The 138,870-nt window shown below is 32.1% G+C and overlaps 8 protein-coding genes across 13 annotated transcripts; 3 read left to right on the top strand and 5 right to left on the bottom strand.

The window, feature by feature from the left end:
* Nucleotides 1-9,866: 9,866 nt before the first annotated feature.
* Nucleotides 9,867-22,027, bottom strand: LOC139486751 (uncharacterized). 4 transcript variants are annotated; one of them, XM_071271688.1, is made up of 7 exons: nucleotides 21,952-22,026; nucleotides 21,172-21,401; nucleotides 19,384-19,561; nucleotides 18,983-19,048; nucleotides 18,687-18,784; nucleotides 12,217-12,326; nucleotides 9,867-11,712 (listed from the first exon to the last, which is right to left on the bottom strand). In XM_071271688.1, the coding sequence occupies exons 6-7, from the start codon at nucleotides 12,217-12,219 to the stop codon at nucleotides 10,117-10,119; spliced, it is 1,599 nt and encodes a 532-aa protein (XP_071127789.1). In that variant the 5' UTR covers nucleotides 12,220-12,326; nucleotides 18,687-18,784; nucleotides 18,983-19,048; nucleotides 19,384-19,561; nucleotides 21,172-21,401; nucleotides 21,952-22,026; the 3' UTR covers nucleotides 9,867-10,116. The 4 variants fall into 4 exon arrangements, with proteins under 4 accessions (XP_071127789.1, XP_071127785.1, XP_071127788.1 ...); XM_071271684.1 differs by lacking the exon at nucleotides 12,217-12,326 and having other exon boundaries at nucleotides 21,952-22,027; XM_071271687.1 differs by lacking the exons at nucleotides 12,217-12,326; nucleotides 19,384-19,561 and adding an exon at nucleotides 17,421-17,604 and having other exon boundaries at nucleotides 18,983-19,019.
* A 36,323-nt stretch (nucleotides 22,028-58,350) lies between these two features.
* Nucleotides 58,351-64,401, bottom strand: LOC139485445 (inhibitor of growth protein 1-like). Its single transcript, XM_071269939.1, has 4 exons — nucleotides 64,129-64,401; nucleotides 62,548-62,754; nucleotides 60,831-60,991; nucleotides 58,351-59,450 (listed from the first exon to the last, which is right to left on the bottom strand). The coding sequence occupies exons 1-4, from the start codon at nucleotides 64,268-64,270 to the stop codon at nucleotides 59,166-59,168; spliced, it is 795 nt and encodes a 264-aa protein (XP_071126040.1). The 5' UTR covers nucleotides 64,271-64,401; the 3' UTR covers nucleotides 58,351-59,165.
* Nucleotides 64,402-74,026: 9,625 nt separating this feature from the next.
* On the bottom strand, nucleotides 74,027-89,040 carry LOC139485444 (cilia- and flagella-associated protein 97-like). Its single transcript, XM_071269938.1, has 2 exons — nucleotides 87,992-89,040; nucleotides 74,027-76,424 (listed from the first exon to the last, which is right to left on the bottom strand). Exons 1-2 carry the CDS (start codon nucleotides 88,946-88,948, stop codon nucleotides 76,032-76,034), a joined length of 1,350 nt encoding a protein of 449 aa, XP_071126039.1. The 5' UTR covers nucleotides 88,949-89,040; the 3' UTR covers nucleotides 74,027-76,031.
* Nucleotides 89,041-89,052: 12 nt separating this feature from the next.
* Nucleotides 89,053-102,742, top strand: LOC139485442 (cylicin-1-like). 3 transcript variants are annotated; one of them, XM_071269936.1, is made up of 7 exons: nucleotides 89,062-89,165; nucleotides 91,459-91,502; nucleotides 96,939-97,525; nucleotides 98,154-99,354; nucleotides 100,087-100,569; nucleotides 101,225-101,310; nucleotides 101,982-102,742. In XM_071269936.1, the coding sequence occupies exons 3-7, from the start codon at nucleotides 96,966-96,968 to the stop codon at nucleotides 102,058-102,060; spliced, it is 2,409 nt and encodes an 802-aa protein (XP_071126037.1). In that variant the 5' UTR covers nucleotides 89,062-89,165; nucleotides 91,459-91,502; nucleotides 96,939-96,965; the 3' UTR covers nucleotides 102,061-102,742. The 3 variants fall into 3 exon arrangements, with proteins under 3 accessions (XP_071126036.1, XP_071126038.1, XP_071126037.1); XM_071269935.1 differs by lacking the exon at nucleotides 91,459-91,502 and having other exon boundaries at nucleotides 89,053-89,165; XM_071269937.1 differs by lacking the exons at nucleotides 91,459-91,502; nucleotides 101,225-101,310 and having other exon boundaries at nucleotides 89,053-89,165.
* On the bottom strand, nucleotides 91,248-93,170 carry LOC139484055 (uncharacterized). Its single transcript, XM_071267778.1, has one exon. The coding sequence runs from the start codon at nucleotides 93,168-93,170 to the stop codon at nucleotides 91,248-91,250; it is 1,923 nt and encodes a 640-aa protein (XP_071123879.1).
* Nucleotides 102,743-107,231: 4,489 nt separating the features above from the next.
* Nucleotides 107,232-119,954, bottom strand: LOC139486750 (zinc finger matrin-type protein 2-like). The gene is made up of 6 exons (XM_071271683.1): nucleotides 119,816-119,954; nucleotides 117,813-117,968; nucleotides 116,854-116,924; nucleotides 115,657-115,730; nucleotides 115,055-115,200; nucleotides 107,232-107,751 (listed from the first exon to the last, which is right to left on the bottom strand). Exons 1-6 carry the CDS (start codon nucleotides 119,822-119,824, stop codon nucleotides 107,614-107,616), a joined length of 594 nt encoding a protein of 197 aa, XP_071127784.1. The 5' UTR covers nucleotides 119,825-119,954; the 3' UTR covers nucleotides 107,232-107,613.
* LOC139485441 (uncharacterized) lies at nucleotides 108,263-113,565 on the top strand. Its single transcript, XM_071269934.1, has 7 exons — nucleotides 108,263-109,197; nucleotides 109,572-109,765; nucleotides 110,293-110,418; nucleotides 111,401-111,577; nucleotides 111,782-112,414; nucleotides 112,638-112,748; nucleotides 113,223-113,565. Exons 1-7 carry the CDS (start codon nucleotides 108,381-108,383, stop codon nucleotides 113,514-113,516), a joined length of 2,352 nt encoding a protein of 783 aa, XP_071126035.1. The 5' UTR covers nucleotides 108,263-108,380; the 3' UTR covers nucleotides 113,517-113,565.
* Nucleotides 119,914-137,267, top strand: LOC139486749 (protein FAM114A2-like). Its single transcript, XM_071271682.1, has 13 exons — nucleotides 119,914-120,114; nucleotides 121,739-122,379; nucleotides 123,141-123,225; nucleotides 126,225-126,416; nucleotides 127,037-127,203; nucleotides 127,646-127,892; nucleotides 128,405-128,563; nucleotides 128,994-129,085; nucleotides 129,781-129,855; nucleotides 131,052-131,191; nucleotides 131,630-131,702; nucleotides 132,410-132,466; nucleotides 134,303-137,267. Exons 2-13 carry the CDS (start codon nucleotides 121,744-121,746, stop codon nucleotides 134,399-134,401), a joined length of 2,022 nt encoding a protein of 673 aa, XP_071127783.1. The 5' UTR covers nucleotides 119,914-120,114; nucleotides 121,739-121,743; the 3' UTR covers nucleotides 134,402-137,267.
* Nucleotides 137,268-138,870: the final 1,603 nt, after the last annotated feature.

The raw sequence follows: 138,870 nt of genomic DNA, 5'->3' as shown, positions 1-138,870 counted from the left end.
GACATAAACCAGACCGTTCGTTATCTCGTTTGAATTGTTTTATATTTATCCTTTTAGCGCCTTTTTAAAGCTGTGGTTACGTTTTTTTCCTCGTATAGTTATGTCATAAATGAAAGTGCAATCTCTGTGTCATATTTCAAAATTAATGTGCGTTCTTTGATACGTATATGAAATATATATTGAAATAACAATTCATTGGTAGCCGAGAGGTTTCGTCGATGTTCCACAAACTCTATATATCTATAAGCAAGACTTGCTCATATAATCTTATAAACTTGAAATACAGATATAACAAGAGAGTCTCTTTTATATGGTTATCTTTTTCTTGATATTGACGCAGATGGATTGATACGTTTCTTCCTTACATTTTCACCCACGCACAAACTGTTCCTTCAGGTGTATAAGAAACAACGACGACTGTATTTAACGCAATATTAGTTTTACAGTTACCATCACGTTTTATTCTCAACTCAGAAACGACGTTTTCTTAAGGACTAGAACTTTGGATACAAAATTAGTCTACTGATTTGTAAACTTTTGATCACGTCCATTTTCGTACTGTGACATTTTTAATTGTGAATCACATAACGGATCATGCATTCATGGCATGAGAAACAAACCCTAGCAATGCAACTGGTCTGGCTTCGAATAAAAGTTGAAGCTATTCCATCTTTATCTTACACTCACTGTGTATACAAAATGTATTTACGAGAATTATAATAAAAAATAACGATATGCCGTGCCTTTTATTTTCTATCATGGCTTTCCCCTGACCAGGAAGCTATTAAACCAAGAGTCCAGTGGTGAAGTTAAAATTACCCTTTCATGGAGTTGCTGAAGTATTGATTATTCGTTTCTTAGATGATTTATACTAACATGAGCCACACCACTGGTGCCACATGGAGAGCAAGATCGACTAAGCCTATTGATGAACTTGAGATCCACCCTGTTTTAGTAGGGGTTCGTGTTTCTCTGTCGCTAAAGGTTTTCAATGTTATGTTTTGTGTACTATTGTTTATCTGTTGGTCATTTTTTTTTTAGACACGGCGTTGTAATTTTATTTTCGACTTAATAGTTTGATTGTTCCTTCAGTATATTTTGACACTTTATAATATCGTCACTTATATACCACTCAATGCACGAGTCTTGCAAAATGAAAAGTTATGCATCTGGCAAGAGTTGTGCATCATTCTATGTTTCATATAAATCATAAATGTACGAAAAACAACTCGCATAAATTAAAAGTTTAAATGAATAGTTTTAAAGAGTTTGGTTCTCTGTCTTTTCACAACAAATAATGCCTTTCAATGTTCGGCGAACAGTATGAAAACGGAAGGCATAAACAAAGGGATCAATCAGACATTGAACTGCGACAAGAATTGCAGCCAAGTCACCAATTCCGTTAGGAACCTCCATACCGAAAGCATCAATAGCCATTAATAAAACGAGGGGACCACGCAGTACTAATGTAGTTCCTATCACGTACCCAGAGGTAGCGATAGCCCGAAATTCCCACTGTCTTGTTGCAGTTTTTAAATTATCAATCTTTGTTTTTTCTTCCGATTTTGAACTCCTTGCAGAATCAAGACTTACGCCTACAACAATATCGTCACAACGAATGATGCCAGCAATCGGTTGCTCGTCAAATGTGCATTCGTTCATCATCAAAGTTGAGCCCTCATTATGTAATTTAAATTTCAGATTCATCTTAGAGCTATTACTTAACAGCTCAGTTGCATTGGCATTCTTAATACTATAACCTAATTGTAAGTCTTCTGGTTGCTTATTATCTAAGGCCTGGCTAGATGCATTTTTTGTTGATATTTCTGTATGCTCTTTCGTGCCTACTTCTTCGACATCAAACAAACCTCCAAAACGAATGTTCATAGCATTAGGCGCTTCCTTTTCTCTCTGTTTTTGTCTATTTTGTCTTCTGTGCTGATTGTTAGGAATAAATAGCATGTTATCATTAGGTGCTACAGATACATCTCTCTTTAAAATCCGAAATATTATACAGAGAATCATAACATATAGAACTGTTATGATTAAAATAATAATTATGAACAGACTTGAAAGTAGACCCATGATAATCTGATAATAAACTTTGTTGTAGAATACTTCTAAATAGCAGATATTTGTTCGATTCTGAATTCTTGGCACGGCGATTATGCATAAAATGACATACATCGTAGTGAAGATTAGCATCAGGACTGTCAACTTCTTTTTCCAACTATCATTCCGATTAAGACTTCCAAAATTATTCAGTTTTACTGTGACAAACCGTTCGATGCAAATCATCAAGGCAATCGTCAACGTTGCACTGGTGGAAACAAAGTAAAACGTAATCTGTGATAGGCATAGAACATCAAATTTTATACTAGTACCTTCTTTACCAGTAAATATTATTATGAATAAAGAAAAACCGTATAAACAATTACTACCACACAAACAGACGACTAACATATTGTGAGCTTTCTTTTCCAACTTCTTTAAGCCGATGATAAAAAATATGACATTGACTGCTATTGTGAAGATTGCAAACGTGGCGATTATAAAGCCATGTCCTGGCGGCTCAGAGACTATTCCCAATGTAGAATTGTTGGAATTTGCCATCTTAAATAAAAAGTAAATAAACGCATAAAAGAAAATTTATAATTATATTGTAAACATATTAACAGGAACACAGTTCTAAAATGTGAAATAAAACATCTGATACGAATGCTAAAACTTTGGTCAGGTCCTCAACTCGAGGTTGGGCCATTCGCAAACTTTACTGTCTACAAATATCTGCAATTATTTAATCTAGACAACAACAGACTTGAAATCAACCTCATCAAAAAGTTCAACTCATCCACTCATGAAGATTCACTTTACAAAGTACACGGACAACAATCTGCTGTAGCAAGCCAGGTATATGGCCACGTCAAGGCAAGCATGAACACTTTACGCTAAAACCTATAGGAATTAACAACATAAAAACTAGCTATCATTGACAAATAATTTGCTCATTTGGGTCATTCTATATCTCAATCAATATGATAAAAAAAAATATGTACAACTGCAATTGTAAAAAGGTCGATGGTTATCAACAAATTAATATATGCCGTCAATAGTTTTATTGTCGCAAATTTTGACCTAATGTTTCGCAGATTTCGCCTAAGTGATAAGTTCTGTTCAGTATGAAAATATTAACATCACTTTAATCAGTTTTAACCATACTGAATTTAGCTTTTTTTGTCGGCTTTCACTACGAAATAATGTGAAAGGTATCGCATGAATGCAGCACATACTTAATTTTCTGAAACACTGCTGGCCCTCACAGTTTTACTCTATGGAAAATTCAAAACGAAATTGCCCTTATCAAATGGCAAAATCAGATGCTTAAACACATGAAACGAACAGAAGCAACTGATATATTACTAACTTGGTACAGGTATTTCCTTATGATGAAAATTGTGGATTAAACCTGCTTTTATAGCAGTTTATAGTGAAACCTATAGATGTATAGTTAGCTGTAAAACCAGGTTTAATCCACCGTTTTCTACATAAGGAAATGCCCGTACAACATCAGGAATATGACAGTTGTTTTCCATTTGTTAAATGTGTTTGAGCTTTAGATTTTGTCATCTTATAAGGGAATTTTAGTTTTGAATATCCCTTGAAGTTCAGTTTTTTGGGGGTATTTTGCTTTTTTATATATATCTTATAACTTTACAATTCCTATTTTGAACTTTAAGGTAAAAAGTGTACATCATGTTCGATATTATTTTTTCCGAAATAGCCATTTTTTGCTCATTCACATCTTAATTGTTGTTTTTTCAAGCTTCTGTTTCTCATGTATGTGCACTAAGTCAAAATTTAGAGGTTATATGTCACGCTTCATGAATAAAAATTAAATATAGCTCAAATGTTAATTTAGATTGAAATAATCTTTTGTTTGCAAATAATATTTATTAAGACCATATCCCAAATCAGAATATATCTACTTCTTGAAATTATGTTGTTATCTCAACTCTGAAGAAAATAATTTTTTATTTTCATTTACTCTGATTCATTTATATACCATGAAAGATGGTATCCAACGAATAGTAATGAATTTACATTAAATAAATCGGATTCTTTATAAGAAAATCCTTGTTACCAACTGTTCTTCAATGTTCAGTTTGGTGTCTTCTCGACAACTAACATTTCAGAGTTATATTGGAGATTTTTTACCATAATACAACATCGGGAGAAACAACAATATTCGACAACTGTACGGATCACTAATGGTGTGTTAGCAATGATTTTTGTCAAATTATCAATTTTTTTGTCTTCCACTTTTAGATTTAATTTTTTTGAAATGATTATTTTTTAAACATAAATTGGATCCCTGTCTATGTATACAAAAAGAACAAACTGCATCGTGCGGGGTTTTGTCACCTTTATAATAACGTGACAAATTTGAACGACTTCCGTATAACAACTCCAGACTATTTGTCTATATATATGATATACCTACATTGTTTTCCGGTAAACGGACACGACCTGCTTTATTTGTTCACCTGAGCTGTAAGATACGGCTTCACAGATGTGATATGTCTGGGGGGAGTTTCGATGATATTTTTGTCTTGTATTGATCTCAAAAACATTTTACATATTTCACTAGTGCTTCAATCTGGCACATTTTGAAACGAAAATTCGGGGTTTTCGTCGATTTTTCTTATCGGATTAGCGTACTATAGGTGTCTAATACTGGTTCGTGAACATGTTTATAATTCATTTTCATTTTTGAAACACGACTAGTCTGTTTGTCAGTCACTGTGGTTGTCGTTGGTTCATGTATGTCATATATGTTTTTCGACTATTGTTTTGTTATGAATTAGGCCGTAACTTTTATCGTTTCAATTCGCCGTTTCGGAATCTAATGCATTCTTGGTATATTTTCAAAAACGTACACCAAAACGGTATGATTGTTTTAAAATGTTCTAAACAGTGGAAATTCGGTTAATGACGTAACGTTATTTTAATTTTGGTGTACGAACAATGAGGTTAAAAATAGTTCCTTAGATTATGAAAAGGCGAATTGTTTAACCATTTTCATGTCGGACCCTTCTATAGTAGAATAAAGAATATTGGTTTTAATCATTGTTGAAGTCCGTACGGTAACCTATAATTGTTTATAACTTCTCATTCGAATTATGGTTTGTAGTGGTATCATGGACAATTATATTGTTGCTTTCGAACGGCGGTATACTATTGTTGCCTTTGTATATCACATCTCCTGATTTTTATATTGTTGCTTTTGATTAGCTCTTTCGTGTAATGATATCAAAAATTACTTTTAATTATTGATTCCATTTTTATACAGTGGTTTGGTATGTTTGTCGTATAATAGTCTAGACAATATATAAAAGAAAATGCGAACGGGTGTTAAAATTCCTGATAAATGCCATGTTATTACTGTATTACAAAATGATATGGTGAATACAAAGAGTAAATGAGAATAGTTATTATTAACCACATCGGACAATGATCATAAGGTAGTATAATTAAGGTGATAATTGCTGGCAGGGATTGCAGCTGAATCATGACTGTCTATATGAAAAACCTCTCATGAACAAAAGAAGCTGTGACAAGAATAACAATATGAACACTACTCAATAGAAACCAAACGGTGAAAATTTAGAAAAAACAAAGCATAGTAAGCTATAAATGGCCACGATACGGGAGGTATAAATCAATTCAAACGAGAAAACTGTTTTGAGTCAACAAAAAATAAACGAAATACAAATATATGAAAAACAAATATAATATGCAATAATAAACACATATGTATTTTCCATATATGTTGATGCTAGGTGACCCTCTTCTTTTATAATTTTTGACTTTAAACAAATGGATTTATTAGCAATGTAAATAAAAGGTACCCTGTATTAAAATCGTGAATACAAATCGCTTTTCTGATTTAGCTTCATCAGAAATGTTGACGAAGTATCTTAAGGATGTACTTAGGTGAAAACTTTAAGCTGGTAGAGCATCTGTTAAGGATAAAAATAAGCTAAAATTATTGATAGGTCATGGACCTCCTTTCCGAGATATTTGAGATTTAAAATATGGCGAGAAAAGGCTGACTCGGACTTTTACCTTATATTTGCATTGGTATTATTTGGGTCTCATAACAAAACAAAGAAAATCAAGAATCTTGTAAAATTTTTGTAAATGACATTTCATGAGCTATAAAGTCTGATATGAAAAAATAAATGGGTGTTATGGGGCAAAATATTTTACCTGGTATTGTATGGAAAAACACCAAGGAGTCCGAATATTTGACACACATTCTAAAACCTCACTTAAGTACATCCCTAAGCCAAAGATGGATCCGACCTAAAGACGTGAAGAGCTATAAAGGGACAAATCACTTATTTAGTGATGTTTAATCTTCGCCCTCTATCAATCGATGGCAAATTGCAGTTAAAAACTGTCGTTTCATATATTTTGGTTGGGTTTGTTGTTTTAAAAAAGTGAAGTAGCAAATAAGTGTCAAAAGAAGAAACTTTGAGGATAAATACACAGCCGATAACATCATGAAAGATGATAGACGAAAAAGAATTAAAATAAAAATAATGCAAAAGATAAAAAGTATTGACTTGTTTTAGGTATGATTGCTTTCCACACCGATTTAATATTTTCAAGCTGAAAAATGTTACCTAGCTAGCTATTCCTTTCTACCATCTTATATAAAGGAAGTGTACCCTTTTCCTTCTCACTTTTTTAAAACGTTGTTTGCAAATTTCCTAAAAATACAAATTTAGGAATATGAGTATCAGTTTTTATCAGCAAAATGACAAAGATTGAAAACTTTCTAAATTATTGGACAACTGACAGCTGAGATCTGGCATACCAAATTAGATTACAACCCTGTACCTTTGATGAGTTTGTATAAAAAAAGAATTTTTTTTAAATCCATAAGGAAATTACATCTTTTACAATTGTCATAGTGAAAACATTAAATAAACAAAATCTAAATGTATTATTTAAAAGCATTGAGAGTATTTTAGAACAATTACAAGTAACAAGAATAAGTTGATATAACGGTGATATTTTGAAGATTTTTGGATTTATTTTACTTAAAGAAAATCATGTGTATAGTTCAATTTAAATAAACTTTTAACTCTGTTTATTTGGATGCACGATTCAAAACTTTCTTTAGTGTGTTCTGTAGAGATCAAAATATATTTATAAAAAAGAGGAATATATCATTAAATTCTCTTTACAAAATTTATTAAAACTGAATTATTTAAAGATAAAAACAATATGATTTATTTATGTTTTCACTGTTAAAAACATGCACAAAATAGATAAGTTATCAAAACATACCTTTAATCAATACACCTCAATTCAAATCTGTTCAATCCATCCTCTGCCATAACGCTCCATGAAAAAATAATTATATTTCAAGGTTTTTATGTACATCCTGCTTATCATTCGTATTAATTACGCTTTCAAGCTGCATAAATATATAGTTGATACAAAGACATGCATGACAAGAAGGACAATGAAAAGAACAAATATTTCAAATACATTAACACGTTTATAACACGAGTAGGAAGTAGCTTCATTAGTATACCTGATAACACAAAAAATATCCAATTTTTTTGCTAATTGGACATCCGAAAGAAATAAGACAGCAGGGAACATTGATGTTGTAGTTTTATAGCTTTGACTTATATGAAGAGGGAGATATGAAATGTTTAAAGATGTCGCTGTAGTGGTAATTGTGTCAGATTTCAATGGTCTAACTTAGTTATTCGTTTAATTGTTGAAGTAATATGTGCTATCTTAGTTCAACTTTATACGGGTATTACATCTATGGTTCAACAATTTCACATGTAGAAAATTTAGATTTAGATCAGTGCGTTAGCGGATTTTGTCAATTAATAGATTGATCAATAATTTTGCGGGGTAACCATGTGTGCGTTTCCTTTTCTCATTAGCTTTTGAATTGTAAATTATTTTAATTCATGTGAAATTAAAATGAATTTATGTGAAATGTAATGAATTTATGTGAAATGTAAATGTATTTATGTGAAATGTAAAGGAATTTATGTGAAATTTAAATGAATTTATGTGACATTTTAAATGAATTTATGTGAAATTTAAATGTATTTATGTGACACTTTAAATAAATTTATGTGAAATTAAAATAAATATATGTGAATTTAGAATTATTCTAATTGAAATTTAAATCATATGAATGTTTTAGACTGGAGTATTTCTTTGAAAAATTTAAGGTAAAGGTAAAACAAATATTTGTGTATTTTAGTTTTCAACTAACAATATTGATATGCTCACATTGTGGACGTGCGTTTGTTCTTTTGCCATTTGTTCATCATATTAGATGATTTGGTTTTATGCAGTTAACATAATGGTTGGTCAAATTTGTCTGTTCATGGAAATATATATCATTTTAAAACTATTTGATTTTCTGATGTGGCAATATACGACAGGATCCAAAATGTCTGCATTAAACTTGCTTGAAGAATATTATATACTGACCGACTTAAGAAACGCAACACTAGATTATTCTTTTTAATTCCCATTGTCAAATGTGCAATTTTTGGAAAACAAACTAATGAACAGAAAGTTCATTCATTACTTCAATGTTTAAAAAAAATGCCAGTTCTAAAGTTGAATTGATTACGACATTTTCAATGTTCAAATATTGTGGTGTACACTGAAACCCTCGTTTTCCCCTTACCAATGAACGTGTCATCGTCAAAAGCAATGACTGCCTGTAACAAACGACAAATGATTGTCAGAAAGGTCAACCAATTCTGTTCGGCACGTTTTGGGTTCTGTTTTGCACCTTCTGGTTTTTCCGTTGCTCAACCCATTACAATGGGTTTCGGCAATTATGCGGTTGAAACTTTTAGGATTTAAATGTTTTTCAACATTCGATTCTTTGGCAGTTCAGTTAATGGGAAACATTTATGGCATGAATCTGTGCAAAATGGCATTCAGTAATTTGATAAGCTGTTGACGTTGCGGCCGTAGACCTGTCTCGCAAATGCCGTTGCGTAATCAAATTCTATTGACGTTGCATTGTCAATACATACATGTTGGTCTGGTCATTGATGGCTTTTAAAATATCCCGTCTATCGGTATCATTGTCGGAAAGACAGTAAGACGAGTTTCTGACGTCAAATTGTCTGGTTGCAATACATTCACGTCTTCCTGTTTGCAGTATTCTAATGGATTGATTCAGTTTTGTATTCTTCAGTCTTGGCAATTAGGAGATGCTACATGTTTTAAATGAATTAAGTGTGGCCAAGGATTGAAAGAACTCTTTCACAAAGAAAAAAAAGAAAAAAAATCTTTTTATGGGTCGAAATTTCGCTTTCTAATATTCGTGCGATCTCAATAATCCGGTATTTTCATAACCACAGATTAGTTAGATGTTGATTTTTTCGAAAGAGAAACATGAATAGTAGTTGTTTGAGGATCAAACATGATTTTGGTAAAAAAAAGAAAAATGAGTATTGCGTCAGCCAGTTGATGATAAACCTAATTTTGTATTATTACAATTAAGTAATAATACTAAGCATGATAGAGCTGATCCGAAGAAATTAGTACGACAAATCAAGTCATTTGCTAAGTAAATGGTTAATATTATTATCGGTCAGCCTTTTCACCAGTTCCATCTGATTTCACACATAATTACATAAGGTCGATGCAACTGTAAATGTAAAGGATCATTAGGAATAAGGACCAATAATAGTTTCGACATAATATAGGCATGTGGTCTGACTCGAAAAACGAACGCCAAATTATGAAAGTAAGGCGAACCAAGTAATATTTTAGTTAAAATTACCAAAAACAGATCATTTTAGTCCTAACTCTTTTGTTTCAAATAAAAAAAATGTACAAAAGTAACAAACAAAATCCAAACAAAGACAACTTTTGAAAAATAAACAACGAATCAGTCTGCACAATTTCAGAAAGATATATTGTTTTCAAAGTTAAAATTTTCAGACACTCGATTCAGCGGAAGTTAAATGCAATTTGACAGTTATTACAAACATTTTTAATTGAGTTGATGAACTAAGATTATAACCGATTAATATAACAGTATATTCAATATATATAAATGTTCGATGTTGTAACTTCTTTCTTACAGCAAATCATCTTTTGTATTTCTTTGCGAATTGCTTGAAATCGGAAAGCATAAACAAAAGGATCAATCAAACACTGAAGAGCAACGAGTATTGCGGTAATGTCGCGTATAGCGTTGTCATACTGGATTCCGAATGCATCAAAAACCATACACAAGACCATAGGGCCTCTAAGTACCAATGTCGAACCAATAACATAACCTGCTGTTGTGATAGCACGACATTCCCAGCCTCTCAATAAACTCAGCGCTTTTTCCGTCTTTAAAGATGACAGCCTTTCCCGTTTTGTAGTGTAACAATCAGCTTCTTCCTGAGCAACAAAATGAGCAGATGTGCCAATTGCTGATTGCTCATTATGTTTAAAGTTGCCGGTCGTTTGCATGCTTTCCTTATTATTTGTTTTATGAACAGCTTCTTCCTGAGCAACAAAGTGCGTAGATGTGCCATTAGCTGATTGCTCATTTTGTTTAAAGTCGATGGTCGTTTGCATGCTTTCCTTATTCTTCGTAAAAACAGCTTCTTCCTGAGCAACACAGTGATTAGATGTGTCAATAGCTGATTGCTCATTATGTCTAAAGTTGTCGGTCGTTTTCATGCTTTCCTTATTCTTCGTTTTATTATGTTGTTTTAAATGGGGTCTTCCAATGTCATGTCGTAAGGTTCTTTCCAAATGGTTACTACTTACTTCCTCGTCACCCTCTAACATAAAGTTTTGGTATTTAACAGGTGATTTTTTTATTTGGAGTTGAATTGCTGCCTCAGCACATCGATCTGGATTCGTAAAACGTTGATTAGCTCTGAAATCCCCTAAACTTGTCGAACTGAACTCAATACAATCTCTTCCATGATCAATATCTTTTAAATGTTTATTTCTTTTTTCTGTCTGTGAGGTATCGGTTTCAGAGTTGCTGTTACCAATGGGTGCTACCTTTGTTTCGTTTATCCTTATTTTAAATACAAGATATAAAATGATCATATAAAGCGTTGTAATGGTTAAAGTTAATGTGACAAACAAACCCGAAAGAAGGCCCACCACAATTTGGTAATCTGCAGTGTTATAGAATACCTGCAAATAGCAAATATTTCTATGAGTTGCTATTCTCGGTTTTGCAACCATGCAAACAATAACATAACCTGTCGTCAAGAGTAACGAAATTATTGTTAAGTATTTTTTCCATCCATCTCTGCGATTCAATGTCCCAAAATTGTTGAGTCTAACTGAGACAAATCGTTCAATGCAAATCATTAACGCCAGTGTTAGAGTCACGCTAGTAGAAATCAAATAAATTGTAATCTGTGAAATACATGATGCTCCAAAATTAAAACCCATTCGGTTAATGAACGTAAGCATCAGCAAAGAAATACCATGTAAGCAATTTCCTCCACATAAAGAAATAATTAACATGTTATGAGCTCTGTTTTCCAACTTCTTAATTCCAAGGACGAAGAATATAACATTGATCACTATTGTAATAATGGCAAAAGGTGCAATGATGTAAACACGTGCGCTCGACGGTGGTGTCATTAAATTAAAAGTGGTATTGGTGTGGTTCATCATCTAAAAATAACGCATAGAGTTATTAAAATGGAAATTTCATTTACGTTTAAAATAGATAATGTTTTTGCGCCAAAAGGTAAAATAAAACGCAAACTTTTTGATAATGTATATCCCATGTACGAGACTCGTGAGAAAAATGTTGTAAGTTTACTTTATCATTTCCCCAAAAGGTAAATAAATGTTAGTATCTACATTGTGAACGCAAATGTAGCAATACGCTCTTCAACTTTGTACTTGTTTGGCTTTATAACTATTTTGATCTGAGCGTCACTGATGAATCTTATGTAGACGAAACAGCAGAGGCAAGAAGTTTTTAAAAATGAATATAATAGCCTGGTAAAATATGAAAATAAAAACCCTTGCAAAAAGTAAAATCACAAAATATTCTGCAACATGAATGCTGGAATCAATCATGTACACATGTAAAGATGAATTTCCGCGCGGCAATGAAAAAGCATGAGTAGCAACAGATGTAAATAAATAGTTAATCCGAACAAATCCAACCATATCAAATGGTTATCCTCTCATTCAATAACAACAAATCTAAATAGATAAATGAGTATTACCTTCTCTTGTAGGTCTGTTTAGGCTTATGACTTATTAGATTAGGGAAGCTGCATTTAAGAAGAAATTAAAATAAAGATATAAGATGATTTAATAATGACGTATGTGATAAGGTGCATGCATAAATAATATGTCATTATTCTATATATCCTATAAGTTATAATTATTTTTAAAATAAGGAATGGTTACTACTAGTCCTAATGGGATAATAATTTTTATCGAATTATATTTAATTGCTAGAGTTGTCATGATTTGTCCATATCGTGATAGTAATATTGATATAAACTCGTTTTTATTGCTTTAGAAAGAAATTTGATAGTTTAAATTATCTCGAGCAAAATTCATTTATTTTACTACTCGGGTACAGTTCAAAAAGAGAATACTGTATGAATTATCTTTCATTTAAATATACATTTGCAGATTGCAAAAAAATGTATAGATCACTAACACAATGTTTTGTTCTTTCTCTTATTCCCCTTCTTAATCACAACAAATGCCTCTTGGTCTAAATAGGTATATTACAGATTTATGATCTGCGAGGAATGCTTCAAAACATTGTTATACAACGTAATAGAGGAACGAAAGATACCAAAGGGACAGTCAAACTCATAAATCTAAAATGAACTGACAACGCCATTGCTCAAACTGAAAAAAGACAAACAGACAAACAATAGTACACATTAAATAACATAGAAAACTAAAGAATAAACAACACGAACCCCACCAAAAACTAGGGGTGATCTCAGGTGCTCCGGAAGGGTAAGCAGATCCTGCTTCAAATGTGGCACCCGTCGTGTTGCTTATGTGATAACAAATCCGGTATAAATAGTCTAATTCGTTAAGTTACATTCATGAAAGGGAAGGGGATTGTAGTTACGACGTAAGGAACATATCCGATTTCTGTAAACTGTATCACATAACCGTCATGTGTGCCAAACACAAAGGCAGTAGTAAAACTGAGACGTGAAATGTCAAAGAGAAAACAACACTACTAAAGAGCAGACAACAGCCGAACGCTACCTATGGGTCTTCAACGCAGCGGGAAAATCCCGCACCCGCAGTTGGTCTCAGCTGGCCCTTTTTGTTCTCAATACTTACCCTATACTTCTAGCAAATGTAGACTGAAGAAACACACAGCAAAACACACAGTAAAATACAGTTTAAACAATTCCTAGTCCGATGTTGGAAAACGTTACGAAAAAAAACTAAGCAAAATGACAAATACACATAAAAGAACTACTAGCAGTTACTCAAATGCCAGCGCATGACCTCAATAAACACCCCATCCTACATATACAGATGATTAAATTAGCAACAATTTGCTTTGCTGTTTACGAGTATTCCAAAACTAAAATAAGGGAGAGGGTTATGTACAGCACATATGTATTTTACAAACAATTGTAAACAAACAAGGTGTGAGAAACCAAAGGGACATTATAAAATAAAGATAAGCTGACAACACCATTGCAAAAACACGAAAAAAAGAACAAATGCAAATACAAAATTATGATCGAAGCTGGTATTACCTACTACATTGAATGGTCTCCTGTGGTCTAAGCCCACCAACCACGGCAAGGTCAGAGACCATACGGCAGGGTTTTTTTACATATCTTACCCACTATATAGATAATTACTAGATTTCCAACGATTTCAAAATTGAGTAGATGATAAATTTATTGTTTAGAAAAGATTGTGGACTGCTTAATTTTTATTCAATAGCTAGCAATGATAAATAAGGTACAAACAGAAAAATGAAATCTTATACATCTACATCTTCGTAGTCATCAATGTTTCTAACTGCAACCAGACGAGTATTTGCATTTTGACAAATGTCATTTGCCTGACATGGGCATAAATATGTACATGAGAGATTTTGTTCAAAACAAATGCAAACTTAATCTTGTAGAAATTCATATAACATCTGATCTTCGAGATAGAAAGGAATAAGTCATTCTTCTTTTCCCATCCTAACTTAAGAGGAGAATGAAGTATAGTTTTGCTATATGGGAAGACATCAAATTTATGTCTGGAGTGAAGCTCTTATTACATATTGTTTAGAAGTAAATTTACAAGGATGAAGTTTGACAAGGGAGAAATTATAATTGTAAAATTGACAATGGAAATGGGGAATGTACCACAAAGACCACAACCCGACCATAGAACAGACAATTTTAGCCAATGTTACAATCAATTTGTTTAGGTCACAATTATCTATTTTGATTTTTGACTTGAGATCATTCAGCGTAACAACAAGATCTCGAGCTGCGTCCATAGATTCATCGATGTCACAATAAGAAAGGTTTGACAAATCGGAAAAATCATCTGGGTTTTCCTTTAAGACTACAAAACAGCGCACTTACCGATCCTAAACAGGGATGACGTTGTTAAAACATGTGCGCCTGGTAGAATGTTACAGATTGCAAACCCGAGACTTTTACATATTTCGTGGACGGGCATATAGCGGCGGAAATATTGTGTGCAAGTTATAGTGACTGTTTGAAAACATAGCTCATGCGTATGCTGCATGGAGGGGAAGTAATGAACGCATAAGATCAGAACATCTGTATCTTGTGACTTTATTATTATCCTACCCTATATGCCTTTTACACCGAACTCTTTATCTACATGAATAGCATTAAAATCCTGTGGGTATCTACTTCATCGAGCGTACAAAATGAATACTCCTTCTGAGCAGAATTGAGGTCCTTGAAAGTGCTAGCTAGATAAATGACACTTCAAATATACTAAAATATACATGATCTTTCCGTGTTCCCAGACCCTCGATAAAGCTTATGTTTGTGCTAAATTCTTGCATATTAATAAGCAATGCAGTTATTAAGAACCCTGACATATAATACACGTATTTCATTCCTACTTTGTTTAGGGCTTGATGGGCATAGTTTAACAGGACTGTGTCCCATATTCCGGGTCTGAAACGTGACCGAAGGATTTAATTTGTATATTAAAATTATAACAAAAAATCAATTCAAAAAAACAATTAAAAATATAAAAACCAACAAAAAAAATATTTCCTAAAACAAAACAACAATCTTCAAAATAACTCGACTATTCAATGAAGTAAGTGACAATTGTCGTAGTTAATGACCTGATAGTGTAATCTACAAACGATTGACGGCACGAGAAAAGTCGTGTTTGAATCAAGGCAGAATTATCACTAAATTAGTGTTTTAAATTGCTATTTTCTTCTCACCGATTAACATTACACGAAATAGATTTGGCAAACATATGAACCATGTTTTATTGATGAAATCAGAGTAAATCTTGTGAAAGATATACGCAATAAATTTTCTTTCGTTCAAAATTTGACAAATTTCAGCTAAAAAAAATAGTCTTACAAAAATTATGAAATACTTACACTTAAATTATATAAACATTTTCAGCTTTTGTTATATGATAAATTTAATTTTTAAGCTAGATGATCAGTATCATTTGAACAAATAACACAGAAAGCAATAATTTTATTTTTCGTGTTGAAGATGGTCTGTATGAGTAGGTATTTTTGGGTACCCTTAGAAAGCACAAAATTTTGAAAAACGTGACCACGGTAGCTTACGACGACATTCATGATTGGAAAATATAATGATTTTCCAATAGTTTGCATATAAATATAGCCGTGTGTTATCCGTTTACTTAAACTCGTTAACTAGACGTCTTTTTCGATACCGGGAACCCTACTAAGATTCAGTCATTATACATAATGACTAATTTTTCTAGGCATTTAAAAAAATGCCTGGAAAAATAGAAAGGCATTTTACAAAATGCCGGAAATGGTTTTTATAGAATGAAATGTTAATAAAACAAAATAATTTAAAGCTTTGAACACCGGAACAGGTGTATGCATGATAATTACTGAATTAAAAAAGAAGAGTTTTAATTATCAAGAACAAACTTTACTGAATTATTCCAAAAAACTATAGGAGCTAAACTGTCAACAGCAATAACGTTCAGAAAATTACAACCTACAAATAAGACAATATGACCAAAATTGTCAACTGACCCCTTATGGAGTTAATGCCCTTTATATTTAATTTTAAAAAAGTGTAATTTTAAACAAAATTTTTCTCCACTTCATATTGTGGACCATATAAGTTTAAACGTAGCCACAATTTGCAATAGGGTATGTTAATTGCAAAATGTATACCATGACACTGCCAACCATGTGTATGCATCGCAAAAAAAAGCCTTGGATATTGTAGAGGGGAGTTTGTTTCGATGTGGATATACGAATTTAAAATTCTCATTATTTTTGAAAGGGAACATTCAATAAATAGCCATATTGTATTCAAATGCAAAACTTTTTGCACGTTAATAACTCTACAGCAATCAGTCAATTCTACAAAATGACTAGGTTTCTTTAGTCATTTTTTAAAATGCCTGTCAAGTTTAGGCATTTTATAAATTGCCTAAAAACTCATTCATTTCACAAAATGTCTAAATTTAGAAAATGCCTGTAACATATATACTCCCGATCATGATAGACAAGTCGATTGAGGTCATACTGATAACGTGATAAAAGACCTTCAACAGCATGGTGGCAATAACACGGCGATCTTATAAATCACTTACGGTTTTTGTTACCTTTTCGAAATTTTACCTTCATAATTTATATATAACACAAAATTAAAAGTAATCACCAATGTAACATTGATATTCACATTATTCACGGTACTTGTCTATCCCAAATTCATGTACTTGGTTTTGATGTTATATTTGTTATTTTCGTGGGATTTTGTCTGATGCTTGGTCCGTTTCTGTGTGTGTTAGTTACATTGTAGTGTTGTGTCGTTGTTCTCCTCTTATATTTATGCGTTTCCGTCAGTTTTAGTTTGTTACCCCGATTTTGTTTTTTGTCCATGGATTTATGAGTTTGAACAGCGGTATACTACTGTTGCCTTTATTTACCTAGTCAAATTGATTTACCTCATACTTTTTACACTTACAATACTTAGCAGGAAGGATATAGATGATTCTTTACTTTTTTTTGTAAGACCTATTTTTAAATAGCTTTGATAACGTCGGAGCTTATAGAAATATTAAATTCTATCAATTGCAGTTACCTCATCTGGTTTTGCATTCTCACCATTGGCAGAGAAGCATAACACTCGTCCGTGGTACTAGTATACCTTTCTTATATCTCAGGTCATAACCATTGGTAACAACAAATTCCCCATTTTTTAAAGTACCGTCGAAACTGTCATTTATTTCATTTTGTATAGCTTGTCCTGCAGCTTTTAAAACAGCGGTTGAAAGTCCTGCAGTGTGATTTAATTGTAGATTATGTGAGCACGTGTGTACCAAAAAATCTGCCTGTTATGTAGAAAGCACTCAACAACTCATATTGTAAAGAAAAGAAAAAGTGAAATAACTTTAATACCAATCTCCGAAAAAAAATAGTATAGATGGCAAGTCCCTAAGCAAATGGCAAAATCAAAAGCTCAAACGCATCAAACGAATTAGTGGCAACTGTCAAACAAGTGGGATATTCCGCTAGCCATAAGACAAAGTTTTTCCACGTTTCAAGTTAGGAATATGTCAGTTGTTTTTCACTTTTTCCGTTCATTGATAGAGTTTGATTTTATCATTTTGGATGAAATTCCGAATTTGGAATTTCAAAATGCATTTTTCTTTTTACAGCCGCCATTAAACAAAATCTGCATATCTGGTACGACAGTACATAATTTCTTAAGATTTGCTATTACAAAATCATTTCAAATAAAAGAATATATCCCCCTCAGGCAAAGCTCTGATTCCTTGAAGCACTATAAGTTTAGTGGTAACTTTTAATGATAAAATTGGTAAGTAGATGAATTTTATTTGTTTGTTAATCTAGAAAAATCTGAATTGTTAGCAGAAAATGTTTTATCACAACAATTATTGACTTTATGGCAAATATCTACGTGATGTGTATGTTGGTTTTTATAAATATTTGCCATAAAAGTTAATCATTGTAAAAAATATTCACCAAACTTTAATCAATGTATGTTCTTCGCGTCTATAAGGCCTTTCTTCTATCCCAGAAATAGATTACCTACGCTGTATTTGGCAAAACTTTAAGGAATTGTTGGTCCTCAATGCTCTTTAACTTCGTACTTGTTTTTGGCCTTTTTAACTTTTCTAATTAGAGCGTCACTGGTGTGTCGTAGGTAGACGAAACGCGCGTCTTGTGAAAATACAAACTTCCTATCCTGGTATCTATAATGAGTGTATCTATATACAGGTTTGAAGATTTGTAACAAAGTGCAATTATGCAGTATAAGAGGAAGCAGTCAGTCCCATTAAAATACCAACCACTTGAAAGTTAAATTTATCTATCTCCAAATTACATGTATTTATTGATAAAAACACATCAATTATGTTTTGTCTAAACCAATGTTAAATCGAACAAATACCTGTTTCTGTGTCAGATCTCCTACCATGACTTAAATAGTTGTGTTCCCTAATGTCGTACTTCCAGACGTCCTTTCCATCAATCCCCTGGCCTCATTCCCTGTAATATATTAGACATAATTCAAGGTTACTGATACTTAGTTTTCTTCAAAAGGTAGAAAATGGTGGGTTGATCCTGGTTTTATAGCGCTAAATCTCTCAATTGTATGACAGTCGACCCAGAGGTAAAAAATAACATAATCGGTACATATTTTCCTGAATTACAAAATATCATTCTTAACAGCTTGAGATTATAAACTTTTCAGTCTCGCTCTTCTTGCTGCTGCAACAAATTTCTGAAATCAAGAATAAATCATCAATACAACTGTCTTTATCACACTGTCAAAAGACGTAGTCTTTGAATTATTATAAAACTATTAGAGTATGGTTCAAAGTCTTCGATAACTAACTGTTGTCCCTGGAATAATGCAATAAAGATTTTAAGGTGGTTTTGATTAATTTGTAATTGAAACGTATTCATATTCCTGATATTCCTGATTTTAAAATACCTATTGCAGATTTTACACGTTCAATGCTCTCTTAACAAGTATTTTGAAAATTTGTCATTTCAATAATGGAAGCAATTAGTTTAATGTATTTAGAGGAAATTGTTGTTTATGGATATTCATATTCACAAATCTATTCAAAAAAAATGTTTACCATATTATCATGGATTGTGATTTTGTTCGTTGTACCTTTCAACTTCTTCGAATAACGCATTAGCTACGACATTTGGATTGTAGTTCAACTGGCCAGTTCAAAGGACAGGAAACGCAATTGACTGATATCCCAAACTATCAGCTTCTTTGAGACACGCATTCAGTGCTGTTTGAATATACTTTAAGATAAAACATATATATTTAATTATTGGAAGACAAACTATTTTAGCTTGTACAATGTTTTTTCACAACAAAATTGCAAGTTCTAAGTGTCCTATTGTTTCGATGTATTTATGCATCAATTGCATTACAAAATTTAGGCTTTAACTTTCTTATAAAAGATTAATGAAAAATAGTTGCTTCGGACGCACGAAACATATGAATCTAAATTTGCATTGGTTGTTGGAATATGAAAAATACCCACACAATACGCTTGTCCGAAATGACTGCCTTTAACATGTAAAGCATATTTTTTTTAGCACTTTTGATGTTTGCAGGAAGAGACAAAATATAAAAAGTGTAAAATATATTTAGTCAATCAGTTAATATTCCTGTATGTCGAATGCGGTTGAATTGTTCTTTGTGATTCATCTTGTTTCAGAGCAGGGATGTGTTAACGAAACAGCAACCAACTCCCAAAATAAAAACCATCTGCATGTCAACAAAGTCTTGAAAACCATACTTTTTACTATATTAAGGTGGTATGGGAGTCTAAAATAAAAATGATAGAATTTGTTCATACTTTGCCAAAACGTTGTATCTATTGATACATGTTGAAAAATATAATAAAAATGATAGGTCACCGCGCATTTTCTCAAGCTACAGGACGGGACAAAATGACACATTTTGTATGAATTATACAGGAAAAAAACACCATTTTGTGATTAGAAACTAAACAAAATGATAGAATTGTTAAATACTTCAGGAAAAGATAGCTTTCAGACACTGCTTTGGGAATATCAAAAGAAAAGATAGGGTCACCGTACGTTTTTTCCGGCTAAAATACAAAATAGGAAAATTCCATACAAAATCCTTCTGAAAATGCACTTTTTTAGAGTTACCTCCCCTTAAAATGCCAAATTTAAAAAAAAAATACAACCAAAAATAATTAACATTTGCAAAAATATCAATATTTATAAGTTATATTCTTATAAATTGGTACTTTTAAATGAAAATGTACATTAAACATTTGCATTCCTGCATCAAATTTTGCTAACTTGATGTAAGATCTGGACCTTTGATTCTCTGTTTTTTACAATCCAAGATGGAGGAAGACACCCATACAACCTTAAATGCTAACTGTTTGAAAAAGAGTGCAAACATTAACAAAAAAACCTGTGATAAACATCCAACGCAAAACATAACAAAACGTTGATACATATCAAACGACAACGTTGCTATGTCTTAGGTTTTCTATTGTTTTTGTATACAGTTGTTTGTGATTTTGTGTTTGACTTTTTTTGCCAAGCTGTCATCAGCTTATTTTCGAAATATGAGTTTAAATGTTTCTTTGGTATTTTTCATTATTTCTAGTTTATCCTGCACAATGACGATGACGAAGACGCTTGATAGACCCAATAAGCAAACAGATACATGCGATCCCATAACTGGTAACAATGCCATAAAAGCGTGTATAATTAACGAACCTTTTCTAGAAAGGACATAACGTAACTACGCGACTTTAAAATGTGTATAAAAAAAGAATCTTGCAAATCACATGTAGTACTATTTTTTTGTGAAAATGTGGATTAATAACATCTGGTTTATGGAAAATTAATATTATTCAAACCTTTTCATCTTTAAAATCGTTGTAATGCGGAAGATATATATGAAACATATGTAAAGCTTCTAAATAGCCAGGTCCAGTAATTGCGACGTCACCAGGATTAATATTAACGGATATTTAACGTCACATTCACTTTGAATACTGTTTCCCGCAGGTGATAGGATTGTCTGGGATGATTGTCCTGCTTTGTCAAGTTTTAACTCAGCATTCGTGGTATTGATTATCACATCAATCTATTTAAATTTCAAAATAATATATGTATATATACAATTACATGTTCGTGATACATACAAATGAATTGTTGTAAGAATAGAAACGACCATGGTATATTTAGAAAATTTCAATCACAGTTCGTTTGTACTCGAAACCATTTGTCAACTAGGTACAGCGGTTACATATCTTTTTGTATAATGGGGTTTATTATTATTATTACATGCATGTACTTCGAGTCTCTTTAAGATTCGGTGAAAAAAATAAAGTGTTTTAGATTAGATTATTCTTTAAATGTACTTTTTAGTTTCGGTATTTAAATTAGACTGAATGCAATGTTTATTATTTTCGGTATATTAATTAGACTTAACGCAATGTATACGACAAAAAAGTAAACCAACAAACAAAAAAATCACAAGCACCCCGGACGTAACAAAATATTGTATCAGTAAAAGGTTTTGTACATAGAGTGTTTCCCTCTTAATCTAACTGTTGAAATAAATAATAAGGACAACAAATTCTGCTAAAGGTATGAAACAGATATTTAAAAAGCAAATAGAAACAAAGTTTTACCTCTTGAGTAGCGATGTTGCCTTTCACAATACTAACAGCCGTTCGGTCAATTTGCAAGTACTCATTTCTTCTTCCTAGGCGTTAGAAAATTTTAAAATTTTGGTTGTCAATAAATTAACACTAGTACTCTTGAAAGCACGGATGCCATCAATAACTGGAGGGGATTAAAGAGCTCCTAAATGGTAAACAGATCCAGCGAGTTTGTCCCTATTTATGTTGCTCATGTTAGTATTAATCTGGTTGTTGTACTTTATAGGTCATATTCGAATAAAAGTGGCTACAACAGCTGGAACTTATCTGTCGACATCTGTGAAATAGACATTCCATAACTGTACACCAACTCGTTATTGAAGACACACACATATATATAATACCGTTTGAACATGGATCCATGCACATTTCAGGAAAAAACCATCCCTGATCTCAAAGATACATTTACGGATCAAAATAGCTCCAAATACAGGAACGTAATAAGAACTTTGTGAATTGTTAATATAAGTATAAAGACGCGTCCTGTCCATCCTTTGTTACCAAATAACATATTGTAAAAACACTTGTATATTATTAAATATGTATTTTGACTTCTGGCTCTTTTGGTTTGTTTTTATTTCGTTTGGTTTCGAAATATTATGATATAAAGACGAATTTTGCAATTATATATTTATGAAAATGAAAATAATTACAATTTTGGTTTTATTTTTAAAAAAAATATTCATTTCTCTATTTTATTTTATTTATTTATTTATTTACAAGATTGATTGTTCATATAAATATACAGGGTTAATTTCAATTGTTTAACGCAAGCCTACATTTTAGATGAATAAATACGGTTCCTTATTTGTGCATTGTGATTAAAAATTCTTACGCTTTGTTTACAACTCTGTCTTGTATTATATCTGGTCGTACTATTTCAAATATTCCATTTCATGACTGTATCATGTGTTTTCATCAATTTACCATAGTACTATCACATGGTTAGATCAGAAATTAATGGTAAACCCTAGTTTTTAGTGTTTTAATGTCTAGTCTTACCGTTTTCATTTATTGACCTAACTGCAAGACTCGATTCTCAATTAACATTAAGATAATCGTTGCAAAGAATCCTGCTCAAACTTTTGTGAAAGACGGTTTTAACTTTGCAGTGTTGCGAGAGTTTATGTTCTATGTTGAAGGCAATTGTAGTTATCTGCGACACAAGTACCGTTGAATTGAGTTTAGTTATATGCATGTTTCGTGTTTCTGTCTCTGACCTAGGTTTTCTGTATTTGGCATGTGTAGTGCATCATGACACAATACATTGTTATGTGTACTATGATGAACTTTCGTGCAGGACTGCTGTGTTTATTTTTAACATGTAACTCTTGACCAGACTATGACTTTTTGACTCTTGACATATGCACGTTGGTATATTAATTTGACCTCAACATATAATTTTCAATTGACCTTACTTCTGAATATGTACGTGGTATGTAGAGGAATTGTCATACGATGGTGAGTCTAGTGGCACGATATTTGATCTTGACCTTTGCCCTCAATGTACAACTAGTATATTTTGTTTGAATTAAATGGAGAATTGCCTGATTGGCACTCATACCACATCTTCTTATATCTATATTACATATATAGATATACTTGTTAGTATTGTGTACCACGATGACTCTTTCCTCAAAATCTGCTTTGTGTTTTTTTGACAAGGAAAACTTGACCAGACTATAACTTTTTGACTCTTGACCTATGCATAGTGGGTGTGTCTCTTGGTATGATTACCTTGACGTCAAGTCAGGAGTCCTTAGTGTTGTTAGTCTTGTATGTTTTAATGGTAAGTTAATTTTTATGTTCTGGAGTTTGAACTGGTACACATTTTGTCAATGGGCCATCTGAAGCCCGACTTTCTCGCTTTGTTGAACATCCATTGGTGGCCTTCGACTACTTTCTGCTCTTTTGTCATGTTACTGTCTCTTTTACTCATTCCACATGTCCATTCTCAATTATGAAGAATGTTTGGTTTAAATGAAAACTAAATCCTTTGATTTCTGTGGAAAAATTAGAGAGAAGCATTTACTGCTTCAGTAGCACCATATGCTGCTAGTTATGATAGATAATGCAAAATGTTTCAATCAGTTTACCTTAGATTTTATTTCATGGACATGTAGGTATGGATAGTCTGTTTTTACATCTTAAACATGCACACAAAAGGTATACGCATATCAATAAACCGAACTCAGTGCAAAGCAACTTTAAAGTACACTTAGACAGAGAGGCTCAATCTAGTGAAACACTTTGTTATGCTGGTCAGATGTACTTGAAATATCACTGTCTGTTAACAAACTGCACCGAGATCGTGAAAAAAATATGCAAGTCAATTCTATTAGAAGTAGAATTTAATGGACGTAAATAAGCTGTTCACTGAAATAAATGTAGAATATGTCTATTTGCCACAGATGCCCCTGCTTGTGAAAAAAAACATAAGTAAACTTCCACATAAAGATGCAGGATTCACGTAATTTTGACCGTCTTGTGACCATATGCATTTTGTTAAAGAACGGAATAACAGATTTAGCATTTTTCCTATCTAAAGGCCCCGAGGTGACATTTGTATCATTGGTACTCGTACCATATCTTCTTACATCTAAAATAACTCATGAACAGTGACGCCAACCACTATCGAACTTGATAGAGCTGTGTTATTGGATAATAAGCATTGCATATAAGGTTTATAACATTATTTAAGAGAACGGAAACGAAATATTCAGCATTTTCTATGTTTTTAAAGGGACATGATTACTCGTCTAATTCTCGTTTTAATTGTTTAACATAGTTCTTTCGGTGCCTTTTACAGCTGACTATGCGGTATGGACTTTGCTCATTGTTGAAGGCCGTATTGTGACCTATAGCTGTTAATTTCTGTGTCATCTGGTCTCTTGTGGAGAGATCTTATTGGCACTCATGCCACATTAAGTGGAGGGTGGGGATGCCGCTAAAAAATTTAACCCCGCCTTTTTCTGTATGTATGTGCCTGTCCCAAGTCAGGAGCCTGTTATTCAGAGATTTTCGTTTGTTTGTTTTACATATTTGTTTTTCGTGCATTTTTTGTACATAAATTATGACGTTAGTTTTCTCGTTTGAATTGTTTTTCATTGTCGTTTCGATGCCTTTGATAGCTGACTATGCAGTATGGATTTTGCTCATTGTTGAAGGCCGTATGATGACCTACAGTTGTGAATTTCTGTGTCATTTGGTTTCTTCTGGAGAGTACTCATTGGCACTCATGCCACATCTTCTGTTTTATATTGTGTATAAGTTTTGTAGTATTTGGTTTGGAGAACGGAACCCTTTTTTCTGACGTTCAGGACGGACGGACTAGGGTAATACTTTATGCCACTCCACTATTGGACCAGCACAGAAGTTCTGACTATTGTGCTGATGCAACTCATCCCACTAGTACTGTCATTAATACACACAGAATTTTATAATAATAATATTCAATCCTAATTTTGATTTCTTTATTTTTGGCCGAATGGTCATATGCATGCCCCTCACACAATTTATTGTACATATACATTTTTGAAATATTGTTACGTATAGCTTATTTTTCAACTAATTAAAGCTTACAAACATAAATTTGTCATCACTTTCTTTTGCATTTGTATTTTAATATTCTGTTTTGAACAAAACGATTTGTTACATATACTTCACGTATATTTCTATCAAATCTGACATTATTACAAAGCCAATCAAATAAAATTCAATCGAACTTAAAAATAAATGTGCAATCAAATATATATATATATGCAAGTCGTCAACTGGTCAAGTGGCTAGATGCACAAATCATTGGCCAATTGAACAACATATCCTAGTTGGGTGTTTTTAAAACTTCTAGAAATATTAACGGAAATAAGGGATGTATAAGGAAAATAAATGAAAACAGAACGACTGCATTAAATAAAAGGATGTTTGGTATACTGTATATTTCGGTTGATTCTTAAAAACCTAAAAGATGCTTTATTGTTATCTAGTTTCCTAATCAAAACAATTACAATGAGAAAACAAATAACTCGCAGCTTCCTTTACCGTCGATGCTGAAACGTTAAATGGTATAAAAGAATTTTAGCGTCATTGACCTACTTTATCTTTTTATTCGGATACTTTCGGTTATCTTTTCCGAGTTCAATGGGAACATTAGAATTATCTAAACTAGAACCCAGATGAAACCAAGAAGTTGGGTTGCTATAACCCAACAACCCGGATGTTGAACCAGTTACCATGGTTTCTTACCAAAGAACCCGGATAGAACCAATGTTCAGAACCAAAAACCCAGATGGAACCAAGGTTTAAAACATATGCCCAGATAGAACATAATTTTATTCGGAATTCTCAATACCTTCAACGTATTTTCCAAATCATTTATTCATTTCGTATATTTATATATAAATAATTCCTTTATTTATTTAATTTTATTGTATTTTTTTTTTGGGGGGGGGGGGTAGTTTTATTGTATAATCTTTAACAATGTAACCCCCGATTGCATAACGTTTTTAATAATTACTTTCAGGAATGTTAAAGCCGAACCAAGTAGAACATTTTTAGAAGAAGTTAAAATCGAAGTTAAGAAGTGTATTTCAGGGATTACAAAAGTAAAAAAAAATCGGGATGAATAATGTTTAAACAAGCCTAAACGGATAGAAATACTGGTAACAATGTCCGATAATACTGACAAAACACAGGTAGAGGTATCTATTATATAGTCATTTTTATAAATTGACTGTTTGCAAAAGTATGAGTTATTTTAGATACTAAGGATTTCCTTATCCCAGCCATAGATAACCTTAGCCGTATTTGGCACTTTTTATTGTAATTTTGAATCATCAATGCTCTTCCACTTTGTACTTCTTTGGCTTTCTAACTATTTTGATCTGAGTGTCACTGATGAGCCTTGTGTAGACCAAACGCGTGTCTGGTGTATTAAATTATAAGCGTAGTACCTATTAACTTGATAACTATTAGCATGTCCAAATGTATTATTGTACTGTTCATTTGTGAATTTCTCTGTCCTGAATGTTCTGTTATTTAATTGTACTGTAATCCTGTCATGTAATATTGTCATTTTTGTATCATTTTTCTTAAGATATGCTGTACCAGGTCAGAAAATGGCAGTTGTTATCTCATAGTTCGTCTCTGTGTATTGCATTGTCGTTTGGGTTTTTTTTTCTTCAGTGTTTCTGTTGTTAAGTTGTTTTCCTCTTCTGTTTTTATTTAAGGACGCCTTTACGACTTTGTTAACCTTAATAGAATGTGTATACCAAGGATGACCCGGATATAGAATTATTCTACTTGAAGTATAATTATAGCTGCATGAAAAATCTCGCGATAGTGTGCTTGTGTCTAGAATAGGAGTCTTGGTCAAAGTGAAACTAGTCAGGACTTTAAAATGGATGTTTAGTGATAATTTAACGACATAAAAAGACTCTGATAAAATGTCATGTTTGGTGCATCGCAAAGTCACACTATTTTAATTTTCTATCAAAATCAAAGTATAAAGTCCATAAACAATACCACGCTGTCCCCATTCCTTTCCCTATTTTATTGATCACAATTGCTATCATATAAGTTACATTGAAAATGAATACTCTTAAGTGTTTTAAGCTGGGGTCACACATTCACGATTTTTACTGCCGTCCTTGGCAGGACCATTCCCGATTAAAATTTGTCAAAAGTCTGATCAAGATCCTGTGAATCGTGGATGGAAATTCGATTTGTATCTTTCGCCAGGTAAAATTCGACCGAGTCTGTCACGACTGCGTCCCGATTCTACCGAATGTTATCCGACAGAGATCAGATAGTGACAAGACAGTGAACCGACGCTGACGGAAGTTATCCGTTCGAAAACTGTCGGCATAATCGGGATGATCAGGTACTGTCAGAACGTAATCCTATCACGGTCCGCTCTATCGCATTGCAAACGGCTTTGTCTGGTCTCAGTCGTATTGTATTCTGTTATTGTCGGGACTTCTCCAGATCATTCCCGTTCCACAGGACACCGTCCCGAATACACAGAACATTGTTAGGAATTCGATCCGATACAGCAGAATCTGTCACGACATAGGCACGATTGTAATCCGACTAGACAAAATCGGCTGAGTTTCCCCGAATGTTACGGGACGCACCTAACTGTCGGGGTGCTTTGCCGAACTATTCGGACCCTTCCCGACCAGTAGGAATCTGTTACGAACTAAAACGACTGCGTTCAGACAATAATAGGACATTCCAGATAATTGAGGATACTAATCCGACTTTTTCACTTTTCGTGTCGTATCGCTGTCTGATCTCAAACGGGAGCAATAATCGGCAATGTGAGAACCCCGCATTAGCAACAGTTTGTGTCAATACAGAAATCCAATATGTCTTGTCTTTAATTTATTCTCAATATGTCTTTGCATTGTAATTTTTTTACCTGTACTTTTTGTCATGTTAAATGTTCTTCTTTTTTTGACAAACATAGAAGTAACAGATTAATTTTATGTGTAATATGGTCAACGGCAATCGTGCCGTATAAGCTAACCATGACGATATCGATATCCGTCACGGTTGAAAAGGTTTTATCACACTTCTATTTTTTTATGACGTCATATCATCGATGCCAGTCCCTGTAACAAATAAATTTATCAATATCCTAATTGGAATGACGTCATGTCTCATAGAAAACATGAAGTGTAAAATAAAGTGTATATGATATGGGTTTTGCAATAAAACACACCGTATCTACCCTCAACAAATATAATTCATCAAACAGAGCTATTGGTGTTTCGAGTTGATACGAATGTGATATTGAAAAGTCCATATTATATTCTCTATTTAACTATAAACTATCTTGAATGACACCAATAAATGCCCGATACAATAGAAATATCATTTTAGTATTTACAATATATGAAGCCCAGTTAATGTAATACATGTTCATGTATATGTCTCACTGGAAACAGATGTTTCCCATTATACAACTAATTAGTCATAGCTTTTAACTAGTTCCTTGACTCAAACCAAAGAACTTATCATACATGATGTGCGTGTGGAAACCCCAATTTAACAAATTATGACTTGGATAGAGAGTTGTGTAATTGACACTTATACCACATCTTCGTATATCTGTTGTAAAAATATATATGAAAAATGTAGATGAATTCAACAACAATTATTGTTATCATAAGGATATTTAGTCGTTTATTGATACCTTCATTTTGGTATTACAAAATGTCATGTTTTCTCTCACTGTAAATGGCGTCTTTGAGTGTTAAATGTGTACTGATTGATAGTACGGTCTTTAATATACGGTTTTCTTAATCGTCGTTAACTAGCTGTCAATAACTGCAATACCCTCAGATCTTTACACTGTATCTTTTTGTGAGGAGCTTGTAATTCAGTGCTTGTCATTTGTTGCTTTTTATCATATTTTTATTTCGTTCATTGTTTTGGACATATACCAGACCGTCCGTTATCTCGTTTGAATTGTTTTATATTTATTCTTTCAGCGCCTTTTAAAGCTGTGGTTACGTTTTTTTTCCTCGTATAGTTAATACTTTTATAATTTTCCCCTGCAAATTCAAATATTCTATAAACAGCATTAATTTAGAAAATGTCTGTTACACGTTCATAAATGAAAGTGCAATCTCTGTATCATATTTCAAAAGTAATGTGTGTTCTTTGATACATATATGAAATAGATATTGAAATAACAATTCATTGGTAGCCGAGAGGTTCGTCGATGTTCCACAAACTCTATATATCTATAAGCAAGACTTGCTAATATAATCTTATAAACTTGAAATACAGATATAACAAGAGAGTCTCTTTTATATGGTTATCTTTTTCTTGATATTGACGCAGATGGATTGATACGTTTCTTCCTTACATTTTCACCCACGCACATACTGTTCCTTCAGGGGTATTAGAAACAACGACGACTGTATTTAACGCAATATAAGTTTTACAGTTACCATCACGTTTTGTTCTCAACTCAGAAACGACGTTTTCTCAAGGACTAGAACTTTGGATACAAAATTAGTCTACTGATTTGTAAACTTTTGATCACGTCCATTTTCGTACTGTGACATTTTTAATTGTGAATCACATAACGGATCATGCATTCATGGCATGAGAAACAAACCCTAGCAATGCAACTGGTCTGGCTTCGAATACAAGTTGAAGCTATTCCATCTTTATCTTACACTCACTGTGTATACAAAATGTATTTACGAGAATTATAATCAAAAATAACGATATGCCGTGCCTTTTATTTTCTATCATGGCTTTCCCCTGACCAGGAAGCTATTAAACCAAGAGTCCAGTGGTGAAGTTAAAATTACCCTTTCATGGAGTTGCTGAAGTATTGATTATTCGTTTCTTAGATGATTTATACTAACATGAGCCACACCACTGGTGCCACATGGAGAGCAAGATCGACTAAGCCTATTGATGAACTTGAGATCCACCCTGTTTTAGTAGGGGTTCGTGTTTCTCTGTCGCTAAAGGTTTTCAATGTTATGTTTTGTGTACTATTGTTTATCTGTTGGTCATTCTTTTTTTTAGACATGGCGTTGTAATTTTATTTTCGACTTAATAGTTTGAATGTTCCTTCAGTATATTTTGACACTTTATAATATCGTCACTTATATACCACTCAATGCACGAGTCTTGCAAAATGAAAAGTTATGCATCTGGCAAGAGTTGTGCATCATTCTATGTTTCATATAAATCATAAATGTACGAAAAACAACTCGCATAAATTAAAAGTTTAAATGAATAGTTTTAAAGAGTTTGGTTCTCTGTCTTTTCACAACAAATAATGCCTTTCAATGTTCGGCGAACAGTATGAAAACGGAAGGCATAAACAAAGGGATCAATCAGACATTGAACTGCGACAAGAATTGCAGCCAAGTCACCAATTCCGTTAGGAACCTCCATACCGAAAGCATCAATAGCCATTAATAAAACGAGGGGACCACGCAGTACTAATGTAGTTCCTATCACGTACCCAGAGGTAGCGATAGCCCGAAATTCCCACTGTCTTGTTGCAGTTTTTAAATTATCAATCTTTGTTTTTTCTTCCGATTTTGAACTCCTTGCAGAATCAAGATTTACGCCTACAACAATATCGTCACAACGAATGATGCCAGCAATCGGTTGCTCGTCAAATGTGCATTCGTTCATCATCAAAGTTGAGCCCTCATTATGTAATTTAAATTTCAGATTCATCTTAGAGCTATTACTTAACAGCTCAGTTGCATTGGCATTCTTAATACTATAACCTAATTGTAAGTCTTCTGGTTGCTTATTATCTAAGGCCTGGCTAGATGCATTTTTTGTTGATATTTCTGTATGCTCTTTCGTGCCTACTTCTTCGACATCAAACAAACCTCCAAAACGAATGTTCATAGCATTAGGCGCTTCCTTTTCTCTCTGTTTTTGTCTATTTTGTCTTCTGTGCTGATTGTTAGGAATAAATAGCATGTTATCATTAGGTGCTACAGATACATCTCTCTTTAAAATCCGAAATATTATACAGAGAATCATAACATATAGAACTGTTATGATTAAAATTATAATTATGAACAGACTTGAAAGTAGACCCATGATAATCTGATAATAAACTTTGTTGTAGAATACTTCTAAATAGCAGATGTTTGTTCGATTCTCAATTCTTGGCACGGCGATAATGCATAAAATGACATACATCGTAGTGAAGATTAGCATCAGGACTGTCAACTTCTTTTTCCAACTATCATTCCGATTAAGACTTCCAAAATTATTCAGTTTTACTGTGACAAACCGTTCGATGCAAATCATCAAGGCAATCGTCAACGTTGCACTGGTGGAAACAAAGTAAAACGTAATCTGTGATAGGCATAGAACATCAAATTTTATACTAGTACCTTCTTTACCAGTAAATATTATTATGAATAAAGAAAAACCGTATAAACAATTACTACCACACAAACAGACGACTAACATATTGTGAGCTTTCTTTTCCAACTTCTTTAAGCCGATGATAAAAAATATGACATTGACTGCTATTGTGAAGATTGCAAACGTGGCGATTATAAAGCCATGTCCTGGCGGCTCAGAGACTATTCCCAATGTAGAATTGTTGGAATTTGCCATCTTAAATAAAAAGTAAATAAACGCATAAAAGAAAATTTATAATTATATTGTAAACATATTAACAGGAACACAGTTCTAAAATGTGAAATAAAACACCAGATACGAATGCTTAAACTTTGGTCAGGTCCTCAACTCGAGGTTGGGCCATTCGCAAACTTTACTGTCTACAAATATCTGCAATTATTTAATCTAGACAACAACAGACTTGAAATCAACCTCATCAAAAAGTTCAACTCATCCACTCATGAAGATTCACTTTACAAAGTACACGGACAACAATCTGCTGTAGCAAGCCAGGTATATGGCCACGTCAAGGCAAGCATGAACACTTTACGCTAAAACCTATAGGAATTAACAACATAAAAACTAGCTATCATTGACAAATAATTTGCTCATTTGGGTCATTCTATATCTCAATCAATATGATAAAAAAAATATGTACAACTGCAATTGTAAAAAGGTCGATGGTTATCAACAAATTAATATATGCCGTCAATAGTTTTATTGTCGCAAATTTTGACCTAATGTTTCGCAGATTTTGCCTAAGTGATAAGTTCTGTTCAGTATGAAAATATTAACATCACTTTAATCAGTTTTAACCATACTGAATTTAGCTTTTTTGTCGGCTTTCACTACGAAATAATGTGAAAGGTATCGCATGAATGCAGCACATACTTAATTTTCTGAAACACTGCTGGCCCTCACAGTTTTACTCTATGGAAAATTCAAAACGAAATTGCCCTTATCAAATGGCAAAATCAGATGCTTAAACACATGAAACGAACAGAAGCAACTGATATATTACTAACTTGGTACAGGTATTTCCTTATGATGAAAATTGTGGATTAAACCTGCTTTTATAGCAGTTTATAGTGAAACCTATAGATGTATAGCTAGCTGTAAAACCAGGTTTAATCCACCGTTTTCTACATAAGGAAATGCCCGTACAACATCAGGAATATGACAGTTGTTTTCCATTTGTTAAATGTGTTTGAGCTTTAGATTTTGTCATTTTATAAGGGAATTTTAGTTTTGAATATCCATTGAAGTTCAGTTTTTTGGGGGTATTTTGCTTTTTTATATATATCTTATAACTTTACAATTCCTATTTTGAACTTTAAGGTAAAAAGTGTACATCATGTTCGATATTATTTTTTCCGAAATATCCTTTTTTTGCTCATTCACATCTTAATTGTTGTTTTTTCAAGCTTCTGTTTCTCATGTATGTGCACTAAGTCAAAATTTAGAGGTTATATGTCACGCTTCATGAATAAAAATTAAATATAGCTCAAATGTTAATTTAGATTGAAATAATCTTTTGTTTGCAAATAATATTTATTAAGACCATATCCCAAATCAGAATATATCTACTTCTTGAAATTATGTTGTTATCTCAACTCTGAAGAAAATAATTTTTTATTTTCATTTACTCTGATTCATTTATATACCATGAAAGATGGTATCCAACGAATAGTAATGAATTTACATTAAATAAATCGGATTCTTTATAAGAAAATCCTTGTCACCAACTGTTCTTCAATGTTCAGTTTGGTGTCTTCTCGACAACTAACATTTCAGAGTTATATTGGAGATTTTTTACCATAATACAACATCGGGAGAAACAACAATATTCAAAAACTGTACGGATCACTAATGGGGTGTTAGCAATGATTTTTGTCAAATTATCAATTTTTTTGTCTTCCACTTTTAGATTTAATTTTTTTGAAATGATTATTTTTTAAACATAAATTGGATCCCTGTCTATGTATACAAAAAGAGCAAACTGCATCGTGCGGGGTTTTGTCACCTTTATAATAACGTGACAAATTTGAACGACTTCCGTATAACAACTCCAGACTATTTGTCTATATATATGATATACCTATATTGTTTTCCGGTAAACGGACACGACCTGCTTTATTTGTTCACCTGAGCTGTAAGATACGGCTTCACAGATGTGATATGTCTGGGGGGAGTTTCGATGATATTTTTGTCTTGTATTGATCTCAAAAACATTTTACATATTTCACTAGTGCTTCAATCTGGCACATTTTGAAACGGAAATTCGGGGTTTTCGTCGATTTTTTTTAGCGGATTAGCGTACTATAGGTGTCTAATACTGGTTCGTGAACATGTTTATAATTCATTTTCATTTTTGAAACACGACTAGTCTGTTTGTCAGTCACTGTGGTTGTCGTTGGTTCATGTATGTCATATATGTTTTTCGACTATTGTTTTGTTATGAATTAGGCCGTAACTTTTATCGTTTCAATTCGCCGTTTCGGAATCTAATGCATTCTTGGTATATTTTCAAAAACGTACACCAAAACGGTATGATTGTTTTAAAATGTTCTAAACAGTGGAAATTCGGTTAATGACGTAACGTTATTTTAATTTTGGTGTACGAACAATGAGGTTAAAAATAGTTCCTTAGATTATGAAAAAGCGAATTGTTTAACCATTTTCATGTCGGGCCCTTATATAGTAGAATAAAGAATATTGGTTTTAATCATTGTTGAAGTCCGTACGGTAACCTATAATTGTTTATAACTTCTCATTCGAATTATGGTTTGTAGTGGTATCATGGACAATTATATTGTTGCTTTCGAACAGCGGTATACTATTGTTGCCTTTGTATATCACATCTCCTGATTTTTATATTGTTGCTTTTGATTAGCTCTTTCGTGTAATGATATCAAAAATTACTTTTAATTATTGATTCCATTTTTATACAGTGGTTTGGTATGTTTGCCGTATAATAGTCTAGACAATATATAAAAGAAAATGCGAACGGGTGTTAAAATTCCTGATAAATGCCATGTTATTACTGTATTACAAAATGATATGGTGAATACAAAGAGTAAATGAGAATAGTTATTATTAACCACATCGGACAATGATCATAAGGTAGTATAATGAAGGTGATAATTGCTGGCAGGGATTGCAGCTGAATCATGACTGTCTATATGAATAACCTCTCATGTACAAAAGAAGCTGTGACAGGAATAACAATATGAACACTACTCAATAGAAACCAAACGGTGAAAATTAAGAAAAAACAAAGCATAGTAAGCTATAAATGGCCACAATACGGGAGGTATAAATCAATTCAAACGAGAAAACTGTTTTGAGTCAACAAAAAATAAAACGAAATACAAATATATGAAAAACAAATATAATATGCAATAATAAACACATATGTATTTGCCATATATGTTGATGTTAGGTGACCCTCTTCTTTTATAATTTTTGACTTTAAACAAATGGATTTGTTAGCAATGTAAATAAAAGGTACCCTGTATTAAAATCGTGAATACAAATCGCTTTTCTGATTTAGCTTCATCAGAAATGTTGACGAAGTATCTTAAGGATGTACTTCGGTGAAAACTTTAAGCTGGTAGAGCATCTGTTAAGGATAAAAATAAGCTAAAATTATTGATAGGTCATGGACCTCCTTTCCGAGATATTTGAGATTTAAAATATGGCGGGAAAAGGCTGACTCGGACTTTTACCTTATATTTGCATTGGTATTATTTGGGTCTTATAACAAAACAAAGAAAATCAAGAATCTTTTAAAATTTTTGTAAATCACATTTCATGAGCTATAAAGTCTGATATGAAAAAATAAATGGGTGTTATGGGGCAAAATCTTTTACCTGGTATTGTATGGAAAAACACCAAGGAGTCCGAATATTTGACACACATTCTAAAACCTCACTTAAGTACATCCTTAAGCCAAAGATGGATCCGACCTAAAGTCGTGAAGAGCTATAAAGGGACAAATCACTTATTTAGTGATGTTTAATCTTCGCCCTCTATCAATCGATGGCAAATTGCAGTTAAAAACTGTCGTTTCATATTTTGGTTGGGTTTGTTGTTTTAAAACAGTGAAGTAGCAAATAAGTGTCAAAAGAAGAAACTTTGATGATAAATACACAGCCGATAACATCATGAAAGATGATAGACGAAAAAGAATTGAAATAAAAATAATGCAAAAGATAAAAAGTATTGACTTGTTTTAGGTATGATTGCTTTCCACACCGATTTAATATTTTCAAGCTGAAAAATGTTACCTAGCTAGCTATTCCTTTCTACCATCTTATATAAAGGAAGTGTACCCTTTTCCTTCTCACTTTTTTAAAACGTTGTTTGCAAATTTCCTAAAAAAACAAATTTAGGAATATGAGTATCTGTTTTTATTAGCAAAATGACAAAGATTGAAAACTTTCTAAATTATTGGACAACTGACAGCTGAGATCTGGCATACCAAATTAGATTACTACCCTGTACCTTTGATGAGTTTGTATAGAAAAGGAAAGTTGTTTAAATCCATAACGAAATTACATCTTTTACAATCGTCATAGTGAAAACATTAAATAAACAAAATCTAAATGTATAATTCAAAAGCATGGAGAGTATTTTAGAACAATTACAAATAACAAGAATAAGTTGATATAACGGTGATATTTTGAAGATTTTTGAATTTATTTTACTTAAAATAAAATCATGTGTATAGTTCAATTTAAATAAACTTTTAACTCTGTTTATTTGGATGCACGATTAAAAACTTTCTTAAGTGTGTTCTGTAGAGATCAAAATATATTTTAAAAAAAAGAGGAGTATATCATTAAATTCTCTTTACAAAATTTATTAAAACTGAATTATTTAAAGATAAAAACAATATGATTTAATTATTTTTTCACTGTTAAAAACATGCACAAAATAGATAAGTTACCAAAACATACCTTTAATCAATAAACCTCAATTCAAATCTGTTCAACCCATCCTCTGCCATAACGCTCAATGAAAAAATAATTATATTTCAAGGTTTATATGTACATCCTGCCCATCATTCGTATGAATTACGCTTTCAAGCTGGATAAATATATATATGATACAAAGGCATGAAAAGAAGGACAATGAAAAGAACAATTAGTTCAGAAACATTAACACGTTTATAACACGAGTAGGAAGTAGCTTCATTCGTATATCATATAACACAAAAATATCCAATTATATTTGCTAATTGGACTGGACATCTGAAAGAAATAAGACAGCAGGGAACATTTATGTTGTAGTTTTACAGCTTTGACTTATATGAAGAGGGAGAAATAAAATGATTGAAGATGTCGCTGTAGCTGTAATTGTATCTGATTCCAATGGTCTTGCTTAGTTATTTGATTAATTGTTGAAGTAAGATGAACTATATTAGTTCAACCTTAGATGGGTATTACATCTATGGTTCAACAATTTCACGTGTAGAAAATTTAGATAGAGACCAGTGCGTTAGCGGATTTTGTCTTTAATAGATTGATCAATAATTTTGCGGGGTAACCATGTGTGCGTTTCCTTTTCTCATTAGCTTTTGAACTGTAAAACATTTTTAATTTATGTGAAATTTAAATGAATTTATGTGAAATTTAAATGAATTTATGTGAAATGTAATGAATTTACGTGAAATTTAAATGTATTTATGTTAAATGTAAATGAATTTATTTGAAATTTAAATGAATTTATGTGGCATTTTAAATGAATTTATGTGAAATTTAAATAAATATATGTGAATTTAGAATTATTCTTATTGAAATTCAAATCATATGAATGTATTAGACTAGAGTATTTCTTTGAAAAATTTAAGGTAAAGGCGAAAGAAAAATTTGTGTATTTTAGTTTTCAACTAACTATATTGGTATGCTCACATTGCGGACGTGCGTTTGTTTTTTGCCATTTTTTCATCCGATTAAATGATTTTGTTTTATGCAATTAACATAATGGTTGGTCAAATTTGTCTGTTCATGGAAAAAAATATCATTCTAAAACTATTTGATGTTCTGATGTGTCAATGTACGACAGGATCCAAAATGTATGCATTAAACTTGCTTGATGAATATTATATACTGACCGACTAAAGAAACGCAACACTAGATTATTCTTTTTAATTCCCAGTGTCAAATATGCAATTTTTGGAAAACAAACTGATGAACAGAAAGTTTACTTCATTTACTTCAATGTTTAAAAAAATGCCAGTTCTAAAGTTGAATTGATTACGACATTTTCAATGTTCAAATATTGTGGTATACACTGAAACCCTGGTTTTCCCCTTACCAATGAAGGTGTCATCGTCAAAAGCAATGACTGCCTGTAACAACCGTCAAAATGATTGTAAGAAAGGTCAACCAATTCTGTTCGGCACGTTTTGGGTTCTGTTTTGCACCTTCTGATTTTCAGTTATTCCAACCATTACAATGGGTTTCGGCAATTATGCGGTTGAAACTTTAAGGCTTTAAATGTTTTTCAACATTCGATTCTTCGGCAGTTCAGTTAATGGGAAACATTATGGCATAAATCTGTGCAAAATGACATTCAACAATTTGATAAGCTGATGACGTTGCGGTGATAGACCTGTCTTGCAAATGCCGTTGCGTGATCAAATTTAATTGACGTTGCATTGTCACTACATGTTAGTCTGGTCAATGATGGTTTTTAAAATATCCCGTCTACCAGTATCATTGTCGGAAAGACAGAAGACGAGTTTCTGACGTAAAATTGTCTGGTTGCAGCACGTTCACGTTTTCCTGTTTGCAATATTCTAAAGGGTTGATTCTGTTTTTTATTCTTCAGGCTTGGCAATACGGAGATGCAACATTTTTAAATGAATTAAGTGTGGCCAATGATTGAAAGAACTCTTTAAAAGAAAAAAATGAAAAAAATCTTTTAATGGTTCGAAATTTCGCTTTCTGATATTTGTGCAATCTCAATAATCCGGTATGTTCCATAACCACAGATAAGTCAGATGTTGTTTTTTTTCGATAGGGAAAGAAGTATGATAAACATGAATAGTAGTTGTTTGAGGATCAAACATAATTTGCTAAAAAAAAATGAGTATTGCGTTTTTAAAGTCAGCCAGTTGAGGATAAACCTTATTTTGTATTTTCACAATTAAGTAATTATACTAAGCATGATAGAGCTGATCCGAAGAAATTAGTACGATATATCAAGTCATTTGCTAAGTTAATGGTTAATATCATTATCGGTCAGCCTTTTTACCAGTTCCATCTGATTGCACACACAATTACATAACGACAATGCACCTTTGTAAAGGATCATTAGGAATAAGGACCAATAATAGTTTCGACATAATATAGGCATGTGGTCTGACTCGAAAAACGAACGCCAAATTATGAAAGTAAGGCAAACCAAGTAATATTTTAGTTAATATTACCAAAACAGATCATTTTAGTCCTAACTCTTTCTTGTTTCAAATAAAAAATGTACAAAAGTAACAAACAAATACAACTTTTGAAAAACGAACAACGAATCAGTATACGTACTTACACAAAGTTAAAATTTCCAGACACTCGATTCAGGGGAAGTTAAATGCAATTTGACAGTTATTACAAACATTTTTAATTGAGTTGATGAATAAGAATAATATAACAGTATATTCAATATATATAAATGTTCGGTGTTATAACTTCTTTCTTACAGCAAATTATCTTTTGTATTTCTTTGCGAATTGCTTGAAATCGGAAAGCATAAACACAAGGATCAATCAAACACTGAAGAGCAACGAGTATTGCGATAATGTCGCGTATAGCGTTGTCATACTGGATTCCGAATGCATCAAGAACCATACACAAGACCATAGGGCCTCTAAGTACCAATGTCGAACCAATAACATAACCTGCTGTTGTGATAGCACGACATTCCCAGCGTCTCAATAAACTCAGCGCTTTTTCCGTCTTTAAAGATGGCAACCTTTCCCGTTTTGTAGTATTACAAACAGATTCTTCATGAGCAACAAAGTGAGTAGATGTGCCGATAGATGATTGCTCATTATATTTAAAGTTGCCGGTCGTTTTCATGCTTTCCTTTTTCTTCGTATTAGGATGTTGTTTTAAATGGGGTCTTCCAATGTCATGTAGTAAGGTTCTTTCCAAATGGTTACTACTTACTTCCCCGTCACACTCTAACATAAAGTTTTGGTGTTTAACAGGTGATTTTTGAATTTGGAGTTGAATTGCTGCCTCAGCACATCGATCTGGGTTCGTATAACGATGATTAGCTCTGAAATCCCCTAAACTTGTCGAACTGAACTCAAAACAATCTCCTCCATGATCAATATCTTTTAAATGTTTATTTCTTTTTTCTGTCTGTGAGGTATCGGTTTCAGAGTTGCTGTTACCAATTGGTGCTACCTTTGTTTCATTTATCCTTATTTTAAATACAAGATATAAAATGATCATATACAGCGTTGTAATGGTAAATGTTAATGTGACAAACAAACCCGAAAGAAGGCCCATTACAATTTGGTAATCTGTAGTGTTATAGAATACCTGCAAATAGCAAATACTTAAATGAGTAGGTAGCCTCGGTTTTGCAACCATGCAAACAATAACATAACCTGTCGTCAAAAGTAACGAAATTGTTGTTAAGTATTTTTTCCATCCATCTCTGCGATTCAATGTCCCAAAATTGTTGAGTTTAACTGAGACAAATCGTTCAATGCAAATCATTAACGCCAGTGTTAGAGTCACACTAGTAGAAATCAAGTAAATTGTAATCTGTGAAATACATAAGGCTCCAAATTTAAAACCCATTCGGTTAATGAACGTTAGCATCAGCAAAGAAATACCATGCAAGCAATTTCCTCCATATAAAGAAATAATTAACATGTTATGAGCTCTGTTTTCCAACTTCTTAATTCCAAGGACGAAGAATATAACATTGATCACTATTGTAATAATGGCAAAAGGTGCAATGATGTAAACACGTGCGCTCGACGGTGGTGTCATTAAATTAAAAGTGGTATTGGTGTGGTTCGTCATCTAAAAATAAAGCATAGAGTTATAAAAACGGAAATTTCATTTACGCTGAAAATAAATAATGATTTTTGCGCCAAAAGGTTAAATGTATATCCAACACACATCTACGAGACTCGTGAGATAAATGTTGAGCAGGATCTGTTTACCCTCCCTGAGCTCCTGAGATCACCCCTAGCTTTTGTGGGGTTCGTGTTGTTTATTCTTTAGTTTTCTATGTTGTGTCATGTGTACTATTGTTTGTCTGTTTGTCCTTTTTATTTTTAGCCATGGCGTTGTCAGTTTATTTTCGATTTATGAGTTTGACTGTTCCTCATGTATCTTTCGTCCCTCTTTTGTAAGTTTACTGTATCATTTCCCCAGAAGGTAAGTAAATGTTAGTATCTACATTGTGAACGCAAATGAAGCAAGATCTATACCATGTTTATATCCAAACTTTTTCTGTAATATGACATATTTTAAAAAAATCGATAATATGTAATATGTATAAATGTGGAAGCTTTATATTGAAAATCGTGTCAAAACTCCACAGGTCAAACGTTTGCACGAAAAAATAATAAGAATTGCGAGTTAATTGACCATTTGATTTTCTTTATGGGCGGCAGATGCAAGACGTTTTTAAAAATGAATATTCTAGCCTGGTAAAAGATGAAAATAAAAAACCCTTGCAAAAAATAAATCACAAAATATTCTGCAACAGGAATGCTGGAATCAATTATGTACACATGTAAAGATGAATTTCCGCGCGGCAATGATGAAAACAAAAGTATGAGTAGCAACAGATGTAAATAAATAATTAATCCGAACAAATTCAACCATATCAAATAGATATCCCCTCATTCAGTAACAACAAATCTAAATAGATACATGAGTATTACCTTTTCTTGTAAGTCTGTTTAGGCTGATGACTTATTAGATTAGGGAAGCTGCATTTAAGAAGAAATTAGAATAAAGATATAAGATGATTTGATAATGACTTATGTGATAAGGGGCATGCATAAATAATATGTCATTATTCTATATATCCTATAAGTTATTATTGCTTTTAGAATAAAGAAAGGTTGTTATTAGTCCTAATGGGATAATAATTTTTATCGAATTATATTTAATTGCTACAGTTGTCATGATTTGTCCAAATCATGAAAGTAATATTGATATAAACTCGTTTTTATTGCTTTAGAAAGAAATTTAATAGTTTAAATTATCTCGAGCAAAATTCATTTATTTTACTACTCGGGTACAGTTCAAAAAAACTTTGAATACTGCATGAATTATCTTTCATTTAAATATACAATTGCAGATTGCCAAAAAATATCCCAACAGTATAGATCACCAACACAATATTTTATTCTTTCTCGTCTCCTCCTTCTTAATCACAACAAATGACTCCTGATCTACATAGGAATATAACAGATTTATGATCTGCGAAGAATGCTTAAAAACATTGTTATACAAAGTAAGCTTTATCACATGGCCATCATGTGTGCCAAGAATAGAGGCAGTAGTAAAATTGAGAATGAAAATGTGGAAAATTTCAAAGAGACAACAACATTACCAAAGAGCAGACAACAACCGAACGCCACAAAGAGGTCTTCACCTCAGCGAGAAAATCCCGCACCCGGAGGTTTGACTCGGCTGGTCCTTAATAAGAATGTATACAATTCAGTGAAAATGGACGTCATACTAAATTCCTAAACATGTAAATGAACTAAAAATAAAAATCGTACAAGTCCAGAGGCTCCTGACAGAGGGTCAACAAAAGCGGCGGAGTAAAACATGTTTTTTTTTTCATATCTCAACCCTTTCCATATACCTCTAGCCAATGTAGAATAAAGAAACACACAGCAAAACACACAGTTAAATACATTTAAAAAAAATCCTAGTCCGATGTTATAAAACATTACAAAGGAAACTAAGCAAAATGACAATGATACATAAATAAACAAAGAACTACTATCAGTTACTCACATGCCAGCGCCAGACCTTAATTAAAACAGATTGATAGATCATATCTTCAACATATGAAAATCAAGCACAATCCCTCCAATGAGTTTAGTATCATGCCATCATAACAGATATGAGAAGAACATAAACAGTATCATGCCAACAACTGGTTTAATAGTAAATGTGTTTGTTTCTGATGCAAATACCCTATGAGTGAATCAATATCAATACCAAAATATTCCATTCTTAGTGATTTGACAACAGTATCGTAACTATATCGCTTCTGAATAAGTCATCATTTTCAACATTCAATACTCGTTTTCAACATTCAACATTCCAAATTAATGTCTAAATATTTTTCTTTTATTAAACATTCGATTTTACATTCAACATTCGATTTCAACTTTCCAAATTATGTTTTTATTTCTTTTTTTATTTTTTAAGCATTCGCTTTAACATTCAACATTAGATTTAAACATTCAACATTTGATTTAAACATTCATCATTCGATTTCAACATTCAACTTTTGAATTGTTTCAACCCAGACGCGTTTAACCAAGCGTTTCCAAGATTCAACGTTCGTTTCCAAGATTCAACATTCGTTTTTTTTTAATAATCCACATTCGTTTTCAGCATTCAACCATCAACAAAAAATTCAAAGAAATTGAATTGAGTGTTCAAAACTAATGTTGAATGTCTAATAAAAATATTCAACATTCGTTTACAACATTCAAAATTCGTTTACAACATTCAACATTCGTTTTCAACATCCAATTTTCGTTTTCAACATTCGTTTTCAAAAGAGGGACGAAAGATACCAAAGGGACAGTCAAACTCAACTTACGTTTTCAACTTACGTTTTCAACATTCGTATTCAACTTTCGTTTTCAACATCCGTTTTCGATAATCGTATTCAACAACACTCAACATTCGTTTTTAGTATTAACACAACCTATTTCAACATTCAGCATTCGGTTTGTTTTAACCGACTTCGACAACATGGCAGTGGATCCAGGAGGCCGTATTATGAAGCAGTCTTGTTACACGTTACATAGACGGGAAAGAGTCCAATATTGGTGCAACAGATAAATGTGTTGGGCTTTCCCAATAAGTTCCATTTTCTGCAGAAACATGTTGGAGGAATTCGTGTGTATCGGCGGAGGGATGAACGTTTCGTTTTCTAGTGTGTCCAAGAAGTGGACAGCTTTGGAGGAGGTAGTGTCATGATGAAATTAATTTGATAAACGTGTGTACCAGTGTCAACCTCCATCTCAGACCATTAATCATCTCCAACTATGTTGTACCAGCAATGGTGAGCATTCCACGCAACAACATAAGAACATTGACAGAGTCCATATCAAGGAGATGCAGAGCAGTGTTGGTAGAGCGAGGTGATCATACTCGATACTAATTTTAATGTGACCAGAAGTATCCTTATTGTGATAAACTGACCGGTCTTTCATCAATCTGATTGAATTGATTATTCTTTTTTCAATATAATTGGTTGAATACCTATATTTGCAATTGTAAAATGTTTATAAAAAATTAACAATCATTATGCGTTTCTTTTTTTTTTTTGCAACATGTATTTAACGGTTATGTTATGATAAAACTTGCATGACATGATTATTGATCGATGATTGATTCTTACAAATCTCTGACTTGGATAAAAATGTCTTGAACAGAATGACGCGTTGGTTTGGAAGGTCTTACCCGTCAGTCTGCAATATTTAGAATGTAATTTATTATAAAGTATATAAATATGTCACACTGTTTTTCTTGTCTCGCATTTAACAGTGTAGTTTTTTCACATATGCTTATACTTACATTTGGGATCCATTGTAATGCTCTTGCAAACTTTCAAACTTTGAATGTGGAATTTAAGCAGCGGTTGTTTGATTTGTATTCGATTTCGTTATTTCGAACTGGCTAAACCTTGGTATATTTTGGTTTATATATCTCATTATGCGTGCAGAAGTAGGATGATTTTACATTGGTATTTTCTACGAAAGCCGAGAAGTCTCATCTATAATTCAGAATTCAGCATTCAGAATTCGGCATTCAGAATTCAGAATTCAGAATTTGGAATTTAGAATTGGGAAATCATTTTTATCAAATGTTAAAACATACCTATTGTAATAATTGATATATGTTTTAGTTGTAATATGAAAATTTTATGCCTGTCTTTATGTTAACTACTCCACCTTATATAAATAGTTTATATCTATTTTGTTGTCCATAATATAATCTATAGTGAGGGTTGCTTTTCGTCATATCTTAGTGCTTTTGCCGTTTTGGAATCTACTCCTGTAGGTTGCATTTCTGTAAATATTGACAATGCAATTTCCCATAGGAACTCCTTTTACGGCTAAAACTGTACCACTTTTACTATGAAGTTTTGAAAAAAATCTTATCCTAGAATTGAAAGTTCATATGCACCACATTTTTTTTCAAAGGTCAAAATATAGGGCTGTGCGGCATATTTTCAACGTTTATATGCCCTGAACTTCTCAGAGTATAAACTTACACTAATTTTCTTAACTACCCCTACCTCGAATGAAAGGTTACCACAGATTTCAATGTAAACACTATGCACGTGTTTATTTACTGGTAACATTCCCAAGTTCTGTCTCTGCGATATGGAACACAGAGAGCATAACTGGGAACCAGTATGTAAACAAAATCAATTTTCTATGAATATTCAATTACTCCCCAAAAGAGGCGTGTTTTGAGAAAAGCTGTATTTACAAAGTGCAACCTATACAGACATTTATTCAAATAGAAAACTCTCTAAAATCAGTTTTTCTCACATTAATACTCATTTATCAGAATTAAAGTCTTAAAGAAATCACTGTGTATACTCTAAATTTTTCTTTACTATACATTGTATACCCCCTCCCCTGTTTCAATTTTTTAAAGAATTTGAAATCAAAACTTTAATTATTGCCAGCTTACCCTATTTGTATATTTTCTGATAAAAAATGCCTAGAACCTGTTAAAAACTGTTTTGATAACATATTGAAAGCATATCAGAATATCATAAATGTAATGTTTAGCAGTCAATCATTACAACATTCAAGATTATATAAAGTATCCAATCCAGCCTCTATCTCCAGTCCACATCTTACTGTATGCCTATTTGTCAATTGAAGGACACATTTTCTGCCTCAAATGGTCAATTTAGAATTCTTGTCACAACAGTATCATCTGTAACCATATATCTAACACAATTTAGCTACTATATATACTAGAAGTGTTCAAACAAAGCCATATTTGCAATAGTTGTATGTATGCAGATACCAGTCTGAGATATAAATTCACTTAAAATGTTGTAGAGATGACTGCTAACATCTGATTTTTGCATAACTTCCAAGCATAGTTATTGTTTTCTATATCAAGAACTTTAAAATCATAAAATCATAGCATTTACAAGTTAAATTATTTGTTTTATGACACAGGGGGTAGGCAATTTTCTATGTTTTTTGCCCCTGGGGCCTCAAATTTCCTAAATCATTCTGCTGTTTCTAGCCATTTGGAATATTTAGTACATATTCAGGATAAAACACACTATTGTAAGTTTTCTTGAGATATTTTTGTTTTTCTAGCTTGTATTTATTATGCCGTGGTGACAAAAAAGCAGATTTAGGTGTTGCGGCTTACTTTTGGGTTATCGAAAGGACACAAATACCCCATAAATAATATTCAGGAAGGATCTATGAGTTTCAATGACTGCGAAGAGTTAATATAAGCGCTTCTTAACAATTTAATTTACAAATATGCAAATATTATGATTTAATTTTGTATCCAGGACTTTGAGTAAACTTTGCATACTGTAAACTGTGAATTTATGCTGAGTCATCATATTTAAGGCCCAGGATTCTATCAATCTTCATTAAATATTTATAAAACTTCTTATTTGAGTTAATTTCTTTAAAATCTGTGAAATAAAGCAAATTTGGTTAAATTCTGAATGTTCCCCTTTTTCACCCTATATACAGACATTTATTCAAATAGAAAACTCTCTAAAATCAGTTTTTCTCACATTAATACTCATTTATCAGAATTAAAGTCTTAAAGAAATCACTGTGTATACTCTAAATTTTTCTTTACTATACATTGTATACCCCCTCCCCTGTTTCAATTTTTTAAAGAATTTGAAATCAAAACTTTAATTATTGCCAGCTTACCCTATTTGTATATTTTCTGATAAAAAATGCCTAGAACCTGTTAAAAACTGTTTTGATAACATATTGAAAGCATATCAGAATATCATAAATGTAATGTTTAGCAGTCAATCATTACAACATTCAAGATTATATAAAGTATCCAATCCAGCCTCTATCTCCAGTCCACATCTTACTGTATGCCTATTTGTCAATTGAAGGACACATTTTCTGCCTCAAATGGTCAATTTAGAATTCTTGTCACAACAGTATCATCTGTAACCATATATCTAACACAATTTAGCTACTATATATACTAGAAGTGTTCAAACAAAGCCATATTTGCAATAGTTGTATGTATGCAGATACCAGTCTGAGATATAAATTCACTTAAAATGTTGTAGAGATGACTGCTAACATCTGATTTTTGCATAACTTCCAAGCATAGTTATTGTTTTCTATATCAAGAACTTTAAAATAATAAAATCATAGCATTTACAAGTTAAATTATTTGTTTTATGACACAGGGGGTAGGCAATTTTCTATGTTTTTTGCCCCTGGGGCCTCAAATTTCCTAAATCATTCTGCTGTTTCTAGCCATTTGGAATATTTAGTACATATTCAGGATAAAACACACTATTGTAAGTTTTCTTGAGATATTTTTGTTTTTCTAGCTTGTATTTATTATGCCGTGGTGACAAAAAAGCAGATTTAGGTGTTGCGGCTTACTTTTGGGTTATCGAAAGGACACAAATACCCCATAAATAATATTCAGGAAGGATCTATGAGTTTCAATGACTGCGAAGAGTTAATATAAGCGCTTCTTAACAATTTAACTTACAAATATGCAAATATTATGATTTAATTTTGTATCCAGGACTTTGAGTAAACTTTGCATACTGTAAACTGTGAATTTATGCTGAGTCATCATATTTAAGGCCCAGGATTCTATCAATCTTCATTAAATATTTATAAAACTTCTTATTTGAGTTAATTTCTTTAAAATCTGTGAAATAAAGCAAATTTGGTTAAATTCTGAATGTTCCCCTTTTTCACCCTATATACAGACATTTATTCAAATAGAAAACTCTCTAAAATCAGTTTTTCTCACATTAATACTCATTTATCAGAATTAAAGTCTTAAAGAAATCACTGTGTATACTCTAAATTTTTCTTTACTATACATTGTATACCCCCTCCCCTGTTTCAATTTTTTAAAGAATTTGAAATCAAAACTTTAATTATTGCCAGCTTACCCTATTTGTATATTTTCTGATAAAAAATGCCTAGAACCTGTTAAAAACTGTTTTGATAACATATTGAAAGCATATCAGAATATCATAAATGTAATGTTTAGCAGTCAATCATTACAACATTCAAGATTATATAAAGTATCCAATCCAGCCTCTATCTCCAGTCCACATCTTACTGTATGCCTATTTGTCAATTGAAGGACACATTTTCTGCCTCAAATGGTCAATTTAGAATTCTTGTCACAACAGTATCATCTGTAACCATATATCTAACACAATTTAGCTACTATATATACTAGAAGTGTTCAAACAAAGCCATATTTGCAATAGTTGTATGTATGCAGATACCAGTCTGAGATATAAATTCACTTAAAATGTTGTAGAGATGACTGCTAACATCTGATTTTTGCATAACTTCCAAGCATAGTTATTGTTTTCTATATCAAGAACTTTAAAATCATAAAATCATAGCATTTACAAGTTAAATTATTTGTTTTATGACACAGGGGGTAGGCAATTTTCTATGTTTTTTGCCCCTGGGGCCTCAAATTTCCTAAATCATTCTGCTGTTTCTAGCCATTTGGAATATTTAGTACATATTCAGGATAAAACACACTATTGTAAGTTTTCTTGAGATATTTTTGTTTTTCTAGCTTGTATTTATTATGCCGTGGTGACAAAAAAGCAGATTTAGGTGTTGCGGCTTACTTTTGGGTTATCGAAAGGACACAAATACCCCATAAATAATATTCAGGAAGGATCTATGAGTTTCAATGACTGCGAAGAGTTAATATAAGCGCTTCTTAACAATTTAACTTACAAATATGCAAATATTATGATTTAATTTTGTATCCAGGACTTTGAGTAAACTTTGCATACTGTAAACTGTGAATTTATGCTGAGTCATCATATTTAAGGCCCAGGATTCTATCAATCTTCATTAAATATTTATAAAACTTCTTATTTGAGTTAATTTCTTTAAAATCTGTGAAATAAAGCAAATTTGGTTAAATTCTGAATGTTCCCCTTTTTCACCCTATATAGGTTGCATTTCTGTAAATATTGACAATGCAATTTCCCATAGGAACTCCTTTTACGGCTAAAACTGTACCACTTTTACTATGAAGTTTTGAAAAAAATCTTATCCTAGAATTGAAAGTTCATATGCACCACATTTTTTTTCAAAGGTCAAAATATAGGGCTGTGCGGCATATTTTCAACGTTTATATGCCCTGAACTTCTCAGAGTTTAAACTTACACTAATTTTCTTAACTACCCCTACCTCGAATGAAAGGTTACCACAGATTTCAATGTAAACACTTGAAACTTTGAAACTTTTTATTTCTCAAGACCCCATCAGGGGTATGTGAATATAAACAATAATAACAAACAATAACATATATACAAAATAATGAGATCATAGAATGACATGGTTACATATTCAATGGTATACATAAAGTACATGATTTAAGGAATTTGCAGTGGAAGGCAAATCTAATTTATAACAGACAGAACAATTTTACAAAATTTGGCAAGTTTGACAATTAAATTGTAGTCATCAGAACAAAAAAGTTCACAATATTTTATAGCATTTGGCTTTTTATACACATTACAGGGCAAAAGCCTTTTTCTTTCATTTGAAAAAAAAGTACATTTAAATAGATAATGAAATTCATCACCAATTTCACATAAATTGCATAAATCACAAATGCGATCATCACGTTCAACACCCCAAAAACGACCTTGTTCTATTGGCAATTTATGGTTCATACATCTAAAATTACAATATGCCTTTCGAAGATCATATGGTAGATCAACAATATATCAAAATTATGAATGGTTTTGAAAATTCTATAATTTAAACATTTAGCTGAATCATAAACAGTAGTAACCCATGTTTGTTTGAACTGATCACAGAGACATTGTTTGACTAGATTTGATATGACTACATTTTTTGGTACACTCTGTGACAGCCAGTACTCTGAGAGACCACAATTATTAAGGGTTTTTTCAATACAAACAATCCATTTAGAACACTATGCACGTGTTTATTTACTGGTAACATTCCCAAGTTCTGTCTCTGCGATATGGAACACAGAGATCATAACTGGGAACCAGTATGTAAACAAAATCAATTTTCTATGAATATTCAATTACTCCCCAAAAGAGGCGTGTTTTGAGAAACAGCTGTATTTACAAAGTGCAACCTGTAAGTCTCTGGTTCAAAATGTCCCCCTCATCACCGTCCCAACATACACCCCTTCGTTGTTTTTCAATCTTAGTTTCATAGTCTATTAACTCCCTCAAAATATGTACATTACACGATAATACAAATACTACCTATCCCCACCCCCGAATGTATCATGTTCGAAAAAAAGAAGAAGCAAACAACCGTTTAACGTCATATTAAGATATCTTCACTGTAAAACGAAAACGATGCGAATCAGATAAGGATATTTTTTACAGTACTGACCTTAGCTCAAGCATCACTTTATCGGACTCGTATCTAAAACTATCCATCTGTATTTTGTTGCAGATTTCATACTCCCGAAGTAATTAACCCTCTTCAAAAGTCAACACATTGATGTTGACTCGAATTCATCCGACAAAATTGCCAGCAATTGTTTATAAGACGAAGGTAGCTCTCAAGTCATAATCAAAGGTAATAAAAAGTTTTTACAATTGGATCTACTGAACATATGAAAAGAAGAGATGACAAAACAAAACATGAGGCTTTTGTGTCGCTCACCTTGGTCTATGTGCTGCAGTGCTAGAATATAAAGAATAAAACTGCCAAATGTCCTAAAAAATACCAATTGAGGGAAGTAATCAAACAGGTCAGCAGGTTGTCCGATGCGTGTGAAAATTTCAACGGTAGATAGATCTTGATGATTAAGTTCCAGAGCTTAACTGTTTTTTACCCCCTTTTCTCTTTTTAGCCATGGCGGCCATCTTGGTTGATGGGCGAGGTTTTCAGATACATTTTGCTAAACAACATTCCCTGAGGATGGTGCAGGCTAAGTTTGGTTTAATTTGGCCCTGAAGTTTCTGAGGATAAGAATTTTGTAAAAGATTACAAAAGTGTACAAAAAATTGCAAAAAAATGACTTCAAAGGGCAATAATCCGTATGGGGTCATTAAATAAGAATGTGTATCTGCAAGGAACTGAGACAAATATCCAGCAAATATCCAAGATGAGGTGAATAATGGGAATAAAAACGGACAAATACAAATAATATGGAGAATGGAGTTGGTCATTTTAGAGACACTTAACCCATAAAGTTATGGCAGATGTATTGTCTGTAAAATGAGCTGTCGGAATAATGAGCTGTCGAAGTTATGGGTTGTCGGAATAATTGGATGTCGGAATAATAGTTGTGAGACTAACGTTTAACGCGACGTCACCTTGCCGGCTCCTATCAGGCAAAATATAATGCAAGGTTGCACGGATGTTTTAAAGTTAAAAAATCGTTTTGAGTTATATTGTCCGAAGTGTTGACGACGGACGGACAACGGTTATACAACAATACCGTAATAGGTTTTTTTTTAAGCGCACATATACAAATATTTGATCCTTTAAAATCTAAGTTCTTCAATTTCTTCAGCTATTTCAATTTCAACTATTGAAATCTATCATCGTTTTTGTGGAATATAAATTTGACATTTTTGAAGATATTTTTAAGAAATTCTGATACATGTATAAAATACCTATTTGGTATTGATACTCATATGGTCCAGCTGGTAAATGTCCTACCGTACGTGTATGACACGGCTTTAATTAATATAAAGACCGACGTTGACAACATACAACTGTGTAAAGTCGGAAGTAAATAAAACAATGCATTCTCAAGATGCATTGCGACATGTGAAATAATAAAATTTCACCCAAAAGTGTGAAGACCTTAATATCACTATAACAACTGTGTATTCCCCCTTTAAATATTTTTATTAAAAGAAGTCCGTATCTCTTGTAACTAAATACCTAAATAAAAATGTCATAAAAATTAAAGACCTTAAGACTATATATAATAACAAAGAATTGTGTAAAGTTTAAAGCCAATCAGATATGGCATTTTAAAGATATGTGAAAAATACCTTCCCTTTTTTTTAACTAATAAAAAAAATCCCATAGTTCTGAAATACAGATCGTTTGACCGTGCCCTGATCACTGTACCGGATAACGCGCACGGATGAGTAACGGATAGCATCTCAATTTGTTACTTTAAACAATTTGTTCGTGTCCGTTCATATCCGTTAAACTCCGTTACTAATCTGGTGTACCCCTTTAGTATATGTTGACGGCCGGTGGAGTCCGTCCTGTTAGGTGGACAATTTGGAGCATGTTCAAAACAAATTTATTTATTACAAAACTTGGCCAACTTTTTCTATATGTCTCTTTTGTTTATTGAGTTAAATACAGTCAAGTCCAAATTCAAGATACGAGATGTGGAAAATGAAAATTATCATGTCGCATGTGTTACTGTATGTCAATCAACTGTTACAAATAAACATTTCCCGCGCGTGCCTCATACACACTCGTCATTAACTGCAGTATCATAAATTAAAGTACTAGAACAAATAATAATGGTTATATTTAAAAAGATATTAACTATTTATTATCAATTATGAGTTCCCAAAAAAAGACATCTTTATATACAAGTCTGAGCAATAAATTAAATTTATAATTTGTTTTTATTTTTCCTTTTCTACAGACAATCATTTATATATATATATAGCATGATATGTTCAAAGACTATAATATGTGTTCTGTATTATGTTTGTGAGGGTCTCAAGGTAGATTAGTGAATGCTAATTGAGTCACATTCTTTAAATACAGTAATTATTATTATTATAAGAGCGAACTTTCAACTGCAACCGACTTCAAATTAAATACAAGATAAAGATAAAGATAAGGAATACACAGGTTATTTACTTGTAAGATTATAGTATTAGAATCTTGAGAATTTGCTGGCTTAAGATAAACATACATAATAAGTTTAATAGTTCTGTAATTGATAGTATATGATGATCGGTCATTGCGTTCCGTTTGTATAGTGAGTGTCAATTAAAACGCAACAACAAATGGAACATTGTTTTGTCTAAAGATTGAAACAATTTATCTCCCATGAAATATATCAGTAGCTATGTAAATAACAGGACTTTATAAAAAATATTTGTTCCGAGAAGAATAGATTATACCATGGAAGTAATATTTAAACATCCATGATTATACTAAACAAACTAGATGGTCTCGTTGTTAGCATGCTTGTATGAGTACAGAATGCCGTAAGTTCGAACCTTTGTCCGCTAGATCAATCAAAAGACTTTGAAATTGGTATCCGGCTCAACATATCAGACAAACACAAAGCAGAGTTTATTCATCATTTATTCACATGTTCACATCAGGAATATGCATACAGTTTATTTGCTTCTGTACGTTAAGCAGAATTCATTCACTCACTCGTTAAACTATTATGATCGATCCAAATGAATTAAGAAACCGTGATGTGCAATTATACCCCAGGTTATTTTTTTTTTTGTTGCTTTTATTATAGTAGATAATGGAGTAACTGTAATAAAATTTTCAAACTTGTTGTGTTGCGTTTTTGTATGTTCTCAGTATTGTGTAAGTTTGCTTTCATCACACTAAAAATCGAGGGAAATTGATATCGCCTTTCTCAGCAAGATATGTACACGTTCTTATCGCGTCAGTGGAAAGGGGATTGCAAATGAATATAGGATATAATTTATCTCTAAACTTTTTTTCACAATCAAACATCTTTCCGAGAAAACGTTTCACGGAACTAGTAAATTCCCTTCAGAAACATGCGTTTATACAAGGGCAAATAACAAAAAAGGGATTGTAGTTAGACTCATAGGCATGTAATATAGTGTTAAGAGAGAGCAAGTCCAAAGCTAGAAAAGTGCTAGAATCCGCGTCACCTGTTTGTCGCCTTGCTTTTCCCCCTTAAATAATCCCTTCCAAATTATAGATATAAACTATATGGAGGGCCGCATCTACATGTCAATATACGGATAATTGAGAATACCTTTTTTTACAAAGTTTTGCAAAAGCAATTATCCTTCGATCATGAAAAAGATTTGACTACCTAAGTTTTATGTAATTCTATGTTTAATTTTAACGCTAATCGGATTTTCGCTTTTTGTTCGAAATAAGATATTTTCGGGGTTTGATGAACATGCATGTTTTTAGAGAGTAAATAAAGACAAGGAATATAAACAGCGTAGTGGTGTATGTTGGGATTAAAACCATAGAATTACAGGGGTCGATTTCAAACCAGTAAACACACAAAGATGAAATGAAAGCAAACCCTCCTATATAGATTATGCCATGGACAAATGAATAGAATTTCTTTATATAAGAAGGAGTAGATGATATTTAGACAGGTATTAAAAATGTTCATATCACAATGAAAACAAATAGTAATTATTACAATAATAACTAAATTTATAACATTATAAAACGAATATTTCCGAATTCTGAATTCCGAATTCTGAATTCTGAATGCTGAATTCCGGATGTTGAATTCTGAATTATAGGTGAACATTCTCGGCTTTCGTAATTTTCCTTTGTTTGAAAGTTGCTTCATGTCAGCGCTTCATGTAGCTCGATGTCCTCTGTGCTCTGTAGTTTTACATCTTTCTTACTACGGATTGGTTTCATCGCTGCTTCATGCTTTCTTATTTTTCTTTCCTTTTATTACTTTATGTATTTGCCTGATAAAATTTCCCGGTTAAAGTATTTTTAACTTTAACCAGTTTTCGATGGTGGAACTATTATTGGTTATACCTTTAACTATATAAAGTATGATACCATTCCACCTTGGTAGTATTCGAATACTATCGATTACAGTCATTATAGTTATCAAAGGTACCAGACTTATTTAATACGCTACACGTGCGTTCGTCTACACAAGACTCATCAGTGATAGTTAGAAAGCCAAACAAATACAAAGTTGAAGATCATTGAGGTCCAAAAATTCCAAAAAAATTGTGCAAAATATGGCTAAGGTAATATATTACTAGGATAAGAAAATCCTTAGTTTTTCGAATAATCTATACTTTTGCAAACAGTAAACTTATAAAAAAAAAATGACCATATAATTGATATTCACGTCAACACCGAATCGAAGTGCTGACTACTGGGCTGTTACCCTCGAGGACAAAACGTCCACCAGCAGTGGCATCGACCCAGTGATGTAAATAGTTATCAAAGGTACCAGGCTTATAATTTAATACGCCAGACGCGATTTTCGTACACATAAGACTCATCAGTGACGCTCAGATCAAAATATTTAGAAAGCAAAACAACTACAAAGTTAAAGAGCATTGAGGACAAAAAATTCAAAAAATCTGTGCCAAATACAGCTAAGGTAATCTATTCTTGAGATAAGAAAAGCCTTGGTTTTTCGAATAATTAATACTTTTGCAAACAGTATTTATAAAAATTACCATATAATTTATATTCATGTCAACAACGAAGTTACCGGTGGAATGCATTGAACATTTTTTTCTTTAGTTATTATTTCCTCTTCGTCTTTTCAAACCGGAAAAATAATGGTAAATGGTGAAGAAGATCCAATCGTTTCAACGGTCAAAACTTGAGTGCAATCATTCTTGTCTTTTTTATGGAGTGACTATCCCTAACGAGCTTGATAATACAACTGCAACAGTGTACAATGCAAATTTCGTCCTTTTTCAACTGGTGATTGATCATTTGATAATTTCCATGTCATCCTTATATATACTGTTTAAAATGCATACCACATAAAGAGAGTTATGAATTTATCAAAGGCCATAAAACAGGCTTTCCAGTTACTGTAGATCTTACGTGGTGTAGTAATAAGAAACATAGACATGGTAACTGTAGTGTGAATGTATAAATATTCATGTGCGCTTCTGAAAAAGCAGGTATCTTTTCTGTCATGTTTTGCAGGCATTATAATAGAAGTTTTTTTCCTGTTGAGATTGGATATTTCTAACCTTTGATAACTATTCTAACAAATTTTCAGGTAGGATCAATGTGATAGTTTTGCCCATTCTGTATTGCTGAGGTGGAATTTGAACCTTCATGGACGTTTCACAACTGTTGATGAATCATGTAAATGATTCCAATACAATCATCACTTTTCTTGATTTCTTCATGCTTTGTTTTTTTCCCTACAAATTCCGATTGAATTCTTAGCATCATTTTATCCAAGTTGCCTTAGTTTTTCAATTGTTTCCATTTGATTTTGTTGTTCCGTCAGATGTACTATCATCTCATCTGCTATGTTTTGTTCCTTTATAACATTTGCTACCAAAAAATAAATCATCATATTTCTTCCGTTTTTCTATGATTTTTTTTCAATAGAAAAACTATTCTCTCCTTATTTAGTTTTTAATATGTCTATCTGATTAAAAAAAAGGCAGTTTTGGGTGTTGTTTTTTTTTTAATATTGTCAACGCTGTTTCTTGAATTTAATGCAAATGAATATTTCTAATGACTTTTGCTGCATTCTCATGATGTAGTTTTTCGAATTATTCCTTCATTTTCTTTTTTCATTTCTTGTTGTTTTGACATTATCATAATCTTCACTATAAAGATCTCTTACATACATGATTGGTGCGTTTAGATGTTTATCTGTGTAAAATAATTTATGTCCAGTGTATATTTTGCATTGTCATTCTTTACATCATCGTTATCATAACTTTCTCAAGAATCGGTTGCAATAAAAGCAGCATAGCTGATTGAATCATTCACTTTTAAAGGGCGTACATTATTGGATCATTTACATTAAAAGGAAAGTACTATATATATGGAAGTGTTTAACGACCTTGACTGGCTTTTCAGCCCTCGCACGGTCGGTATGGAGAGTACTTAATTGAATCATCCGAATTTAAAGGGGCTTACCTGATTGAATCATCACCATTTAAAGGGCGTTTCTGATTGAATCATCGGTATTTTAAATGGCGAACTTAATGGAATCACCCATATTTATTATCTGCACATCATCACACGTGTACAGATCATTATCCAATTCAATAATAAGATAGGCTTAGTTATCAACTGTATCATTTGCTTTATCAATTTTGTTGTTTTATGTCATTTTTCTTCTTTGTATATAACTTTCCTTATCTTACAAGGAAATAATTTAAACAAATCGACTATCTAAAAAAAATGAAGATCCAAAAAAATAACAGACTGAAGCATTAATCTCAGCATCAAAATTTCAGCAGTTTTTCCATTTGTTAAGAGTGTAACTTTAGAGTGGTAAAAGTGACGCCCCTACAATTCAAACTTGATTTGTGTTAATAAGCATTGTGTATCAGTTTCGTTACATTCGGTAGAGGAAAACCAAACCTAGAGAACAGAAACCAACTTTGGGGCTAACAGAGGGACTGACAGACAGACAAGGGTAAAACTTAATGCTCCATGTGCTCTGGCGGGGGCACAAAAAAAATGGCATGTTGATGAGTAGATTTGGCTTTTATCTATTATGGTTTTCAAGATACTTTTATTTCTCTTTCTATGTTTTTTTTTGTCATGGCAATGTAAAAAATTTGTTAAAGTTGGGTGTGAGTTTAATGATAGTCATTACTAAAGTATTGCTATCTATATAGAACAACTACAACAAGAGTTATATTGTCTTCCCTCCATTGTGACCTTATTTTTTTTGCACTTATAATAGTTTTTTAATTGATATTCATTGCTTTTATTTATGTGGTATTTATTGCCACTTTCAGTACTGTTTTCTATTTCCCAGTGGACAGTTTGTATTGGTGGAGGATGTCAGAGAGAACTACAGACCTTGGATAGGAACACTGACATTCCTAGTAAATTCAGATTAGAGTCCAGTGCACATGCCGACTGCCGGATTAAAACTCGCAACCTCAGTGTTGACAGGGTTGTGATACGAAACTTCAACTACTTAGACCGCTCACCCATCACTACTATTATAAAGTATATGCAAAGTACAACTAGCAAGTACCTACAAGTGACATTTTTATCAGTTTGACAATCTGTTTATATATTTACATATATATATAAAATTAAGAAAATTGTTTTTGACTCTTTATACATAAACTTTATATACATTTATATACAATTCATAAATGAAATTAAAATTCATCAATTCAATACAAACGTATTATCATTATATTATACTACAGTAATGGCCAAAAAACTTTATGTGCAAATTATCCTTTCTGTTGATCAACCATGTTTACAATAACATATATGCTGAATTGATCCAAATATAGTTTGGGTTTTTTTTCTATGTCAATAATTGTTTCCTCTTTTTGTCTTAGTGACATTTAAAATGAATATTTTCAACACTTAAAATTTTTTTACCTTATAGTCAAGAGTTACATGCATGTTCAAAATATAAAATAAGTCAAAGGCAAGGTCCATATAGCTATTGATAAATGATAATTTACACATACAGTTTTCTTGGTCAAAATTAAGGTTAAAAAATAGTACCTCATTTTCTTCACAGAAATTGCATATTTTGTCTCACAGAAAATTACAAATTTATCTTTGATAATCTCTGTCCCATTAAAGAAAAGAACTGAACTCCTTATCATTATTTTTGCACCAATTGCCACCCATAATCCCTTCTGTACTAGAAATTTTTTGTAAAATAAGCAGTACAATGAATATACTTTTTTGATGACTTGCAGTATGTTTTTTTTTATCATACATTTCTTTTACAGTACTTTTTTACTTTACAATATCTATAGCCTTCTCTTTTTTGCCATCTTAAACTTTACAAAACAGTTTTCAGAAATAAATCAACTAACACAGTTATGAAAATCCATTAATATAACATGTTTGTTGTGGCTTAACATAAAAATAAATCAAAATAAATATTGCACTACGATTTGTCAAATCTTCTCATCATCTTGCTTGTCTCGCCTCGACAGTTCGGACAAAACCATTTTCCTTTTGGTTTATTCACAAGTCCTACACAGTTAAAATGGAACCATTCTATAACACAGAGATCATTGTCACATCCTATCATTTCCCCATAAGAAACTTGATTACAGAGACAGTACGTAGGTTCATCAGGGTCAATAGGTGGATCGATCGGGGATGTGGGTGTTTGTTCTTTCTTTGCCTTCCTTTTCTTTTTCTTTTTTGGTCCTTTATCCTTTTCATCCTAAAAATGAAAGTGAAGGAATTAGCATATATGTACATGCATAAGTTAATGCATGTTTAAGGCTTGCTGTTCAGTGTGAGTCAAGGCTCCATGATGAAGACTGTACCTTCACTTATAATGGTTAAGTTTTATAAATTGTGAATTGAATGGAGAGTTATCTTATTGGCACTCATACCACATCTTCCTATATCTATTAAATGTAGAAAATGTTGTGATATTTTTTAAATAGGTGAAGGTATATTGAAATTATAAACTGATGAAAGTTATTGACTATTTACCCTAACACAAGTATGTATAATTTCCGATTCAAATATTCACATGATTTTTACAAATGAACATCTATTAACATGATTAATTTACAAATTTTTGTTTAATAATATTGGAGAAAATGAAAAAAGAAATTTCTAATTTATTTTTATTTAATTTCGAAATGCAGAAATTTTATCAAAAATCTTGTTAAGATCCACTTGACCCAAACAAAATAACAGAAAAGTTAACTAATTCATTTCTCTATATGATAAATAACTGTATCAATTCAGAGCTGTTACATGACTTTTTATGACAATCTAAAAAAAATGTCCATCGAGGAAATTAATTTCACCATGTTCACAATTTAGAGAAGTTTTCAACAAAAAAGTTATCAAAGGTACCAGGATTATAATTTAATACGCCAGACATGTGCTTGGTCTAAATAAGCCTCATCAGTGACGCAAAAGACACAAAAGGGAGATAATCCTATTTTTTTCCATTTTTTTCTAGAAGTCTAGAAGTCTAAATATTTACCCAAATGTTAGCTATATATATATTATAGTGTCCAATTCAAACAGTGAATCATATCTTTAAATGCTACATTGTACATTATTAACATGAAAATTGTTTGCAGTTCATTGTACAAAGGAAAGATTAAAATAAGAATTATCTCTGGACTTAAAAATGATGTTCAGTTATGATGTATAGTTTTTTTCAACAGAGTTGACTTTAAAAAAAAATGTAAATGCAAGGGTCATACTATATTTCTTTTGAAGTACTTTTAAAGTAAAATGGTTTACTTCACTAACTTACTTTTCCCTTCTACATTTGTAACTCAGTTTAACTTTGATTCAATTCTTATCTTTTCAATTGATATGAATTGAAACTTATTTTCTGGTCTATTCCATAACCTAACAGGTAGACAAAAGCTTCTATAATAATTTAAAATTATAATGAGATCTTATTGTGTATGTGCTGGGAGTTTCTTCACTGTACAGTGTTGAGCTATATTCGGATAATTTGAAAATTTCAGTTTAAAATTTAGTTTTTAAACAAAACATCATAAGACAAATCTTTTCTAAAATTTGATATACTTGTACAACAGTGTAAATATTAACTATAAAAACATACCATTCTTATTTCTTCCCTGATTATAGAATCGTTATTTGTTTTTTGTCTTCTCTGACGCTTGACTGGTACCTTTTCTGGTTTATCCTCTTGTTTAATTTGTTTAGGTGGGTGTACAATTACTTCTCTTTCCTCCTTCTCCTGATCTCTACCTGAGTTAGGGTCTGGAAAAAAACACAATATAAATGAAAGGGGAATGAGGAGTATACATTTGTACATCAATGAGACAGCAAACAAACATCACAAAAATAAGACATTTAGAGGTTACAATATACAATTATGGCCCGTTGAAAAGGTGAATATCCAAAATTGTCAACACGAGAAGGTTATTTCATTGAGGGCGCAGCCCGAAGTGAAATAACTTTTGAGGGTTGACAATTTTGGATATTCATCGATTCTAAGGGGCCACAATTGTTTTATTATACCGAACTAACAGTAGAAGGGCATTTTGAACACTTACTAGTCTATATTTTTAACAGTCATAACACACAGACTCAGACTGACGTTTAAAATTACATTTGTGTTCGAATTTACAACAAAAGTAGAATCTTTTTGTAAAATATTGGTGGCCCTGAAAAGGACCGTTAATAAGTGATATCATCGGCTGCTGGCACTCTCAGCTGTATTCATGTGCAATGCCTTATTTCCTCGTCTCTCGATGGGCTTCCAGTGTAACATGAACGCTGCCATTTTGTTTATTTACGTCTGTGACATCATTTTCATGGGAGGTAATTCAAGTACAAATCAACAAACTCAAAAGATTATTCACCGATGGTGTAATTTTTTATGGTTATTCGTCCTTCCTTGCAATTGAATGAAAATTAACTGAATTATTCCACGTCACATGTTAACGTTTCACCCAACAGAATTGTTTGAAATATATGTAAGGTATAATAATATGTGAAGTTTGACTTGATAACTGATCATGATACAATAATTATTATAATAATTATAATAAGGCATTGGACATAAATAGAGCTGATAGTGCCAGCAGCCGATGATATCTCTTATTAACGGTCCTTTTGAGGGCCATCAATATTTTACAAAAAGATTCTACTTTTGTTGTAAATTCGAGAAATTCGAACACAAATGTATTTTCAAACGTCAGTCTGTGTGTTATGCTAAAAATATAGACTAGCAAATGTTCGAAAAAGCTTTCCAATGTTAGTTCGGTATAATAAAACAATTGTGGCCCCTTTAAATCAATGAATATCCAAAATTGTCAACCCTTAAAAGTTATTTCACTTCGGGCTGCACCCTCAATGAAATAACCTTCTTGTGTTGATAATTTTGGATATTCATCTTTTCAACAGGCCATAATTGTATATTATTTTTTTCAAATTTTAATTCTAATAATTATTTCATTCAAAATTATTAATGTACTAAATAAGTAATCAAGAAAAAACAAAACAAGATATAACATACAGCAGCTACATTTTACTTTTACAGATGAATGTAAATCCTTCACTTGTGTTTGCTTTTTTGGCTTTCTATTTCTTATATAGGTATACATGTATTAAACATTTCAAAAGATGCAAGAAGTGAGATATTTTTTTTCTTATTTAATTTTTATTAGTTTTCTTGTTATCATGGTTTTTAATATTTTGCCTCTAAGCTTAATGATCCTCTTTAATTTAGATCAGATGTTTTTAATTTGTTAACATGTGCACATATATACATGTATGATATATTACAAATATATCTCTAAAAAGAAACCTACCAAGGTTTTCTCTATCTTGCTCTAGCTGTCTTGCTCTGTTTTCGATATGATCAGTTATACAAGCTAGCAACATTAATTTTTCATCACCAATTTCCTGACATTTAATTAATGCCCTCTGCATAGCTATCATGGCCTTTCGTTTAGCTGGGCTACTTTCAGGTTCTGTTTTGTATGTTTCATGGTGGACATCTATGTCGGCAAGAATATCTAAAAAAACAAAACAAAAAAACAATAATTTTAAATCTTTCTGCAAAGAATGTGTTTTTGCAATTTTTATTTCATATACTTAAATGCATACGTGTATATGATATACATGTATGCATTAAAGTACATGAAAGAAAAAAATATGCATGGAGCTCTTTATGTTCATGGAAATTAAGAAAAAGCAACACATACATGTATACTGATTGTTTATGCTATCTTTATTTTTTTTAACTTGAAATGGACATTTGAGTTAATTTTTGTCAGTGAATCCTTATCGTTGTAAACCTCAGTAATAAAAAGTTTCATCCATATATTAGGACCAAAGAGCAAAAAAGTCTATTATTTTTTTTGGCGCATTTAAGTCATTTTTAAAACATGACGTCATACATATGAAACCACTAAAGTTGAAAGTTTTCTGTTACATGAACCATCGAAATTCGTATGATATTGTATTAAAACTGATTTTTGAGGTAGGTTTTGCTTTATTTTCTATTCTATTGCATTATTTGCATATTTACGAATTTCAGCAAGTCAACATGGCGGCTCCTTAGTTATGAAATGTCAACTTTGGATTTGACGAAAGCTTACGAGAAAATCATGTAAAATAAAAATGGCAATTGTTGGGTCAGTTTTTTTCTACTGGTTATTCATGAAATGACCCATGCAAACTGCGGATTTATTAAAATATTTGAGCCTAAAGTTTATCTAACAGGGAGTAAAAAAGATCAGCCACACAAACACCAAACCAACTCTCACTTCAGTATTTTAATGACAGTATTTGTCCTATTAGAATCATAATAATTCATGGAAGCCATAGATTGTTGGAAATTTGCACAATGGCCTGGGCCGTGATATTCGTTAATTTTATCCCTCGCAAACACTCAGGATAAAATTTGAATATCACTGGCCAGGCCATGTGTAAATTTCCAACAATCTATGGCTTCCATGAATTATTTCTTAATTTAAACATTTGTGAATAGTTTGTTGCAAACATTTGCAATCAATGAATGGTTTATTCCAGTGTACTTAAAAAAAAATTTGAATTGTGTAAGTTCAAATGAGTTTATATGAGTAAAAACGATTACAGTGAGGGCAATATCATTATAGGATTTAATGAAAGCAAACCGTGTATTCAAATATTTTGTCAAAGTCCTTTAAAATCATATGCCATTGATAGTCAGAATGAAATTGATTCAAGGGATTCCCCGACACCACATTTGTTCTAATTTTAGATGTGACCCGGAAGTGCTTACAGAATATTCTAAAGGGTATCCCAAAACAGTTACGCGTTGTTCAAATACAGTGAATACACATGATTTATTTGAAATTCATAATAAAATTTTAATGAGCACTTAAATACAAGGAATTGAAACTTACCCTTACACTGGATATCCAATTCACGCATTTGAGTCACAACGCGTTGCAGGTCGTCAGGCAGGTTGTCCATCGTGTCGAGGTAATTTTCCAAGTAAGTTGCTGAACACAGCGCCTCGACTGCTGCTTGATTCAACATTGTCATATTCTTGTAATCATTGAAATTCTACGGATATTTCTCTCTTGGTATTTGTATTGTTTTGGCATAAACAGTAAACCAGTCATTGGTGTTTCCCTCCGAATGTTGAACGATGCCTCTTTCTGGAAATGACCTCTTTACGTCAGGGGGTACCAATAAGGGGTTTGAGATCAAATCGACATAAAAATTTTGGTCATTTTGTAAAAGAAATTTTAATTTATCATTCAGCTTAACCTTATCAATATATTACTGACCATTAGATAGATTTTTATGTCCTTGAAAGGCACAGAAAAATCCAACTTCTGCCAAAAGGCCTCACGGAAACTATGCGGGGTTTCTCTACATTTTACGTCTGAGAAATTTCGTTTGAAATATATGGAGAGCAAAGAAAACAAAATACTATTGTCATATACGTTGTTTCAAGTTTATATCATTTTGTACAAATTATATTTTACAAAATAAATGTTGTTTGCATTTTGACTGTACAAAAAGTGCTTGTACACATTATAATGTGTACAGTATTTGATTAAAATTCATCTAAATTCTTGAAAATATCTATAATGAAAAATCTTCAATGTGACTGATACTTCCGATCTCAACTTCTCCAAATTTACACTTAATGTACACAAAAGAAGTGTAAATATTGCTGTATTGTCAGAACTGGTGTGTTTATCTACATTGCCATACATGGAACATATTGTCATGATAGTCAAATGTCTGCATACCGTGGTACAGATTTGAAAATCTTTAGACTGAATTCAGTCTGTTTCAGTGTGTTAAAAGACGTTTATAAATACAGTCAAGCCTGTGAGCTTCTCAAATCTAACAGAACTTCTTGTATTCTCATTTTTAAAGAAATTATTCGATTTTTTGGAATTAAACAAGTAAAACATTTTGAACAGCATATTGTTTTTAATATATTTAACAAATTAATTCACACTTAATATATTAACAATTGCAGTATGTTAGCCAACAAAATGCTTCTGATGGAAAATTGTTCAAATAGTTTAAACTAACAAAGTTTTGGCTATGCAAATTATCTCTCTAATTCTTTTGTTAAGAACTCTGATTTAAGAAGAGCTATTTGAACATTACGTATCATGTGCTCATATGCTGAATTTGATCGCTTTCCGCTTTTCTGGTATACCACGAAATGAAAGAATTTCCCAAAAATGCTCATCTACATGGCTGTGTAGAAGATAAATCAGGGCCATTTTTAACTTCATGTGAAAAATTTAACTCTGATAGAGAAGCTCTCTTTGACTTTTTTTGTCATAAAAACAACATAAATTTACTAAACAATAAGCAAAAACTCAATTCAGCGGCAGCAACCTACTGACAGATTGTCTGATTCGTTTGAAAATTTCAGGGCAAATAGACTAAACCTGATGAAAAATGTTACCCCTATTTTCTATGTTAGCCATAGCGGACATGTTGGTTGGTAGGCGGTGGCAGAGGAGAAGATTTTTTTGTTTTTGGCGTAAAGGTTAAGGGATGACGACGACGGACGACGGACACCAAGTGATGAGAAAAGCTCACTTGGCTCTGAATAAAACAGAAGTTATATAATGTGGAAAGAATTAAGACCCACAAATATAATGATGTTTTTACGCGGCAGGCGTACCTATGATGAGTTTATTTGCAACCACTGGGTCGATGCCTCTGCTGGTGCAATGGAGATTTATTTCCCCGGGGGTATCACCAGCCCAGTAGTCAGCACTTCTGTGTTGACTGAGTTATCATTGATATGTTCATAATTATAAATTAAATGTTAACAAAACTTTGAATTTTTGAAAAAATAAGGATTTTCTACCCCGGGAATAGATTATCTTAGTTGTATTTGGCAAAACTTTTAGGAATTTTTGGTCCTCAATGCTCTTCAACTTTGTACTCTATTTGGCCTTTTGAACATTTTTTTATTCGAGCGTCACTGATGAGTCTTTTTAAGACGAAACGCGCGTCTGCCGTAAATATAAAATTTTGATCCTGGTATATCTATGATGAGTTTATTTGTAATTTCGATATTCAGTAGAGTGAAGGATGATCACGTTTTTGTTGATGTTTGTATCTGTGGTTGAAATTCTAGTGTCACATTTAAGAGAGTTATTAATTCTGATAAGGGTGAAATTTTGTTACCATTCAAACGTTAAACCCTGCTCCAATTGTTTGCACATGTCCTAAGTCAGGAATCTGATGTTCAGTAGTTATCGTTTGTTGATGTGGTTCATAATTGTTTCTCGTTTTTTATAGAGTAGCAAGACCTTGGTTTTCCCGTTTGAATGGTTTTACACTAGTAATTATAGCTTGCTCAGTGTTCGGTGTGAGCAAAGGCTCAGTACTTTTGAAGACCGTACTTTGACATATAATGGTTTAATTTTATAAATTGTGACTTGAATGGAGAGTCGTCTCATTGACACCCATACCACATCTTCTTATATCTATTTACGATTGCTTAGGATTTCATCTTTAGTAAGTTCATATGCGATTCCAGGTGAGTTGTCTATTTCGAATTCCGAGTCCCTTATCGGGGGGTCCTTTTCACAGTATATATTAGATAAATATTAAATGTGATTTACACTGAAAAAAACGATATATTATAAAATTTAGAATGGAAATGGGGAATGTGTCAAAAAGACAACAACCCGACCAAAGCAAACAACAAACAGTCAAAGGCAGTCTTCAATGATAATCATACATAAGTTAACAAATGACTATACTATAGTAGTTACTGACAAGCTTGTTTCTATGTTTGTCTGCAGGGATACAGTAACACAGTACTCGTCATGGAAGAAGAACAGGTGTTTGTAGCAAAATTCTGGGTCTTGAAAGAAAGATATAGCATTATAGTTTTTTAATAGACCCATTATTTTTTTTAATTGGAATTGTATCAACGACCACACAGCTGTACAGATTGACGGCAAAAATTTTCACTAATTTTGTAATTTGTTATACTCTGTTATACTATTCTTTGTCTTTCTGGTCCTGCCTATTCTGGTTTTCCCAACCAACGCTCAAATTGAACACCTTAACCTCCACAGTGTTTTTTCCACCAAAGGCAGCTTCTTATAAGCTGATATATAATCTTATTCACACGAGTTGTTTCCCCTACAACATAAGTCTTATTTCACATCGTCAAGATGTGGCTAGCTATAAAGTTATTATCCAATATAAATGCTTTCAAACATTAAAATTTACAGATCCAAACGAAAATCTATATGATCGGCAAACATCTACAAAAAAAAACACGAATTTGAAACTTTTGTCTTGAAAAATAAACTTAGGCGACAAAATTGTCAAAATAGGTGTGATTTGGGTACCCAAAAGTACTGCCTTTTAAACATGTTAAAGTCATGAAACCGCAATTAAAAAAAAAAAAAATATGCATACGTTTTTTAGAACTGAATGGATAGTTGATATAATAAAGCTTATATACATACACGTATTTCTATAGACAATTCTTTATTTTGTCCACATTTAGAAGATGTTTACTTTTTCGCCGAAATTTTTTTCCGTATTCAAGTGACCTGAGCGAGCGTGACCCTTCTCGTAAAAATCCGGTGAGTGAGCGTGCACAGAAGACTATGTTTATGATATACACATGCATTGGTTTAAGAATTGGATAAACATTATTTTTCACCAGTCACTCGTTTTGTATGAATACACACGCTGGAAATGTCTCGCCTTCTTTACTAATCATTGATATTATGTTGACAGTCCTAAATATAAAGCGTTACTAGAACTATCACATAAGATCACATGAACTTAAAACACAATTCAAGAAAATGAGGTCAAGGTCATGTAAAACAAACAAGAACTTCTGAAATAAATATACACCTTACAATCATTCCGAATACGCTAAATATAGTTTACCTATTGCTTATAGTTTCTAAGAATCGAAACAGACTTTACCAAGAAAACTAAACATTGACCAATGAACCATGCAAATGAGGTCAAGATCAGATGGACCATGCCAGTCAGACATGTACAGCTTACAATCCTTCCTTACAACAAATATAGTTGACAAGCTCTAAATACCCGCGATTTTGCGGGTGTGGTCTAGTAGTTTAGAAAAATAGATCACGACTAAAAAACTTAACAATGAACAATGAACCGTGATCAAGGTCAACTAAAACCTGTGAGACTTATGTTCACCATCATTATAAAATGTGTCCATGCACCAATTTTGAAATATAGTTGACCTATTGCATGCATATAGTATTAGAAAAAGACCAAAACTCAAAAAACTTTACTGTGATCACTGAACCATGGAAAGGAGGTCAAGGTCAGATGACCCCTGCCAACTAGGCATGTACACCTTACAATCATTCTATACACCAAATATAGTAGACTTATTGCATATATAATGACGATAATGTATAAGAAAAAAACAGACCAAAAACACAAAAACTATAACCACTGAACCATGATGGACATATACACCTTTCAGTCCTGCTATGCATCGAATATTCTCTACCTATTGTTTATAGTATCTGAGATATGGACTTGACCACCAAAAACTTAACATTGTTCACTGATCCATGAATTGAGGTCGAGGTCAAGTGAAAACTGTCTGACGGCCATGATGCAAGGTACGCACATACCAAATATAGTTATCCTTTTTACTCATAATAATAGAGAAATTAACATTACAAAAAACTTTTCCTTTTTTCAAGTAGTCACTGAACCATAAAAATGAGGTCAATGACCATAGACATGTGACAGACAGAAACTTCGTAACATGAGGCATCTCTATGTTCCAGACCGTATGAGTATTTGGACCGTACGCGTACGGTCTGGACCGTATGCGTATATTTTCAAAATACGCATACGGTCGGACCGTACGCGTACGGTCTGACTAATATTAAGAAGTTGGTCACGTTTATCAGATACAAATGTATATAACAGATCAACATAGCTTACATCTCAAATTAATGTAAAAAGTTCAATAGTAATTGAAAGAAAACAAAATAATGTTATAATAACTATTTTGAAAAATCACGTTTATTTAATCTGTTAACCTCCTGTATTTAACATGTCAGTAAATTCATATATTGAACAAATTATGTTACTGTAAAAAAAAATATGACGTTCTTTGTGGAAGTCAGTGTCACCTTGAGTACCAAAATAGGAATCACGGATATAAAAATAAACACATATTTAATTTCAATTGTTCGCTTAATCATTTCATCCATATACATGTAATAAAATCAATTTGTATAACTAAAAATAATGATTTTGATAAATATTTGTTTAAATTTAACAAATATGATCCCAAAACATCAGCTGGACCGTACGCGTATACTCATACGGTCCGACCGTACGCGTATGGTCGGACCGTACGAGTATACGTATACGGTCCGGACCGTACGCGTACGGTCCAAATACTCATATGGTCTGGAACATCTATACATAGTATGAAGCCCCAAGATCTTCCATCTTCTAAAATATAAAGCTTTTAAGAAGTTGGCTAACGCCGCCGCTGGATCACTATCCCTATGTCGAGCTTTTTGCGACAAAAGTCGCAGGCTCGACAAAAAATCACCTGTAACAAAGTGTTGGTATCAAGAATACCCGTTGAATAAGGATGTATTGGTGTTTATTGCCTAGTGGCTAGTAGTATATTCTTATGAGGACAAGAACATGCAAATGTGATATGAATATGTTCCCTGTAATGTACATTAATCATACCACAGCCTTATGTTTAGCTCATTTGTCCAAAAGATTACGTTCAGCAGTCTTTGCTCTTACTGCTTCAAGTTTCATTGTTATAAGAGAAACAGCAGTTATAAACTAAAGTAAAATAGAGAATGGAATTTGGGAATGTGTTGAAGATACAATACGTTAACAACCCGACCAAAGAGCAGAAAACAATCACCGTTGGTTTTCCTGAAAGAATGGTTTTACACCAGTAATTTTTTGGGCGCTTTACAGCTTGCTGGTCGGTGTGAGCCAGGGCTCCATGTTAAAGGCTGTACCTTGACCTATAATGGTTTACTTTTATAAATTGTGTCTTATTTTTACTCATACCACATCTTCCTATATGTCTGGTTTGATACAGCTGAGATGGCAGTAATCCCCCATGATACCAAGTGATACACAATGAAGGTTATTTTGAAGCATGCAAAGCACATCGAAATAGATCTCATCTGAGAGAAACTTAAAAAAGATGTCCCATTTCTTACTGGTATTAGTTTTATGCACGCAATGATTAAGAAATCTGACTTTACGGTCAAAGTAAAATTAATTCACCTTTAGATGTCGGATTTTTAAAATGTTGGTTTGCAATTGCTCTCACAATTCCCTTTACACATGGCAATATTCTGCTTATTCATGTTGTTACCAATCTATAAAATTTATAAAAAAATACGCAAAAGCACGAATATTAGTCAACAAGAGTGCACATGCTGAAATGTCTCGCCTCCTTTGCTAATCATTGATATTATGTTAACAGTCCTATTAGAACTGTCACATAAACCTTACATTAACCAGGAAAACTAAACATTGACTATAAACCATGAAATTGAGGTCAAGGTCAGATGAACCATGTCAGGCAGACATGTACAGCTAACAATTTTTCCATACAAGTGAAAATGAGATGAAGGTCAAATAAAACCTGCGTCACTGACATTTTGATCATAAAATATTTCTATACACCAAATATAGTATTAGAAAAAAAGACAAAAACTAAAAAACTTAACTTTGACCACAGAACCATGAAAATGAGGTCAAGGTCAGATGACATCTACCAGCTAGACATGTACACCTTACATTAATTCCATACACCAAATATAGTAGACCTATAATATTGAATACTGTAACAGTATAAGAGAAACAGACCAAAAGGCAAAACCCAGAAACTTAACTATAACCACTGAACCATGAAAACCCATACACCTAATTAATTAGACCTATTGCTTATAATATCTGAGATATGGACTTGACCACCAAAAAGTTAACCTTGTTCACTGATCCATGAAATAAGGTCAAGGTTAAGTGAAAACTATCTGACAGTCATGAGGACCTTGCAGGGTACGCACATACCAAATATAGGACTATATATGTGGGCTATAATTGCCAAAGTCTTTAGTTCAATCCCTGGTCACTCACTGATCCATGAAAATGTGGTCAATGGCATTGGACATGTGACTGACAGAAACTTTGTAACATGAGGCATCTATATACAAAGTAAGAAGCATCCAGGTCTTCCACCTTCTAAAATATAAAGCTGCCTGGTCACTATCCCTATATATGTCAAGCTTTCTGCGACAAAAGTCGCAGGCTCCACAAAAAAATCATCATTCAAGGGCAACTGTGCTCCTTACAGAGTCATCTATTCTTTTCAGTAATCTAGGTAATTTTTTACATCATGTATTGCTGGTCATTTTTGTTTAAATTTTTCTACCTATCTTACATAATTGTTGAGATAATGGGTAAAAATATCATAAAAATCATAATATCCTGGTTATAACTTGGTAAACAGTCATCTGATGATTTTAGAGAAAATATTAAGTAGGAAGATCTCGACATTCTGAGCATTTTTGTCACTGTCTGATTTCCATGATCTAATATGGGTAGATATGAAACAAATGATGACTTTTACCCTGGCTGGCCTAATGTTCAATTTTCTGTGGGGTTACTTTTGTTGAATGACAATTTTTTTTTTTTATAAAAACTAACTTTATACTAAATATCCTAAGATTAACCCAACTTTGGTTGGAAGTGGTTCAGTAATTACAGCGGATTCCATCGAGTGTGTAAGCAAAGGTAGTTAGTATCCTAGGTTATCTTGCTTGCTAGCTGAGCTGTGAAGTCATTATGAGGTAAGGTAACAAATCTTTCTGTCTGTAGAACTAGGCTACTTCAACAGGAGGGTAAAATACCTTACCTAGTAATGACTTCACGGTTCAGGTAACAAGTAAGCTAACCAAAGATATTTCCTTTGCCCACACACTCAATGGAATCAGCTGAAAATAGAAAGTGTTTGATTGATTGATGGTTGCTTAATGCTGAGTGGCAAAAAGTTCATGCTTCTTCAGGACAAGCACATTAACAAAAAAAAAAGAATAGGAAGGTCCTATAATAGAGGTCAACTTGGTTGCAAATCTGGTAAATTTGCCTAACATGGGAAAGAGATTGTATTAGATAGGGACACAAATTAAGCCTTCAAGCTAACAGGCCACATGTCAAACTCAAAGATGTTGTTGCAAGGGTTCTTAAATTGCAGAGAGCGTAACACCCTCTACACAATCGGATTCAACATTCAAACTGGACATGTAGATCTTTGAAATAGTTTATAATAGATGTCTTCAGCCAAGTGGTGGCAGAAGCTCACATTGCCTTTTAGACATTGCGGTTCACTGTCAATTCAGAAGTTATTGCATGCATTTAATATTGCGATTTTGTCATTTTAGACTAAAATTTGGTTTTAATATTTGCGATATCGAGAAAAATCTTGTTTCATTTATATAAATAAATACAAAATGTGAGTTTTAATTGTTGCGATTATAACCCCCTTCATTTTTCGGAATAATAAAAACCTCGCAATAATAACAGAATTTACAGTATGTAGATTATAATTTATTTATAACTTAAATCCATTTTTTGTTGATATTTATCGTCAATATTGCTCATCATTCTTTGTGTTAAGTATCTCTATTTTTTTAGTTTTAGCCCAAAACACAAACAATAACAATCATCAAAAGGGCAAGATCTCTGATGTTTTATACTTACTGATTTATAAGCAGATCTTGTCTTGCTGATAATTTTTGCTGTAATACCAGGCATCGAACCTGCTTTGATAAAACTTTTCCTTGTACAAAGAGGGTTGTCTCACTGTGCATGTTCCAGTGGTTGGAACCCCCCCCCTTTTTTGGGACGATTAATGCATTTGAATGGAGACATGTAGTTAGAACCTCCCCTTTGTCCTGGGTTAGGAACCCTTTTTAAAATGGCTGGAACCTCCCCTGAATTGATTGATTGATGTTTAACACCATATTCAGCACTATTGTGCCATTTCATGGCAGTCAGTTTTTATCAATAGAGGAAGCCAGATTGTCTAGAGAACCACCAACCTATGCCTGGACAATATAACGGAATTTGATGAGACTGTTGTACAAAGTTAGAGGTTTAGCACTATAAAACCAGGTTTAATCCACCATTTTCTACATTTGAAAATGCTGTACCAAGTCAGGAATATGACAGTTGTTGTCCATTCGTTTTTGATGTGTTTTGTGATTTGATTTTGCCATGTGATTAGGGACTTTCCAATTTGATTTTCCTCTGAGTTCAGTATTTTTATGATTTTACTTTTTACTGGACACTGATAATCGTTGTCGAGTGCACCTGCCATATGCTTGATTTAAACTCACTTCCTCTGTTTTAACAGGCTAGTGATACAGTAGTTTGCTTATTTGGAACACTCAGACATCGAGGATCCCCATAGAAGCTTATAACATAAATTTAAAACTTCCAGCAAACAAGAAAGTAGTTGCATGGCTTACACATGTATACACTACTGCTTAATATTATCAAGCTACAAACCAAATATAAAATCATTCCTTTTCCTAGAATCCGAGGAAAGTTTAAAAGAAGTTTTCTAACAAAGGTCATTAAATAGACCTGCTTTTGCCATTGATGACCAATATAATATTGATCTTACAATTTCTACAAGATTCTTTGTACCTCCCCTTTTTAAATACAAAAATCTTAGTTCACAACTTTAAACTAACAATTGCCTTTACATGTCAAAAGAAATCAAAACCGTTTTGTCTTTTTCTCTTTAATAATATCTACAAGCTGAGACAGAACAATAGATTCACTAGATTTTTTCAATCTTATTAACATTTCTGTTTACAAATAAAACAACAAAATACCCATTCTACATTTTACTTTACAAACATCATACAAACTGAACAATTCAGAAAAGTAAGCCTATTTAGTCTCCTTTTTGTGTTATATGTCTTTTTAATGATATACATAAATGTCTATGCTATACATGGAAAAAGCTCCTTTGCATTTCATATATATAAATTTTCATAAGGTCAAAAATTGACTAAGCATAAATTTCAAAGATTTTTAACTTTTTCATTAAAATCTTCCAATTAATGTAATTACTATGAAGCCTCAAATCATCCATTATTACTTAAAGACAGTTTTTGTATAATAAGTTGTAATAAAATAACTATTACTATTGTTTAGTACATTTTACCTACAAAGAAAGGGATTGGGTATGAATCTCAATTCATATATGTTTAAGATGGTACATAATTAACACTACAGGGAGATAACTCTATAAAAATCAGCTGAACAATTTAATCACATTGCATTGTTGAGCAAATATTGACCTTCTCAATGATCAAAATAAGTGTTTGTCAAACTGTTATGTACCACAGTTTAGATCTGTCATCAACTTTTAGAAATTGAACTAATTTCTAAATATCTGTTTATAATCATTTTTCTGTATTCAAGGGTAAACTTTTTTTTTGTCTTTATAAAATAAAAGTTAATTAACCAATAAAACAGTTAACCTTATATTTTTTAAAGTAGTGTTTGCTACAATTAACCTTATTTTTAACACTAGACATAACTAACATAATAACTGCTTACAAAATATCAATATTTCATAACAATCTATTCAATCATCATAATATTAATGCTAAATCAATAAAAAACTAAAATATTATTGAATTGTACAAATCCTGTGTAAATATTTAACTCCACCTGGGAATTTCAATTCATATTCAAATTAATAATCAATTAATCACAAGACTTTTACTGCATCAATATTAAATGCTTATTCAGTGTATCAAAAGGCTGAAGTTTGAAAAAACAAACATGTTCTATGTATAAATACTGGTTATTAACATTAAAAAATACACCAAATTTAACTATTACTATGGATAGCTGAAAGTGGACTCAGCAAATAGGACCCTCAAAGTGATCCAGAATATCTCAATGCCACATACTTATCAATTAGAATATACACCTCCAACATTCTAAAAAAAAAAATCCTAAATCTAATTTCAATGAGCAATTCGAGTCAAACTTCATATAGACAATATATATATACAAACAATAATGGCATATTGACCATAACAAAATTGAAACTACTCTTTTCAATGTTAGAAGGTGTATTAAAAATCAAATCTCATCTTTTAACAAGATTTGACAAGTCAATGATGAATATTTATATGGATAATGAATTTCTGATACTTGAAGTTTTTTAAAGAAATTTTCTGCACTGAAAAAAAAAAACGAACTTGCACCAAGTTCCTTCAAGATCATTAAATGAAGTTTATTGTAACATTGCTTCTTTTTTATAACATATAAGTATTCTGGCACTTGTAAATGCTAAGTAGACCATGTATAGGTTTGACTTCATTGACTTTTACAGTTCTGTCAAACCTTTTACCTAGCAATACTGTATTATGTTTAATATAAACAGATTCAGATTGTCATCTAGTACAAATGTACTGATCAACATTAATTTTGTATCAAACAATAAAAAATTGTACAAAGAAAAAAATCCTTCTATTTCTAATATCTTTACACTTATCTTTTAAGCACTCTGAATAACTAGCCAAGTATTCATTAAAGTTGCTATTTTCCCATAACTTTTTGCATTCCTTCCCATTTTATGTATTAAACACAAAATCCCCCAGATGTAATTCAGATCTAAATATAAAGTTTATTTCAATTATTCATGTAAAAATGAAAAATGGCGCCATTGAACAATATGACAATAGATTGAAATAAATATTAAAAGTGACTATGAAAATGAAAATCTATCGTCCCATGCCGGACGACCGTCCCAAGCCTGATGACCGTCTGTAGGTCTGTACACTTTACCACTGCCTGGTCTGCTACCACGACTTACACGGCTAGCGGTAGACATTGTAGATTTAGCACTTCCTGGGCGAATTGAGCTGGCGTTAGATTTTGCACTTGTGGGCCTTGACCTTCTGCCTGGGGTCATTCCAAACGTTGAGGTGAGACTACTCGCACTTCTCATGTAAGTTGAGTCGAGCCTTTCTTGTTCCATCTGCTCATGCACAGCAGCTATCGGTACACCATATAATGTTGCTTTGGAATATTCATCTAATTGTTCCTTTCTTGACAATCCCCTGGATGCCTTTGCTTTCTGCAATCTATTGAGAAATTTCTGAAAAGAGAAAAGTAGAGACTTTTTGAATAGTGGTACACCCTGTTGTTCATAAATCATCTTATTATCTTATAATAATTTGTATTACAAAGTAAGAGCATACATATCTTGATAGCAAGTTTAGATAAAACTTATGTATATATTGGTGTACTTGTTTAATTCTTAAGGCACATACATATTTGTACAAGTGGTACAGTTTATATACACCCCTCTCAAGGTCCCTGTGCCTTATGTTCCACTTAGCAATTAGGACCTTCCAATTGACTGATAAAGAATTCTAGGTAGTCCATGGAATACCATATCAATGAAATGGACATAACTGGCATGTGTTAACATGATAAAAATACACATAGTTTGAATAAAATTTAAATACTAACTTAATATAAAACATAAAAGTTTTAAAACTTTATATCAATGTTAACTACAACTGCCATCTAGTGCACATTACAATAATTAAATCTTTTCAAATTTTAATGAAATCATTCAATGTAAATATGCTGGGAATTACAAATGAACAATCGTTATTGGAAAATAATTGCTTCATTTGCATTATCATCCCATCTCCTCAATTTTATAATTGGGAAAAATTTACTTTTCACGACACCTTTTGTGCAAATATGGATTTAATAATTACGAAATGTCAATATTTCTTCTATGATTCATTAACAACACCTTATTTAACTTGCCCAAAAACTGTGATGATTTTTATCTTATCTAAATATGTCTGGTGCTGATTACTCAAAGAATATTTATTTAAGAAGCGAATAAAGGGTTCATGCCTACACTGTTTTTTCTATACATGCAATTTTGGCAATTGTCCATAAATGCTGAGTTTAGATTAAACTGAATTATGTATATTTTATTTACACGGGTGGATTAATATCTAGATTTTCAGGTAGATTGAACACGATGACAGTCTGGAGCTACTAAGCTTCCGTCTATTGATTTTTCATGTTGACAGAGTGTATGAACAACAGTTTGGTAATTCACCAAAGTTACCATTATGACCTTTCCGCACACTTCTGCTTTTCAGACTTTAATATTTAATCTATAGTAAGATCACTATACAAAATAGGTTCTACATGAACAACCCTAATATGATAATGAATTGATATATATACCTTAAATGAGTTTCCACATTTTGAAAGCTTTTAAAGAGATTGCGGACGTAATTTAAATACTGAACAAATATACCTATCTCAAATACTAAGGCGACTTGAACTAGTGTAAATGTCTTAAAAGTTTCAAACAAGGTTTCGGCGAATAGTTTTTAAGATTCAATTATGTGTGGTTAAATGTACATAAAGGAAAACATTTACACTTTCACTCTGACAACCAAGTATAATTTATGTTTATTATTTACAATATGTAATGTTAAACAAGTTCAGAATAAAAAAATATCAGAAAACATTGTGTGATGAGCCTTAAAGAAACTTTATAGTGACCTCATGCTGACATATATTTTCACCCTAGAGCCATAGAGGATACATATAAAGCAAAATTTATTCATAAATCAATCTGTATCACCCAGCCTCAGTTTTACCAGTACATATGTACATGTGTTTATTATGATATAAAGTTCAGTTTGTTTTATAGTGATAATTTCTTTAAGGAAGTTTCCTTGCAATTTTTCATGTAGATAATGCAATATTTATGTATAATTTGCAACCAATGACTAGAGTGTAGAAACTGCAACATTTACATGTAACAGCACCAAAGCATACTCAAACAAGCTACTCAAGGCATTTCCATGCATTCAAAGTCAAAATATGATTTAACTCATTTCACAATCGATGATTTTCCTTACCTCTTCCTAACATATTACACAATTTTTTACTGGGACAAAATCAACGAGAGATTTATAAAGAAGTGGAAAGTAGGTACCAGTTGAGGCAATGAAAAATCATTTTAAGTGAAAGTAAAACAGACCATGGAAATACCAAAATGCCAAAAATACAAACAACAGTTTAAGATTGACTAAAAAGGGAAAGCCATATACATGTATACTCTAGTTGAGACTGAAATTTATGGATGACATTGTAGTAGCATACCAATGCAAGGATCAATGATTTACAGAAAAAAAGAAAATTTGTTGGCAAGACAATGAATCTCAAGACAACCCTCAACAGCTTATTCTCTGGTACTGAAATTCAAAGTCAGTATTACCCTGAAAGAACAGTCACTCTCAGCTCATATTTGTATGCACCAGAACATTTTTCAATTGCTGCATTTAATCTTTATATCAAAACTTAAATTCTCTCCAACCCATAAATAAATATAAACACTTTGAAGAATTGCAGATTTCACTGTATCCATGCATCCTAATCCAGTTGGTATAGGGCTATGAGACAACAAAACTTTTATCTGTTTTTGTGTTTTAAATTATAATTATCAAAGTTGGATTAAGGGTGGGGTGATGGGGCCCTATCCTCATATGGAGCTACATGTTTAAGAAGACTTTTAACTTTGCCACTCCAAAAAATTGTCTATTTAGGCCCATCCCCGTTTTCAAAATCCTTGATACACATTTGATCACAAAGGAAACTTTCAAACAATAAAATAAAGACAATAAACAATGCCATTCATGTGTAAAATGAAGTCATGGTTATAAATCTTATTTTTATTGTGGATCTTCCTCATCACTAATAAGTGATGTATCAACAAACAAAGTTTTTTTCTTTGATTTTTGGTTGCTTAGATCTGTACGTACATGTACATCAACACAAAATGTAACCGAAGTCATCCATGCATATAATGAAGGTCAGAGTGGAATTTTAATTATAACAGAATTTTTTTTATCAGTGACTTGAATAAGCTTAGATATGGACTTAAATAAGCTGAACCGGATGGATAAACAATTTGACAAAAGACTTTATATCCTATACCATGTAATTATATACCAAAGTTAATTTGGTGAATAAACATTGTCTAATGAAATGAAAGTATTGCCTCATTAAGTGTTTTAGGTATACTGAAGGAAAAAAAATGTAATATATATATATGTTCCGGACCATATGAGTATTTGGACCATACGGCTTTTACGCGTATGGTCATGACCATATAGGTATATACTCATATGGTCCGACCGTACGCGTATGGTCGGGGTAGTTAACAATCTGTTACAGTTTACTTTTAATACTTCTAAACTCTTCATATGGTATGACCATTCATTAAAAAGACGCTATCATATAAGTAATTTTATTATTGTATTATAATAAAAAGATAAGCTAAATAAAAATAAGAAGATTCACATAGTTAATTTTACTTAATTGTCAAATTTATAGTAAACACATTTTATACCAATGGTCATTATCGATGGTCATTACCGATTTGTTATTACGAGTGAATGGCAATATGTCGACTAAAAAAACAAATTTCAAAAATTTCTTTATGAACGGTTACACAAGTAGTCAGTGGAAAGTAACACAGTTTATTTACGTTGTCTTGTGAATATGGTGTATTGCAGCCATTTTACGAATGTCACCTAAGCCTACATGCAAGAATGTCACTAGCGATGAAAACTATCTACTGCATCAATATTTAATTTTTACGTAGCTTTTGGATTATAAAATTAATAAATTGTCATGTAATCATCACTTGTTTTTAGATAAAGTCTTTGTTTTGTTGAAACGTTGATGGTCCAAATACTCATATGGTCCGGCCCGTTAATAACCAAACGAGTATTATACTCATATGGTCCGACCATACGCGTATGGTCGGACCATATGAGTATACGCATATGGTCATGACCATACGCGTATGGTCCAAATACTCATATGGTCCGGAACATCTACCGGTATATGTATTATGACAATATGCTACAATGTACATGTTCAAAATATATCATAAAAAAGAACATATGTAAAAATTCAATTTCATCCGTATACCTACTTCCAGTATAATACTTTTTCTTTTTTTTCTTTTCGGTATATCAATAAATTATATTATATGTGTAATATTCTAACTTATTTTTGAACTTATGCATTGTGTAGTGTGTACTGGTTCAAATATAGAATTAAAATCTTTACTAGCACTTATATACCAATAAACCTAACCTTAAGGATTTTTTTACACCTAGTAATACATGTACACGTATGTTAGATTCAAGCTTTATTCTACATTCTGACCTTTTAAAGACATTTCACACTTTAGTTCATAATATTGAATAATAATTATTTTAAAACAATTTATTGTTTTTTTTTAATCTAAAACAAAAATATGTCCTAATAAAATACCATACCTTAAGGTCAGATAACAAACTAGAGGCTCTCAAGAGCCTGTATCGCTCACCTGATTCTACTTGGGTTTTTAAAATCATATAAAAAAATATAAAATTTGGCTAAAAGTGACAACACAACCTCATTTATAAGGAAAGGAACATGTTTAATTTCATTCAAAAGTCCCCCACTGGCGGCCATCTTGGATGACGGATCGGCTACAAAGTAACAACACTTGGTCAGCATCACATAAGGAACATTCATGCCATGTTTGGTTTCATTCCATTCAGTGGTTCACTAGAAGAAGTGATTTGTATGCATTTCCAATAGGGTCCTATGTTAAACTAAGTCACCCGCTGGCGGCCATCTTGGATAATGGATCAGCTACAAAGTAACTACACTTGGTCAGCACTCCATAAGGAACATTCATGCTATGTTTGGTTTAATTCCATTTAGTGGTTCTCTAGAAGAAGTCATTTGTATGCATTTCCAATAGGGTCCTATGTTAAACTAAGTCCCCGGCTGGCGGCCATCTTGGATGATGGATCAGCAACAAAGTAACAACACTTGGTCAGCACCTCATAAGGAACATTCATGCCATGTTTGGTTTCATTCCATTCAGTGGTTCTCTAAAAGAAGTCATTTGTATGCATTTCCCATAGGGTCCTATGTTAAACTAAGTCCCCTGCTGGGGGCCATCTTTGATGATGGATCGGCTACAAAGTAACAACACTTGGTCAGCACCACATAAGGAACATTCATGCCATGTTTGGTTTCATTCCATTCAGTGGTTCACTAGAAGAAGTCATTTGTATGCATTTCCAATAGGGTCCTATGTTAAACTAAGTCCCCGCTGGCGGCCATCTTGGATAATAGATCGGCTACAAAGTAACAACACTTGGTCAGCACTCCATAAGGAACATTCATGCAATGTTTGGTTTCATTCCATTTGGTGGTTCTCTAGAAGAAGTCATTTGTATGCATTTCCCATAGGGTCCTATGTTAAACTAAGTCCCCCGCTGGAGGCCATCTTGGATGATGGATCGGCTACAAAGTAACAACACTTGGTCAGCACCCCATAAGGATAATTCATGCTATGTTTGGTTTTATTCCATTCAGTGGTTCTCTAAAAGAAGTCATTTGTATGCATTTCCCATAGGGTCCTATGTTAAACTAAGTCCCCGGATGGCGGCCATCTTGGATGATGGATCGGCTACAAAGTAACAACACTTGGTCAGCACCTCATAAGGAACATTCATGCCATGTTTGGTTTCATTCCATTCAGTGGTTCTCTAAAAGAAGTCATTTGTATGCATTTCCCATAGGGTCCTATGTTAAACTAAGTCCCCGGCTGGCGGCCATCTTGGATGATGGATCGGCTACAAAGTAACAACACTTGGTCAGCACCTCATAAGGAACATTCATGCCATGTTTGGTTTCATTCCATTCAGTGGTTCTCTAAAAGAAGTCATTTGTATGCATTTCCCATAGCGTCCTATGTTAAACTAAGTCCCCCGCTGGCGGCCATCTTGGATGATGGATCGGCTACAAAGTAACAACACTTGGTCAGCACCTCATAAGGAACATTCATGCCATGTTTGGTTCCATTCCATTCAGTGGTTCTCTAGAAGAAGTTCAAAATGTAAATTGTTAACGACGACGACGACGGACGACGGACGACGACGACGGACGACGGACGCCAAGTGGTGAGAAAAGCTCACTTGGCCCTTCGGGCCAGGTGAGCTAATAAAAGGATTAATTAAAAATCTATTCATTTTTATATCTTTTTAATTCATTTAACTTTCTTATAAAATTTATTTTAAATATATATATATCTTTACAATGGATGGTTAACTTACATGTACATACAAATGTATAATGATTCAATGTATTCAATGAATGCACTAGTACTAGGTAGTATTTTAAAAAGAATTATAATTTGAATGGAACAATTTATTTTTATTAACTAGGAATGGGAGAATACATGACATTTACATGTACAACTGCTGGTTAACTGAGCACTTATTCCTTCAAGTATCATGCATTTATAATCATCAGATCAAAAGGACAGGGTGTGATAAAGATCCTTTTTTGCCAGCAAAATATATTTTTTTATTGAAATTTGAACTTTTAATTCAAGATTTCCATCTAGACTAATTTTAAATGGAGGTAAGCTGCATCACTTATCAGACATTTTTGCCAAAAATAAATTGATACAATATATGCAACAAGTTTATTTGGTGAAAATAGGAGTCTGGGGGTAGCTACAATGTAGATCTTGACACGTTGAATACTGGCATTTCTGCTTTGTCATTATCTATTATAGTTTCCAAGATATAAGACTAAGGCCAACTAAAATTAATTAGTAGATTTTCATCCAAATTTTTGAAAAAAATGGGGCGGGTGGGAGGATTTTATTTTTTTATTTTTATTTCCAAATTAATTGAAACAGGAAGTTTGGAAGGAAACACAATTTTTAACGGTTACCGGAAACGGAGATGAACAAATCCGGAAATCGAAAATTTTTCAAAATAAAAAAAATCGGGGCGGGACGATTTCAGAGGGGCGGGCGGGGATGAAAATCTACCAATTAATTTTAATTGGCCTAACTCACTATATAATGATATAAGATAAGATAAGATAAGATATTTTATTTTCCAATTATGGGCCCCAAAGGGCATAAACATTACAACATCAATATTTTTTTCATAATACAATACAAACAATGAGATAAAAAAAAAAAAAAAAAGTTAAACGAGAACTATTTAAGTTCTTAAAGAATACGTAGATAAAGAATCTATAGTATGTTTTTTTTTAATACTAATGCATTTTATTGCAAGTGTGGTTGATATAGATAACAAACAAGCAGCCCAAAAAGAAAAAAAGAAAAATAGATATCCACATATGTATAGTACACAAAAAGTTGGATCAATTAAATATATAATAATTAGCCAAAAAGAAAGTAGAAATTAAACATGTCAATGACTCATCCTGTGTCAGCAGCAAATAGGAAAGCATTATGGTTTCCTAAAGGCAGCTGACACCAGGGGGCGATACCTTATGGGCCATAGGCATGTAAAATGTGTGTAAATGTCTCTTTCCTACCTGTATCAAAAGCAAACAAGGAAGCATCATAGGTAACTTGAATGCAGTTGATACCAGGGGACGATGCCTCAAGGATATAAGAGAACATTTGAATAAATAATATATCTTAACAATTATTTTTTTTTTTTTTAATCGGCTAGTATGTTTGTGATATTCAGATGAATATAATTTTCTATGTCCAATCAAATGTATATACACACATAGATTTCCTTTAACTAATCTTCACTAAGGAAGATGTTTGTATATAAAATTACATATTATTTTAAGTAACTCAACATTTTCTACACTAAATAACCAGATAATTTTGCTTTGACTGTTCATATGATTAAAATAAGAATTATATTGTGCAATACTAGCTAACATACAATTTCTATCATCCTCAAATTTGTTACAATCAAATAGAAAATGAGCCTCATCTTCGACAGTATTGGAAGAACATTTATTACATATTCTGTTAATTCGGGGAATACCCTGATATCTACCTAATTCTATTTGTAATCTATGAGAAGATACACGTAATTTAGTAAAACTTCTTCTAAGTTCAAAATTCTTGATCAATGTTAGATATTTTTCAAAACCAAAATTTGTTTTATATAAAAGGTAGGTTTTCAGTTTACTGTCTGAAAATTTATCTATTTGTTTTTTCCAACAGCTAATAAACAATATTGATAGCTTGGTTTGTATATATTTCTTAAATTTGTATAAGGATTCACAAAATGGAGCATTTATGGCATTTGTATAGTCAATACCAAGTATTTTAAAAACAACATTTATTGAACCATACCATGATGTTATATTCATGTGATGTAGTGTCTTTGATTGTGTATATGCCTCTTTTAATAGAGGAAAATTATTACCTAAATTCTCTAATCTATACCAGTACAATAACATTCCTTTTATAATATTAAAATATATTGGAAATCTTCCAAGTTCAGATAACACTGCAGCATTTGTTGTTTTCTTGTGTACCCCAAGTATAAATTTACAAAATTTTATATGAAGTTTCTCACAGGGTAAACCTGAATACAATTTTTCAAAAGATATATCTTCCTTCTTACATTTAGAGGAAAGAGAATTAAACATCCCCCATATTTCGCTACCATATAATAAAATAGGTTTTACAGTGTGGTCAAAAACATGAATACTTGTTTTTACACCAGGATTAAGTGATAAAAGATCTTTCCTTAATTTGAAATGAGCTTTCAGGGATTTTTTGTATAGTTCATTTTGAGCATAACTGAATGAACCAGATGAGCTTAAATATAAACCTAGGTATTTGTATTTTGAAACACATTCCAGATTTATATTCTGAAATGTGAATATCTGTTTTACATGTCTGCCTGCCTTGTTGAAAATCAGCACCTTTGTCTTATTAGTATTCACATTGAGACACCAATCTTTGCAAAATTTATCAAGCATTCCCAGCTTTTCTCGTAGTCCTTCAGCTGATGTAGATAATAAAACAATATCATCAGCATACATTAAACAATGTAGATCTTTGTCATTGACATTAACTGGGTCTCTAGTATCTGACAAATATCTGGGCAAATCATTTATGAATATCTTGAATAAATTCGGACTGAGGTTGTCACCTTGTTTGACTCCAATATCTAATGGGAAAAAATCACTTACTTGATTTTGAATTTTGACACATGATTTGCTAATTTCATACATACTTTTAATAATGTTATAAAAATAAGACCCAGCCCCAATATCTAGTAGTTTAATCTTGATCCCTGTATGTATAACAGTATCAAAAGCCTTCTGAAAATCAACAAAATAACTAGAATAAAAGAATAAACAACAAACCCTTAGAATTATATATTATTCAAAGATTTTTTAAAGTTCATGGTTTAGTTAATACATGTATGTACTGTGAATTAATCCAATTTTCATGAATAAATGAAACTTGTATATTTGTGCCTATTGTGGATATTCTTGGTTTTGCCAAAGTCTGCATACAAGACTATACAAAATTTGTCATTGTTTAACATTAAATGTAATTATCATTTGACTTATATAATTAATTACATTTTATTTCAAAGTGACAGTGTCAATTTTTCATCCTATATAATTTTATCACTCTCAAATATACACATGTATAAATTACATTAGTATATATATATGTACTAATTAGTTAAATATAATACATGTACATGTATCACTGAACATGCTGGAAGTGTGATAAATAAGAAATCAAAACATGCAGAACTGTGACATGTCATCATGATGGTCATATTAACATCTGTCTATCAGATACATGTAAATCAATATTTTTTCTATCTTCATTTATTCACCATTATCATAATTAAGATTCTGTATATAAATATATCAGGTATACAAAATACAAGCTCACTGCATACCATGCCTACTTAGTACTAAGGCTACTTGACTAGCATGACTAGACCAAGCATAAAATTCAATTAGCAATGAGCATTTAAAAATATTAAATTGACATGCCTTTTTTTCAATGCTAGTATTACAATCATAAACAACTCTTTTAGATACATGTACAAGATAAAATTGAGAATGGAAATGGGGAATGTGTCAAAGAGACAACAACCCGACCAAATAAAAAACAACAGCAGAGGGTCACCAACAGGTCTTCAATGTAGCGAGAAATTCCCGCACCCGGAGGCGTCCTTCAGCTGGCCCCTAAACAAATATATACTAGTCCAGTGATAATGAACGCCATACTAATTTCCAAATTGTACACAAGAAACTAAAATTAAAATAATACAAGACTAACAAAGGCCAGAGGCTCCTGACTTGGGACAGGCGCAAAAATGCGGTGGGGTTTAACATGTTTGTGAGATCTCAACCCTCCCCCTATACCTCTAACCAATGTAGAAAAGTAAACGCATAACAATACACACATTAAAATTCAGTTCAAGAGAAGTCCGAGTCTGATGTCAGAAGATGTAACCAAAGAAAATAAACAAAATGACAATAATACATAAATAACAACAGACTACTAGTAGTTAACTGACATGCCAGCTCCAGACTTCAATTAAACTGACTGAAAGATTATGATTTCATCATATGAACATCAGACACAATCCTTCCAAGAGAACTGCCAAATGTATTTCTTGGTATTGTACAGTACATATTAGTACATGTATATAATTATATTGACGTACATGATGTACATGTATATATGCTTGCTGTTTTTTTTTCATTTTCATCCCTAATAGTTTATATTTAAAAGTAAAAAAAAGTAACCTACATTTGTAGAGGGAACATGTAAGTGGACATACATGTGACTAACAGAGAAAATGTCAACTCAGTAAACCAGGAGCATGAGAAAGACAGGGACTTTAATAATATCTCATACTCATGCAATGCTATCTGTATAGTGAAAAAATCCATTAAAAAAATAAGATTTTTGTCACAAAATTTCTGACTTTAAAGTGTGTAACGGTTTCAAATCAAGCACACACAATTGTATATATACCTAACAAATGTAAAATGTAGTTACTAATAGATACAATAGTATACAAGTACACCTACACACAAAGTTACAAGTGTCTATGCAAATGGGAATTTCAGTTTAATACATGTATCTGCTTGACTGACTGAATGCAGTGAATTTTGGCTTTTTCATGAATAATGAAAAATATGATCTATACTTTTAATTCAAAATGAATAATATATTTCATGTATTTAGAACATACAAATGGTGTTTTTTTCTCTGCTTGCTCCAAGCCTACTTTTAAATCAATGGTATACAAATGCAACTCAAAGTAACAACTGAAACAAAACCAACATACTTGTACATCTACAATGAGATCATTTTTATTATGTTTATTTGTACTCATGCACTGAAAATTGTTTGGTACATGTACATGTACATGACAATCTGGTGTAGGTACACTTTTTGGACTAACTTGAGAAGATGATCTATATACATGTACATGATATACAACAATGTACAAAATGTATGTCACTCACTTTTAAAATTAATTTATAAATTATTTTGAATTGTTTCAAGTTTTCATGACTAACTTTTACTATTATGGAATAAAGGAATTTTGCACTGACCTAAGTGACCTTAGTTGTTTGAAAAAATATATTTGAACTCTGTTGGATAGTTGTCTTGTTGACAATCATACCACATCTCTTTATTCTATAAAATCAAAAAAATGTTTTACCATGTCATACATGTACATGTACATGTACATTGTATATGCATGTGTAAGTATTTAATCATTTTCTGTAACTGTTTATACTGAAACTAAAATTTACCATATTTTCTTGTTCTATTTTAGACTGTTGTTTTCTCCTGTTAACTGCTGAGGATGTCAGTCTATCAACTCTTGGAACTTGATGTTGAATTTTGGGTTGCTGTCGCTTTTGTTTTGGTCCTATTTGATGCATTATTTGTTGTAAGAGTCTTTGGTTCTCCTTTTCAATGTCTGTTATGCGACTTTTATCAAATGAATAATGATTTTTTTGTCCTCCTTTTGAATTGGGAGGTTCAAACATCACTCTTCTGGTATTTGATTTCAGTCTCTCTTGTTTGTCTATTTCTGATACAGCATCCATTAACAATCGAAGATCAATTTTATCACTTTGTAGTTTTATTTCGCCATCCCCTGACTGTGTTTGTGACGAGTTATATTGCACATTGTTGAGTCCTTGTTTTTGTGACCTACTAGGTGTTGAACGTGGTGAATTTAATGGTGAAACATCCGTTATTTCACTGTCTGAATCAGATTTATCTTTTGATCTATTCCTGAATTTTGCAGATTTCGGTCTTGTTTCATTATTGTTATTTGATGACCCATTAATTTCCCAAGCCTGTGTTTTCTGACTCTTTTTTGACGAAACACTTTTTGTATTTTTCTGACGAGAACTCTCCTCATCTTCAAAATCTTCATCTGATGAACCATAAGAATATGCACTAGAACTTCCAGATTCTGAATATTTCTTTGTGACAACTACCGGTTTATTTTTACTGTAACTTTTTTTCCCCTTGCTCCTTGCAGTCTCATCATCACTACCACTTGAATCGGTCCAGCTGTCACTGTCACTGGTGTAGGAGTCAGAGCCAGAGGAAGAAATGTGTCCATTTTTTGTTCCCCCTTTTTGAGGGGGACGGTTTTTCACAATCACATGTGGAACATGATGAACCTGAACCTGTTCATCGTCCCTAGGTGTGTCGAAGAAATTATAATCGACATCTGCATTCTTTTTTGACATGATTTACAAACCTTTTTTCCCCTTCACTTCATATCAACCATACTGTTGTTTGATAGCAACTACTTACGTCACGTTTATGTCTCGTCTGATCACGCACTTGTCCTTGACCTGCAAGAAAACTTTCAATGGCGGCAAATATGATCACATTAATTTTAATGTCTTTGAAAACACACAAATACACTGATTCAAAATAATGGAAATGATTAAATAGATTGTTGTAAGTTATTCAAACACAATTTTTGCCCTTTTACACTAGCAAAAATTGCCAGAAATTGCATGATCTTGCATGACAATTTAAAAAGATTTGATGACATAAATTTTACTTTTAGTTTTACTTTTTTTTTAAAGAATTTAGAAAGTTGCATGACAAAGTTGACATCAGAGGTTATGTAGTGACAAATAAAAGGTCATCAGTGTAGTATCCAGAAATTTAATTGGAGGGGAGGGGACTGGTCACCCTAAGATGGGGTGCTCCAATCATGCTTCAGTGATTCCCTATATATATATATATATTTTAAATCAACCAAATTTTTCCCTCATAGGGGGGGTCTCATTGGGGGATTCTGATCCAGGATCCCGCTTACTGTTTTGTCAGATTCCCGTATCCGGCTTATCTTCAATCTTCAATCTTTGTCGTGATGACAGAGTAAACTCTCTTGTAAATTATCCTCTCTTGTAAAATAATTATCACAAATGTAGTTTCTCCTTTGTACTTATATATTGTAGGTGGCGCTTTAAAAATATTATAGAATTATTGTATGAAGTGAAATAAATTTAAAAAATGGTTTATTAGGCCACACCAATTTAATTTCTTGTTCTACGGATTTTTGGACTCCAAAATTTGGGGCGAGCGAGCGATATGAAAATTTTAATAAAAAAATATTTAATTTGCAAATTTTTGAGGCGAAGCTTGAAAAGTAAAGGCGAGCGATTATTTTTTTTTTTGTAAACATAAAATAGTAGGTTTTGACAATATTAAAGCTTGATTTATCACTTGTACTTTGACATTTCTTTAATTTCTGAAGTAGTTTTTCCCTGTTCACCAAGAAATAATTGAATCTGGTCTATGTATGTGTGACTGACAATGAGACAATTCTCCATCCAAGTCATAATCAGTTTGGGGACAACCCTTAATGTTATAAATATCCCTTTTACATGTTTTATGAGGGATCAATATAAGTTATAATAGATTTGTTTGTACAAAAGGGCTCATATTTTCTCAAAGAACTATATATCTATCTGATATTAAATGGTCAAAACATGTCCAAGAATTTTGTAATATTCCTGGACTTTAACCATGTTAACACAATTTACTTTTAAGTTTAATATTATTCAAAATAAGTGGACCCCTCTTTTAGAAAAAGTTGTCTAAAATATGATGTATCTCTTCTCTTTTTGAGTACAACATTCTAAGTTTTCAAAGGTTTTGTATAGAAGAACTATACAAATTCTTGGTATTTCTATTTTCTTTTCTACATCAATAAAATGACCCCTTGTCTGAGGGAGGGTTATTCTCAACCTGATAATAACAAACACAGGTCAAAGTACGGCCTTTTACACAAGGCTTTGATACAGACCAAACAGCAGGCTATAAAGGATCCCAAAATCATTAGCGTACACAATTCGAACAGGAAAACAAACGATCTAATTTATATATCATGTATATCCAAACGGGAAAATACCAATGAACAACATCAACAAACGATAACTGCTGAACGACAGGCCCCTCAATCAATCAGGACAGGTGCATAAGCATGCAGCGGCTATGGATAGTTTTGTTTCGCCAGCATACAATATAACTGCAGTTGAAGGCAAATCCTTCAGAAGTTCTTTGTACTTTATTCTAACAACGAACATTTTTAGATAGGGAATATAAGCAAGGGGGAAAGTAACCAATATTTTGTTCTTTACAGGTTTTCGCTGTTATAAATTTATATCGGAGCACTCCCGCTTTGGATAAATAGGTTTTATGCTGAAACAAATATTCTCACAGATATTTACAAAGTGTGGTGGGGTGCTTTTATGTTTAAAATCGTTATATGCAGGTTAGACTGTGATTTTAAAAACAAATTTTGATATCTTTTCATAATATTTACAAAAAAAAACGGTGCGGGAAATGGACATGATTACATTTCCGGATGCGGGAAGCGGGAATATAAAAAAAATAAAAAAATTCTGTTTTGAAAAAAATAGGTGCGGGCGGGTCCGTCGAACAAGGAATCAAATTGGTGTGGCCTTAGGTTATTGAAATGGCATGAAAAATTAAAAATATAAAAAATTTAAAGAAATTTGTATCAAATTATCCACTAAAACGGTTTGTTTCCTCTATGTACTCCGCTAATAGTTGATTGATATTTTCTGCATTTGGCAAATTGATTGTTAATAAATTGTCTAGATCTGTAGGAATTTGTCCTGTTATGAAGTATATTTGATGAAATAATTTGTCTCTGGCATCTGAATACAGGTCACATTCAAAAAGGTAGTGTTGTACATTTTCTTTTTGTTTGCAGTGATGACAGGTTTCCGTGTTGATGTGCTGGTTTATTATAAATTGGTATGCATTTAATTTAGAATAACCTGTTCGTAAACTGTTGATTATGTTGTACATTTTTTTTGACGGGAAGTCTTTTTTAACTTTATCTTTAACTTCAGGATGAAATCTGAAATAGTGACGTCCACTATCACTATTTTCCCATCTGCGTTGCCATTTTTTTGTAACAGAATTTCTGGCTGCTTTTTTTACATCTTGTTTTGTAAACACTATATCATCAACGGCTAGTGTTTCTGCTTCTTTAGCAGCTTCTTTTGCCAAGGAGTCTGCCTCGTCATTTCCTTTTATGTTGGCATGTCCTGGTGTCCAGTTTAAGTTTATTAAAAATCCATGTTCGTTTAAATTTTTTATTTTCCCTTTGATTTCGTTAATGGTTTGATGATAGCTGTCACTTTCCCAATTGAGAGTTAAGATACCTAATGCTGTCTGACTGTCCGAAAATAAAGTTAAAGTATTAATTTGCTCTTTTGAAAAAGATTCTATGTAATCCAGAACCATTTTTATTGCTATAAGTTCAGCTAGCAAGATTGATCCTTTGTTAGAGACAGGTCTTTTTAATTTTTCTTCTTTATCATTAATGTAAATTATAGCTCCTGCACCGCAGGGGCCTGGATTTCCTAAACATGACCCATCTGTAAAAGCAACTGCTGTGTTTGGTGTTTGAGATTGGAGTTGTTCCGAGATGATTTGTTTTCCTTCCTCTATTTGGGCTGTTGTTCTGGATTTTGAGCTGCCTATGTTACGCCAGTAGTCAGGGGCTCTAATGACTGATACTAGACCTTGGTATTCATACTGCGGTTCTATCTTGTCTATATCAACCAATTCTGTATCTTTCATATCTTCAGTTTGTTGGTACATTTTTCCTAGTGGTGATATAAATTTTTCTGGATTTTTCTCCTCTTTCCAAATTTCAAATTTTCTTTTAATTGGGACATTATTACTATAAGAATTAATTTTTCCTAACTCTCTGATGGCCATTTCCTCTCTTCTTAAATCTATTGGTAATGTTCCACTAAGTACTTCTAATGCTTCAAGGGATGATTGGGATGGTAGATCTAAACACAATGCTAACCCTTTTCTTTGTATTTCATTTAATTTGTCTAGATGACTTGAAGTGCTGGATTGCCAAATACTACTAGCATAATTAAAAATTGAACATACTAAGCTGTCATATATTTGAATGAGTGTCTTTGTTGATATTAATGCTATTCCCTTGATTTCTCTTATAATTCCTAAAGATCTTTTGGCTTTCTTTACTGTAGATTCTATGTGACTATTGAAATTTAGTTGTTCATCTAGTTTTAATCCAAGTATAACTGGATTAGGGTTGTATTTTAGAATTGTGTTTCCAAGCTTTAGTTTGATATTTTGGACTTTATTTTTTTCTTTACTGAAAATACTGTACTCTGTTTTTTGAATGCTAAGTTTCATTCTCCAATCATTGCTCCATTTTTGTACTTGATTGAGATCTTTTTGCAATTTTTCTTGTATAACTTTTGGATCTGAATGTGAGTGCCAAATAGTTGCATCATCTGCAAACTTACAGCAGTCTGCAGACACGGATTTAAAAATATCTTTTATAAAAATATTAAACATGATTGGGGAGATAACAGATCCTTGTGGCAGACCAATACTGGTTTGAAACCAAGGACTTTTGTAATTGTTCACCATGCATCTAGCTTCTCGGTACACTATGTACGTAAGCAATTCTCAATTTATGGTCATTTCCCAGGTCCAGCTAGACCTCATTTCCCGTTTTCACAACACAATAATTTGACTTTTCCATGTCACGCTTACAAAAAATCGGCAATTCCGCTTAGATCCAAATGAGACCCACTCATAGAGGAGGTCCTAGGTCCCCCTGGATCAGCCTATGGCTGTGGTCATTCAGAGACAAATCAGCTAAACTCCCAACTGGTTCAATGTGTCTATACTATAGTATCAAAGAGCCTTTTTTTTTTTACAAGTGATCATGCACACCAACTCATTGTCAATGACAATACAGTCTCTCAGTCTTACAGAAGTCAGTAGACAATAGTTAATATGGAATTTAATATTAAATAATGCAGTCGTCAAAATAAGTTATTTGACTTAAATCATTGAACCAAGGATTCCTAACTAATATATATATATGTCCTTTGATGGTCCGAGACCACAATTGTCGTCCCTTGATTTTTGTTGTCCACGAATGTAGTCCCTAGTGTGGACAGTGTGTTACTTGCCAATTTTTTTTATACCCCTTCCAAATGTATTTCTCCATGTTTTATGCCTCAAATAGTAAGTCAAGGGATGAAATGACACTGTCAAAAAATTTGGGTAATGAATTTTTAAAGTAAAGAAGTGATTTGGCCCAGTTGAAAAAGGTTAAAAATGAGCACTTCGTAAGCTGTCAAAAGATTTCAAGACCCCCTTAACATAAAATTGTCCATATTTTGAGTTAGAGCCGAAGAAGTTTTCTATAATTTTGATATAATTTGTCCCAAAAGTAGTACAGCACACTGTAAAGTTTTATTGAGAAAGCGCTGGTAGGATTTTTTTAATTTGCATTTATTGTCTAAAAGAAATGCACTACGAAATAATTGTGGTCTTGGACCTGATGCACAGATAAGGTATCCAGTATCATCAGTTCGTTGTTTGTGGCCATTATCTGGTAGAAAAATGATTTTCTTTGCATAAGCCATAACAATGATAAAAGAAAACTAAAAAATATTGAACGTACAAACAAATCAAAGTCAAACAAACAACCAACTCCAAGAAAATAAATGTAAATACAACTTATGGCAGCCTGAATTAAATCAACTGTCGACAAAGAGATATGTCTCACCTGTCGGGAAAAAAAATCATTATAAGACAATCTAATTAATTCAGGGCCCTGAAACAGTTGACACACTTAGATGTACAAACAGCAATGTAACTTTATGGACAATATTGTCTATTGTAAGTAGTTCCTATCAAACTAACTCGATCATGAAACTTGACATTGAAAGTGTTAATTTATTGAAAGTCACAGGACCATGACCTAGGTGAAAGGGCCTTAAAATAGTTATCAAACTGATCTGTACGCCCGTACGAAAATTTCAACAGGAGTTCAACTGGACTTCAGCTGGACTTGAGACGTATTCCAGTCTGACTTTGAAAAGTCCAGTCTGACTTGAGCCGTACACGTACTTTTTCTTATACTTCGGTTATTTGCCAGCCGGTATTTTCTTAAAAGTCCAACCACACTTTTTGTAATTCTGACAAGAAAATAAAACGGCTGGACTTTTGAGGGAAATTATTCTTTCTGTAGAATGATCAGCAGGATTTTTGTCTTAGAAAATTTTACAGTCATTTATGAGCAGGAATTAAGACTTACAATATTTTCATCAGCCAAATCTGCCCTTACAGAAATAAAGTTTGTCACTAGGATTCTGATCTTTGAAAGGAACAATTTCTTTCAAAATGGAAAAGAGTTATAAATGCAAATTTGCAAGTTATAATAACGATATCATATTTTTTTACAATATACTTTAAGATCAAACTATCAGATGTGATCTTTTCCCCTGAAATTTTCAATTCCATTATAAAATATTTAAAATAGACTGTAAAATGAAAATTTAAATTTAATATACTACGTAGTAGGTGATATAATTTTGATAGTATTATATCCCAGTTAATATGTTTTCAACAATTATTTAACATTTTTACTTTTTCATGAAATAAAACCCCTAGCAAAATTACATCTATTAATAGGTTAAATTTATACATTTTCTAGTATATTTATATTTAATTAGATGAATGCATAAAATAAATAATTATCATCATTCTTTAAATTAATATCAATTAGAAACTTGAGCCATAACAGTGATTTAATAGCAGTATTATAGTCTTGTAGAGAGTGCCATCTGTTTTCAATTAACCTCAGTCTGGACAGGTCACAGGAAGTAGCATCTACACAGAGGTTGATCATGGGGCCATTTGAAGGATAACACATTTCTAAATATATATCTGCAATAACTATCACTTTTATTAAACATTTCTTAATTGAACAAATTAATAATTGATTTTCTTGTTTTTAATATATCACATATTCAAAATTAAGACATATGCAAGAAGTCATAAGAAGAAATTTTTTCACAGCTCCTTAAACAACCTCATGTATTGCATTAATACAACAAAATTTGAATTTGGAATAAACAGGAAGATGTGTCTTCTTTCTTAAACAAAATGAGAAATTTACATTGGATGTAAAGCAAATGTTTGTTCTTTTCACATTATATTAGAGAAGATGGATCCTTCTGACTGGCATCAATTTCAATTTAGGAAGATTGCTGTTTGCATGTATTTTGGATTGCATATTCTGGTAAGTACAATCTGATATGCTCTTTTTTCTTCAACATAGTAATGAAATGAGTACAACATTATAAATATATATTAGCTTAATTTTTATTTTTGAAGAGTAAAAAGAATTAAAAAAACTACATTAAATACTTAATTATGCAAAATATTTCAGTTTGAGTGATTTTCAAAGCTTTACTTTATTTTATGCACTTTAAATTTATTCAGTCTTAATATATAATCATGATAATTATAACCACACACTTTTAGGAGTAAGCATTTAGCTTCACAATTCCCCATTTCTTGATTTTGCCAGCAAGACAGTAGAAAAAAGAAAAAGAAATAAGCAGTACGTATATGCATAATGCCATCTGTTTTTTTTTTAATTTTCAGATTATAACAAGGGATGCATATCAAATCAGAAGAATCCACCATCTAAAGAAAAACTAAGCAGAAGTAATCAAGAGGGAGGGTTCTGCGGGGGTGGAACCCCCTCCCCGCCTAATTTTTTGTGGATCAGCCCCTGCTGAGATCATCTTTAAAGGTCAAACTTAACTTTTTGAAGTCCAGCTGAACTTTTATGAGTTCAGCTGAACTTTATAGAGGCCATATTTTTGCCAGAAATGCCGGCTGGATTTTTTCAGACGTACTTTTATGAAAGTCCAGCTGGACTTTCTGAACCGGACTCCTGCTAATTTAAATATTTCGAGCCGGTTTACGGCTAATTTCGCTGAAAGTCCAGCCGGGTTATCCATTATAAGACATTCAAAGAAAAGTCCAAATGATTATTATAAGTACGGTTCTCAGTACGGCTGCTGTCCAGCTGGAGTACGTGTCATGTTTTTCGTACGGGCGGCAGTGATAGTAATGCCACTTCACACAAAAGATGATTGATATATTACTAGTAGTTCACATCAAACTAACTTAAAGAAGAACACTTAACATTGAAAATGGCTATTTAGATCAGTCAGTGGGCCATGGCCAAGGGACAGGGCCTCAAAAATGTTGTCAAACTGATATATCTAAATGCTGTCATGTTCATTGTTGCACTTTTGTTGAAATTTGAACCAAATTGGACTCTTTACTTTAAATACTTACTTAAATACGTTTTTATATTTCCAGATTTAAAAAAACAAACTATTCAAAACCATGGCAATGAAGAGACGATTGTCAGACTATCTCCAAGGTAACAACCTCCCTGTGTCAACAGATTCAGGTGCAGTTCCTTTGTACAGAGCACAGAAAGTTAGCTTTAAACTGTTTCAACAAAAAGAAACTGTTCATATGAAATCATTGTATCCGTTTTTAACAAAATCTCAAATAAACTCAAAAGTTCGAGAACTGTGGAAAAATATGTCAGCGGATGAAAGACAGAATTTTAGTAAGACTGTTTTAACTAAAACACCAACCAAGTCTTCTCCATTTGCCAAACAAACCAAAAGAATGGGAAGCAATTCTTCAAGAGACAGACGAAGCAAATGTAGCATTTGGACAGACCAAAAAACAGAAGTAACATCTCCGGTATACAAGAGTGACTTTGATAGTCAGAACATCACATCCTCTCCAAATTGGTTGACAGAAACCTCTCCAATTCCAGCAACAAAGGATTACACCAAAACCAAATATCAACCAGATAATGTTATTCCTGAGATCATAGATGAAACTCCTAATAAACAGCCAGGAATATTGAAACAAACAGAAAATATAGGGTATTAATTTCAGAAATTGTATATTATTCACCAATGCTTACATGTAGTTTTCTACTTTACTTGTCACAATAAGTTTACAAACATAAAAGTTTTCTTTTTGTATGAAATATTTAAGATAAGCGTGACAAGTAAAACTTAAAAAGTTTATTCTAAAAATTATTAATTGACTTGTTTAAATTTTAAATATGTTTTTACACTGTGTAAATATATGTGTTTAGATAAGTAATTCTAATGGAGGTAGGCAGAGACATATATCTCTGAGGTAGTTAATCAATTTTGACAAATGTGATCGGTTTTGTTAAATTGTACTTAAATTTGAATTATCTCCCTTTAGAAAGATAAGTTTCAATAATAAAAGTACACTTTATTGTAACACACAGTATGTAAAATATGCAATAGGAAAGATGAAAATATCGTTTTTTTGCATGGCACTTCTAAAAAAAGGGCATAATAACAGTACTTAAAGTTACCATAAACTTTTAAAATATAGACTTAGCAGATTAAAAAAAAGTTAAATTTGCATGAAAGGAAAACATAAATTCATTGATTAAGCATATTAAAGGTTTTGTGATTGGAAATAATTTTTCAGTACATTTTTCGTGTTTAATGCTTTCCTTTTTATTTCTAGATATGAAGAGACCACACCACCGTCAAAAAAGAAGACTAAAGTAAGTTTTTCTCCATCAAAAACCACCACAGCTTCAATGTTGTCTGAAGTAAATAGTTCTCCTGTAAGCTCACAAGGATTCTCCTCTGAAGAAGACAGTACACTTATAAGGAGAAACAGTTGTAATTTTGATGATATTGACAACTTTTCTATTTGCATTGAAAGTGATGACCCAATGTCAGTTGCAACACATTTGGTGGTTAAAGAAGAAGTGCAAGAATCTGAAAAAGACAATGATCGAATCAAAGCTGTTCTAGTCAAAAATAATTCAAAAGATGATGGCAAAAAAGTTGATATTATAAATGAAATCAAATCTTCAAAAAAATCACCAAAAGATAAAAAGAATAAAAACCTTTCTGCAAAGAAATTATCACCTGAGATCATATCAACAAGAAGAACAAGGTCAGCTCAATCGACATCTCAACCTGAAAATAGTCAGTTCACAACTCCTATGACATTCAAATCAAACAAAAATTCAAATAGCACTAAATCAGACATAAGCAACTTCACAACACCTTTGATTTTGAAACCTAATTCTAACAACCTTACCGCCAAATCTGATATCCAGCAATATACAACACCTATGATGGATGATGCCACCATGCAACAACTGTTAGATGAAGCCAAGCAAGCTCCAAAGAAAAGACGATCAAAGGGAGGAGACAAGAATCAAAATAAAGAAGACATAGATAATGATAGTACTACTGATTTGAAGAAACACAAAGCAAGGACATCTTTGCTATGTCCAGATGAAGTGGAAAATAACTTTATTATTGATGCTTCGGGAGATGCCAAGGTTAACATCACAGACAATGAGAAAGCAACTGATTCACAACTGAGCATGCCAAAGTATTCATGTGAAGGAAATATGCCTGATGTTCTAGACTCAGACAATGAAAAGACAAGACTATCTGATTTTGAAGTTCCTTCTTTTCCACCTACAGGAGCATATTTTAGAGTACCTGATGAGGTTGAGGATGTAGAGTTGAGTGATTCAGACAATGACAATGCATTGGAGACTTGCAAGTCTAAAAGTACTTTTTCAGTTATGGAAACATTGAAGAGAATGAAAGAAGCCACATGGAAACAAATTTCTCCAATAAAATGCAGTCCAGTTATGTCACCAAAGATCTTATCTCCAGCTTTGTCTGGTATAAGTCAGGTAATATATAGTATCAGTTAAAAAAAGAAAGATTTCTTGTTTCAATTTCATTATCAAAAGTAATGTCAAAATAATGACAGAACTCATATTTTTTGTCTTCATATTTGAAAAAAGAAAAGAAAAGAGGAAACGTGAAATGTCTCATCTTTTTCTGCAAACATAAAACCCACGGAAAATAAGGTAAATGTATATATTACAAAACTCATAAACCAAAATACCTAACTTCAAATTGATTAAAAAAAATGAAAAGTCTGTAAAAACTGACAACATCAATGTTAACGACTACATGAATAACCAGTACCTTAAAAAATTTGAAAACAAGTCATATTCCTGACTTGGTACAGGCATTTTCTGAAGAAAATAGTTTGTTAAACCTGGTTTGACCTAGAAAAATATTAAAGTAAACTTCAAGGACTGACAATGTTTAATACATTCGATGAAAGTTATGTACAGGTAGACAATTACTGACTTACATTTGATTATTAACAATTTATGTGATATCTTTGTTCTTAGTCTTAGATAATGAGAATTTAAGAAGTAAAACCAAAGCTGAAAAAAGTTCACAAAAAAATAAAGTGCCAGGGTTCAATTATAAGGTTTGCTGATGAAATGGCACAAGTGAAAGTCACATTTGTAATAGTTGTGGATTTCATCATATTAAAGCATACTCTAATTAAATTTTTCTTCTAAAATTTGTTGCATGAGTTCTACATCCATTAATTCTGATTTCAGTTGTCTAGTGCATCATCAGATTCTAAAGTCAGCTTTGTTGAGTCAGGACATTCAAAAGACAACTCAAATGATGCTGAACCAGAAAACACTGAACCAGTAGTCCAGACAAACATGTATCAAAATCAGAAAACAACATTAGAAACTAATCAGCATAAAGAAAAGCTTACAATTTCACAAAAGCAGGAATATCCTAAGACTTACAAAGAAGATCTGGAAAAACTAGAGAATATTTCCACCAGCTCTGAGAAACAAAATATTCCATTGTCACATGATAATGATATAGCTTCAAAGCAGGAAAATAGATCAGATGAAGTAACAAAAGAAACCATGACCAAAACAGACATGCTTTCAGACTGCTGTCCAAAAGAAAGCTTAGAGGCAAACGAGAACATGAATGAAATTGTCTTGGAAACAAAAGTAATCAGAACTAAAAAGATAACTAGGATTGCTAGAAGAAAGACACCAAATAAAAATCAAGAAATGGTAATGTCTAAGAAAAATCAGTAGATCAAGAAATCCCTGAAAAAAAATCTCCTTGGCATGTTTTAATTTTTCTGATTGCTAAACTTTTTTTCTTTTTTTTTTATTTAAATCTTTTAGCCTTTCTTAATTCACCACAATGATCTAGTAAGAATCTCTTATCTGAATTGTGTGTATCACATTTCAATTTGGTTAGTCAAATGGTGCAGCCAAACCAAAGACTTGCAAATTGGTATTTGCTGTTTATCAGAGTCTATCCTCTAGGAGTAAAAGCAATGATTGGTGGGCATTGAGTCACAGTAACATGCCTTGGTTTGTTGACATGTCTTCCTGAAAACTGTTACCTTATCAACTAAAATCATAATCAGCCTGTAGTACAAAGCAATTAGCAAGGTTTATATTAATATTGTTCTCATCCTTAATATGCATTTAATTTGCCACTGAACATTATACCATTGGCATTGACTGTATATATTTACAATTTAAACAAAAACCAAAATAATGTTTCTACATTACTTGTTTAACTTAATGGAAAATGAGGGATAAAACCAATGCATTTGTCAAGCTCCATAGCGCTTATTCATTACCATACTTCATATGAAGGTAAACAAATTTTATTGAAATTTATACTGATACATTTTGATGTTTATTTTCCCAGACTAACCAGGACAAGCAACCATTATGTGAGCTGTTTTATGATTTGACTCCACCTGAACAAAAGCATACAAAACATTCAAACAGGAGGTAAGTATAATGGAATATTGTGGATTATCTCCCTTTATAAGTGTTACTTTAAGTGATTTGTTATTTGTATTAATTATTATGTACTTCCCAGTAGATGCAAGTAAATTGTTTATGTAATAAAATCCATGGCAATTGTCAGTATCATGCAGCTTTTTACAATTCAATATGTTACTCGTATGTTTCATCTTGTTTTCAACTTAATTTCTGAGGACAAAATTAAGATCAAGTTTGAAATTGACAATACATTTAAAATTTAGTTTGTGGTTAAAAAAAAGTGGTCAAGTTTGATATTAACAAAATTCACTTGATTGCTTCAAGAGTTATGGCCCTTAATTACTTTAACTATTCCACTGTTACCAAAAAGGTTTGAACCTTATATAGTCTAAAACTAATTTCAAGAAAATACTTCTACATATCTTTATAATAAATACCATCTGTTTTTGAAAATTTACACATAAATGAACATTTTTTAGTGTTTTTTGGCACAAACTGTGATGACATTAATACATGTTTAATAAAGCTTATTGGGTTTGTACATATTTATAACAGTCTAATTATATATAACTGCTGGAAATTTTTAATATTTAGTCGACAAAAAAAATCTTTCATATTTGATAACCCATGAATATTGAAACACTTGTTAAACCTATGATCTATTTTAAACTTTACAGATTAATAGCAAGTGCAGTTACACCAGGGAACAGCAACTTCAATTCACTGTTTGATGCAAAGGCAGAATCCATCTTTTAGTACTTTAGTAATGAAATGCATTGTTAGAACAATAATCATGAGAAGCTACTGTAATATCTGTAATATTTTTTTTTTATTTTCTTGTTATCAGAAGAGGGCTGTTTCATTGTGACCCAGACAGGCACTGAAAAATTTCAACAATGGCTTGTTGTCAAGTATTTTTTTCTGTACAATGAATCTTCCAATGAAATTATAAAATTGCCTCATAAATATGGGTACCCCATTTTCAAAGCACCTCCCTTGGGTGCCATGTATGTTTTACTGGAACACCCCTTCAAAGCTATTAAAGAAATGAAGTCCAAGGGTTTGGAGGTTTATAACCCAAGCTATACATGTATAAAATTTTGGTTTATTAATTCATAGTTGTTTAATGCCTCATATAAAAGTATTATAATGAAGTCAGTCACCATTATTTAGATTTTTATTAAGTAGCTCCTGACCCTTGTTTAATTATCTTATGGCATATTAATAAGAGAAACATTATTATTTGGCAAATGCTTGTATGGAATCATGAACTACAGTTGAGCCATTTTATATAATATATATATACTTTTGTTGTTACTTAGAAAGAATGTTAAGAAGACATTATAGACGAAGTTTGTTATCTTTTTTGTTTGTTATATATATATGTTAACAGTGAATTAACTTGTTCTTGTTTGATTTAATAAACTGTTGATTGCAAGATGAGTTTTGTGGTACATGTTGATAAGTATTATGTATAAGTTTCATAAATTTGGTTGAGGCAAACTTATAAATTTAGAAAATGGAAATGAAAAATTCAGCATTTTTTTCCATTTGTTAAGGAGCATAACTCTGGAACAATAACAGTGACACCCCTTAATTTCAAACTTGATCCGTGACTTGTGATATAAATAAGCATTGTGTATAAGTGTCATAACTTTTGGCAATATTTCCTTTTGTATAGGGGCATTACTAGAATGGAATAAGTGATGCAACCAAAATTCCATCTTTATCTGTGTTTTTGTGGTATATAAGCATTGTGTATAGGTTTCATAACATTTAGTTGATGCAAATTCAAGTTAGAGAACTGAAACCAATATCAGGATGTACAGACATATGGACAGATGGACAGACAAGGGTAAAACTTTTAATGCCTCCTCATCACAAGGCATAAAAATATACTAGAGGATAGAAAGTGTGATCTTCACTTAACTTTAGGCATTAAGTTTTACCTTTGTCCATCTGTACATCTATCATCAATACATACAAGCTCTTTCACTGATACAACAATTTGTATATGATGGTCCCTTTAAGAAGTCCATCTATCATTGTTCTTGATATGGTTTTGAAAGAAGAGTGCAAACGCTGAAATGTCTTTGTAATTTGGGTTTATGTTGAAAGCCCTAAATATAAAGTTTTACAACAAGTATCACTATAACTTATCATGATCAAAGAAAATGAGGTCAGAAATACACCTTACAATCATTCCATACATTAAATATAAGTAGACCTTTTGCTTGTAGTATCTGATATATGAAATTTACCATGAAAACTTATTGTGAACCTTGTTGACGGATCCATGTAATTAGGCTGGGGTCAGATGAAAACTGTCAGACAAACTTGAAGACCTTGTAAAGTATGCACATATAAAGTAATCCTCATTTATTACTCATAATAAGGATGAAATAAACATTTTTTTCAAGTAGTCACAGAAGCATGAAAATGAGGTCAATGACAATGGACATGTGACGGACAGAAACTTCATAAGATGAGGCATTTAAATACAAAGTATGAAGCATCCAGATCTTTAAAACTTCAAAGTATTGATCTAATGCTGCAGCTGCTGACGGATCACTATCCCTGTGTCTAGTTATCTGTGACAGAAGTCACAGGCTGGACTTTAAACTGTTCATATTTCTAAACATTTAAATTTTGGCATTACTGTTGGAATGTTGTTTTCATGTTGTCTGGTTCAATGATAAAATCACGAGCAATAACTGACTTTTCAATTGATGATTGCAATTTTCAAAATCAAAAAGGGCATTACTTTAGAACAACAAGTTACTCACTGCCAAATCTTAACTCTGTCTGCAAGTTTTAGTCCCTAGCATTGTGTACGAGTTTCATAAAATATGCATGAGGCAATGAAAAGTTATAGTGCAGAAACAAATAATTAACACTTTAAAATGACCAATTTGCCTAGTGGCAGAGGCATAAAAAAGAAAGTGAACTATTTAAAATATGGAGAAGTAATTTGATTGCAATTTGGATAAATACCAAACAGGGTTATGGGAGTCCAAATGACATGGATTTAAGAAACTCTCGGTCAAGTTTAATTGCTTTATTTTGTGTTATGGACTTATTTTTGCTAGTCTTAATTGGATTTCATTTTCAGAAATTTGAAGCATAACTGTTTGAAACTTTTGGTACTTGCAAGTACAATTCAAGCTATGAAGGAATTTTATAAAACAAAAATTGTTGTTTTGCAGGGATACAATTAATGAGGGAAATAACATCATATCTAACTTCTAAGTACTACACCCTAATAAAAGACTCCCTCTGCAGAAATCTGATACCATACTCTAACATTAATTCACAAGACAAAACATTGGTTTTTTTTCTGATTTTACTGTACTAACATAAAAACATTTTACAAACTTTTTGTTATGGAATAGAAATTTTACAAACAAATTACAATGAGGATTTATTTTGTTTTCATCATCTCAACATTCTAATGTTACATAATTCTGGAAGATAATAATGTTTTGTTCAAAGAATGACTGTCTACTCATAGCTTACAATAAGCTGAATTTATAAACCAATTTTCAAATACATCTCGTGTTTTAAAAATTCTGTATATAAAAATCAGGCAACAACCTGCATGGGTAGTGAAAAATCTGACAAAATGTACCATTGATGACAGAATAAAAAACCAAGTAAACTGAAAAGGTTAAAGTTAAAAATATTACAGTACAAGGACTCATACATACAGATATACATTTGATAATTTCATAAACATAAAACCTGTAATTTTGTGAGAAAAAAACAAATCAAAATACAGCTAAAATTTATGTAGGAATATGTACAACTATCATGTAAAATAAAAAGATTGTAGCAAACATGAATTTTAAATTTTGATGGATAAATACAAATAAAACCAGATGCTCCGCAGGGCATAGCTTTATACGACCGCAGAGGTTGAACCCTGAACGGTTGGGGCAAGTATGGACACAACATTCAAGCTGGATTCAGCTCTAAATTTGGATTGTGATTAAATAGTTGACACAGCATAGGTTTCTGACACAGAATGAATGTGTTCTAATGAACTTAAAATTTTTGTTTTCTCTTAGAGCAATTCACTATGCTGTTGAATATTAATCCTCTCAAAAAAATGTTTGAAGAAATTTTCTTTTTTATTTATGAAATTTCAAATGAGAAAAATTGAACCCAATTTTTTTAATCACATCCCCCTTTCCCTTATTCCAAAACTAATCTCAATTAAAATTTCTAATGGATTTTGCAACAATAACTACTCATTTAAATACATCATAAAATATTAAGATGTAAAAAAACTGCTTGTTATCACTGAATGGTAAAGATTATTTTAATTTATCAGTTGGTAGTAAAAAGTGAATATACATTGTATATTGTATATAACAAAGATTTAAGTTGATTCTGGACAAAGAAAGATAACTCCAATTAAAAAAAAATCTTGCTATTGCACAATATTTTGCAATTAGATATTTCTTGCTTACTATTCTGGACAAAGAAAGATAACTCTAATTAAAAAAAAATTTGCTATTTCACAATATTGTGCAATTAGATATTTCTTGCCATTTACAAAACTGTGCAATTGAAAAGACTTGCTATTGCACAATACTTAATATAATAATTTTAGATCCTGATTTGGACCAACTTGAAATCTGGGCCCATAATAAAAAATCTAAGTACATTTTTGGATTCAGCATATCAAAGAACCCCAAGATTTCAATTTTTGTTAAAATCAGACTAAGTTTAATTTTGGACCCTTTGAACTTTAGTGTAGACCAATTTGAAAGCAGGACCAAAAATGAAGAATCTACATACACAGTTAGATTTGGTATATCAAAGAACCCCATTTATTCAATTTTTGATGAAATCAAACAAAGTTTAATTTTGGACCCCGATTTGGACCAACTTGAAAACTGGGCCAATAATCAAGAATCTAAGTACATTTTTAGATTCAGCATATCAAAGAACCTAACTGATTCATTTTTTGTCAAAATCAAACTAAGTTTAATTTTGGACCCTTTGGACCTTAATGTAGACCAATTTGAAAACGGGACCAAAAGTTAAGAATCTACATACACAGTCATGACAGTTAGATTCGGCATATCAAAGAACCCCAATTATTCAATTTTGATGAAATCAAACAAAGTTTAATTTTGGACCCTTTGGGCCCCTTATTCTGTTGGGACCAAAACTCCCAAAATCAATACCAACCTTCCTTTTATGGTCATAAACCTTGTGTTTAAATTTCATAGATTTCTATTTACTTATACTAACGTTATGGTGCGAAAACCAAGAAAAATGCTTATTTGGGTCCCTTTTTGGCCCCTAATTCCTAAACTGTTGGGACCTAAACTCCCAAAATCAATACCAACCTTCCTTTTGTAGTCATTAACATTGTGTTTAAATTTCATTGATTTCTATTTACTTAAACTAAAGTTATTGTGCGAAAACCAAGAATAATGCTTATTTGGGCCCTTTTTTGGCCCCTAATTCCTAAACTGTTGAAACAAAAACTCCCAAAATCAATCCCAACCGTTCTTTTGTGGTCATAAACCTTGTGTCGAAATTTCATAGATTTCTATTAACTTAAACTAAAGTTATAGTGCGAAAACCAAGAAAATGCTTATTTGGGCCCTTTTTGGCCCCTAATTCCTAAAATGTTGGAACCAAAACTCCCAAAATCAATACCAACCTTCCTTTTGTGGTCATAAACCTTGTGTTAAAATTTCATAGATTTCCATTCACTTTTACTAAAGTTAGAGTGCGAAAACTAAAAGTATTCGGACGACGACGACGACAACGACGCCGACGACGCCAACGTGATAGCAATATACGACGAAAAATTTGAAAAATTTTGTGGTCGTATAATAATATTCCCCTTGGCTAATCCTTACAGAATATTAAAAAAAATGTTGATTTAGATCATGATCTATAGAAAATCAATTGTTAATATCATTTATTAGCAATTTCAACATTAACAAATACAAATGCTATATGAAGATAAAGATGCCTTTTAACAAAACATAATATGTATGTGGTACTTTCAAATATTGATAAGATGTATGAAGTAAAGCAGCATCGCTTTTATACTCTGATGTATGACTTGGTTTTGTCTTCTTTTCATACAAGAAAATTTTCAATTCTCTCTGTTCTCCAATTCAATTTTATAATACATGACCAAGCTTGCATCTAATTTGCTTCACATAACTCTTTTAGACTCATATCATTCATCAACAAATATACACACAAACACATGTATAAAATGACAGTCTCTCTATTCTTACACTCTTGTATCTTGCTGATTTGTACAAACAGATTGTATCATTTTGATGACCCCCCAAACCCTGAGAATCCCATAACAGCAGCCATGTCAGGATCAATGTTTAAGTTCAATTCTCCTTCTGCTTTTCTTTTTCTGTCTGCCTTCTTTTCTTTTTTGTATGATTTCTGTCTTTCTTCCTAAAAACAATAGAAATAGATTTAAAACTTGAATAAATTTACACAAAAATACCTTTCTTACTTCTCTCCTGTGTGAATAAAATTCACATAAAGTGTATTCTATTTCAATAAAAGTTTTTAAGAAAAATGAACATAGGGAATATTTAAAAGCACTTATCAGGTGACCACACCATCCACAGATTTTTTACCTGACATATATGTAGGACTCGGAGGTGCGATGGGGACGCGGAAGTGCGATGGTCACGCTGAAGTGCGATGGTTCACGCCGAAGTGCGATGGTTTATATAGATATAGAACTCGGAGATGCGATGGGACGCTGAAGTGCGATGGTCCACGCTGAAGTGTGATGGTTCATTCGCTGAAGTGCGATGGTCATGTTGGACCATTATATGTTATTATAATAAGAAGCATGATAAATAAAATTTAGAAAGCAAAAATGCATAAATGCATTAATTAAAACAATAATTAAAATTTTCGTAGATAATTGTAAATGCTAAAATATAGCTATTCCTTAAATAATACAAAAGTTTGCGTTAATGTAACTTATATATTCGCGCGTTTTAAAACAAGTTACCATGACGTTAAATATTATGACGTTTTGAAATACAACGTTTCTTAAAGAAAATGGTATGGAATTGCAGGATGGAAAAGAAGATTTTGTTGACGAAGGCTTTGTTATAACAAACGAACGTAAAAAAAAGGTTACAAACGATCCAAGTCCGGAACAGTTTTGGGCAGTGCAGGATGAGGTTTTTTCAATATGCAAGGCAAAATATACCAACAAATCATGGGGAGCGAAAAGAATAAAGGATGCCCTAGGTCTTCAGATGGGAGAAACTAGTATAAGAAAATATGTGTCAAATTTTTTATACGACAAAGACTTGGACAGTATATTTTACAGGAGCACGACTGTTACTGAATTCCACAGAAAGGTCTTGTCAAAAGGTGAACTTTTGGAAGAAATACAAAAAAATCACAAAACTGATCATAGAAAAAGTGATACGGTGTACGAAACTCTGAGGAAGTCTTTTTTCCCAGTAGTTCGGGAAAACATTCGTTTACTGTTTAAGCTGAACATTAAATGCCAACAGTGTCTTTCGGCAGTTGATTTACCTAAAACTCAAAGAACAAGAAGGCCAATTCCAGCAACCTATCCCAACAGTAGATGGCAAATGGACCTCAAGAAGATGCCTCCGTCACATGGTTACAACTACATATGCAATATTGTAGATTGCTACAGCAGATTTGCATTTGGTGGGTGCATTAAGCACAAAACAGCAAAAGAAGTGGCTACAGTGATTTTACGCTTTATATACATTTTTGGACCACCTAGAATTTTACAAACTGACAATGGAAAGGCGTTTAATAATGAAGACTTAACAGAAGTTATGGCAGAATTTAAAACAAGAAAAATTAACGGAAGGCCTTACCATCCCCAATCACAAGGTAATGTTCTGCATTTATTATTAATTTTTAAGAGGCATTCATAATGTTTGCTGAATAAATAGTGATAGATGGTAATTTTAAAATAAAAAGATTAATTTAAGTCATTTTAAATAGATAAATTAGTTTAAAATAGTTTAATATAAACTCAAAATAATATTTATATATCACTTGATATCAAATACATTCATTTACCAATAATATTATTGTCTTTTTATATTAAAAAAGTTATTTGTGGTAAATGAACATAAGACAAAATAAAGTCACACAAATTTATAAATTAAAATAGATTTCAAATAAGATAATGTTTTTAATGTGGTTTTCATTTATTACTAACACATTAAGATATACATTTGTAAGTATGCTTTTATTTAAAGGTCGAGTTGAAAGGTTTAACAGAACAGTTGTTGCCTACTTCAGAACAGCTTTTGTTGATAGTCGGGACTGGCCGAGTATGTTAGACGAATTTTACTATAAGTACAACAGCAGAGTTAATAAATCTACCAAACCTTTGACACCATATCAGAGATTTTATAAAAGACCAAATTTCTGTGTTGCGTTAGAAGATCAGGTAAAATATTAATATCATATATTTTTTTAGATTATTTTAAGTTTTTTAGCATTTTTATATGAATTTTATACAACATTTGATATATATGTTTTGCACATTTTAGACATCATTAGATATATAATAACTTCATGGAGAAAAAGAGTGGTTTTTACGTGTACAGTGGCCAATATTTCATGCAAGTTAATACATGTAACAGTATTATTTTCGAAAAATATTTTTAATTGAAAATGCTTTAACATTTTTTATTTAAACAATTTTCACTTTCAATACGTTGACGTACATGTATTATATATTGGTATAAAAACGTCCAGTAGCAAGTATTTTATACATATTTATAAGTGTACTAATAAGGAATAATATATAACATCCAAAAGGCTTAAGCATTTTTATGTTTTAAAATTTAAACAATTTACACTATGAGTTCGCTGAAGTTGTATAAATTAAATAAAAAAGTCCAGTTGCAAATATTTCATACATGTTTAAAACCATATTACTTAATAATTATCCTATAAATCTTTCAATATTAGGTACCAATATGCAATTTGACATCAGAAGAAAAGGCATTTTTGAATAGTGCACACCTGGATGTAGAAGATAATGTTGAAACAGAAGAATTAACAGTAGAAAATACAGAAGTCAATGAAAATAGTCAGGTATTATTGTATTTTTGATTTATTTGATAAACAACTGCTGAACAGCATGAATTAAATGGTGAAGTAAAAGGTGTAGTTACCAAGAAAAAATCACAGGATACAGTAAACGAGAAACATAGTTTTAGTTTTAACAGTTTAAAACAAACGGTATGTTTTTTAATAACTGCTTTGAATATTTTTCTTTTATATAAAAAAGAAAATGTGGTACATGTATGATTTCTTATGAGACTTTCCACAAGAGACCAAATGGCACAACAATTTTAAACAGCTTTTAATGATAGGCTACCGTAAGTTCTTTAACAATGAGCAAAGCCCATACCGTATAGTTAGCTTTAAAAACAGCTCAGTAAAAAACAAATGTAAAACTTTTTAAACGAGAAAACTAGCTGCCTAAAAGGGGCGAAAGATTCGAAAGGAGCAGTTAAACTCATAAATCGAAAATAAACTGACAACGCCATACATGGTTAAAATTAAAACAAACAAAAATAATAGTACACATGCAACAACATAAAAAACTGAAGACTAAGCAACACGAATTCTAGCAAAAACTAGGAATGATACCATGTGCTCCGGAAGAGTAAGCAGATACTGCTCCACATGTGGCACCAGTCGTGTTGGAACATGCACATACATACAGCATGTGGCAGGGTTAAACCTGTAAGAGAGATCCCAACCATACCTCTAACATCGGACAGTCACGGTGTAACAGTATTTAACTGTTTTTAAGTAAAAATACATGTATATAACTCTTGTACTCAAGATTGTTTTTTACAAAACGGTGCAAACAAGCTAATTATCTTAGTTTTTTATACTGTTTGTTCATTAGTTTTATTTATAAAGATTGTTTTTAAAAAGAAAAAGAAAAAGAAAATGTTTCTTAAGAAAGAATATTTATGCAAATATTGCCATTTTGGTCTAGTGGTAATTATATATGAATACAGCGTTTAAAATTATGACTATTTATACAAATGATTTACTACAGGAACAAGTTAAGGACAGCAGCACTACACTACAATCTGCGCATACAGATAGGGTATCTATTGTACATGTACCAGAGTGTGCACATATGGACGATTTATCTATTGCGCCAGTACAAGAGAGACAATTGTCAAATCAGGAGTATATGGAAAATATGTGGAGACGGAAACTAGAAAAGATTGTAAGATTTTTTTCATATTCTATATATCTTTTTAGTTTTAGTTTATCTATTTAAATTGCATAACAATTTCCAATTTTAATTTAGATTTAAAACGTTAATTAGTATTGTTTAATTTAACATATTTTACAACTTAAACTTATTTTTATATCCAATAAATTCATTTTTTTCCCACTAAGTATAATTTATATACCTATTTTTATGTAGGCCCCTGTAGAAAGAAGAAGTAACATTCACAATGAAACACCTTTAACTGACATTACAAACTCACAGATGGTTTGCAACACTGATATGATGCAAAGAACACCTTTAACTGACACTACAAACTCACAGATGGTTCGCAACACTAATATGATGCATGGAACACCTTTAACTGACACTGCAAACTCACACATAGTTCGCAACACTGATATGACACATAGAACACCTTTAACTGACACTACAAACTCACAGATGGTTCGAAACACTGATATGACGCATGGAACACCTTTGACTGACATTACAAACTCACAGATGGTTCGCAACACTGATATGACGCATGGAACACCTTTGACTGACATTACAAACTCACAGATGGTTCTCAACACTGATATGACGCATGGAACACCTTTGACTGACATTACAAACTCACAGATGGTTCGCAACACTGATATGACGCATAGAACACCTTTAACTGACACTACAAACTCACAGATGGTTCGCAACACTGATATGATGCATGGAACACCTTTAACTGACATTACAAACTCACAGATGGTTCGCAACACTGATATGATGCATGGAACACCTTTAACTGACATTACAAACTCACAGATAATTCGCAACACTGATATGATGCAGGTACTTGAATACCTATTTTTTACTTGCACATCTTTGTAACAGTATCTAAATGGGAAAAATTTATTAAAATTTGAATTAAATAAATGTGGCTTTATTTATAGACATTGTTTTAAAGTTCAAACTTTTTTTTTAATTCAACATTACACTTAGTAGAATACGAAACAATGAAATTTATAGTGCAATAATATATATGTATTAGTAATTAATTTTTAATATTTTTCAGAATGACGTAAGCCCGTATTACCGGGAAATATATGCTAAAAGATTTTTAGCCAATACAATACAGACCAATTCAAACAAACGGAGATATTCTGATTCCAATATTTGCACTGAGGTAATTTTATAAAATAAAGTATTATTTTAAGTCTGTTAAATAAGGCAAACACATAAGATGAGTTTCACATAGTGTACTATACATACAGAGTAGCTATTCAGTTGAAGCATACATAATACTGTTTTCACACAAAATGCAAACATTACATAAATTATAAACGAACAGATTAGAATGAATTATGTATATAGATATAGGAAGATGTGGTGTGAGTGCCAATGAGACAACTCTACATCCAAATAACAATTTATAAAAGTAAACCATTATAGGTCAATGTACGGCCTTCAAAACGGAGCCTTGTCTCACATCAAATATGGATAGACTTGAGCCATTTGTTTGTTTAATATGTTCATTTTTTTTTTAAATTTTATTTCAAATATAGCATAATAAATTAAATACAAATGTACATTTTTAATAGCAATTAATAAGTACAAAAAAGATATGAACTAGTACATGTACCGTTACTATTTTTAACAGAACAGAGAAGCATGGGATAGGGATTTGTATCCTGTTGAGTTGTTTCCTAGGAAGTCCCAAGTGATGGAAATGCAAACATTTAATCCAAATATTAATGACACAATAGATTTTAGACCAAATTCAGCACTTAGCGCAGGAACAAATGTATTTCTGTCAGGGTATTGGAGGAAGGGGATAGTAATGGACATTCAGATGGATGATTCTAAAGGGAGAGTGTACACAGTTAAAGACCTTGAGAACAATAAAATCCACTGTTTATCAAAATACTTAATTCGTCCTAATTTGCTGTATTAAATATTCATTCATTGCATATTGTATGAATCTATGCATTTTTAAATTGAAATTGTTTTATTTTTTTCTACCTACCGATAGCCACATTGCTAAAATCTTTATTTTATTGAAGAAGTTCATAAATATAAGAAGATGTGGTATGAGTGCGAATGACAAAACTGTCCATCCAAGCTGCAATTTGTAAAAGTAAACCATTTCAAGTTATAATACGGCCTTCAACACAGAGCCTAGGTTCACATAAAACAGCAATAACTAGTGTTAAACCATTTAAACGGAAAACCCTACAGTTGTGTATTTATATAAAAATATATTTAGCTTTTTAATCATTGTTACAGGCATTCTTCAGCGTATAATTTATCTTCAAAATGTGACTATCGCACTTTAGAGTTAACCACCATTGCACTTCAGCATAACAACCATCGCACTTCAGCGTAGCTATGAACAAGTTAACGTCACAATGTGACCATCGCACTTCGGCGTGTTAACCATCGCACTTCAGCGTGGACCATTGCACTTCAGAGTAACCACCATCGCACTTCAGCGTAGCTATCAACAAGTTAACGTCACAATGTGACCATCGCACTTCGGCGTGTTAACCATCGCACTTCAGCGTGGACCATCGCACTTCAGCGTGACCATCGCGGTTCGGAGTACCATCGCACCTCCGAGTCCTACATATATTTTTAATGCTTAAATATGTTATGGAGCCAATTATCAAAAGAACTTTATTTGTAAGAGCCCTGTCCTTTGCAGAGGGTGGTAAAGGGTTATTTTCGTGCAACACGATAGCCGTTTTTTATTTCACGTTCAACGTGTTTTACTTTTTTATTTGACGTTCAGTCGTGCAAGACGGGTGCCTCGTTCAACGTGTTCTGCTTATTTAATTTTATGTGCATCGTGATTTTCAAAGTCTTATTTTGCGTGCCCGGTATTTTTCAAATTAAATTCAAACACTTGGCAGGGATCGCCAAGAAATACTTTTTTAAAAGCCGTAAACCAATTATATCATAAATGTGTATACTAAATCGGGAATATCAAGTAAAACAAAGAGTCAATATATACAAGAAGACAGTGACTCCGTCACAAAAGGTTCACATAAAAGTATTTATTTTTCATGCAATATTCATTACAGAAATTATTTCACGTTCAACGTGAAATTATGTCTTATTTCACGTTTTTTTTCTCGCAAGCATCCCCCTTTACCACCCTCTTTGCATGGTCAGCAAATATATATATTTCTTCAAGTCAGAAAGCACACAAAATTTAGAACATACATATCTAGGAATTCATATGTAAGGTGAAGTGTACAAGGAACATATTTGGCAGCACTGTGCACATGGGTCTTTAGTGTTGCTTAATTGTGAAACTTAATTTGTTGTATAGGAAAAGTCAGTCAACTAGAACAGTGCATGCTGATCATCAAAAAAGTTCAATCTTGAAAAACTGAAAAGTCTGTCAACTGGAAAGAAACACAATTTTAAACTGTCGACTCTCTGAAGGTGGTTAAATCTTTGATACATGATGAAGTGTTAGTTACGTACCTCTTCTTGTAATTCTTTAATTCTCTCCTCAAAATCATATTCTTTTTTCTTTTCTTCTTTTTTCTTCATATTACTTTCAAATCTTTTCTTCACTTGATCTAATGTTGACCTTTCTATTTTCATTGACATTCCCAAATTTCTTTGATCTTAAATACAAAAAAAAACAATAAAAACATCAGCTAGTACAAATTTCAGATATAAAATTATAAAAGGCAGCAACCGTATTGAATGTGTCATAACTCTGTATTGACATTTGAAAACATTAACCCAAAAATTTTAATGCTCATCAAATTACAAATATCTATTGACTTGAATGTAGACTTTGTCAAAATCAGGAAATCAAATATCAAGAAAAATGCACATCAAAGACCTAAATCCAAGAAAATTGATAAACACAAAAAATATAATAAATCCACAGTATTCAAAATCTGAGGATAAAAAAAATATAATTTGGTAAACCTTGCAATGAATTCCATTTATTTGCAGAAAAATCTCTAACATTTTGAAAATGCTAAAAATACTAGCTGTTTATCTTATTCACAACTGGCTCCTGAATATTTTTTGTTTGAGAGCAAAGGAGAAAAATTTATATACAAACTTACGTTTCTTTCCATTAATGTGATCAAGGAAATTAATAGAGTCTTTAACAACACAATCACAGACATTGCAATAATACCTGAAATAACAAAAAATATTACAGTCAATCTAAGGTAATGCAGCATCAGAAACTTAACAATGGGACAGACAAGGTGAAGGAAATCTATTCTAATGAATTTAGAATCATCAAAATATTAAAAAAATAATAACTTTCCATCTCTGTTTTATTCTATGATGTTATTTTAATTTATGTTTATGACATTACACAGAGATTGATTTTGGCTTCATCTGTACAAAACTATGTTAAGACTTGTGTTATGGTGAACGAGAATAAAATAATATGTACAAGTTCTCTATTGATTTTAAGGATACAAATTTTGACCTATACCATTAATTTTTTGTAAGTGATATAGTATCATGTATCATGTTGTAATTTATTTTTCGAACATACAATTTCTCTAATTTCAATATATTTTAGTTGGTGCCTGTTAAAACGTTTAAAACCACATTTGTTTGCAAATGTCCAAAAGTCAGGAAACTATTGTTCAGGGTTTGTGGATTGTTAATGTGGTTCATAAGTGTTTCTCATTTCTGTTTTTTTTAAGATAGTTTAGACTGTTGGTTTTCCTGTTTAACTTGTTTTACACTAGTCAATTCTGGGGTCCTTTATAGCTTCTTGTTTTCAGTGTGAGCCAAAGCTCCATGTTGAAGGCTGTACTTTGACCCACAATGGTTTACTTTTTAAACTTTTGACTTGGATGGAGAGTTAATTCATTGGTTCTAATACCACATCTACTTATTTCTACTTGAATATAAATGTAATTGATATCATTTCAACTGATAATATAGTTCTCAATAAGGTACATGTCATGAGTTCATATTCCAAACAATAAATTGATTGGTTCACCGTTGATTGTTGGCATTGCACTCAGTATGTCGTTACAGTCAGTTTTTATTGGTCGAGGAGGCTGAAGTATGCAGAGAAAAATCACCAATCTTTAGCAGGAAAATGGCAATCCTTGTCAATCCAGATAGGAGTAAAACAAACCTACCCTGGGTGGTTTTGGAACTCACTACTTCAGTGTAGACAAGCTAGTGATTTATGTAGATGAACTACTTTGACCACTAGGCCCCTCCTTACATAATTAAACATCTACTCTAAAATCTTAGACTAATAATAGATAAATAAAATGTTATCTTACCCTCCTTGTCCTGACTGAGGTGTTTGCTTTGTGATAACCTGAGATTTTCCTAATTTAGAATCGAGATCAACCTAAAACAAGAACAACAGATACAGTAATTAGAACAGCTATAAAAATTTAACATACGATCTTATACATGTATATGAAGACAAAGCGACACTTACTTGTCAGTTTGTAAATAGATGTGTGCTAAGTCACATCTTAGTAATTGTAAATGTTACAACCTATTCTACACAAATGTTTAAGTGCCAGTCTTTGTAATAATCAGGCAATTTAGACAATTTTCAAAACAAGACAGAAAAAAACCTTACCAACCTACCCATCCTATTATGAAGTTTCCCTTATCCTGAGTTCATGGAGTTATAAATGGTAGATTGTTTTGTTTCTGTGTGTCTATTATTTTGAGAAATCTCTAGATAACTTTTGGTAAAGAATGAAAGCAAATTATGGAGTTATCTCCCCTTAGTTGTTAATTTCCAGTGCATTTTAACCAAATTATATCTTGAATTACAGGAAACAAATGTAATATGCATGCACTGTTACCATGGTTATATATGTACGTTTTGATCTTAAATTAATGTCAAGTTGAGCCGGGTTTTTGTTTGTCACGTTTGACCACTGCCTCAGATTCTTAGGCAGAGTGGCTTGGCACTTAATAAAGATGCTGCTTAAATATTTATATAAATTAATCAGTTTTATTTAGCAGTCTATTTTGACTGACAAAAAAAAGACTGGTGTTTATATATTTGGTTTTATAAACCATTATCCCAGGGAATTTTACTCAAAGTCCCTCTTCAGTATCTGCTCTTTCTTCCACAACTGCATAGTAATGTCTTGTCATGGCTTAAAACTGTATATTCCCTTTTGACAGATTTACACAAAGATATTTAATCATAAGATTTTTTTTCTCTATTTCTGAATATATTAATTTCGATCAAATGTAACCTTGTTTAACATACTTTATATTCTCTAGGTTTTAATAGTTCTCTTTTGATAGGTGGCTCTTTTAACTCTTTTTCAAGAAGTTTCCTTTCTTCTTCTTCCAATCGAACTTTAGCAATTTTTTCATACTCATCCTTGTCCCACTTTCGTCTGTGATCACCGGGTGTTGGTTTCTGAAGAAAAAAATAAACATTTAAGTAATGATCTTTCATGTGGATATAAATTTACTTATTAATATAAAAGATGTAGATAATATGATAAAAATGTATATCATATCATATTCAAGGCTCAGATATATCATCACTTGAAGGTAGGGTTTGTATAATAAATTCTCTATAAATTAATGAATGTACATGAAGTTAAATTAAAGAACTCTGGAAAATTAATACATAGTCATTAGATCACAGGTAATTGTTTCCCTAAAAAACATGAAAACAGACTGTTTCTTCTCTAGAACAACAGGGAAATATCCCTCGCATTAAAGCAAATATATCTATAAACCTTTGAAAAACACATATATGGGAAAAATTAAACAAAGCTAACTCAATGTTTGCGGCAATAAGAAGAATATAAATTTAAATGCAAAGATCTTCATAAAACATAAGGGAAAACACACTTAGACTATGCTAGTTCAGTATAGGCTCCCTTCAAAAAGAAATTCTTTGGCAAAATTAAAAATGTACAAAAAAGGCCGACAGGCCAGATACCTGGATCCAACAAATTCAGTTATCCGGAAAGATTGAAGAAACTTAAGCTGCCAATATAGAATGTTCTGAGGGGACATAATTGAGACCTACAAGATACTTAACAGAAAATACAATCCAGAAACTAGTACATTTCTCAAACTAATTAAAAACACCCAAAATAGGCATAGCACAAGAGTTCATAGTGCAGGGATACAGGCGATCCCCTCTATCTGATAAATGATGTCATAATGGGGCGCATAATTGACGAGTTTTTTCCAGTGAAGGATAAACTCGAAAGTGGTCTATTTCCACAGGCACTTGTTTCTTTCAATTGGAAGACCCTCTATCCACGTATATTTACTTGGATAGAGGGTCTTCCAATGGATAGAAACAAGTGCCTGTGTCTATCAGTCAGAGCTCAGACATAAACAAGTCTATTTTTGTTTTTGACTTAAAGAAGTCAAAACATGTATTTATCATAAAAATGTGTTTTCAATTTTAGACTTATCTAAGCCATAAAATGACAGACTTGTTTAGGTCTATTTATGTTGATGAAAAAACTAATTTCACTTGGTGGCCAAACTACACAACCTATGACAGCAAAAACCTGTCTGAGTGTTCACAAGGACTTGAGCTATCTATATGTAATTGTCTTATTGAACATCCTTACTAAACACAGATGTTTTTCCTCATTAAGTGTAGTTCCAGGTGGTTGCATTGTAAGGTTAATTAACATTATCTCCGATTTTTTAGACTCTCATTCATATTTTTCCTTAGAAGACAAAGCATTGTCTTTGAATGTTGTCATTATTTGATTTAGATGCATGACCTCCTTATAAATTTGCGTGGGTCTTTAAGCTAACCAATTTTGATCACTTATCGACTTGTAGGAGTCGATATTTGCAACTTTTTGATTCTGTACAGTTATTTCTTGCTTAACAATATTTGACTTATTAAAGTCATATTTTGTCTTGCATTAAAGGGAGACTAATCCTAAAACTTACAAATCTAGACCTCTATGAGTCAAAAGCAGATTCAGACTTATTCATGTCTGAGCTCTGACTGTCTATTTCTGAAAGTTTTCCATCATCGAAATTCCAATTTTTAATAAACTGCTAGGTTTAATTGGTCATTCAGGTGGGATACGTGTCATGGGACATTGTGAAGTATAGTTCTATGCTTTGGAACATCACATTATCTAAGCAAAAGCACCAGTAGTAGGACCATGAATATAAAGAGAAAAGGGGGGGTTTATTGTGTCTTTACGATTTACAAAGAAGACACTTAAAAGGGAAAGAGCTGGATTCATTCTTAATTTGTCGTATTCTTGTAACCTCTGCCATTGTTCTTTAAAGTATCCTCAATAATATTAATTTATAAATTTGTAAACAATCAAATAGCCTTCGCTCTCGGGTTTCTTCTTATTGTCTATGGAAAACTCCGAAAACTCAAATCCATGCACTTCCATCTAAGTTTCTCATGCGTTTTAAAATGACAGTTAGCTCCTATTTATTTCAAGTTGCTCAATGACCCGAAAGCTTAAAAAAATGCAAAACAAATCGACGTGGCTGGAGTGACGAAATTTATTATAGTTCGATTTTCCATTTGCATACGTTTGACAAGCAGAGTTTTGGTAAGTTTTGCATGAAATGGACTATTTTTGTCTGAGAGGGAGAAGTGTTTGATTGTTGATAAACAATCCTTACACTTGGAAAAATGCCAAATTTTGAGGGGTTGATCTGTTGATTACAGATTTGCCATGCCATCATTTGCATGATTTTGATAATTTAGCAATTTAATCTACTTTTTCTTTTTTTAATTTCCTTTCTCTCATTAGATCATATTTTAATTATTAATGGTTGTACTTGAAATAGACAGTCCTGACTTTTGTATTGACTATTGTCACAAACAAAAATATATTATCCTCACCTTATGGGTTTTCCTTCTATTTACCCTCTTACTGCTGGTAGTATTTCATTTCATTTACAAGAAAATACGGCAGCTCAACATCTGTGACGTCACATGTACATGCTCAACAATGACTTCATTTGACATGTTTGATATATAACGTCATATAATAATTATAATTACACCTTATGTAAGAATCCGGGGTTTTGATTGGTTAATAGCCAGTGTATTTTTCACCAATTTACTGTTATCAAATGAATATTGTTCATTTTTTACGCCGCCGGCATATTTGCTAAAAGGATATGCCTTTTTTACCCTCTCTGCCGTGGTATTTGCCAAAAATACTCTATCCGACTGGACGCTTGTAACGTCACGATCATCAATGCGTTTTAGTACATTAACATTCGGTGTAATTAAACAGATATATCATGTTATTGAGGGGTATTTGCGAAAAATACCAGTCTTGAGAATGAATTTCCCTCGCCTTACGGCTCGTGAAATTTAACATTCTCTCGACTGGTATTTTTCGCAAATACCCCTCCTTAACATGATATATCTGTTCAATATACAGTCTACATAATAATTTTTACGTTGAACTGTCAAACTTTACCAATACTCAACACTACTGGTGGGCGCAAGAAAAAGATAACCGTTATATTTTGGAGCCATTGAAGAAAAAATAATGCACTGTTTAATCATCAGCCTTTTTCTTGAAAGAGATACAAAATGTACATCAATGTTCATGATGATGAGAAGTTTGCATAAATTTGAAAATGGTTATATGTGTCCCTCCAGCAGCGAGAGGGTTAAGAATGGACCGGGATTATGACGTCACAATTTCCATTGAAAAAGCGTTCATAGTACAAATTGCAAATGACTCATGAAAACAAATAATCTGACCATTTGTTTAACTGTTCCTAGCCCTGTACCACCAAGCTTTTTTGTCGATCTGGCCCCAAGTCTATTTGTGCCAAGTCGATCAATTTCAAGTTGTTCCATTCCTATTTGATCTGTCCAAAGTAGTTCCTTCCCAAGTTGATTCAAAAGAATATTTATAATGTATAAAAATAATTCATAAATCATGTAAATGTTCATTAGTTTTATAATAATATTAAAGATGAACGGTAAAAAAGTTGGCCTTTGACGAAGATTTGTACATGAATATTTAATTGTCATAGAATGAACTAATAAAAAATGCAATCCCTTACTACTTTAACACAGTCAAAAATACTAAATAATAATCACAAGAGGATCAGAAAAGTAAGTTAATATTTCTCATTTCCTTTAATTGACTTCTAACCTCTTCTAAGCTTCTAACTGTTCATTTATACTTTTTCATGCTTTTGTAGATAAAATGTCAGATTCAGAAGATGATGCTGCATTTGCCAGTGCTGATGAAGGAGAAGAAACAAAGCAAAGTCCACCAAAGGGAGATAAATCTACTAAGCCTGATACAGATAAAGCAACAAAGTCTGTAGGAAAGGGAGACAACCCGAAACAAGCTTCAAAAACTAATCCTAAAAGTGATAAAGAGGCTATTGACAAAACAAAAAATCCTGAAGTACCACAACAGAAAGGAGCAACTGGAAAAGGAAAGAAAAAGGGAAAACAGGCCAAAAAAAATAATAAGAGTACTGAAAAACATGAAGCGAAAGAAACAGAAAGTAAAAAGCCTGAGAGTGAAGTAATAGTAAAAGAGGAAGAGAAGACAGAAAGTAAAACATCTGACATAGAAAACCAGGAAGAGAAAAAAACAGATACCACACAAGTTGAAGAAAAGAAGGCACCAGAAAATGATAAAGAGCTGTCAACAGACAGTACAAATGTTTCTGAAAAAACAGAAAGCATTGTTAAGTCACCTTCTGGGCAGAACATACAGAGGGAAGGATCTGGAGAAGGATCAGAAAAGCCAGACATTAAATCTGTTCTGGATCAACTAGCAGATGATGACGATGATGAAGAAGAAGAAGAGGAAGAAGAAGATCAAAAGGTTATTGTTACTTAAACAGTATAAAAAAATGTCTCTTCTATCATCATAATCATCAAGCAATTATGTGCTCCTTACATCATGTGCATCGATGTTGTACATTGTACATGCATATTTAACATGTTTAAGAATCCTTGCACTAGCTCTTTGAAAAGTCAGTAAATACATGTACATCTGGTAGGTTAGCTGTTGCAAGGCAAAACAGCAGCCCCTTTTAAATCTTTTTTTGTTAACAATGCAGTCAGGTCCTTCATGATCATCTAGTGTTAACCCGCAGTTAATTATTGAATGCTGTTGACCATGGCCCTAAGGTAAGCAGAATTTTGCAGAAACTATGTATTTGGTTGAAATACTATTTGTACTCCTGAATATGCTTTAAATATTTGCCACTGGCTATTAATCATTTATTAATCAATCTTAACTTCTTAAGGACAAATCACCTCTTGTAACTGCATTCAACAGGCCTTAAGGAAACAGGTCAATGGATTTCTAATGAATTATTATAGACAAAATATGTTTGCTCCTTGTTTGGCCAAGAGGGTGGAAAGTACAAAAATGTATGCTTTAATTTATTTCAAAATACAATTAAAAAAAAATGTATATGATTCTTTCAATTTACAACACTGTTCATTCTTGTATGGACCTGTACCAAACTGAAACATTACGATATCATTATCATTACTTTTTAATACATACATGTACATTTACATAATTATATATATGTAAGTAAAGGCAGACATTCACTGTACTTTATTTTATTACAGTCTAGTAGTTGGAATATTGGAGGATGGGGTTCTAGTATCATGAATGTAGCACAGACATCAGTTTCAACATTTACAAATCAAGTTGGTTAGTATCATAGATAAATCGGTCTAATTGGTACAGACATGATAAAATGTATTTCAAAGAATCAGAGGATCACCTGTCAAACATCACTCTAATGCAACATTGTGTTTAACATTCATTTTGATTGGATAAGGTTGCTAATTTTCATGTCATTAAATCACAATATTAATTGATGCTATGAAAACGTACGCAAGCGCAGACGACATATTACAGATTTTAAATGTATGTTTTAACATTGTTTTCTATCAGTTTCATTAGAATGGAGATTACAATATTGTATTTTAAGCTTCGACGACATCAATTGGTGATTTTATGGTCATAAATACCTGTTTACTGGCTCCACTAACATATCTTTGCCTTGAGACATTAATAAAACATATTCATTTGTTATTTTTCAATCTTGAAAATTAAAAGTGTATTGCAAGCATTTGTAAATCTATGGGGAGATAACTCATTTAGTTACATATTTACTCCGGAAAAGTTTCACAATGTCAATATTGAGATCTATTGGACAAAAATACTTGTAGAAAGTTGTTTTCATATGTGTATTTTCACCTGTACATTATTAATTTGTTTAGTTTAATTTTGCAAGGCACCTAAAAAAACACTCGAGATTCAAATTCAAATTCAAATTCAAATATTTTATTTGAGATTCTTACAAAGAGTACTTGTATGAATATTCAGAGGTGTCTACAGCAATCATTGTTGTAAATAGACACCTCTGAATCTATTTAAAATTATATCTCCTCTCACTCATCAACTTAGCACTATAAAAAAAATGATCGAGTGTTGAAATTTTTATTTCATTGATTTTACAAGAGCTTATCATTTGGTGTGGGAACTTTTCAATCTTTTGATACTTGAATTGTCTGTTATTTAACATGCATTTTTAGCTCACCTGGCCCAAAGGGCCAAGTGAGCTTTTCCCATCACTTGTCGTCCGTCGTCTGTCGTCGTCCGGCGTCGTTAACTTTTACAAAAATCTTCTCCTCTGAAACTACTGGGCCAAATTACACCAAACTTGGCCAAAATCATCATTGGGGTATCTAGTTTAAAAAATGTGTCCGGTGACCAGGCCAACCATCCAAGATGGCCGCCATGGCTAAAAATAGAACATAGGGGTAAAATGCAGTTTTTGGCTTATAACTCAAAAACCAAAGCATTTAGAGCAAATCTGACAAGGGGTAAACTTGTGTAACAGGTCAAGATCTATCTGCCCTGAAATTTTCAGATAAATAGGATAACCTGTTGTTGGGTTGCTGCCCCTGAATTAGTAATTTTAAGGAAATTTTGCTGTTTTTGGTTATTATCTTGAATATTATTATAGATAGAGATAAACTGTAAACAGCAATAATGTTCAGCAAAGTAATATTTACAAATAAGTCAACATGACCGAAATGGTCAGTTGACCCCTTTAGGAGTTATTGCCCTTTATAGTCAATTTTTAACCATTTTTCGTAAATCTTAGTAATCTTTTACAAAAATCTTCTCCTCTGAAACTACTTGGCCAAATCAATCCAAACTTGGCCACAACCATCTTTGGGGTATGTAGTTTGAAAAATGTGTCCAGTGACCCAGCCATCCAATCAAGATGGCCGCCATGGCTAAAAATAGAACCTTGAGTAAAATGCAGTTTTTGGCTTATAACTCAAAAACCAAAGCATTAAGAGTAAATCTGACATGAGGTAAATTTGTTTATCAGGTCAAGATCTACCTGCCCTGAAATTTTCAGATGAATTGGACAACCCGGTTTTGGGTTGCTGCCCCAGAATAAGTAATTTTAATGAAATTTTGCTGTTTTTGGTTATTATCTTGAATATTATTATAGATAAAGATAAACTGTAAACAGCAATAATGTTCAGCAAAAAAAGATTTACAAATAAGTCAACATGACCGAAATGGTCAGTTGACCCCTTTAGGAGTTATTGCCCTTAATAGTCAATTTTTAACCATTTTTCGTAAATCTTAGTAATCTTTTACATCTTCTCCTCTGAAACTACTTGGCCAAATTACACCAAACTTGGCCAAAATCATCATTGGGGTATTTTGTTTAAAAAATGTGTCCGGTGACCCGGCCAACCATCTAAGATGGCCGCCATGGCTAAAAATAGAACATAGGGGTAAAATGCAGTTTTGGGCTTATAACTCAAAAACCAAAGCATTTAGAGCAAATCTGACGGGGTAAAATTGTGTAACAGGTCAAGATCTATCTGCCTTGAAATTTTCAGATAAATCGGATAACCTGTTGTTGGGTTGCTGCCCCTGAATTAGTAATTTTAAGGAAATTTTGCTGTTTTTGGTTATTATCTTGAATATTGTTATAGATAGAGATAACTTGTAAACAGCAATAATGTTCAGCTAAATAAGATCTAGAAATAAGTCAACATGACCAAAATTGTCAGTTGACCCCTTAAGGAGTTGTTGCCCATTTTATTCAATTTTTAACAATTTTCACTAATTTGGTAAATTTTTGTAAATTTTTACAAAATATTTTTCACTGTATCTAAAGGTCCAAGTTTATTATAGATAGAGAAAATTGTAAGTACCAAGAATGTTCAGTAAAGTAAGATCTACAAACACATCACTATCAGCAAAACACAATTTTGTCATGAATCCATCTGTGTCCTTTGTTTAATATAAGCACATAGACCAAGGTGAACGACACAGGCTCTTTAGAGCCTCTAGTTTGTTGCTGTCACATTTACCACAGATTTCTTTTTTGTATAATCATGGTAACAATGAAATATGATTTGTACATACATATGCTAGAAAACTTAGATCATAGCTAAAAATGCAAAGATGTGTACTGAGTCACTTTGTAGGTCATAAAAATGTAGTCTCCCAGGTGCACTTTATAATCCAAGTCAATTCAACAGCATTTACCCTCAACGTTTCCTATCTTATAGTAACTTCTTCCTATGTTGTGAACATTGTACACTTAGTATGTATATAACATTGTAATTGTTGAATAAGTTATTTAAATTAAAGGGCTTATATTTCAGGAGAAGGGTTCAGTACAATAATGGATACAATGGAGAATACATTGGGTGCTATACCACCAGAACAACTGGCTTACATGAAAACTGATAAAAAGGAAGACGAAGCCTTGGAATCTCATGATGTGGCTCATACAATGAAGCCTGCTGAATCAGCTTCAAAAGAAATTACAGAGCAGCCAAAACATGTAGAACCAGGTATGGCAACTGTTATAAAACCAAAATATGAATATTCATATTTATACTTGTTGGTAACATTGTTTAGAAGTTGGAAAATATATAGGAATCTTTTAGCTTTTTCGTCACATAAATTGTGTAAGCCTAATTTAACTCAGAGGCAATAAAGCATATGTAGATGTGTAAGAAGCAAAGTAATAATGATCTTAGATATAGAAATTATTCTTTGTATATTACATTTTATTATGAGCACTTAAATCATCCCTTAACTATTTGAAGGATTTTGATACTGAGAGACAAAACATTCACACTGAGATAGAATACATATGAATATATACATGGTTATCTTCATAAAGCAAAATAATTGAAATGAGAGGTCCTGAAATTGAGGTTATCACTACAAAACATTAGAATAGATTGGCCAACCTCTTCCCCTCTTCTGTAGCTCGACACATTACCTGATAATTTACATGTATAACATGTATAATATGTAAGTTAATATTTTTTCTCGAATCATAAAAATTGGAATTAGATATTAAAAACAGTATTTTTCATCAAGTTTGTTTTTTTATATGAAGAATCATTTGGTAAAAATAAAAAGTAATTGTAATTAGAGATATTTGACCAATATTTTAATTTAGGTGAAGAGAAGAAAGCAGAAGAAGGAAGTGATGATAAGAAGACAGAGAAAGCTGAAGAGGCTAAAGAGGATACAGCTTCAGGAGGGGGAGGAGGATGGTTCTCATCATGGGGAATGTCAAGTCTGAAGGATGCTGTGGCCAAGACCTCTAATATTGTACAGAGTACAGTAAGCTGATTTATTATATATGATAATGTTTAGTGGTAAATGTAAACTATTTATGGAAGTTTCTTCAATGTTTGATTGATTGATTGTTGGTGTTTTGCAACACTTTCAGCACTATATTATACATCATGGTTATCAGCTTTTATTGGTGAGGAAAGCTCAGTCAGTACCCAGAGAGAACCAACAACTTTTAGCAGTAAAAAGGGTTTGAAATATTAAAGAACATTTTGTTCATGTATGTTTACATACAACTTACAGAAATATTTTGCTTGATAAGGTTGTGACAAGAGCTAGTGTAATCCTTTTAATGTAGCAAGATACAAAACAACAATGGCTTTCATGTTTTAGAAAATTATATATTTTTATTTCTCACAAACAATTTTAAAGAGAGCACATACTATTCACTTTGATCATCTTTCATTAAAATGCCCTGTTCTTTTTTTAGAGTAAAAATCTAGTGACAGGAAGCATGGATGTGTTAGAAACTGTTGGCAAGAAGGCATTTGATTTTATTGAGGATCATGACCCAGGAATACACAGATCTAAAGTATTACTTGAAAGGGGAGATAAACCAAATCTGTCTTCTGTTTTAAAAGAAGCAAAAGAGGAGTCAGAATATAAACAGGAAATGGAGAAAGAGTCAGAGGAGGCCAGAAAGTCTCATTTTGGGTATTTGTTTGATGAATTTCAAGGTAATTTGCTGTAAACCTTTTCCTCAAAAAGGTCTCTTGTTTTTATACTTGTTTTGCAAAGGACATTTCAATAAAATTTTGAAAATGAGCTAACTTTTATTTTAAAAAATTTGTTGAATCAACGAAATATGAAATTTTTGAAAAGTATGTATTTTTCTTTTCCGATGCTAAGTGAAGAAATTTGAAACACATTTTTGAAAGACAAAATGATTTAACTGATGTGCCATATAGAGGTATCATTATGGAGTTAAGGGAGAGGTATCAGTATGAAAGAAGAGGGTTATTAGGATTATAAGATCATGTTTTAAGGAGATACAAAATTGTTTATGATTATTTTACCCCTGTCAGTAACTTTCTGAAAAATTGCTTTTTGTGCAGTCATCACAGGTTCATTGTAATGTATTCATAGTATATGTGTATTAATATTTTGAAACAACAGATACATTTTTCATAGAAATAAACAATTTAAGGATATACATTCATGTTAATTGCATATTTTGTTTACTTTTTAGGAATTTCTCATTTAGAGGCTCTAGAAATATTATCCAACCAATGTGAGAAAAAAGTCCAGATATTGTTGACATCACTGCCTGCAGAAACACTGTCTTCCATCAAATCACAACTTATTGAAATTAAACAGATCTTTGAACATGAAAATGATGATGATGATGGTAATATTTTGTTTTGTATTTTTACATTTTTTTCTATGTACGGTAATAACCATTAAGTAGAAAAGATTACCAAGAAAAAGTTTGTTCAAAAACGTTCAATCATAGTACAGATCATTGATATAAAATATTAAACCTGTTTTCAATCAACCAGGCAGGTGGAAATTTACCAGAAATACAAGCACCTGTTATCTGTTGTGTTTTGCGTACTGCTCTTCTGATTGTTTTTCAATTTTTGCCATGGCATCGTTAGTTTGTTTTTGACTTATAAGTTTGACTTTGGTATCTTACATATCTCTTTAACAGAGAAGATGTAGTTCAGAAGTTTTACTAGTCAAAGCTGACTATACATTTTTATACCCCATTTATGGGCATCATGCCTTGCAGTCTGTTGGTCTGTGCAATAATAATTGTTACATGTATTTTATTTTAGATGACGAGGAGCAGGAACATGAATTTATCAAAGTGATGACAGAATTACTGACAGATCTCCATCTGGGGACAACACCTAATAAAATAAATAAGGTAACTTAAATACTGACAGATCTCCATCTGGGGACAACACCTAATAAAATAAATAAGGTAACCTCAACCATTAGGTATTTCGTATCTAGTGTTCATGTATATTGAGTTCAAGTCTGGTAGCATGGAAGAGTATATTATTTGGTCACAAAAAAGGATGCTAGTCCAGCAGCATTGATTGTGTTGTATATTACTAATCATTTACTTGTGTACTGTGTATATACACATTTCAGGTATCAGTCATCCTTAAAATTAAAGATATAGATCTAGGGAGATGCTGATTCTCATTTATGAATGATACATAATGTTTATCTAGATGTTTAGGTAATGAAAAATCTGTCAATATTCAAGGCATGCTGAGCATTTTCTAATTTCTGATTTTTGTGTAGCATTTTTATTTGGTATACTGTTGCGTTAGCATAACTATAGTAAAAGAGTAAATTTTTTTGCTTTGTTTTGTAGTATTTGTTTTTGAATTTTGATGGTGCAATGAAATGTTTGAAATGAAAAAAAAACTATAGGGATTTCAAAATTGTTTTGGACAACCAATAGAATCATTGTAATTCAACTTAATTGGGGATTGAACTTATATAAGTACATTTATACAGAACAAATGTTGGAAAAGACATTTAAGTTCAAAGTATTTTTAGTGGAAAATGACTGTGACAGTCATATATATTTTATAATCTTGTTTTCAGGTTCAAGAAAATATAAGAAAAGAAATTACAGATTTTTATGAAAAACAGGAGAAAGGTGAAACAATAGAACCAAAAGTAAGATTTTAAAAGTTGTCAGATAATATAACAGAACTAAATATCAAGTTTGGATTTTTCAGTATTTTTCATGTTGATTTCCCTATTTAAAAGATGACAAAAGACAAAACAATGTTCAGATGGTTCAGAATTGCTAAGCATTTATGTAACAGAATAATAGTACTCTTACATAGGTTATATTTAGGTAGTTAGATACATCTTTCATTATGCCTCTGGACTTTAACCCTTTCACCGATTGCTGTCCAGACTGAAGCTACTCTGAGACGATGGCTTCCCTGGCTACTATTACTTAAGTGGGAGATCTTCATAATAAATGTCAATAAAAATTTGTCTGTAGTTATTTATGTCTTTGTTACATTCACTAACACCATGTTCACAGTTTTGTTCATGTTTTGATCACTTTTTCTTCATGATGAATAAAATATTCAAATTTAAAAAATTTCGGCATTATCTAGGTGAAATTCTCAAAATTCTGCTCTTTGACCCATAATTGTAATTTTTTTACCCAAAACAGCAAAATTTTGAAAAATTTACTGAGGCTGTACAAATTCCTCACACTGAACGATGTCCATTTCAAGTGTTTTGTACATAAAACGACATTTTATGTAAAAAAAGTATAGGCTTCAACTCTTCCATATACTTTCAATAAAAATGTTCCCTCATTTCAAATTCTCGTTAATTCTGTAAATGTCCTCTGATTTTGACACGGTTTTCAACAAACAGTAGCGCCATGTTTACACTTTCATAGGGGTATTCAACAAAGAAAGATATCTGGTGTTTGTACTGTTTTAAGCCGGAAATATAAAAGAGGTATTCCAATCCCGGTAAAACGGAACTCATCGCCAGGTGTCTAAAGGTGTCTTACAGGTAAACCGGGACTCATTGGCGAAAGGGTTATTCAAATAACAATCAATCATATTTGTTACTTAAAAATGAGTACTGTCAATTAAAATCAGTTTTGTTTACCTCAGAGAACAGGGTTACCAAAATACAAAGTTATATTAATGTGCATTTTTGTCTCATTGACACCTACTACACATCTTTCTATGAGCTTTCTTAGTTATTGTGTCATAGCAAGGCAAACAATTTGTCTCAAATGGCCTATATGTAGCTGCTTAAAGAGTTTGTAAATGCTATAACAACTGATATTGAGAATCAAAGATTAGACAGAAGGTTAATTTTATTTTATTTTGCAGTTAATGCACCAGAAAGCTATCCAGTCATTAGCACAGTTAACTTCAAAAGCCATGGAACAGTTTCATAAAGCAGGGGAACTCATTCTTATCCAGAAGGACTCTGACAAAAACTTCATAGAAAGAGCGAAATGTTTACTTAGGTAATATTGATGCGTAATGTGATACTTTGATTTTTTTTAATATGTTAAATCATCTTGAATTTTTTTCTCACTTTTCTCAAGTATTACTGAACAGATTGACTTCATATTAAGTCAGCAGCTTGAATGCAATGAGTTGTAACATGTGACCACTTTTTTAATCTGTCACACACCAACTGTTTGTTTGTTGATATTTAAAAATTTTCAATATGTTGATATAAACTTCAAACATTTTTCTTCACACTTCTCCCAAGTATGACTAAATAAAATGACTTAAAATTTGTTCAGCAGCCCAACAATGATGACTTGTAATGTGTGTGAACCTTTAGAATCTGTTGGATGTTCAATTTCTATTTTCCTATACTTTTAATACAGGTGGGATGCTAAAGCAGGACAATATGTGTATTCTTGTTTCATTTAAATTTTTATTCATTGTTTCAGTATCAACAAACTGCTGAGCACAGAAGTGTCTATCTTGTCTACAAAATTCTCACACTGCCTTAACAAACTAGGGGTAAGTGGTTTTACAGTGGAAACTGAAATCCTCACATGAAACTGAGTCAGCTAATTTAGTGAGCACCAACTTCGCATTGGTATTAATTTTTGTACATATTTGATTTCATGGTTTTGCTAAAGTCTGCATACTAGCTCTTAGTAAATTTATAGATTGTACTTCATTTATATTTGAATTTATTGAAAAAATTGAGAATGGAAATGGGGAATGTGTCAAAGACACAACAACCCGACCATAGAGCAGACCTTTTATCTGTGAAATACACAAAATAGATTTCCAACAAATGATAATGAATCCACAGCGGTCACTTCTAGTTGAATACATTTTTTCCCCATAAATATGTTGTTTAAAAACCTTACCTGGGATTTAACTCATGACTGCCCATAGGTTTGAGTTGATTCCCTTGTTACAGTATTAATATAAGGCCTGGACAATGCTCCTTAAAATTTAGTCAAAGAATTTAATTCACTTTTTTCAATTAAAAAGATGGTGATGACACGAAAGTTAAACAGAAAAATTTCAGTCTAACAGCAGCAAAAAAAGAGGCATTCCATGCATATGTTACTGATTGTGAAATGAATTTAGACCATAGATATAATGTATTTTTGGAGTTTTTTCATTCAATAACAAAGATTTGTAATACAATTTTATAAATGTTCAAGTTTATTAGATTTATATTCAATACATTGTATATTAATACATTTCAGGAAGATATGGAAAATGATAGTAGTATTAACCAAATGGTCACAAACGTTTATTTAGAGGTATTATTATTTCATTGCAATCAGTTAATTTGATATATGCAAATACAGCATCATTTGTACTGAAGAAATAGAAATATGTACAAATAGGAATATATTTTCCCACCAGAGGTATACTAACACCTCCACTATTCAATGGATAGACATGAGACTAGATTTCATCCCTCAATATATGTAGCAGATACAGTCGACTCTCGTTATCTCGAAGTCAGCCGGACCAGAGAAATATTTCGAGATACACATAGTTCGACTCAAACGAAAACCGGAAGTTTGACAGAACAAGGGAAACAACTCTTGCTTACTTTGGTAAAGCTAAAATAAATCTGGGTGAATATGGGAAGGGGATCGATATTCAGGTATCAGATCGATGTATTTGTATGTTATGATCTTTCATTATTATAATAACATTATTTTTACTTATTCAATTGTTTCAGTTACATTTTTTTCCAATGGCTTTTATCACAGAGAGTACTTTCCAATCGATAGTTTTGTTATTCAGGTCGTTTATAGTTGAAAAAAATGTTTATTCTCGGATACAAGAGATTTTAGAAAATTAAGATTACTCTTCATTTTGTTTTATCTCACTCTTTCTTTTCAAAAGAAAATACAACAAGATTAAAGACGCCGATTGAGTAGTTTTTAGGTGATCATCAACGGAAGTCATAATCCTTACTTTATACACACCCAAGCTCATTAGTGTAAATCACAATTAATTGTTTTGTAAACATTTTAAATACATTTTCATGAACATTAACAACGTATCACTGATCATTTATAAAAATTCTATAAAAGATATTCTTAGGTAAACACTCGTTTAAATAGCATGTCATTAAATCAATACAGTGGTCAGTGACTGGAAATTTAATACCCCTTATCGCTATTCCCGGCTGACCCGTCCACTTGAACTTTTGACGTCAACAACAATCACTTTTCCATTGTGGCGTCAGACATTTTGTTTTATGACGTCAAAATTTTACGGGAACCTGTGTGATTTCCAGCAATGGCGGACAAATAGCGATAAGGTGTATTACACGTGTATTGTCAGATTAACTCGTCAATCTATTTAAATGCCGGAGGTCATGTTTTGACATATGTGTATTAGTTCGAGATAAATAATGAATTTTGAATGCTTTTGTTAACCTTGGGATCGTAAATTTAGTTCGACTCAACCGAAATTTCGACTCATCCAATTTCGACTCATCAGGAGTCGAATTACATACATTTACATGGAACAAAGTTCGGGACCACGTGAAAACTTCGACTCATCCGAAATTTCGAGTCAACCGAGTTCGAGACAACGAGAGTTAACTGTACTTACTCAGCGACAAATGGTTGAGTGAAGGAAGTTTTGGCTCGGTCTGTTAGAACACTGCCTTGCAACACAGAGATCCTGTGTTGGAGTGCTAGAGGAGCCAATGTGATTTTTTTACAAGAATCATGCACTCTGGTTTCAGATATATGCTTGCACCTCTACTCATTCATTGCCACAATTTTCTTTCACAAGCACCATTCGTTATAACTACACATTTACCAAGGACCTCTTGAGTTCTTTAAAGTTACGTTAAAGAACAACTTTTAAAAACTTACCCGTACATATTTACATAAATATCATATATATTTCTCTATAGTTCTTAGACTTACATATGAGTTAATTGCATGCTTTAAATTGACATAATGTTTGAGGTTAATAAATAATTAAATTTTCTTTTTACATCAGAGTTGTCTTTCATTCACAGGCAAATATTATGTAAGTTACGCCAATTATAGGGAAATATTTATTTGATATTTGACACCGAAAAAATCATAAGTATTTTTTTAAATAGTTTCATGTTCTTTCAGGCAACAAACAGCAGCACATATATCCATGATGGCTTCCAACTATTATTGCCTTGTTTACAACAGGCAGCCATTGAAAATACTCCAGGAATTGCAGAATGAAGGACAACACTTCATGAAATCTAAAAATATCCAAGGGAAATTCCAGATGTTGAATGCTTCAGCATTTTGGATTGACTCATGTGCAATATGATTTAAAATCATGGAATCCCACAGTTCAAGGAGAAGATCTCAGAATTTAAAAACAAAATGCTGTGTTGTAAAAAATAACTGTGATAATGACCATAATAAGGCAATAAAATGACAAGAGACAGACGAAAATATAAATGAAAAAGATATTGTAGTAATTATTTATTTTCAGTAGAGTTCTACTATTATTTTAGATATTTTTCAATTAATAATACTGTATCTATCATGTAAAGGCAATTCTGTCAAAGTTACATGATGTAAAATATAGTTTTATGATGGCAAGACTAGAAATTTGTTTAATTGGGTTATAATTTTTGTCTACATTAATCATATAGTGTGAAAATTCAGAAAATAATGGGATCTTTTTGATATTGTGAAAGTTTTAACAGGATTCAAATTGCATAATTCAAAATTCAGGATTTTTTTCTTATTATACATAGTTATTAAGTCACATTAATAAATTCTACATTTTTTCATTAATTTCTGCATTTACATGTAGATTGGGTATATTAGTGTTAATTTGAAAAATAAAACAAAACAAAATGAAATGACAACAATCTAAACATTAGCGGATGAAGTATTTTATTTTAAAATTTACTGTGGATTAATTTATTTTCATGGGTACAAATTTTGATGGACGAAGGGAAACTGACATGTTTGTTGATATTTTATTTCTTGGTTTTGCCAAAGTATGCATACAAGCCTATAGAAAAAAAATATTCGTTGAACATTTAAGCTCGTGGCTCAACTTTGCCCACGAAATCCACGAAAAATTGGTATCCAACGAATAATAATGAATCCACAGTATGACTGAATACCTACTTAAGAAACCAACCATCATGTGAATCATTTGCTGAAATCATGTTCAAACTTGTATTGTAATGTATTTTAAATGATATATTATGTTGATTATGTTGAAGGTTTCCCCTACCCCAGTATATTCTGTTCCATGTTATTATATGGGTAATAGGTTATTTTATTATTTGTTAAGAATTTATAAACTGTCATTTGATCTATATTTGAAACCAGGAAATATTTTAAGTGCATCAGAAGCTAAATGAGTTCAGTAGTACTGTGACCACTAGCCTGTTTAGTGTTAACTCTTTAGGGTTGTGATTTTGAACCCCATTCATAGATTGTCTGTTACTTGTCAAATGACAGTGGTTCTGTTCGAGTACTCCTTCATCCTCAAGCAATGATTTCTGATCACTAATATACCGCCAAGGTAGCTGAAAGTGGCGTTTTATACCAACAAACTGACAAACAGGAACTATTTGAGATCTATTTTTTTATTTGAACATACATTGTATTTGATTCCTTAAAGAAATTAATTTTGAAACATTTTGAAAATGAGGTCCCTGTTACAAAATTCCAATCACTGACCACATCAGGTAAGGAGAAAATGTGAAATCCAATCTCCTGTATATTTTATTTTCAGTCAACCTTTTGTGTATACAGTGTGTACTTATACTTTACAATATGGTTAAACTGAATTTAGAAATAATAGTGAAAATTTTCCAAAGGATACCTTAAATCAAATTTTGTAGCAGTTTCTTACATTTGTATGCCAACTTTATTCTAATTTGTGCGGACATCTTTTATTAGTGCACTAATTTCCCAAAAACTTGACTTTGCATGGATCAAGGGACCCCTTATTATAGCTACCTTAATAATATATTTGTAATTAAACATCATTGTGAAGTTGGAATAGATGATATAAATGTGTCAATGTATAAAGAAAATTGTTTATGAAAAATTTGAAAGTACTGTTTTAATATGCATTTTTGTAGGGTTGTGTTATAAGATAATCTGTTAATTTCTACCTCTTATTAATATAAGTCAGAACAAAACTAAACTACTTTCATACCAATTAACTTTAAAAGTCTGTATTTTAGTACATGTATTCTCAAACTGGTAACAGTAATTAAGAAAAATTAGATATGCTGAAGTATACATATTTCAAGTATAATAGCATAATTTGTTGACTGTTATCAAACCTGAATACAAAAAGTAATGCCTGAATCATTTTGGTTTACAAAAAAACTTATGTTTTATTAGTTTGAATAAAATTAGTGCTTCATATTAGAATTTATTTTTAGCAGAACAAAACATTTTTTATCTGCTTCTACTCTGATATCTTTTTAAGAGCTTTGTTTTGCTTACTTCCCATCTCTGTAGTTTGTGTTAAACCTAGTCATTTCTTTTAACAAAATTAATCTGTTAAAACACAGGCACTTGTCTCAGAATATTTTTTCTATATACCCTAATATAACACAATTATATTAAGGTATATATAAAAAAATATTTTGAGACTAGTGCCTGTGTGTTTAAAGTATGCAAATACATCTTTTATATTATGAATTAGAATATTGGAAAGTAATAATACTTTCACTTGCTTTCTGGATATCTAACTCAATCACTTTAACTTTATAAAGGGAATAAATTTTAGATATCATATAATTTAATGGTAAATTATTGCCAATTTATATGTAAGAGTGCTATTCAAATGTTTTACTTAAAGTATACACATTGCAAAATAAAACATGAAATACATTGCTTATTCATTTCTCTCCGTTCTTGTTAGCCATTTTTCAGTAAAGACTCCTTTCTATATCAGTTCTAAGAACTTACAAGTTTAGAAAAATAGATATGAAGCAGCATGTAACAGCAACCAATCAGCACAAGGGAGATAACTAGAGCAATGTGGCTGTTCATAAAAAAAAACTTTGTATTATCATTGAATAAACCAAGTTATTTGAAGAAATAGCGGTTGAACTTTTGGAATTTTAGTTATAATTGGTTTTAGCCTGCAGAATGTAGATTTAATTTACAATTTAATAAGACAGTGTGTCATTCCTGATGTTAAAAACAAAATGGACTTACTTTACCATCACATTTGTGTCCACTTTAATTGTGCATTAGCAAAAGTATTTACTATAATATGTGTATCATATTTGCTAATTATTTGGCAAGTTCTTACTTTTATTTATATCCTAGTCATTGATTATTAGAAGGGACATTGGGGTTTACCCTTGTCAGTCTGTGCATCCATAAATTGGTTTAAATTCTCCACTTTGAGTTTGCCTCAACCAAATGTCTTTGTTCTATAAGCAAAATTCCATTATACTTCCTAATTAGATATAGGAAAATGTGGTATGAGTACCAATGAGACAACTCTCCATCCAAGTCACAATTAATAAAAGTAAACCATTATAGTCATAGTATGGTCTTAAACAAAAAGTTTTGGCTAACACCAAACAGCATGCTATAAAGGGCCCAAAAATTACTACCATTCAAAAGGGAAAACCAACGGTCTAATCTATATGAAAAATGAGAAACACTTATGAACAACATCAACAAAAGACAACTACTGAACATTTACCCTAATAAATGTATAAGTTTCAAAATTTTGTGGTAAATAATTTACATGAACAAGTTTTTATTCAACCTCAAATTTATTTGCAATAGTGTTATGTTGTGGTGTTGTCTGCGTCTAAAGACATTTTGGTTTGAAGACTAACTTGAGTATATTGAGTTCATGGATCTATATGAGATTTTAGTTCAAGGTTCTATACCACTAAAGGATGTTTAGAACTGTTTTTTGGGGTCAACTATCATTACAGTTTTGTACTTTAAGGACAGGTTCATGGAAAATAAATTGGTTCACAGGCAATAACTTCAGTGTATCATTAAGTGTATGCATGTGTAAGAAACTTTAGTACAAGGTTCAATATCACAATAGGAGGGTTAAGATTAATTTTGGGGGTTATTGTATTAGATGTTCTGTAATTAGAGGCCAGGAAGAGGCAACAAACAATTATTCATCTGGTTTTAAGACAATACCTTAAGTATAAGAGATATTTCTATGGTCAAAATTTGAGTACAAGGTTTCACTGCACAATAGGAAGGTTGGTATTGACTTTGGGGGTTATTTCTATCAATAACACAAAATCAATATATGCACAACAATAAAACACATTAAAGAAAAGGAACAGCACTTTTATTGCTGTTCTTCATCTCAAAGTCACTTACAAATGTACAAGGTAATTTTCCATGATTTTTATTCCTAAGGGTCATTTCTCTTTTAAAAATAAATTATCAGCACTGATTTTTTAACTTGTCAAAGATATTGCTGATGTTTAGCTATGACATAAGTTTCATAAATTTCTGGTAATATTTGTACACAGTGCTATTGATGCAATTTTCCATATAATGTTTCCAAGGGGCATAACTTCTATAAACAATTGATCAGCACAGATTCTCACCCAGTTGCATTATTTTCAGTATTGAAGTGGATCAACTATAATACTGAACTTAAGAGGAAAATCTAAAACAGAAAGTCCCTAACCAAATGGCAAGGTAAAAAAATTTGAAATAATTTC

This window comes from Mytilus edulis, chromosome 8 (genome assembly GCF_963676685.1).
Source record: "Mytilus edulis chromosome 8, xbMytEdul2.2, whole genome shotgun sequence".
NCBI lineage: Eukaryota > Metazoa > Mollusca > Bivalvia > Mytilida > Mytilidae > Mytilus > Mytilus edulis.
Note: the sequence above shows the minus strand (reverse complement) of the source record. Positions and strands in the feature narration are given on the sequence as shown.

Bases quoted from the DNA above. Each gene is read 5' to 3' on its own strand.
- LOC139486751 (XM_071271684.1), bottom strand. From the start codon at position 18,713: ATGGTAGGAGATCTGACACAGAAACAG. The intron at 11,713-18,686 runs GTATTTGTTCGA...CGTTATTTTTAG, and splicing joins GAGATCTGACACAGAAACAG to ATGATGAACCACACCAATAC.
- LOC139485445 (XM_071269939.1), bottom strand. From the start codon at position 64,270: ATGACAATGTTGAATCAAGCAGCAGTCGAGGCGCTGTGTTCAGCAACT. The intron at 60,992-62,547 runs GTAGGTTTCTTT...GTTTTTTTCCAG, and splicing joins GCAAGATAGAGAAAACCTTG to ACCCTAACTCAGGTAGAGAT. The intron at 59,451-60,830 runs GTATGTTTTTAT...TTTCATTTTTAG, and splicing joins TCAGGGAAGAAATAAGAATG to GATGAAAAGGATAAAGGACC.
- LOC139485444 (XM_071269938.1), bottom strand. From the start codon at position 88,948: ATGTCAAAAAAGAATGCAGATGTCGATTATAATTTCTTCGACACACCT. The intron at 76,425-87,991 runs GTAAATTTTAGT...TTCTCTTTTCAG, and splicing joins AAATAGAACAAGAAAATATG to AAATTTCTCAATAGATTGCA.
- LOC139484055 (XM_071267778.1), bottom strand. From the start codon at position 93,170: ATGGTGAACAATTACAAAAGTCCTTGGTTTCAAACCAGTATTGGTCTG.
- LOC139485442 (XM_071269935.1), top strand. From the start codon at position 96,966: ATGGCAATGAAGAGACGATTGTCAGACTATCTCCAAGGTAACAACCTC. The intron at 99,355-100,086 runs GTAATATATAGT...TTCTGATTTCAG, and splicing joins CTTTGTCTGGTATAAGTCAG to TTGTCTAGTGCATCATCAGA. The intron at 101,311-101,981 runs GTAAGTATAATG...TAAACTTTACAG, and splicing joins ACAAAACATTCAAACAGGAG to ATTAATAGCAAGTGCAGTTA.
- LOC139485441 (XM_071269934.1), top strand. From the start codon at position 108,381: ATGGAATTGCAGGATGGAAAAGAAGATTTTGTTGACGAAGGCTTTGTT. The intron at 111,578-111,781 runs GTAAGATTTTTT...ATTTTTATGTAG, and splicing joins GACGGAAACTAGAAAAGATT to GCCCCTGTAGAAAGAAGAAG. The intron at 112,749-113,222 runs GTAATTTTATAA...TATTTTTAACAG, and splicing joins ATTCCAATATTTGCACTGAG to AACAGAGAAGCATGGGATAG.
- LOC139486750 (XM_071271683.1), bottom strand. The intron at 116,925-117,812 runs GTATGTTAAACA...TTCTTGTTTTAG, and splicing joins TAAAACCTAGAGAATATAAA to GTTGATCTCGATTCTAAATT. The intron at 115,731-116,853 runs GTAAGATAACAT...TTGTTATTTCAG, and splicing joins CCTCAGTCAGGACAAGGAGG to GTATTATTGCAATGTCTGTG.
- LOC139486749 (XM_071271682.1), top strand. From the start codon at position 121,744: ATGTCAGATTCAGAAGATGATGCTGCATTTGCCAGTGCTGATGAAGGA. The intron at 126,417-127,036 runs GTATGGCAACTG...ATTTTAATTTAG, and splicing joins GCCAAAACATGTAGAACCAG to GTGAAGAGAAGAAAGCAGAA. The intron at 132,467-134,302 runs GTATTATTATTT...ATGTTCTTTCAG, and splicing joins TCACAAACGTTTATTTAGAG to GCAACAAACAGCAGCACATA.